At 39.3% G+C, this 144,179-nt stretch overlaps 2 protein-coding genes across 2 annotated transcripts; one reads left to right on the top strand and one right to left on the bottom strand.

Annotated features, from left to right (window-relative positions):
• The first annotated feature begins 305 nt into the window (after nucleotides 1-305).
• ERGIC2 (ERGIC and golgi 2) lies at nucleotides 306-32,681 on the top strand. The gene is made up of 14 exons (XM_016199097.2): nucleotides 306-394; nucleotides 9,263-9,402; nucleotides 10,787-10,895; nucleotides 12,784-12,830; nucleotides 14,286-14,356; nucleotides 15,626-15,666; nucleotides 19,617-19,715; nucleotides 21,584-21,679; nucleotides 24,195-24,250; nucleotides 25,070-25,168; nucleotides 28,367-28,464; nucleotides 30,030-30,192; nucleotides 31,246-31,328; nucleotides 31,492-32,681. The coding sequence occupies exons 2-14, from the start codon at nucleotides 9,297-9,299 to the stop codon at nucleotides 31,552-31,554; spliced, it is 1,131 nt and encodes a 376-aa protein (XP_016054583.1). The 5' UTR covers nucleotides 306-394; nucleotides 9,263-9,296; the 3' UTR covers nucleotides 31,555-32,681.
• A 5,726-nt stretch (nucleotides 32,682-38,407) lies between these two features.
• FAR2 (fatty acyl-CoA reductase 2) lies at nucleotides 38,408-74,911 on the bottom strand. The gene is made up of 11 exons (XM_016199098.2): nucleotides 74,723-74,911; nucleotides 62,094-62,269; nucleotides 59,946-60,125; nucleotides 50,331-50,508; nucleotides 48,995-49,039; nucleotides 46,806-46,924; nucleotides 45,822-45,889; nucleotides 44,964-45,135; nucleotides 42,453-42,582; nucleotides 41,479-41,606; nucleotides 38,408-40,608 (listed from the first exon to the last, which is right to left on the bottom strand). The coding sequence occupies exons 1-11, from the start codon at nucleotides 74,909-74,911 to the stop codon at nucleotides 40,446-40,448; spliced, it is 1,548 nt and encodes a 515-aa protein (XP_016054584.2). The 3' UTR covers nucleotides 38,408-40,445.
• Between the last annotated feature and the right edge of the window lie 69,268 nt (nucleotides 74,912-144,179).

The following is a 144,179-nucleotide window of genomic DNA, read 5'->3' on the forward strand; positions in this document are numbered from 1 at the left end:
ACGCATTAGGATTGCAAATTGTAAATCCTGCGCTCAAGTCTTTCATCACAAATGAAGTACGAGGAGTTGAGAGAAATTGGTTCTGCGATGTCTAAGTGTCCGTCAGAAGGTAAATCTATCTTCCTGGAGAAGCCGATTCCTTACTGGCCACGTGGTTACAACCGAAATAAGTTTCCACCGCTGTTCCGTGTGGCCACGCCCCTCTCTTGACCACGCCTCTTGGTTCACAGTACACTGCGTCAGCAAAGGGCGTATCGCGAGAACTCTACATTGCCTCCCTCTGCCTTTTTCCGCGGTAGTAGTCATTTTGTTCTCGCGATATTTCCTGGTAACCGGGAACCCGGGCGACCCGGGCTCTGTGAAACATGGCGGTCGGCTGGGTCCGAAACACAAGGTAAAACACTGAAACCCTGCCGGGTGCTGTTCTCTCGGTTGTTCCAGGGCTGTTCCGGGCGTGAGTGTAGTTAAGGGGGCTGAGAGCCTGTCGTGGAGCTGGCGCCCTGTCTTCATCGCTCTCCCGTGGGGAGCGAGCGGGACCCGGGAGCCGCTCCGCTTCCCCGGGGGCGTTACTGGCAGGACCCTGGGCAGCGCTAGCCTGGGAGCTCCCCTCTCCCCGGCGCGGCTTCTCTGAGCTATCCTGCAACTTGAAGGAGTTTAGGTGCTTCCCCGATAGCTGCTGACCCCGACCTCTTGTTTCTCACAGTTCCCGGTGCCCTGGGGGGCGCCTCCGGTCCGCAGGCGAGAGGGTCCCGCGTTGTGAAGACCATATGGGTCAGGTCCCGGCCCTCCCGGGTGTCGGGCTCCCCACCACCATTCAGACAAATACCAAATTCTTGGCAGCAAGTTGCTCCCTCTTTTTAAGAACTACTGAGGTCTTGGCCTCACCTGGAAGGAGAGTTTCGCACCTCGCTTGGATTAAAAAAAAAAAGGGGGGGGGCAGGGCTGGGCGAGATGTTATGAGGGAGGTCCGAGTGTCACGACTTTTCTTAACCTTCGAGGATTAAGAAACCCTTGGAAGGTGATTTGCCAATTCGTGGTAGAGAATAAACAGCCTGGGTAAAGGTAGTATCTAGAGTTGAAAGATCATCATTTGAGATCATATAGTTAGGATTTAGTGCCCTGGAGACAACGCAAAGTTACATCGTAATATCTGTTAAAATGTTGCAAGACTGGCTTTCAGAAGCAATTAAATAGTTAAAACAGGATTTAGTCCTATGTTGGAAGTTGTACTTTCAATATTTCAAGTAATTACTTAGCCTGATACTTGGAACTCTAGTATACAGCCATTATAAAGAAAGAAGTCAGGCTTGTTCACTGAAGAATTCAGGACGTAAACTGGCTTAATTCATTTGCTTATCCATATCTTTAAATTGGTGCCATTATTCCAGTTCTCTTAGAGGTAAAAACGAGAAAAATTCGATGGCTTGGGAGTTAGGCGGGGGAAGGGAAGGAGTTTCTTTCTTTTTGAAAATAAAGTTTACCACACAACTGAGTATTTGTAGAGTATTTATAGTGACTGGAGGGTACAAATCATAAAAATAAGTCAAGCTTGAAAGATCTCTCAAAGGAAATCAGGCCTATTCGGGTACAGCAACAAAAAAGAATTAGAAAAAAAAAAATTTATTTTCTTTGGGAGTTAGTCATTTAATTGAAGGGAATAGTGATTTTATTTTTAATAGAAGTTATTTTTATGCAAGTCTCTTCCTGCTACTAATCCTAGTTAACAGTTTTTCAGTATTCTTACTGTCTATTAAATGTCATAATGTGCAAATTAATCTCTTTGTGCCTTAGTTTCCTTATCTGCAATATGGGTGTAATAATAATGCCTAACTCATGTGGTGATTGATATGGATTAAATGAGTTAAAACATGCAAAGCATTTAGAACAATGCCTGGCATACAGTTAACATTCATTATGTGTTAGCCCTTGTTATTTAAAAAACTTTTTTCTAACTTCTGCGGTTTCTCACAAAATGTTGCTTTGGTACTTAGTCAAAATACAGACTGAAGAAGACTTTTTTTTTAAAAAAGTTTCTTTCTGACACCCAAATTATTGGAATACTCTCCATTTTATAAGGTTAATATGTCTTTCCACTCCATCTTCCATTTGCTTGCTTTCTTAAGCTGTTATCCTTTCTAAGCTAAAAATGCCTCCTTTCTACTACTCCCTATAGTCTTATTGCAGTCTGATCAGCACTATTGCTCTGTAAGTGCCTTGTTAACCCATTCTCCTTGCTTTGGGGACATTCATTCTATTGTAAATAATATTTCATGTTTCCCTGACCTTTTCCTTACTGTTCCTCATACTTCTTTACTGTAGTTTTATACACTTTTATTGAGTAGTTGCTATAGTCAAGCCATTCTTTGAGGTGGATATTTGTCCTTGGTTCACATTGTTACTGGGCACTTTTGCTACTTACTATGTTGTAATCATTCTGTAGTCTCTTCTCTTAACTTTTATTCTAGTAATTTGTATCATCCTCAGTCTATTGATGTTATTAACTAATCTCATATATTCTCCCACTTTCCTTAAAGGCGTTAACATAATTCTCAAATATCCTACAAATATTTGCATTTCTTTTGAGTATTAGAAAGAAGCATTTATTGAATGTCTCTCTTTTTTTAACATTTCTTTATCGATTTCAGGGAGAGGAAGGGGGAGAGAGAAACATCAGTGATGAGAGAGTCATTGGTAGGCTGCATCCTGCACACCCCCTACAGGGGATCAAGCCAGAAACCTGGGCATGTGCCCTGACTGGGAATCGAACCTTGATCTCCTGGATCCTAGGTCGATGCTCCACCACTGAGCCACGCCTGGCTGGGCGAATGTCTTATTTTTTTAATCTTGAGTAAAAACTGTGAGGTAACCACTATTTCCCTCTCCCTCCTTTTAAAATACAATGATAATAGAGGTTTCTGAGAAGTTGAGGATCTTCCCAAATTTGTCACACAACTAATAAGTGCCTAGGTAGTAACCCAAATGTTTCTGATCACAAAACTCATATTTATACTGTCTTACTTGGCTTCCAAGTAAACCTTTTTAATCACTTAGAAGGTTATTAGATTTATTTGAATTATATTATGGTGAATAATTTTAAAAACATAATATTTACCTAAGCCTGTAAGTTTTAAAGTAAAAGGAATAAGTACTTCTTTTGGATATTCCAGTGTTTGTAAACTGAAGCTAAGCTATCTTTCATAAAAACATTTTTATCATTGTGTATTTTAATGCAATTAAGTAATTTAAAATTACAGCTAAGTTGTAGTTTTGCTTTTCCTTTCTGAAGTTGAGTGTTAGTCTGGATAATACTTGTTCTGTTTCCTTTCTCATTCTTACTAAAGCCTTGTTTTAATTTTATAGGGCTACTGTAACAAATTACCATACACTGGGTGGCTTAAAAATATAGAAATTTATTCTCTTATAGTTCTGGAGGCTTTCAGACTGAAGTCAAGGTGTCAGCAGGGCCATGCTCCCTCTTACAGCTCTAGGAAAGAATTATTCTTTGCCTCCTCTAGCATTGGGCAATCTTTGGCACTCCTTGGCTTGTAGATGCTTCTAATCTCTGCCTCTGTTTTTACGTGGTATTCTCCCCCATGTGTCTGTGTGTCTTCACATGGCCTTTTTAATTTTAATTTTAATTTTTGCTTTTTTCTTTATTGGACACTTTGTAGATTCACCTCCCATGGTTTTCTTAATAATGACACTAGTCATTGGATTTTGGGCCACTCTAACCCAGTATGATCTCATCCTAGCTGATTACACCTTCAGAGACCCAAATATTTCCAAAGAAGGCCCATTCCCAGGTGCCGGGGTTAGGATTCCAATATATCTTTTTGAGGGACACAGTTGAACCTATAGCATGTCCATATGTATTAACCAATTAAATATTTCTCATATTGCCAAATACATTTTTAAAATAGAAGTTAGCTCCTAAAATGTCTGTAGCAGGAGATAAATTGTTTCTCCATTTTTGTTTGGAGAAGTAAGTAAACTTAATTGAGCAGACAGCCTAAAAAGTGTCATGAATTCTACACTTTAATTTTGGCAAAGCATCTGATAGTCTCATATTCAAATGGATGCAAGGATAAAATATGGGCTACAGAACATATATACTTAGACTGAGTGTTGATACTATGTGTCACTGTGTTCCAGCATGAAAAGTGGTTTCTTATTTCTTATGCAGCTTTTCAAACCATTGTCTTAGTCTCAACTGTTATCAGTGACGACCTGGAGTTTTTTCTTTTTTTCATACATGACAGTTTAGGAGAGAAATTGGAGAAAACAGAGATGGTACTACAGATTGTCAAAATATGAAGAGCAGCACCAACCAGTAGGCAAAGGAATCTAGTGCAATGGTACCTAAAATTTGGTACTGCTCCACAAAATCTAAAACTTTAGATTTTAAAACATATATAGAAACATATATAAAACATATATAGAAAAAAAGAAAAGGGGCTGTATTTGAGCATTGACATAGAATTGCAGTTTTTAATTTTACTAATGGATACATCTAAAAACAAAAGAAAAAAAACCCTGTCTACATCATTTCAAAAAGAAAAGACATTTTGATATGTAAAAGACATTCTGACTTCTGGAAACCACAAATCTAGGGTATTTCTAAGTCATTTTTAAAAATAGCTGACTGAACTGGATGGAGAACAAATAGAGTGTGAATGGGAGCAATCGAACTGGATTAACAGAGGAGCCCAAGAGATTGAGAACACAGGGAAAATGAAGAGCAAATTAATTCTCTCCTAGTCAGGCAGTTAAGGAGTTGGGAGGGTAATTGGTTCTGCTTAGAGAGGAAAATTAGTGTCTTGGATTTTAGAAGTGGAGCAGTTTTAAAAATTAAGAGAGCCAAAGCATGGCCTTGCTTGGTGAGGCCTTGGGTAGAATTAAGATGGAGGTCACTGGAGTAGATCTGTTCCATTTACATGGTGAAAGGGTTATAATTGTGAGTGACTGCCATAGGATGAGTGACATCAGGTCGTGAGATCCAAAGGATGGAGGAGAAGAGAAGCAGATTTAGTGATCCAGATGCTGAAGTCATTAGGGAAATTTTTTTTAATTTTACTTTTTTAATTGAATTTATCAGGGTGACATTGGTTAATAAAATTATACAGGTTTCAGGTGTACAATTCTATAAGACATAATTTTGTGTTGTGTGTTCACCACCCTAAGTCAAGTCTCCTTTCACCATTTATCCCCCCTGGAATTATAACTGTATCCAGATGGAGAAAATGGTAAGTACTGAAGTGAGAGTGTACACTGTGCTTTGGAGCGCGAACTCCGGAGCCAGGCTGCTTCTACCACCTGCTGAGTGGCCTTGTAAAAATTACTTGACTTTTCTGTGCCTCAGTATCCTTATATATAAATGAGATAAAAATAGTATGTACTTCATAGAGTCGTAGAGGATTAAATGAATTAATATATAAGGTGCTTCAAATAATATCTAGCACATAATATAGAAGTTAGGCTGTAATTCTATGTCGTATATGTGTTTATTATTGGAAAATAGATTTGAAAAAGGAAGAGGTGGTTGAGAAATAATGATAACACATGCTACATTTTTTTACCCTTTGAGTCTCAGAAATAAAGTAAGAACTTAAAGGGAATTACAACCAGTTGAACATCAGGTTTTCATATTGAGAGCAGGTAGAGTTTTTTAAGAAAAACTAGGAGTTATTGGATAACTTGTTCATATCAGAACAGTGGCTCTGTAGATGAAAGTGGCAAGTACTGGAGATACAATGAGTTTCTTGGATGTGGGTTGGTGCTGTAGGTTAGGAATGGGACAGGAGCAGCAGTAGAGTGACAAGGTACTCCATTCCAGAATAGTAATCATGGGAAATAGGAATGGAAGAAGCTAGAGATTGAGAAGCAGCCAAGTGGGATATGCTAGTTAGACTTAAGGGAGGAGTGCTGATAGGCTATATGAATTGTTAGAGGCTTTGTAAAACTAACTTTTACATATCTTTATACTTGCATACAGTTTAATGAAAGCATTTATAAAGCTTATAAAAATATAGAAAATTTAGGAAGTAACAATTTTATTCATTTGCCCAACAATGCTACCTACTATGTGCCAGCCACTGTTCTAGGTGCTTGGTACATACTGTGAACAAAACAAAACTCCTTCTCTTTGTGGATCTTATATTTTTATATATTTATTTATCTAAGAATGACAGTTCATTTTGATTGGAAAGCTGTGCAACCATGGATGTTTCTGGAGAAATTTCCTACCTTCATTTTTTCCTTCCGCAAATGTTTATTAAATACCTACTGTGCCAGGCACTAGACATACAAAGATCAAGTTCGACATGGTTCCTGCTATAACATTACAATGTAGAAAACAGGAAGTTAGGCAAGCAATTAGAAAGTGTTCTAGGAGCATATACTACAACTAGTATGTTTGAGGTCCTAGAAGGTTTTTTACTCCTTCAGAGAGATGTCTAGACTGAGACTTAAAGAGTAAGTAGGAGTTAGCTAAATGCAGAGGTCGAGGAGAGGGAGGGAGAAAGGGTATATTTGGCAGAGAACAACATGTTGAAGGACTAGAAAGTGATTTACATAGTTTGGCTAGAATTTAGACTTTGGTAGATTGGGTTAGAAGAAAGGTAAGCAGGACCTGGTTTTTGAGGGCTTTGTAAACTTTGTTAGGATAGAGTCCAAACTCTTCAAATGTAATGGGAATGAACCTAGGACAAAGATTTCAAAAGAAAATTTATATGATCACTTTTATATATTAAAAAAATTGTTGGCTGTAGTATGGGGAGTGAATTGAAAGATTGATAATTAAAGGTTGTTGAAGCAATGCAGTGATGGATTGTGGCAGTTGGGACCAGGGTCCTAGTAAGGAACTTCTGTGTGGCCAGGAAAAGAGAAGAACATAAGTTTAAGAATGTAATTCATGCCCTAGCCAGTTTGACTCAGTGGTTGAAGTGTTGGCCCGTGGACAGAAGGGTCCTGGGTTGGATTCCAACCAAGGGCGCATACCTCTGTTGCAGGCTTGATCTGAGGTCCTGGTCAGGGCTGATGCAGCAGGCAACCAATCAATGTGTCTCTTTGACATAGATATTTCTCTCTCTCTCTCCCCCATTGCACTCCCCCTGAAAAGCAATGGAAAAATATCCTCAGGTGAAAATTAAAAGGAAAAAAGGAATGTAATTGGTGTTTCTTGCTTGTGTTTTTGGCTTATGTTTTGGGGTACATGGTGTTGTCATTAACTACGATAGGAACACAGGAGAAACAGGTTGGGTAGGGTGAAGTACTCATTTTTGAACTTGTTGAGTCTGAATTGTCTTTGGAGTTCCCCCATGAAACTAATAGAGGCAAAAAGACAATACACGTCTGCAGAGAGCTTTGGACTAGGAATAAAGATTTGGGAGGAATCAACATGTAGATGGAAACTGAAAGAATAGGAAATCACTTGGGGAAACTAGAGGTTGGGAGGAAGGCTTACTGCAGAATTGGAGGAAGAAGAATCCTCAGAGTAAGCCAAAGAAGGTCTTAGAGATAGAATGAAAATCAGGAGTATACTGTCATGCCATGGTAAGAGTGTTTCAAGAAGAAAAACGAGTGATAGTGTGTTTTCTCATAGGCAAAATTAGGTCAAGACTGACCGCGTCCATTGGATTTAGTACCTAGGAAGTTGTTAGTGACCTCACTGCGAGGAATTTAGTTAAGAGGTGAGCCTGTGCTGAGGAAGCAGTCACGGGATGAATGGGGACAGCTTACTCTTTTGAGTTTACCTGTGGGTATGCAGACAGAGATCAGTAGTTGGAGTTGGGCTTGAGCTTTAGTGGAGAGTTTTAAAGATAAGAAGATTGAACTTATTTAATATTAACTCCAGTAGGAAAGGATGAATAGGAGTGGAACGATTGGAGGAGGATCAGTCTTGGTGCAGTTACCACTCAGCAGGTACAGAAAATAAATTCGATTATTCTCTCAGTTGAACAGTTTTAGGGAGCAGGAGCTTGGCTTATGCCTAACAAACACTCAAGCTTAATTTACAAATGAGAATGTGAGTTTTATAACTTCCCTAGGAATTAGAAAATATCCTTTTTTGTCTACATGCTCCTTTTTTCTTAGGAAAACCATATACACGAGAAGCAAAATGATAACCTAAAGGCCGCTTTGTAAGCATGAGATCAACGGGAGTTAGTTGGATGTTTTTATCGGCAGATGAAATCAACCTGTATGTGCCTCCAGCTTCACCTCAGGGCTGAGTAGTAGTGTCCCTGGTTAGGGCCTGCTCACCTTTGGACAATATTCATGGTTGCTGCCAGTTTTTACTTCTCTGCCTCTCCTTTTTCTCTGTGAATGCCCTTTCTGTGGCCTGTCCTTCTATATTAACCCTACCCACTAGATTTTAGACAAATCTTTCTGCTTTTTTTTCTAGAGACATTCTTTCCCTTTTAATGGCTTCTGCAACCATTCGATGTATTCTGCAGCTAGGTGTTGATTTTATTGATACAACTTTGATTTCTGGTAATGCTTTATAGTATCACCTATAGTATTTCTGTAAATCAGTCATAAAAATCATATAAATACTTGAAAATTCAGTTGTTTTTATGGCTATGTAATGTACCTTGGATGTAGTTGGCATGCTGACAAGAATAGCAGTCAACTTTTAAATATTTTTATACTAAAATTAGATAATTTGCTAAGTTGAGCATTTTGTAGAGAAGACAATTAAATCCGCCCATAATCTACTTTTAACATTTTTGTGTATATATTGGATACCATGAGTTTGTTTCTATCTTCAATAGTTACAAATAACAATATGAGAAATATCCCTATGATCCAGTTTTTTTGCACAACCCAGATTATTGCCTTAAGATACATTCCTAAAAAAGGAATTTAGTCAAAATAGGAATAGCGTATAGTTATATTCTCATTAGCAATGTATGAGCATGCCAGTTTACTTCATTGTCATTTCTTAGTGGGACTGTATTATTTTTATATATTTGTAAATTTAATAGGAGAAAAATTACTATGAATGTGATTGACTTGCTTTTCACTTTTTTTTTTTCTTTTTTTGCTACTTAATGTGTTTGTGTAAATCACCTTTCATTAGTACTTTTTGTCAGGGTAGGAGTGGAGAAAGGATAGGAAAAAGTGTTAAGCTTTTTTTTCAAGGAGGAATGAGAATATTAAGTTCTTCCAAGGACATTTATCTATATCTAAAAATATATATATGTAAATAAAAAATATTTTTTATCTTTTTATAGGATACATTTGTTCATTATTTCTTTCTTAGCATGACTATATGAAAGAAGAAGGTTTTCCTGAAGATGAGGCGACTGAATCGAAAAAAAACCTTAAGTTTGGTGAAAGAATTGGATGCCTTTCCAAAGGTTCCCGAGAGCTATGTAGAGACTTCAGCCAGTGGGGGTACAGGTGAGTATCAGTTCAAATTAGACTCTTTCACTAAATGCAGCTTTTGAGTGACCCAGTCTATATACAGAAATATAGCCATGAGAATGAACTCAATCAATCTGTAGGAACTTTGTAATTGGGCTGTTCTTACGTATGTGACGCTGTTTTGCTCTAATTTTATTATATATATTTTCTTTGGCATCTAATTCAGTGCAGTCTGTGCATTTAGCAGTGTTTATTAAAACACTACGTAAAAAATTTTACTGTTTTGGTGCTGGTGAGTTATGTATAATTATATTAATAAGATTATATATATAATTTAACTTGGAAGTTGTTTAATGATGTGAAATTCAGTGCTTTTACTTAAGAATAAATCAATTTAGACATTACAATAAAAATTCTTAAATTTTACATTACTGGAGAGAGGCAGCATGGGGTAATAGTTAAGAGCTTAGACTTTGGAATCGGACTGAATTTAAATCCCACTTCTTTCCTTTCCTAACTACTTGACCTTGAAGAAGTTAATCAGTCTATCTCTGCTTTAGTTTCCTCTTCCATGAATTGGGGATGATATCAGTATTTACATAGTAAGGTTGCTATAATGATTAAATAAGTTAATACTTATAAAATGCTTAGGACAGTGCTTGATACAGATAGAAGTATTTGTTAAATAAAATAAATAAATAATGGAATATATAAGAAAAATATGGAACTATAACAGTATTTACTATTATTTCTTTCCCTCTGAAGAGCTAATAAAATAATATGTTTCATATAAGATTGACATTTCATTTGGTAAATGTGTACTAAGTTGCTTACTATTTCTAATCTCTTGTGATTAACTTTTGTTAACAAAAATAGTGCAAGTTCTTGTTGCACAATAGATTTTAAGTGTGTTTTGTCATAGTGTATGATAGTTCTTTCCTTTTTCTCACCTTTGTGAGTTGCTTTTATAAATGAAATGGTATGTTTAGGAGATTCCAAAGTAGAGGAGAGTTTTATTAGAGATTTGAGATGTATGTTTTTTTTAAATTGGGCTGCAAGCATGGATGCATTTTTAGTTATGAGGGGACTGTTTTCAAATTTATATTGTAATATATATGCTTACTTTATTGTATCTGTGACACTGCTATGTATAAGAAAGTAAAAGTTTTGTGTTATTAAAGAAATAAAATGCTTTCTCAATAATATGTTTGTGTTCATTTTTGTGTTTATTAGATCTTTTTTGAGCTGTTTTAGAAAAAATGTCTATAATGGACATTTTGAGAAAACCTTTTTATAGTGTTAATTCATATGGCAAGCATTAAGGCATTTGATATATTTAATCTCACTTAAAATAATTTCCTAGTGTTTACTTTTAAAAAATTGTTTTAATTCTCTTATTCTTTTTTGTTTGATTTCTCAGTTTCTCTAATAGCATTTACCACTATGGCTTTATTAACTATAATGGAATTTTCAGTATATCAAGATACATGGATGAAATATGAATATGAAGTAGACAAGGATTTTTCTAGGTAACTTTTTTCTTCTTTAAATACCTTTAGATTTAAGTTGTTTTAAAGATAATACACCTTTTTAAAAAATGTCTAACCTTTCTATTTGGTTTATTTTAGTTCTGAAGAAATAGTTCTTATAAACTCTCATTAATTACGTGCATTAGGTGAAACATTTTAGAATAATTTGAATACTGGTTAAATTCTAAAAGGGAGGTTCTCTGATTTGATATGCACTGTATAAAAAGGTTAGGAAAACATATAATGTGTTATTTTTTTTAAGATGTTGAACTGGTGGAGATTGTTTAATATTTTAAAATTATTTACTCTTTAGATTTTGAAATAGCTTACTGATGTGTGTAATTTGGAAAATATATTGTTTAAGTATACATTACATATACTTATAACTTGATTTTTATAAATTACATTTAAACTAAATTTTAACGTAAATAACATCACTTAAAACTTTGAAAATATAGTACCATAATAAGGATACAGATATACCATTTTTTATTATTTGGATTTTTTAATTGATTGAAAATAACAGATTTATAATATTAAGATTGTACTAGATAGGGGAGACATTTGCTTCTGAATTCCCATCCTAGCTCTACCATTTACTAGCTATGGGAAGTTACTAAATCTATATCTGCATGTGCTTCAGTTTCTTTTCCTACTAAATGAGGATAATAATTATAGTACTTTCTTCGTGATGCTAGTGAGAAGTAAATCCACATTTGTAAATTGCTGTGTAACCTTGGGTAAGTCGCACAACTGACTTTTTTGGGGCCTCAGCTTCATCTGTAACATGAGTGTTATTCTTGAGAACATAGGTTTTCAAGGAATATGTTATTTTTCTTACTTTGTTTTTAGCACCAATGAAGCACTTTATTTTTTTCCAAATGGAGCCTTACATAGTTCACCACCTAAGCATAGTGAGGATGTCCAGAAGCCTGTCTACTTGGTCTTCTCCTCTGGTTCCTACAGCGTCTCCTGGGCTTAAACCCCAGGGTTATTTGGAGCACAGCTTGAACTCTAGACAATGTTAAGGCTCTGTGAAGCTCTCAAAATTTATTGAAAAATCTTTTGAAGCTCAAAAAATTCTTACTGAAACCATATGCAAATTATTCGAGTGAAAAAAGTTTTGATAGCATAGGACAAGTCTGATATTGATTGTACTCATTCTGTTATTCATGGTGCTTAATTAATTCTAATATTTGAAAATTAATTCAGTTTGAACTCATCATTTGAAAATAAAGCATTAGTTGAGCCTTTTAAAAAGACCATGCAAAACTTTAAGCATCGGAGGTTTTTTCCTGGTAATTGAGTTGCATTTATCAAGTCACACAGACCTAGTTTCCGATACGCCATTTCAGTGGTTACGTGATCTCATGCCAGGCATTTATACTACCCCGAACACTATTGTCTTACCTACAAAACTGTGAAGCTACACACTTCACAGGTCCATGGTAAAGAATAAAGAAGATAGTATTTGTAGGGAATCAGGCATAATCCTGATGTATATTGTATTTACTTGATAAACAGAGGAGAAAGACTTGCAATTCCTAACTCTTGATTTTGAAAGTTTTAAAGGAATATTCTACATAAGGTTCATATTCTACATAATCTTAACAAAGATTAAGACTTATTTTTCTGAGTTTCTTGGAGTTATTTAATTTAATAAAATTAAATTACAATATACTGTACTAAGAACCTATAAAATCATAAAGGCTTTTGGAATAATTGTAAAATAGAATTTTTACTTTTAAAGTGCCTTTGTTATGGCCATAAGAAATACATTTCAGTTCTAATAAGACATATTCTTGAAATCCACGTTTTTCATTGATTTCTATTTCTCATGTTTTATTGATTACTTGGTAGGTACTAAAGTTTCCTTTTTGTCTTTTAGCAAATTGAGAATCAATATAGATATTACTGTTGCCATGAAGTGTCAGTGTAAGTACACCTTGAACTTGGTGAATCCATATATAGTTATGGTTTAAACAATTGCTAGTAAAAGGCAAAACCCACTGAATTGTGTTTTATTTTTTCTTTACGATATCTTAAAGTGTATTGCAGTGCTATTTAATAATGCAAGTTGTTTTCTCCCCAACTTATATTCTTTAAATTTCTTCTCCAGAAAGAGAAGAGATTTAACTTTCACATTAGTATAATTCAAATAAAAGAAATTGGAGGAAATTTTTGTGAATGTGTTTTAGTTTAGGTGTATACTTTTTTTTTTTTTTTAATATATCTTTACTGATTTCAGAGAGAGGAAGGGAGAGGGAAAGAGATAGAAACATCAATGAGAGAACATTGATTGACTGCCTCCTAAACACCCCCTACTGGGGATCGAGCCTGAAACCCAGGCATGTGCCCTGACCGGGAATCGAACCTCTATCTCCTGGATCATAGGTCACTGCTCAACCACTGAGCCATGCTGGCAGGGCTAGGTATATCCTTTATTTATTTCTTGTTTGGACTATCAGTTTTTACACTCATGTTTCTCAAGAATATCCTGTTCCACTCTTTCAGTTTACCACCCTTTACTTTTACTCTTGCATATTAAAATACAGATCAAAGTATTTTAAGTTAATAGTGATCTCTTTTCTGTTTTCTTCACTGGCTTCACTTGATTATACTGGTAGTAGTGAAAAAGTGTTAATATATATTCCTGATAATGTTTGAATCAGTACAACTTTCAAAAAATGAGGATGCTTTTGCATGAAAGTTATCTTTTAAGTTACCACTTGAAAAGTGGAGACCAAGAATTTAGTAGTTCAGACGAAATTTTTTAAAGTGTGAAATAGTATTATCCCATTAAGGAAATTAATTTTGGGGACATTTTATCTCAGAAAAACCTTAAATTTCTTTTCCTTTTCCATTTATCTTTCCTTATGTTAGTGGTTTTAAGAGAAAGATACTTTGTATTCAAATTATGAGCTAGTATTAATACTACATATATTTTACCTTATTTTAGGTGTTTAAATACCATTAGAATTTTAGCTTTTTCAAAATAAACTTTTTCTATTGACTATTGATATTTAAAAAGCCATCAGTAGCTTTGCCGTATGATTTCTTTTAATCTCTAAAAATAATTCTTATAATTAACAATTTTTGTAGCAGCCATGTAGTACTTGTGTTTAGGTCCTTGCCAATTTTTGCAAAGCTCTTCAGTAAAGCTTATACATTTTACCATGAGATGCCGAATTATTTTTTTTACTGTGCAAGAAGTGGGAAAAGCATTATTTTTGGAATAATCGTGATCAAATCTCTGTAATGCTACTCTTTTAACTTTTAAATAAGCAGTGTAGGAAAGTGAGTTTTCTGTTAGTCATCTTAATATGTTAGTTATATCAGATATAGTTTGACTCAGCATAGAATGTAAAACGTCTAATTTTTTTAATGCAGATATTGGAGCAGATGTACTGGATTTAGCAGAAACAATGGTCGCATCAGCAGATGGTCTAGTTTATGAACCAGTAAGTTTGATTCCTGTGTTTTTAAAAGTAATATGCTTTAAGTAATTGTTCCCTTAAAAACAGTTTTGATATTTTCTTTTGGTTCGTCTTGTCTCAGCCATTTTTTAAAATATATTTCTTAATTCAAAAATAATCCATTTTTTTGGTAAAAATTTAGCAGGGGGGATGTTGTATCTAATACCAAAATCTTCAGATAACCATTGTTAGCATTTTGAATAAGCCTTTAATGTCTGTTTTATAATCTTATTCTTATTTTTTTCCCATTTTATTTTTATTTTAGTAGTATTAGTTTTTTAGTGTTCAAAATATTACAGATATCCCTATTTCCCCATTGACCCCTTCCAGTTGGCACCCACTCCCCTCCCCAGGCCTTCCCCACACTATTGCCTGTGCTCATGGATTACGCATATGTGCATATAGATTCTTTGGCTAATCTCTCCCCACCCACCCACCCCCACCTTCCCTCTGAGATATTTTTGTTAATGATTTCTAATAGTTTCCTTTTCTTTTTCTTAGAGGTGCTATAGTGATGAAATTTTCTTTTCCTGTAATGATTTGGAAATTCTGTCTTGCTTGTATTCTACTTTTACCAAATTTAAGTCTTTTCAATATGTGGAATCTAATGAACAAAATAAACTAACGAACAAATAGAGCCAGAGGCGTGGATACATGGAACAGACTGACAGCTGTCAGAGGTGAAGAGGTGGCGGGGACTGGATAACGGAAGGTGAAGGGATTAGCCAAAGAACATACATGCACAGCCCACGGACAGACAGTTGATGACGATAGTGCCCCAATAAAATCTCTTGAGTACTGCTTTATTGATTAATACGTTTAAGAATTACAGTGCTGTTGTTTAGCTCATTATCCCCGAGGATAGGGACTTTGGAAGCTTGAATATTATACTTAAGCGGTATGTCTTTTTCTTTTTAAATACTTAAGTTTCATGCTGGCATTATTTAAATGATTTTAAGTCCTAAGATACTGTTTTGTACATATGATAGATTACCAATTTGTATCCATTCTCATACATGTTGATAACTGTAATGGGAAAATATTTGTGATTAATAAAATTTCTTTATACTATTTTTGAATAAAAATATATTTCAATTTTTAGGTTGACTTATAGAAGATTAAATGTAAATCATGAAATCTTGCTTGTAACACCACTATAAATTTGTTTCTTTATCAAAGAAAATTTTAAAAATTATTATATAAAGGCCAAGAGAAAATTGACAGTGTTGGTGATTATGTTTTTCTTTATTTCAGGTAATGTTTGATCTTTCACCACAGCACAGAGAGTGGCTGAGGTAATAAGTAAACAAAGTATTGTGGTCCATGGAAACCTAAATCCCACTTTGTCCATCTTCTCTGTTGCGACTTAATCATAAATTGGCATATTTTTCTAGGGATTTCTCTGCATGAAATATTAGCAGAATATATATATTTAATACAATCTATATTCAAAAGTTTTACCAGATCTTAAGAAAGTTATGTTAATCCTTTGAATCATGAGTACACTTTAGTTTTCATTTGAAATTTTAAAAAGCAATGTATGATCATTGTTTAATACTCAGTTTGGACAGAAAGGATATAAATAAAAGTAAAAGCCTCCTCATTATTCCATAAACCTAGTAGTAATGACTAGCGGTAATAACCAGAGTTAAATTTCTTGAGCCTTCTAAAAATTTTCTGTTCATATAAAATTTTCTATATGTTTGCATATTTTGTTTGTTATTTTTTCCTAATACAAATGGGATCATTCCATATGTTGGTTCAATAACTTGCTTTTTGTCATCTAATGTGATATTTTGTACAACTTCCCATTTAAGTACCTATAGTAGTCCATTTTATAGATAAACTATAGTTTATCTAATTGGATCATTTTTGATGGGTAGATTGCTTGCAAGATTCTAATATTAAAAACAGTGCTCAGTGAAAATTCTTGAATCTAATTCCTTAAGTGCTGTGTGTGTGTGTGTATGTGTGTAGTTTCTAGAAATGGAATTTCTCTTTCAGAGGATATTTAACATTTTCATAAGTTCTTATCTCAAGGAAAAAAATTTTTAACTATGTGAGGTGATGGCTGTTAACTAAACTGATTGTTGTAATTATTTGCAATAGTTACATTATATCACATTATATGCCATACACCTTAAATTTATACAGTGTTGTTATGTCAATTATATATCAATAAAACTGGAAAAAATTTTGATAGGTAATGCCAAATATCTTGCCCAAATAGTTTGGCTTATACTGTACTCCAAAACTATATGAAAGTACTTGTTTCCGTACAAAACCACCAACAGTGGGTATAACAAGACTTTTATTTTTGGGTGAATTTCAGCAATTTGATGGGTGAAAAATGGTATGGCACTTGTTTTAATTAGTTATTTCTTTATGAATCAATTTAATATCTTTATGGTTTTTCCCTCCATTTGTACTTCTTTTTTGTGTGTGAAATTGCTTGTTCATGCCATGTACCCATTTTGTTTTTTTTTTAAAAAATAACTCTAAAGAATCTTATGTATATTAAAGAAATGAGTTCTTTGTTATAAGTGGTTCCTCTACACCTACCACCATAGATTGTGTGTTTTTTGTGTGTGTGTTTTGTTGTTTGTTTCCAGGCTATGTCTTGTGCTTAGAAAGGCTTTTTACCTAATTTAAGATTATTACAAAAACATATTTTTTACCCATCTTTTAAAAAATTTTCTTTCTCACCCCTAAGTATATTTCAAAGGCCTTTCTCTTTTAATTTCCAAGTTCACTATTTGGGGAGATTTCAAAATTAAAGTTGAAATCAAGTAGTTGAACAAAAGAACTGAGTATTAGGTGTTTCTGGGGTTCTAGTGATTTTAGTAGGGAGCTGCCTAGACATGAAATATGTTACTTAAATCTCGAAATATTAAAGTGAGATATTTCATCTGGAATTTCATTCATTGTTCAGGACTAGTAATTAGTGGAAGCAGAGACTAAGTTTTTACTAATAAAATGTTAGCCATTCTCCATCATAGTAGAGTTTTCTATGTGCCTTCACATATGGAATATAAACTTGGATATTTATTGGTATATTTGAGGTAGAATTACGTACACACACACACACTCATACACACACACCCCTAAATATAGTTTGGTGTCATCATTGTCTTTTTCCACTGCCCAGCACTAAAAATTTAACTCTGGAAATATAAGACACAAAAATATGAGGCTTTCAATTTCTGCTAGCATTATATCCAAAGATTTTAATCTCTGGATGTATAAATCTGAAGATGGGATCTGGCTTTTTGAAGATTTCTGCAAAATGGTGTGCTGCTTCTAAAGAAATACTCCTTTTTTTTTTTTTTTTTTTTTTTTAATAATGAAATGGTTTTAAAAGTAGTTTATTTTTTAATTTGTTTTTTTAAACAGTACATTAGTTTATTCAGTATTTTTCTTTTTCTTCTTATTGAATTTATTGGAGTGAGGTTGGTTAATAAAACTATATAGGTTTCAGGTGTGCAGTTCTCAAACAAATATTCTTGAACGGACTAGAGATATCCAGGACCTAGCATTCTGAATAATGTACTTACCAAAATTTTTTTACCTTTAGAATTTGCTCAAAGAGATTTAAGTTTTCTCTCAGTTGATGTTCTGCTTTCTTAAAATATTTAGCATTCTAATTACGTTCTCTCCTGTAGTACTAAATCTCTATCCCTGGACATAAATAACCTTTCCTATTTCTGCTTTTTATTTCTGTACTTAAGATTTATTCTTAACTAAATTTACAGTCTACAAATGACTGGTTATTTTAAAGAGTCCTGTTTTGCCAGTGTTTTTAGTTGAAGGGGCATAGTATTTTATATCTTGTTTTATGATGGGATGTGAAGTTTTTTCAGATTTACGTTTGCTTCCTTTTTTAAGTGCCTGCATTTGTTTATAATTTTCTCAAGTTTTATTTAAAATTTTATTTTTTAGAATTGTTTTTGGTTCACAGCAAAATTGAACAAAAAGTACAGAGTTCCCAAATACCTCTTGCTCACACATTGCCACACGTGTGCGCCATTATCACCATTGTTAACATCTGAGTGGTGCATTTCCATCATACCACTGGAGTGGTACATTTCATACAATCTTTGAATCTACATTGGCTTATCATTTTCACTCAAAGTCCATAGTTTACATTATTAGGATTCACTTTTGTTGTTACACATTCTGTGAGATTTCACAAATGTATAATGACATGTATCCACTATTACAGTATCTATAGGATAGTTTCACTGCCCTAAAATTCCTCTGTGTTTTGTCTGTTCATTCCTCCTTCCCTTCTTTTTAATTTTTATACTTGCTGAGTTTGAACTTTAATACAGATGACTTTGAGTGTTAGTTATTTAAAGATACAGAATTAAAGAAGATAACATAGGATTATAACTGAAAATACAAAGTTATTGCTGAAAATATATTGGAGGAGGCCCAAAGGTAGAAATGTTAGAGGAAAAGCTTTTAATTTTGGTTTTGTTGTTTGGAATAAACAATTTCATAAGTTATTGTGAACATAAGAATTTTGTTCAAAAAAATCTTCAAGCAACTAATTTATTGTTTGTGGCTTGTTATATTTAAAAAGAAAATCTGCTCATGAGTTTTCGAATGTATACTTTGTTTTTTATAATCCTCTGCCTTACATGCTGATATTCTTTTCAGAAATTATAGGTAGAGTATAATATTTTGTTTAGAATGGTCTTGTCATAGAATAAAAGTCAGGTTTCTTTGGAAAAGGCGATACCAGATGATCTTAAATGGCACTGTATCCTGGTCTGTAATGAAAATTTGATGCTTGTGCTGTGGCTCTATACCCCACTTATCTCCTACTCTAAGTCTATCAGATCTATTATGTGGCCCCTTATTTGTGTGGGATTTTTTTTTGGTATCTATAACACTTAATGCCTGACAAAAAGTAAGAATTTTGTATTTACTGTGTGCATGTATGAATTTAGATATTCAGATGAGCAAAAGCTCCTTATTGATGACGCAGACTACATGTCCATTATTGATGGAGTCAGACTGCGTTATGGAGCCCAGCTATTAGACCTGTAGCCATCCTACCTCACTCTTCCTGCTTTCAAGGAAAATGACCAAAGAAAACTTGGTACTTTATTTTAGAATAAAGTCCTGTAATAATAAATGTATGGCTTAGCTAAGTCATCTAATTGTTGTTTTTAAAAAAGGGTTGGCTTTCTTTGTGTACCTTACTGTATTTATAAACTATCATTTGTATTATATTTAGGATGCTGCAGCTGATTCAGAGTAGACTACAAGAAGAACATTCACTTCAAGATGTGCTATTTAAAAGTGCTTTTAAAACTTCAACAGGTCTTCCATCAAGGTGAGGTGTATACATTTTTTCGTTAGTTTATTTTGTTCATTAGGTTCCACGTATAAGTGAAATCATTGCTACTTGTCTTTCTCTGACTGGCTTATTTCACTTAGTATAATACTCTCCAGGTCCACCCATGATGTGACAAAAGGTAAGATTTCCATCTTTTTTATAGCGAATATTCCATTGTGTTGCTGTACCACAGCTTTTTTATCCGCTCATCTACTGATGGGCACTTGGGCTGCTTTCAAATCTTGGCTGTTGTAAATAATACTGCAGTCAACATAGGGGTACATATATTCTTTTGAATTAGTGTTTCAAGTTTCTTTGGCTATTTTCCCAGAAGTGGAATTGCTTGGTTAAGGCAGTTCCGTTTTTAAATTTTTAAGGTAACTCCATACTACTTTTCACAGTGCCTGCACCAGTCTGCATTCCCACCAACAATGCACAGGGGTTCCCCTTCTCCACACCCTCGCCAACACTTGTTTATTGATTTGTTGATGGAGCCATTCTGACAGGTGTGAGGTGATACCTCATTGTGGTTTTAATTTGCATCTCTCTGATGATTAGTGATGTGTTGAACATTTTTTCATATATCTCTTGGCCATTTGTATGTCCTTTTTGGAGAAGTGTCTATTCAGATCCTTTGCCCATGTGTCAGTTGGATTTTGTTGTTGAATTTTATAAGTTCCTTATAAATTTTGGCTATTAAACCCTTATCAGATGTATCAGTGAATATGTTATCCGATTGTCTTTTCATTTTGTTGGTGCTTTTAGAAGTTCAATAGCATTTCCACCAAGGTGAGAGGTATATATTTTAAAAATGCAACTATTTATTATGAATTTACTTTGACATAATTTTAGTATTGATTTGGTTCTCTGATTTCATATTTCTCAGAGAAAATGTAATCATTCTGTATGATGAAGATATCTTTTTACACTTAAATTTATAGCCTGTGATATTGATCAGGATTATCACAAATATGTTATAGTTAATCCTTGGAACAGCATGGTTTTGAACTGCTCAGGTTAATTTATATGCAGATTTATTTCAATAACTACAGAGGCCAACTGTCTGCATTAATCTATGCCATTTTATATGGGGGATTAGAGCATTCTCAAATTTTGATATCCTCAAGTCCTAGAACCAATCCCCTATAGATACCAAAGGACAACTGTGTAAACTTTTGATGGAGTCAAAAGTTATATGTGGATTTCAGTGCTCGCGTTGTTCAAGGGTTCACTGTATTTCATTTTCATTTAATTTTTCTCTTTTATGTGTATATGGTGTACTGCCATATAAAATTATGTTATGTTTTAAGAATAAATTAATTGCATTTTCCATTATGATGATGTATGACTTTTGATTAGGAATTTTGTGTTTTTATATTACTTATTTTTCTTTTATAGATTGGAATAGCTGGTATTTGGAAATCCTATAATCATGAAAATGATTATTTAAATTTAAAACTATGTAGAGGTTTTGCATTTGCTGAGGAAGAAAGCATCATTGTCCTTGAACTTAGATGGCATGCCTTCCCTTCCCTCATTCGTGTCCCCACCCTCCCCTTGCCCCTTAAAGGGCCAGAAACAGATGATGCAAGTATGTCTTTGTTGGATGAATTCTTTTAATTTTTCTCTCCTTTGGTTAGATTTGAAAAACCATGGAGTTTTAGATTTGTGTAAATGCAATATGTAAAAAAATAATTAAGTAATTTTTTCTACTTTATAGATAAATGCTTTTTAAAAAATGTATAGACTTAAAAAAAACTGCTTTTCAACTTTTGACATTTAGAAAACATTACCTGAAAACAGATCAGTATTGGTGACGATATTGAACGTGCTGTAAGTAATCCTAACATATCTTGTTGTAATAGGGAAGATGATTTATCACAGCCTCCAGATGCTTGCAGAATTCACGGTCATCTATATGTCAATAAAGTAGCGGGGAATTTTCACATAACTGTGGGCAAGTATGTTCTTTTCACCTACTGAAAATACTTCAGACAAGCTGTCAGCTCGTTAAAAGTCAATTCTTTGCTAAACTAATAATTTATGATTAACTACTAAAGGCCTGCTTAAAATGTTTTGTATCTGTATTTTTGATGTCTTGAGAGTAATGTTCTGGGCTTTAATCTCAAGATAGAGAAGACTGCTAACTTTAAATACTACTTCAAAATAAAGTTTAAACAGTTATGTCATATTTTATGTGTTAAAGTAAATAAGCTGTATGTAAATATGAAATAAAACCTACTTACCCAGTTTTAGTACCCTAAAAGCTCTTACCTAGACATTTTATTAATTTGCTCATTTTGTTGGATGGTGTTAGGTTTTTGTGTTTGGCGATTGTAACCAAAATATAAACCCTAACTAATTTGATGTAGTTAGAAATTAATACTTTCTGGGGAAAAGTTAAATTAGGTAAAAGTTAAGGAAAAAATATTAGATCTTCAACCTTCATAAGCAGCCCCCGCACAGAAACTGTTGTGCAATGAACACTTGGTATATTTCTGAGTGAATAAATAGATTCTCTGATCCCCCCTCCCTCTCTCCCTTCCTCTCTTCCATCTCGAGTTGCAGAACTGAACAATTTTTCATTGCAAAAGACATTTTTTGAGTACTCGCTATATGCAAAGTACCATGCTAGATGCTAAGAATGAAACAGTGGAAAAAAGAAAAAGGATTTTTGTCCTTATGGTACTGTGACAGTCTGAGAGAATCCAAATTTTAAACAGTGAGTTGCACTAATAACTATTGAATTATAGTTGTATTGAACCTATAAAGGAGAAGTATGGCTGATAAGAAACTATGTAACAAGGTTGCTGTCCTACTCTGCTTGTCAGCAGAGGCTTTATTGAGGAAAACCTTAATAGTGTTCAAACTGGTGGATGATTAGCAGTTTTATATATAAAGGAGAGAAGGGCATTCATGCTGAGAGAAAGGTCACAAGCAGGAAAGAGAGTGGCTGGAGATTGTATATATATTTAGAGAGAGAGCGAGAGCATGAGAGCTTTATGCAAAATTATTTCAGTGTTTACAGTGATCAGATGAAACATTTCTTTGTCTTTGTTGTCCCACTCTTTTTTAACATTAATTTTTTTTGTTTTGTTACTGTTGCCGGCACCCATTCTCTCCATTCCCAGCCTGTCGCTGGGAATCTTAGAATTTCTTGGTATCATCCAGGCAAATACTAGTTGGTTCAGAGAAATGTAGAAGATTGTATTATATCTTTGGATACAAACAGTATCCTACTCCAAACCTGACAAACAATATCCTACTCCAGTATCCTACTTTGGCAAGTATTGTATGAGCCTCCATAATTACGGCCTTTGTTTCCAGTTTCACTTCTCTCTTCATGTGATGATCACTCATTCCAACAATAATAGTAACAAAACAAAAAAAACGGAAAGGCATCTGGTCTGCATCTTATCATTTCTGAGGTATACTGTAAACCACTCCTAGTTTTATGATAGTAGGTTTGTCAAATTTAATATTGATTTTTTTCAAAGATCTCACATTACCTCTCAGGCACAGTATCATTCTGAACTGTATTATAAAGGAGAAATATTTATTTTAATATGCAAACCCTTGAGCATGACTACATTAGGTAAGGCAATGAAGTAGGTAGATGCGTGTCACTTATATTTGTCATTACAATAGCTGCAAATGCAGACTGAAACAGATGTGCTGGCCTCCCAAGTATCATGAGTGCTATTTCTGTTGGTGAGGTGATACTCTGAAATAGGGAACAACTCTGTGTAGCACTGTGAACAAAATATAACATTTCCTCTTGTTTCCTGGGAAATTTAGTGTATATTGAAACTACAGCAAAGTACTTTGTATAGATAAATGGAGTTAAGTTTTAGACTCAGGTCATTATACATAGGTTTTTCATGTACCTAAATGCCATTTAGAGTGTTTGGACTCATGCAAAGTGTAGGACATTTTTATTTTGTGTGAGACTGTCATTGCCTTGCAGGATGCTGGGCTTCCCTGGCTGCTAACCACTACATGCCAATAGAGCTCCTCCCAAATGATTGTGACAACCGAAAATGCCTGTCCCCAGTGGCCTCTGATTTTCAACAACCTTTCCTTCGCTGAAATTTACGTGCATAATATATCATAGCACATGAAAAATATGTGAAATTCAAATTTTAGTACCCAAAAATAAAGTTTTACTGGAACATAGTCATGCTCATTTGAATTTCATGAAAATTTATTTATGTATCTGACTACATAATATCTTCAGTTTTGCATCTTGGTCCACAAAACCTAAAATATTTACTGTCTGGCTCTCTATAGGAAAAGTGTGCCAACCCCCAGTTTATTAAATTGCTGAGATAAGTAGATTTACCTACTTAAATCATAGGCCAAGTATGTTCTTATTTTATATTAAGAAAAGTATATAACTTACAAAAGACCCCTTTTCAGGTTTTAATTAGTTATATATTTAAATGTTGTTACTTTAATCTTTTTTTCTCCTTTCAGGGCAATTCCACATCCCCGGGGTCATGCACATTTGGCAGCACTTGTCACCCATGACTGTAAGTAGTTTCTGGAATTTTTTTCCATGAAGATGTCCTGGAAAAAAAAGTGTTTTATTTGTTTGTTTATTTTAGTGCAGGTGCAAGGTAGGGCTTTAAAAGTGGACTGTTTTGAAAAGATGTCCATAAGAGAAAATAAATAATTAAATGTATTGGCTCTAATCCATTTTTTCCCATCCTTAAGCTACCTGTACTTCTATTGAGTCATGGTCAGAAGTCGCCAAGGTTAGGGAGGACCGCCTTGGTGTGCTTTATAGAGTTTATTTCAATATGCAATCTAAGTATGGACATATGCATATGTACATATACAGCATTCAAGTTAGTTTCTTATAATGATTGTCATAAAGTCTGCTTTAGAGAACAAAAACAAGTAATAAATTCCATAAGAAATCAGTTTGGTCCTAGGTAGCAAGCTATTACAAATATATCTGATCAGTGTTATTATTTGGATTCATGGACATCATCCCAGTTGTTTTAATGACACAGTCCTATCACTGTGTGATAATTTGGACCAGGAAAGACCTGTTTTTTTGGGTTGTCAGGCTTAGATGTAATATTTTTTCTCAAATGTTAATTTGTATGTAATCATGACATTTGAGATACAGCATTTTATCAGAATTTACTTACCCTTATGCATTTAATTCCCACGTACTTATATGCATTTTTCTCAAAATTAATGTGGTTTTAAATACTATATTATTATACCTGCAGATTTCAGGTATTTTCATCTGAAAGTAGATAAGAATGTGAACCCATCTATAGTATGTGTTTTGAGTAATACTAATTTCTCTACTTAATTGGTTTTATTTTTTGCCTCAGCATACAACTTTTCTCACAGAATAGATCATTTGTCTTTTGGAGAGCTTGTTCCAGGAATTATTAATCCTTTGGATGGAACTGAAAAAATTTCTGTAGATCGTAAGTACTTAATACTTACTGTTGGAATTTACATGTAGGTAGTTTTTCTTATAGCTTTAATATTAATACATTTTAAATAATCCTCTTTTTAACCCCCTCGTAGCAGATAAATAGATAAATCTTTAAGTAGTTTAAGTGGTTGATAACCTTTAAGTGGAGATGTGTGTGGAGAGACTTGTCTTAGTGGATAATGTTTAAATGTTAAAAAATGAGCCATAGAGCAGAGTAAGAAATTATAGTTAAATGTAGGCTGGAGAAGGAGAATTTAAAAACTTTTTAAATAAATGAAAGGTCAGTAGGGCATAGCTGCTTCCTGTGTTCACCAAAGAGTTAGAACAAAAGAAAGTTTCAACATTCTAAGAAGAATTTTCTTCTTTGTATATGTTCGAGGTTCTAAAATTCATATTTACCGTTTTAGAAACCTGTCCTGAGAATTTTGCAAACATCAGAAACCTAGAGTTATTCTAGAATGGTTTGGTTATTAACAGAGATAGAAGTTGTACATTATATTACAGATACCTTTTGTAACTGTTTGTTTTAACCTTCCATTCCACTTAATATTTCAGTTTATTTAAATATGGGTGGATTATTAATTTTTTTTTAACTTTTGTAGCAAATAATCTCTTGAGTTTCCTGATGGTTTTTGGTTGCTTTTCTCCTTCCTAAATAGTCATATTGTAGGACACGCCCTACTTATAGGACCTTTTAAGAACATCTAAAGCTTCCTGTGCAAAACTGAAATTAAAGATTTCATTTTTTATTAATTCAAATAGATTTATTGTATTTATTTCAGTATTTTAGTTTTAGAATAGTGTTATAATCAGATACATTAAAGATGTGTTACTTAAAATACTGACTTACATTCAGGAGTATTTTATGTTTGTATGGAAATGTTTTCACTTAAGAACACTTGAGTACTAAATTTGGAAGTATGTAAGTAGAAATTATAAACTGTATTCATTATAATTTCATTTTTAGTCTAAGTATATATTCATTCTACACCAAAACACATTAAATATTACTTAAGAGATGCTATTTGAAAACATGTTGCTTAATAATACTGTTTCATGATGCTAAATGAACTATAAATTTCTGTACAGAAGTGGTTCTAAATATAAACATTAATTTTTGAAAGTTTCTTTTTAAGTCTACTTTTTTTCTAAGTTCAAAAGACTAGTAGACATTTAGTTATGTTATAAAATGCCATCAGGTGAGTGTCAGTAAGTTATTCAAAGCTTTAAAGCAGGTAGAGTCTTCTCCTCCCTGACATATGTTCTGTTGGGCCTCTTTTCCCAAAAAGGAAAAACAGCAGTGTTACAAATCTGTTGTGTTCAGGTAGCCACCTCCTTTTGATATTCTCCAGAGGTTTTGTGGGGATTATTTAGCAGTTACATCTTTAAAACTAGCAGATTTGGACAGGCCTGAAACCTTTGGAACAATTTGTGACTTGCGGCAAAATTTCATTCAACTGTGCTCCCCCTGCCCTCATCCCACCAGACTGGCAATCAAGTTATTTAACAAATTTATAGCCCTTCCTTGAATTACTGTTAGACAGATAGGTCTCCAGTGGTTGTCTCGCCACAGGTGACAAGGTTCCCAGTTTTTCCTTCACGTTCCTTTGACCTTGCTTGGTGCTTGTTGCAGCGGCCCTCGCTCCCCTCTTGCGGAGAGATTCCTCTGTCGTTCATTTTTACTCCCAAGCCTAATTATCCCGCCATGTGCGCAGCATTGGCTGTTGCCTCACCGCTCTCAAGTTCACCTTTTTTCATAAACACTTCATACCTAAACACCCTTTCTCCCTAGCACTTTCCACGCGCGCTCTCTGACACGATAGAGTTTATTTGTACAACACCTGAAACTGAAGACCATCCACAGAGTTGACTCCCTTTCACCCTAATATTGCCTGTGATAATATTTACGTTGAAATTAATAATGGGAGAACTGGTTAAAAACTGTTTGCTTTTGAAAGTTACAGTGGTACAAGTAGTAAGAAATGAGTGGTGACACAAACAGGTTTTGGTTTATTATGTTGGAAGCTTGTTTAATGCTAGTGTGTGAAGAAACCCTTATGCGTACCTCTCTCCTGCTTATCTGCAGTTTTCTCCTTCCCACCCCTATTCAGAATTACACTGAGATAGGAGACAGAAATTGGATTATTAGAAATAAAAATTCACTCATGCTGAGCAAGAAAGTCCTAGACACACAAAAGTATATACTGTATGCTTCCACTTATATGAAATTCTAGAATAGGCAAAACTAATCCATGACAATAGAAGGTAGGTCAGTGGTTGCCCTAGGACCAGAGATAGAGTGGATTGAGGTAATGAAATGTTTTATGTTTTGATGGTGGAGGTGATCGTATGGGTGAGTACATTTGTTAAAATGTATCAAACCATACATTTAAAATGGATACATTTGATTCATGTACACATAGGCAGTTATTACCATGTGGTGTGAAGTACAACTGTTTTTAGGTCAGACATATTGAGGCATTATTACTTATCTAGTTGAAACTATACTAGATATATCTATTTCTAAATTTCTTAGAATATAGACCTAGAGAATTAATGTTTTGTACTACATGGACTATTATGTAATTGTTTAGAATTAATGATTGGTATTATACTGGTATTTATGACTTGTATTAAACCTAGAAATGCCTAATGACTATATAAATGTGACCCCTTTGATTACACAATAACCCCAGGCCATCATTGAATAGTTTATTTATCTTTCTGCTGTGGTATCAATTCCTTATATTTATCCAAAGGCTGGCTAATTCAATTTTGGTTTACTTACATATCTTAAGATATTAGTAGACACTGAAAATGTGTCTTGTTATGGTTATAGTATTGTAACTTTATTCTTACTAGTTTCTGTACTATAAAGGAATGCTGCTTTTATTTTCCATATTTGATATAAGAATCATGATTATAATGTATCTATCTGACTCGTTCATCTTTTTAAGTATCTTAAAAAAGATCTGTATGTGACTATTTTATGCTTACTGAGAACTTGTGTTTTCAAGTAATAGTGTATTGATTTCACTTATTCTTTCTAAGTTATTTTCTGCTAGACACTAAGTCATGAGTTGCATTAAATTTCAGGTTAAGTGTGTTTAATAGGAGGAGGGTATATTTGGCAGTAGTTTTGTTGATACTGGATTGATGGAAAGAACACATTTTGTTTTTATTCTAGACAACCAGATGTTCCAATATTTTATTACAGTTGTGCCAACAAAGCTACATACATATAAAATTTCAGCAGACACCCATCAGTTTTCTGTGACAGAGAGGGTAAGTTAAATCCAACTGATAAAATGATTTTATTTTATTTTTTTAGCATTTTATAGTCTTCCTGCTACAAAATAAGGTGGTAGTTTCAGTTGGTGCCCTCCCCCATTTCAAAATGCATTAACATTTTATTTTAAGACAATAAGATATCAGAAGTAGGTGTTAGTATATTCTAGAGCAAGAAAAGAAGTAGGTTTTTTAAATCTGGAAGGTTTTGTATTCAATTAAGTCAGAATTATTAAATTGTGATGGTATTATTCCATTCTTAATATCTTAATTTTGTATTGTTTTCTCTTATGTCAGTATAAGCAGTTTTCTTATTTGCCAGCAGATTCTCTGATTTCTGTGTTATTTATTTTTTAATTAATGTGTCTAACCTGGTCATGCATGGTTATTGTGACTCAGATGACAGATTTTAAGGGCTTTGCCTTCCTAACTTGTGCTTTGTATTTAATAAGAGGACAAATGTTCTGCAACCTCAGGGTGGAGTAGCCTTATAAAAAAATCTGATAGGATCAGAGTTTCAAAACTGGACAGTTTAACATTTCTCATCTATCCTGGGTTCATGTTTTCTCGTTGTGTTTAAGAATGGTGAATATTCAAATACTATTATTCAAAAGACTTCTAAGGCAAAATCTAAGTGCTTTAAAAACGTGCTTTTCTCAATATGGAGTTTTTAGTAGCCTTATAATTTGTGATGGCTGTGTCCTCAGTAATCGTAGAATTTTTCTTATTCTCAGGAGATTAAATACTGAAGATTTTAGGGGTGAAGTGTCATGTGTTCATAACTTTTCACATGATTCAGGGGGAAAATCAAGTGTATATAAGTGTGTGTGTTTACATACACACACATACAGAAAGAGACAGACTAGGTAAAATGTATACAAGTATATATTGTGCTTTTCTGCATTTCTGTAGGGGTGGGGAGATAACCGTTTCTCACTAAGTTTGATACCATCTGAACATCAGTCTACATAGTGGCAAGACTTTGTTGAAAACAGGCACACGTTGCTACGGGAAATGCAAAATGGCATAGTCTCTATGGAAGGGAGTTTGACAGTATTTGCAAAACGGCATATGCATTTACCCTTTGACTCAGCAATCCCAGTTCTAGGAGTTGAATCCAAAGGTTAAGTGGAACAAAATACAAAAATGATGTGTGTATGAGGCTCTGCATAACAGGAAATAAATATGACTATGTAAATTATTAGCAAAGAAATATTAAAAATATGTCAAAATATGAACTGTTTTAATTGATTTGGCCAATGAAGACTGGGCCATACAGGTATAAGCGCTTGAGTTCAATAGAAAACTTCTATGTAAAGTGATCTTTTAGAGAAAATAGGAAAGAATAATTCTGTTCTTTTGGTTGCTTTGAAAGCTTACCACTCAAAGAATCAGAATAATTTGATTGTCTCTTAATATCTTAAGTCTGGTAGGACAGTTCGTGAAGAGATCTGGATGTCCGTCTCAGGCATTGGGGGTGTGTGTGTAGGGCTTCATGTTGACTGCATGTAAGTAACCAGATGACATGACTCCTCTCTGTCCCTTCCTTTGCCTTCCTGTAGGAACGTGTCATTAACCATGCTGCAGGCAGCCATGGAGTCTCTGGGATATTTATGAAATATGATCTCAGTTCTCTTATGGTGACAGTTACTGAAGAGCATATGCCATTCTGGCAGTTTTTTGTAAGACTCTGTGGTATCGTTGGAGGAATCTTTTCAACAACAGGTTAAGAATTCATTCCTTTTTTGTCTAATTTCTAAAAGTGTTGCTGACACTGAGTTTAAGATGCTTTTACTTAAAATGGGCAAAAAATATACACACTTTCATATTTTGATATATATAAAGCACCTTTTCTTTAAGACTTCATTCCAGACCTCCAGAGTTAATTGATTAAGCATTAAGCATACCTACGTTCACTGCATTCAGTAATTTAAGGAAGATTACCTAGTGAGCTAGACAGATCCTAGAAGTGAGTCCAAGTTCTCCCATTTATATAGTGATAGCCTTATATAGATCACTTACCTTTTCCAAAACTGTTTTCTCTTCGTAAAAAAGGGCATAATGGTTCCTAACTTACAAGTATAAAGTAGAATTAGATTAGAAAATGCCTAAAAATAGTAGGCACTTGGATATAAATTGTCTTTTTGGTTTAAAATATTTTTAACTGTATGATATGTAAAATTATATCTTATGGTACTTTGAACTATGTGATAGTTTGTCAGTGTTTTATGACGTTGGCTTCTTTGTCCTGAGATTATGAGTTTCTCTCAAAAATAACTTGCGGAATTATAATCATGAAAATTTGAGAGCTAAGTACACTAGAGAAAGGAAATATAGTTCCTTCTTTAATCCCCAGCCCCTATTCAGTATCACACGGAGCTGGGTAGTTTATATACTTTGAGTTATATTTTTCAGATGAATTACTAGCTTTTCTTATAAAAGTCTTTGTTACTGCTTCACTTAAATCCATTTAAATTTGTGGTCCTGTTATTACTTATTTGCAAAATTATGTAGGTGGGAGATGTATTAAGCACCCTTGAAAAGATTGCTTTGTCAGGGTTATGAATTGTTTGACCTTGTGATCTTGATAAGAAATTCATTTGTTTTAAAATTTAGTGTCGTGTTATTTTTAACTGTGGGAATAAAGCAAACTGCTTTCTTTCCTTCATTAGTCTTTTCCATTATAATTAGTTTAGTTTTATATTCTTACATAGCAATTTAGGAAATAATTTCATTAAAAGCATAATTTAATTAAAAACTTTTTTTTTTTAATTATAGGCATGTTACATGGAATTGGAAAATTTATAGTTGAAATAATTTACTGTCGTTTCAGACTTGGATCCCACAAACCCGTCAATTCTGTAAGTAGTATAGTATAAATGGTACTGATCTCTAAGGCAGTACCATTGTTAAATCTGAACAGTATCTTTTGCTGCCCAGAAAACAATTGCCCCCCATAGAGCATTGTGTTTAGAGGAACTAGTGTACGGAGTGAAGCTGATGCTCTGGTCTTTTTCTCCCTAGGTCCCCTTTGAGGATGGCCACACGGACAACCACTTACCTCTTTTAGAAAATAATACACATTAGCACCTCCCAAGTGAAGGAGAAAAACTTTTGCCTGAGACATAAAACCTTTTTTAATAATAAAATATTGTGCAATATATTCAAAAGAAAAAAACATAAATGAGAAGCAGGAATCATACCTAGAAAAAAAAAGAAAAAATGCAACTGAAACCCTATATATGTTGTGTCTGTTACAAATGTCCTAGAAGAAATTATGCAGCTAATCAGTGAATACGCCCGACTGGAGTATGGCTGGGAAGATGCCCCTTCCGAGATTTTCACAGCCAATGGGCGCGTCCAAGGCAGACCTCGCAGGGCCCGAGGGAGAGAAGTCAGACCACATCTGAAGAAGCGGCATTAATACTGCTAATGTCTGCGTCCTTTTGTTTTTAAAATACGATGTTGGAATAAAATATGGAAAACATATGGAAAACTAGTCTAGACTTTAAAAAGTTGTGGTTAGGTCACATTGTTGATAAACAGATGGGTTCACGTGCTATAGCCATATTAGTGTTAAGCCATAACGACAGTAATTTGGTCTTTTGGAGGTAACTGATTTTCTTTAAACTCTGGCTATTGACTTTTAATTGCTCAAGGCAGGGCCATGGAGGACTGAGGTGAATTCTTACAGGGGCAGGTACATGGGTGCTATAACGTGTCACAGGGATTATTCACAAATTGTACAGTGGGCACTTACACAGGGAGAAGCAGCACATTTTTTAAAAAGATGCTAAATTTCCTAATCTGACCATTGTATTGATGGTTTACTTTGGGAGCAGGGGTGAGTAAAAAAGATCTGATGATGATGAAAACTGTCAGTTTGTAAAATATTAAAAAGTAGAATATTTTATACATGTTGTGGTGAGTAGGCAACAGGGTAACTTAAAATAGAAGTGTGAGGCAGCTATTTAAGTAAAACAAGAGAATGTCATCACGTCTGAGAGATGATCATGTTAAATGATGTCCGTTACACTGTAAACTGGATGAGGTATCTGCATTCACAGTGTCCTGAGTGTGCTTGATTCTGTACTAGATTGTGCTGTTGTGGCTTTCTTACTATTTAAGAGTTGATTTAAAATTTCCAGACTATAAAAGATTAAAAATAATGAAAGGAAGATATAACCCAGGTGCCATTAAAAACTTATTTGGAATATGTGTGCCAACATCAGTTTTCCTTTTGTAGTATTTAATGATAGAAGAATCATCAACCAGTCCCCGTGGTTTAAATCACTTAGGGAGATGGGGAAATAAAGATTCTGGTTAAGCAGTGAGGCTAGAGCTGGAAAACTAGATTTAAAATTGTAGTGTTTAGAGAATAGGCTGTCACAAGTTATAGGTTTTCAAATGGATTTTTTTTTGGAAAGTAAAAAAACACGTTTTCTTGAAAACAGTTGGGACAGTAGTGTAATGGAGAGGAGGAATACTGATAAAATTACAGTAAAGCTTGTGTTGAATGGTCTTTTGAGGAAAACAGCAAGTATCAATGTTTAAAATGCAGTTTATCGTTAAGAGCTATGACGTTAACTGGTTAATGCAGGTCACACAATGTGCTCTGAAAGAGATTTGAATCCAGAAAATTCCACGTAATGCACGTGTTTTTTATTTCTTCAGATAATTTCCAATGAAAGACTGGGAACTAACAAACACCTCTCAAAAGGAATTTTAACTGGAGAGAATTAGGATGTTAACTATTTTTAGACAATATTGGTTCTGTGAATCTACTTGTCACAAAATTCAATCAAATTTCAGGGTTTTTGTTTTTTTAATGGGAGGAAAGACAGTGATGATTTAGAATTATTTTCTTTCTGTTAGGAAAGTATCTTGAAAAGAATTTTAAAAAATTAGGTACTTATATGAGTTTTAACTGTTTTCATGTTTTCCAAATACCATATTGAAATTTTAATGGAATTAGTTTGTCCCATTGAGACTATGAAAGGAATTTCTTCAAAGCAAAATCTTGCTTTGCTATTGATTTTCATTTTAAAAGTGAAAGGTTAGCAACTGAAATTCCTTGAATAGCAAGGTCAGATTTTTAGCAATCAAAACATGAGATTCTGACCAGCCCTTTGGATGATGGATGATGGTGTAAACCTGCATAGTAAGGTTTGTTTGGGGCTCTGCTCTCACCAAGGGTTGCCTTTCACTTGCAGAGAACACTGTACTGACCTACCTATTGTGCATTTTGACATGTGCCCAGGGGTGCTTTCAGTGGGACACCTAACTTGATTAACTCCATCATTTTATTAGGCTATTCATAATATCTACATGTATATATTTCAGCCTAAATATTTTAAAAGTTCAGACCTCAAATTACATGAATTTTTTAAAAAAAACTAGTATACATTGACTTATAAGAAGAGATGAAATATTTAGGTGAATAATTCTTTGCTGCAGTATTTGTACACTTCAGACTACCTCTTGGAAAAGCATAACTCAGAATTACAAAATTCTGATTTTTAACTTAGATGATCAATATCACTTTCTCTCCCTGGCCAGTCTGGCTCACGGTTCGTGTTGGCCTGCGGAGTGAAGGGTCTTGGGTTGGACTGATCAGGGGCATGCGCCTCAGTGTCAGGTTTGATCCCAACCCTGTCCAGGCACGAGTGGGAGGCACACAATTGATGTGTAATGTCAACATCTCAAAAAAGTCAATGGAAAAAATACCAGGTGAGGGTTAAAACAGATACATAGATACATCACACTTTTCTCATACACATTTTATGATACAAAGCACTGAATTTGTATAATAAATTTATGAATGCAAACAAAATTTACAACCTTTAATACAAAATTCATACAAAGGACCAAGATCTCTTAATTTTTTAGTGGTGTAAGGGGCGTGCTATATTATATACATTCTGTTTTCATGCCTTAGGCTAGTAATTCAGTTACCCCACGACCGAGTGGGGTTTATTCCGGGGATGCAAGGCTGGTACAACATTCACAAATCAAACATCATATATCACAGAAACAAACTGAAAGATGAAAATCACATGATCGTAGCAATAGATGCAGAAAAAGCATTCGGCAAAATCCAGCACCCGTTTCTGATAAAAACACTCAGCAAAGTGGGAATAGAGGGCTCATACCTCAATATCATAAAGGCCATATACGACAGACCTACAGCCACCATCGTACTCAATGGGCAAAAACTAAAACCATTTCCCCTAAGAACAGGAACAAGACAGGGATGCCCACTGTCACCGCTCTTATTCAACATAGTACTGGAAGTCCTCGCCACAGCCATCAGACAGGAAGAAAAAAGGTATCCAAACTGGAAAGGAGGAAGTAAAACTGTCATTATTTGCAGATGACATGATATTATACGTAGAAAACCCTAAAGACTCCTCCAAAATACTACTGGATTTGATAAACGGATTCGGGAAGGTAGAAGGATACAAAATTATCCGAAAATAGATGGCATTTTTATACACCAACAATGAACTTTCAGAGAGAGAAACTAAAAAAACTCCCATTTACCATTGCAACTAAAAAAATCAGGTACCTAGGAATAAACTTAACCAAAGATGTAAAAGACCTATACTTGGAAAACTACAGGATGCTCAAAAAAGAAATAGAGGAAGATAGAAACAAGTGGAAGAATATACCATGCTCATGGAGTGGAAGAATTATTAAAATGTCCATACTACCCAAAGCAATTTATAAATTCAATGCAATTCCTATTAAAATAACAGCATATTTCACAGAACAAATATTCCTGAAATTTATATGGAACCAAAAAAGACCCCGAATAGCTGCAGCCATCTTGAGAAAAAAGAACAGAGTGGGAGGGATCACATTACCGGATTTCGAACTGTATTACAAAGCCACTGTAATCAAAATGTCCTGGTATTGGTACGACAACAGGCTTATAGATCAATGGAACAGAACAGAGTCCCCAGAAATAGACCCGCACCATATGGTCAGTTAATACTCGACAAAGGAGGCAAGAGCATCCAATGGAGTAAGGACAGTCTCTTCAGTAAGCGGTGCTGGGAAAATTGGACAGATACATGCAAAAGAATGAAACTAGACCAACTTTCACCATACACAAAAATAAACTCAAAATGGATAAAAGACTTAAGTGTAAGTCACGAAACCATAATCCTGGAAGAAAACAGGCAGTAAAGTCACAGACATCCCACGTAGTGGAATTTTCACCGATACATCTCCTAGGGCAAGAGAAACAAAGGAAAAAATAAACAAGTGAGACCACCAAAAAGTAAATTTACATGCAACTTCTCTGCTTCAGAATTTAACTTTGAATCTTGAACTTGACCTCAAAATTCACTTGACTTCAAATGCATTTTTAAAAAAAAATGCAGTTTTGATTGTTTAAAAATGACTTAAACCTGAGCCTGTCAATCTGACGATGGCCTTCCACCTGTACTTTCCTCCCCTTCTACTTAAAGCTCCAGCAAACCTTCAGTTCCCCAAAGGGAGTCTCCCTTTGTCAGCACCGTCTGGAGCAGGGGTGGGACATCTAGGCTGCAGCAGCGAAATCTTTTGGCCTGGCCCTGCCAAGGCAACCGCAGGCGGGACTCAAAACTCAATAATTCTAGAAGCTTTTTCCATAGTTAATTTTTAAGTTGATAGTTTTGTATGGCCCGCAAACGATATTATAAATATCTAGTTGCCCTTGGCAGAAAAAAGGTTCCCCACCCTGGTTGAGAGAGATCACCCTTTGTTCACTACCTTGGTATGATGCCTGGAATGCCATCCGACTATGTCCTTACTGTATTTTTCCCCCATTTTTAAATATTTCTTTAGTGATGAAATCACTGCATTATTTGAAGAGTAGGAAACAAACTGCCTTAGATGTTTTGTTTTGTTTTCAGAGAAAACAACACTCGTTTAGTGTCTCACTCTTGAACATACAGACTAAATAAAACAATTTCCTTGTTCTTTCACCATCATGTGCCCGCCCGTAAGCCTCAGTCCTCATGTTTAAGGTCTTTTCCTCGTAGAAAAACTAGCAATCTTTACATATCGCTCCACACTCCATCATGTTTGCTTTTGCTCCAGACGGAGCTAAATTACTCTATGAGATTGGATTTATTTTATATTTTCCATATAAAATGTGAATGAATGATTTAAATTGAGCAGTTTTGTAAACCTGTAGTGAAGAAAACTATAATCAGAAAAAAACTTAGTTTTTTTTAGCAACTCCAAATTGTGTTGAATGTCAACCCTTAGCAAATATACCCAGTGGTGACACAGGTTTTCCTCTAACAGCAGGAAGGAGACAAGTTTTATTCAGCTCAGCTTTGAAGTTCTAACCAGAGCAAGAAAAAAGGCATCCAAATCCGAAAGTAACAAGTAAAACTGTCACTATTTGCAGAGATGAATTTTTATCTAAAGGGATCAGTTTAACAGCTCCTCAAAATATAACTCACTTATGCTATATTGTGTAATTTAAGGTAAAACTTAGAATGAAAAGGTGTGGGGAAAAGTATCCATTAATGATAGCTACATACTAAAGCAGACCTGCAGCAACAACTCATGACCATATAACACATTTTATAAATTCTCGTTTCCAAGCAGTTACACTAATTGATTTGGTGATTTCTTGTACTTACCTTTAATTTCTTTAAGTTATTCTAGAATTGTTTGTTTCAAGTTTCCCACTTATTTACAGTCACAGGTAGGAATCAGTATTTCAGATAAAGTAGGCACATACCTAAAATGTTTGTGTATCAGAAGAGCTGTTTCTGGCTATTAAAACTCAGTTTCAGCCAAACATCCTTTATCATACTATCTACACTTCACAGGGCACTACCTTCTGTCAAGTAAATTATATCTTAAAACCAGCATCTACTAGTTTTATTTTGTTAATTTTTAAGAAAATATATATATAGTGTCCCCAAAAATGTATACACACTTTGAATGATTATAAAGTCAATGTTTATTAACATACAGTTCATTTTCAAAATTTAAGAGGATCTACAGAAATGAATAATATTTTTTTTGTCATTGCCTATTTTCAAACTGATGACCGTTCTGGTCCAGGCCCTGCTGATAAGTCGAAGCGATGAAATCGCAAACATGAAGAATCACTTTGTTCAGTGTTTGTGCGCCCGCAATTCGTCGACTGTTGCAGTTTTGTACCATAAACTTAACCTTTTATGCATCCCCATAAAAAAAGTCTAGTGGCACTTTAGGATAAATGGTCTTTGTTCAAAGCTTAGTCTGGCTTCACCCATTATTTCAAATCAGTTAAACCTGAAAAGGAGTGAAAATTAAGCAAGTTATCAGCTGTTAAAGCGCGTATACATTTTGGGGAAACATATGAAGGAGCCTACGCAGCGAGCATCGTGCCCTGCCTCTGTGTGGGCGTATGGAACCGCCATTACTTTTTAGCATAGGTAGCTGCTCATGTTCCCGGAACATTCGATTTGTATTTCTAGAAAATTAGCCACGTGGAAATCTGCATATGATGCCTGTGAACTTTGTAAATTATTGGTATTTTTGGAAAATTGAAGCTCACCTACATTAACTCTTAAGCTTATAGTGAGATCACACACTACTTGGGTGTTAGTCCCTCACATCAGGCTATTTAACTTGAGAGTCTAAATCAGTTATTTAACGTTAAGTTAGTGTAAAATTGTGAGAAATGTTTTTGTGAGTTGCGTGCCCATCTGCCTCAGCTTCGTCTAGTATTAATTGCCTCGGTGGTGACTCTTCACCGCAGTATTTATTACTGTATCAGGTACCTAGCGAGTGCAGAATATGGGGCTTACCAAAACCACGTTTTAAATGTAGATTCCCTCTCTTTGTACTTACCCTCCCTTCCCCCCGAAAGCAGGGGGTTCCTTCGCATTGCGCTGTATATATTAGGCACTCAAATAATTGCTGATTGGTCTTGATTTAAAATAATTTCTGTCATACACGTACCTATCTACTTTCACTGCTTAATCACAAGAGAACCATATCATTTTTCTTAACGCTACAGGTAGGACACACTTCAGTATGTAAACACAGTCCTATTAATGGTGTCAGGAAAAGTGAAGCATTGTGCACTTATATGTTAATTTATATTAGTGTGGTAGGTTCTTTGGAAGATTATATTCTTTTTTTCCTCAGGGAGGGAGATCTGCAGCAGTCAGAAGTTAAAGATACAACACTGGAAGAGAGAAAACATTTTTAATTCAAATTTTCATTTCATCAAAAGTCAAAATGAATACTTCATCAGTGCAATTTATTAGCGAAACACAATTAGAAGATAGTAAATTCTTAGAACTGTTATGCTTTATCCAGTCTCACTGAGTTATATATCTTGATTTCCTTTTTACCGTATCTGTAGTTTTGTATCTTTATCAGTGTTAAATCAGAAATATTGTACAGACATCATAAGCTAAAGATCACCAGGTGTTTTGTTTCAGAGCTGGGTTGTTTGCCCTGGAAGGTAATTCCCAGAACTTAGATGAGACTGGGAAAGACATTACCTGGAAGAGTTCCCCCAAAATGCCTTTTATGGGTCCAGAAAAATCTCGAATAATCTAGAAGCTGCCTCAAGGTTTGTACACTTCAATTACATGAATGTGCCACTTTAAGTAGTACCAATTATTCCAGAGAGGGAGCACAAACATAACTTATTAGCATTTTATGCTTGTGTGTCTAGTAGTTGTAATTATTTGTAATTGTGTAGGCCCCAGATATTATACTTGAATAATATCCCATGTTTTTAACATGAAGCACTGCAGTCCATCGTGTACTGATCTCTCAAATATGAGGAAAGTTGGGATAGTAGTTATATTAGTAATATAGACATTCGGGGGAAAATACGTTTTTGCTAATTCATTTACATTACACATAAAATATATTTTTAAACAAAACAACACCTGCTCTCTCACCTTAGAGTCACTTAAGGAAGTCGCTACCCTTTTCTGCTGTACACTCTACAGTGAACACTGTGCGGCTGGAATGATCAACATGCTAGCACATTCTGGGGGCCACAGAGAGTAATCTTCACTATACAGAAAAAGGCCAAAACCAGCACTTAAATCTTTATTTGAAATTTTGCTTTCCTCAATGGCAAAGATCTGGGGACTGGGTTTTTATGTGATTCCAGCCTAGGACCTTCCTCTCCATTTAGTCACTCTGAGGCCTAAGTAAAATAAGCTTAAATATAAGGGGTTTGGTGACTTTAATGAATGAGAAGGAAACTCCTAAGAGAAGGTTATCAGGAAAATTGGTGATTCAAAAGATTTAGAAATAATAGTTGTCAAATTCAAATGGCAAGAATTTCTGGCTAAAAGCATAAAGAACTGAGTCTTAATGCAAATAGGCTTGAGCCTCATTACCCATGCATAATTATTTAGACCTCAGTTCTTTTTAGGTTTCAGGAGTGGGAAAGTTGGGAAATGTTCAAGGTAAGCCCATTTTTCTAATTCCCCCAGGACTCCACGGCGTAGCACGGAAAGGAAGCGGCCTTTCCGTGGAGAATTATTTCCCTTACAGCATTTCGGAGAGTGCTGAGGCCACTCTTCCTCCACTTAGACTGACTTTAAACCTTTATACTGGGTACCCCAGAATGGTCCCAATGGTAGAACCGCCTTTCTTTGGCACATTTTAGCTTTTAAGGTATGTTCTTCCATGTTTATTGAGCTGAAATCAGTCCTCTTTAGAAGAGGGTTGTACTTGGTGTTTTATATTCAAGGACATGGAGTGTTAGGAAACAATCTGGAAATAATTTTTTCCTAAAACATGTAGCGTTACAGGCTGGGGTATGACTTTCCTTCTCTCGCTGTGATAAAAAGAATAGAGAGGGTAAGAAAGAGGGGTGATTGCATGACAGACATTTGGCAGGCAGTGTGGCTGGGCATCCTCTCTCTCACCCCCTCATCTTGAGAACCACAGTCTGCTGTTTGGAGGTGTCTCAGAGGTTCCAGGTAAATGACGACTGCCAAATGTCCTTAGACCTTGAGCATGCTGGATGCCCTGAAGTAGGAGAGGAACTTATGGCAGAAGCTCACGATGAGGAACCAGACGTTCCGAGCCGCCTGAGACCTGGCGAGGAGGAGGCGCCAGGTGAGGAGGAAGAGGGCGGTGTTGAAGAGGTAGTGAATGTTTCGGAGCCTGGGGACAGACATGCAACGCCGAAATTAAAACAGTGCCATACACCCAACTCTGTTATCTGAAGCATAAATGTGCTTCTTTCTGGCTGTGACAAGCAAATAGCTCATAATTAAATGCTCAAGGTATAAGCTGACAGCCTTTATATATTTTATATATTTTTTATTTCCACAACATCCTTTCTCAATAATCAGATTTCCATAACATTTCCCTGACTAGTTTCTCTCTCTCATACCTCTCTCTACTGTAACCTATCTTGCAAACATGAGTGACAATCTTTCTTACAGGTACCCTGGTCCTGTTACCATCTCACGAATCTTCACTGGCCCTTGCTCACTAGAGGGCAAGTCTACTATTCAAGCTTCCACTGTTTTCAATTTGCTTTTCCACCCGGACCCTCTCTGCATTAAAAACCCTTTGCTTCCACCAGAATTTTACCAGACTGCTATAATTCCTTGTCGTTTAAGGGGTTAATGACAAATTTCAGGCAGCTGAAAGACTGGGAGAGTAGTTATGTGATTTGCTGTGATAAATAGTACGGTCAGGTCTCCTGCCGGTAGGGTTTTCTTTCTCTAGACCACCTTGGGTTCCAATTTGGCTCTTATACTCCCAATGTTACCACAACAAGTTACTTATCTTCTCTGAGCCTAACTGACTCTGATAAAAATGGGATAACAGAATACCTGCCTCGCAGAGGCGTGGTGAAGTCTCAATGAAACAGTGTCTCACAGGGCGCAGTGTAGAGGGAAGGACCTGTTATTCAGTAAATGCTCGAAAAATGTTAATTGCTCCCCTCCCAGCTCAAACTTCACGTCTGTGTAAAATGTGATGTACGCAGTAGGTGCTCCGTTATCAGCGACGGAGCGTGCTCACCTTTTCAAGTGCTGCTTTGCTCCTGGGACCCCGGCCATATCCTCCTTCAGTAAGTACTTCTTCACTCCGAGAACGTAATTTTCAATGTATTCCAGCCAGTTCAACTGGCGCACATCAAAGTTGAACACCTGAGGGCAGAAAGATACAATGGATCGCCAGAACTGCACGGGCGGGACCATCACTTTGTTTACTTGATGAAGTTTCTTTTACATAAATGAGGGAGAGTGAATTCAGAAGACTTAGGTTGGACCCTGCAAAGGAGATTCTTTGAGCTGCTATATCAAAGGCACTGATAATAGAGGTTACCATGCGCCTAACAATATTTAAACATGGATCAAGCACAAATATTTGTCCTATGCTATGGCTGGTAGGGAGAGGTAGAGGTACAGAGGGTTTGTTGAGAAGATAACAGCTGTGAGAGTGAACAAAGGGTTTAAGCTAAGTGGGTGAGCCCTGGCCAGCCTGGCTCAGGGGTTAAGGCATTGGCCTGTGGACTGAGGGGTCCCAGGATCGATTCCAGCCAAGGGGGCACGTGCCTCAGTTGCAGGCTCAATCCAGGCCCCGGTCGGGGTGCGTGTGGGAGGCAACCAATCGATGTGTCTCTCACATTGATGTTTCTCTCTTCCCCTCTCTCTCTCTCTCTCTTTCTCTCTCTCTCCCTCCCTCCCTCCCTCTTTCTCTCTCTGAAAAGCAATGGAAAAAATATCCTCGGGAGAGGATTAAAAAGAAAAAAAAAAGCTAAGTATGTGCATCGTGACTGCAGGACGGCAGTGGGGATCTAACAGAAGTCCAAGACCCTCCTTCTTACATTACACTTGTTTCCTGCGGCTGTGTTGACAGCACTGACTGACTTTCCTAGCAAAAAACAATTCTGTGTCTGTAACTAAAACTTTGTTCATCAGTTTCCCAGGTCAAAGGCTTCCAAACTCCAAGTAAGTAAGATCTTCCCGTTGGTTAGTCAGTGCCGTACTTACTCTCTGGTCCTCGGGACTCAGCTTGGACATCAGCATTTCTGTGTTGCGCGTGCTCCACTCCCAGCTCCCGTTGATGAAGTACTCCAGCATGGAGATGGTTCTTAAAAGCCGGTTTATGAGCTTTGTCATCCTGGGGTAAGATCAGAGAGCAATGTCGGCGCAGCACCGACGGCTGCTCTGTTACTCGACAGGCGGGCGTGAGAAATGAACAGTGAGAAAAATATAAAAATTACCCCTCCCCTCTCTCCCACGACCCTCACTAAACTCTTACTCCGTTTTCCCTCTCACAGTGACTACTGAGTGAGGGCGGGGGCGGAGCTGAAGGAGCTTGTTCTGTCAGGCATTTAATACCACCCACCCCTCTCCCTCTTTTCTACCATCTCCTTCCCAAGACTATAAAATAGGCTGAAGTATAAATGCGTGTGTGCGTGTATATACATGTGTACACATATATATGTATATGTACATATATGTTAGGGGCGAGGAGGTTAGGCTGCAGGCAGGTTAAGTAATTTAGGGCTCATGTGGCTAAATTGGTGAAGTCAGAAATCTGACTCCAAACATCATGCTCTTAAGAACTACATTATATATAGCTTCGCTTGTATTATAAAAAATTTCATATTCAAAGCTATGATAAGAAACAGACTTAAAGAAAATACATCAAATATAGATTTACACACACACACACACACACACGAGTTTCTATAAATTCATAAGGTCAACCCAATAGAAAAATAGGTGAGAAATAGAAGCAGGCAACTCACAGAGAAGAAAACTTGAATGTCTCATAAATAAATGTCCTATGAACAGCAAACGAAGGAGAAAACCTGCATATCTAATGAACAAAACTTGAATGTCTAAGGAATATAAAGAAGGGCGAAGGAGTTGGGGCTCAAATCAAGGTAACAAAGGGATTCCATTTCTTGTCTGCAGTCTGACAGTTCACAAAGTGTTGATGAGAGTCGGAAAACAGATTTGTGCCCTCCCACGCCGACACAGTAGGACAAGTCGACAGAACCCTCATCGAGGGCAACCACATACACTCCCATCCAGCAATATCACCCCCCAGCATCTTCCCCAAACCCAGAGGCACACTCTATAAAAATGCATGTGCACTGGTATTTGTTTACCTCAGAGCAAAACTATACATATTTCCATATGTGGTCACAAATGCATAGATCACACACAAACACACCTGGTGAGCCAGAGTCTAGAAGGATCCTAGCATTTTCTGACATAAAGATTAATCTTAAAATTCCTATCACAAAACAAACCTACCTATTTCCCGCACATATTACAATTTAATTTCTTTCAAACAAAATTCATAAATATTTTTACTGGGTCCCTCACAGGATCCCATGTTTTTCTTTTCTGCTTGCTAAACTTTGCTTTTATACAGGTCTTCTTCCATCCTTGATGTATTTTAAAGTCTTTAGCATTTCTGCTTATAATGTTTGGTTTTCTTTTCCCATCTTTATGTAATAAACCCCATACAAATATTTCCCCCATCATCACAGGGTCCCCTTTTCACTTTGCTCAAGAAGAAACTGACAATTACTGAGTTATGAGCCCTTAATAAGGTCTCTGCAAAACTTAGATAAACTCTACATGGCCTAAGTTTCAGTCATGTGCTCCGCTAATAAGGATGGAAATTAAACATGCTGAGCAAGACTTCCTCCTTTATAAAGAAGCTAGCACAGGGCAAGTCTATTCATATTTCTGAATCTTGGTTGCAGAAACTGCCTTTGGTGATTATAATAATGATGGCTCCTCAGACACATCTAACATTCAAGTGAGACCGAAAGGAGCATTCTTGCGTCACAGCTACAGGGTGAGAGAGCTGCCTCAGCATCTGCACACGCTTCACTTTACCCTGTGCCCTCTAATTTCACTCGACCCTGTGCCCTCATCTCTAGGAGGCAGGAAATCTAGCTCAGGTTTTTACAAATCTTTCCTCTCTTATTTTCTTTGAGACTATCTGCAATTCTTCCTTAGCTTCTGCTTCCTCATTTGTAAAATTGGGAAGGTGAGAATATCCTCCGTGGATGGTTGTGAGAATGAAAATGAAACTGTCATGCGCCTTCCCACGTGTATGTAAGCGAGGCTGTTTCCCATGTGTGCAAGGGAAGCTGTTATCATTACTGTACATTTGAAGATTACCTAAGAATTTTTAGAAACCCAGACACAAGAGTCTCAGATGTATATCATTTTGGGCAGTGATTACTTGCGGAATTCATCAAGCAAGTTCCTTAACATGTAACTTTCTTTATTATGATGGAGGATTTTTAAGGTAGGGGGCTTCTCACTACTGTTGCTTCAGTTGTCCTAAAATGTGTGTGTGTGTGTGTGTGTGTGTGTGTGAGAGAGAGAGAGAGAGAGAGAGAGAGGGAGAGGGAGCGACGGAGGGAGGAAGGGGGGGGAGGGAGGGAGGGAGAGAAGGGAGGGCTAAGGACTTTGGGGGCCAGAATCTTCCATGCAGTGACACTCAAAGCTGCTGACCCAGCCTCTCACCTGGGCTTCCTTCCTGTGAGCCACAGGTAGAAGTCATAGATGATGGCAGGGGCCCAGTGGCTGACAGCGTTTCGGTACTGGGTTACGATGGTGTTGCCTGTGAAGTCAGTATGTGGCCTCCTAAAAGCTTTCTCAAATGGAACTTTTTCAAAGGTTGCCAAGATTTGGAATCCTGGGTGAAAATGGAAAAGTGGTAAGTCTAGAGCATATACGCCCATTGCAGTGGATGGCATCTGCAATGGGTCAAAACAATAAAGAACAAAGACTTGCTGTGGAGAGTCAAGAATCAATTTCTGAGAACAGTATTAAGGTTTTTATCCTGGCAAGTAGTCACCTGCAAAATTAAGCAATGTGAATAGGTTAAGAATTGGGTCCTTTTCTTGAAATCTTTAAAACGGCTCCTAGAGGAAGTTTTTAATCAGTACAGTGAAGTATTGTTCAGAAAAACTTAAGTCCATCATTCAATTCCAAGTTCATATTACTGGACTTTTCTAAACATACTTTGTCATTTCACATTTTAGAGATGCAGCAATGGTGCAGGTGGTGTGTGCATGGCAGCAAGTGACTGCAGCAGGGGCCGTGTTTGATCACGGACATTATCACGCTGACTTCTACTTGGTTTTATTTATTTTTTTACACCTGCATAGCCAACAGACCCCTTATTGCTTATAATCATGCAGATGTTCCCTTCTTTGGTAATTCTGTTTAACTCCTATACATCTGCAAGTTGCAACTGTTTTATCTCTTGACTTTTTGCGTGTTTCCCCCGTGAGACTCTAGACTCCACGGCACGCTCTGTGCATTTTCTCCCTGTGGCAGATGTAGCAGGCACGGAGTTACGTCGCTATAGGCACTTACCCATTTTGCCCCAGTAACAGGGGTTCAAGTTACCAGATGTACAGTGGTAGATTAACGTTGACTTAGGCCTGGAAAACAGAAGACAATTTAGATAAATATGACAAAATGGAGAACTAATCAAAGAGAGATAAGGGAAAGTAATATTTAAACAAGGCGGTTTCAGTAATCCCCACGGGTGAGGCCACCTGGGCGGCATTCCTTCTTCTGCTCCTTCTTTGGGTTCATAAGCAAAATGGAAGAAGTTGAGGAAAAGTGTGTGAGTGTGAGTGTATGTGTGTGTGTGTGTGTGTGTGTGTGTGTGTGTGTGAGTGAAAGTGATCTCAGAGAGGTTGACAGATTTGTGGAGCAAACGGAGGTGTCATGGCGATGAGAAAGCAGATCATATTTCTAACTGATCGACATGTTTATTGGGCAAAAATATAGGCTACATTTCCCCCCCTAAATCCAGCTAAGTCCTGCTGGTTTGGAAAGTATCTAAATGTCTAACTCAAATAAAAAAAATTTAATTCTGTTTATCATTTCCTAACAGAGCCAAATATGCAAACTACCTATTATTTTTCCTTTGTATTAGGAAACACCTCACACATGGCAATCTGTATTTTAGGGATTTATCAGGAGCTGAGCAGGTCAATGAGGTATAAAATTCACTCTCATTTCACCCATGTTTATCTCCTTGCCTTCAAAAAGGAAGCTGTATTTTAGATTTACTAAATAGAAAGAAAAGCTTTTTGGTTATCAGGAATTATATGGTTAAATAATTTAAAGTGTGTGTTACTTTATGATCAACAAAGTACTAAGCAGCACTTATAAAACAACTCAATGAATATATGATGGTGTATTTGGAGCTATGTAAAATATTGAAACAGGTACCCTCTCACATTTGGGGTTTCCTACAATACAATGCATATGTTTTGAAAATAGGCCTAATATATTCACCTTCCTCCTCATCAAACCTTTGAAAGAAAGCCAGCTGAGCATCCACACCTGTGAACTGCTGTGTACCATCCTACAGCCAAGGTGAGGTTGACGACTGTATCAACTGGAATCAAATCTACCACAGCCATTGGAGAAGCCCTCAGGGCCCAGAGAAACCCTTTCCCGGTCTGCACAGGAGGAAGGACATAAAATAGTGAACAGGTCTTGAGGAAAAGCTGAAGCTAATTCCGATGCTGTTAGTAATAACAGCTATCACTGAGTCACTGCTTACTTGGGTACTGTACTGAGGCTGACGTCTCTCAGCCTGTCCCACCTTCCAGTCAAGTTCATCTCAAATGCCAACACTGCTATGAACCACTAGTGAGTGGTCATCAGGTTCCTTTAGGGAGCGACAGTCCTCACATTTGTGAGAGGTAATATATTTAGTCAATTAGCACCAAGAATAGTTTTTCACATAGTAAAAATTAATTCATAAGACATTTTAAGAATTAAGTTTTCCCAAATTTCCCATTAATACTGTACTAGTCTATCATTTTTAAAATAATGTTTTCTGTTAGTGCTTACTAACTTACAAGCAACAGGTTTAAGAAATATTTAGTTTTAAAACTTAATAAAATTCTACCATTTAACAACTTTGTTATTACTTGGGAAAAGGCCACCATTATTTACTTTCCCTTTGGTATCTTAGCTAACCTCACAGATGACCAACATTATATAGATGCAAGAATTGGGAATTATTCGTGTTAATAAATAAGCCGTGCCAATAAATAAGTCAGTTAATAAATAAAAAGGTACATTTATTTTACACCCTGCATATTCCCAACACTGATATTCAGTAGTTGCTAGCATGTATGTTCCTAATTTCTGTTTTCTCATAACTGATTCCCCTTGCTTTGGACATAAGAAACCAATTTGGAAATTTTTAGATAACTGAGTAGCTGTGCAGCTTTGTAAACAATGTAGTAAAATGCACTCTGGGGTCGTGTGAAAATAATTATGTTCTAAGTTACCAAATGTTCACCCTAACTAAGCCTTAAAGAAGAAGGCAGGTAGAGAACAAATAGAAGCTGCTAATAAATAAATAAATAAATAAATAAATAAATAAATAAATAAATAAAGCAGAAAGTTCATTATCACCGTCTTTGACAAGTAGTCACAATTCATTGTCTTATATCTGAATTTCAGTTCATGTTGGACCTAGCTCTGAGAACAAATGCAGAGTCTGGAATCTGAGATCTGTAAGATTTTTTTTTAAAAAAAATATCTTTATTGATTTCAGAGAGAGGAAGGGAAGGGGAGAGAGAGAGAGAAAGAAACATCAATGATGAGAGAGTCATTGATTGACTGCCTCCTGCATGCCCCCTGCTGGGGATCGAGCTGGCAACCCGGGCATGTGCCCTGACCAGGAATCGAACTGTGATCTCCTGGATCCTAGGTCGATGCTCAACCTCTGAGCCATGCCCGGCCGGGCAAGGTCTATAAGATTTAAACTGAGTTAGAGAATTGGGTTGCTATTCATTGTCCTATAGAGTGGAGTTATGCTTCTGGTCCTAAAATGTTTCCACATGAACCATGAAGCCCCCAGCTCAGACCGGAGCCATCCTCACTGCAGGGAGACATGCACAAAGGGCGGCTGACTGAGAGGAACCACTGACGCTTCTCCTGGTCCGTGAGAGGATTGCTAAGTGTTTCCTGTATCAGCCAAGTTTTAGTTTGAAACCTTTGCTCCAGTTGGTAGTTCTCTTCCTTGTATTTACGAAGAACCGGTTATTGATGCATTTTACGCATTTATATAATTTATATACACACAGAAACTCTTGTATGTGTCTTATAACCCAGAATTTAATAATCTTTGTGTATATGATTTCTATTGCATCTCTAGTTCACTGCATTGATTCAAGCTACTAACAGTTAAAAGGAGGAAACACCCCCATCGTGTGGTAGCAACAGGGAACTACAGACATGGTCCTCAATGCGCAAAGGCTTTCCGAAAACTCCTAAACAGAAACTGATATCACAGTATGTCTGTTTTTCTAATAATAAAATCCACAAGTAAATGTAATTTTATCCTGCCTCTATTTTCCAATCACCATAACTGAGATAAGATACTTTAACTGCAGTTAGTAAAGTAACACTTATGGTTTTGGATCCATGAACTTAAACTAACACTAAGCATGTTGTTAGTGACTATCCCTCCACTACATTTCAAGGAGTTATTTCCACGTGATTATACTTACCGCAATAATGAGCCCATTAGGTCCATTGATGTTATCAACCCAACCCTAAAATAAAGAAGAAGACCTCTATTGATTACACATGTCAGAAAATTTTAATACTTTTGGAACGTTTGCAGTCTAATCTTGATACGTTTCATACAGGAGCACCGAGACCCCAGCCAACATAACTGTCTCATCCAGTATTTCTTACATCACAAACAAAGATCAATGGCAAAGCACTGCATATTCTCTGTACTTTATTGGTGCAAAAATTAAAATTCTGCCAGGAGGAGTCATGGATAGTTTCAAGTTGTTTTAATAATGACATCTTAGGGGCTAAACTGGACCTTGTATTAATACCAAGAGCTGCTAACCAATTCATCAACTACCATTTTCTTCCACCTGAAGCCCAATTTTATCTCCCTAGGGGAACATTTCCAACATTTGTAGGAATTATCCAGTTTTTGAGAATTTTAAGAGTCATACCATCCACATGATCTCTATGTATCTGTGTTAGCTTGCTCAGAGATGTTAGAGGAAAGACTGTTTCAGAGCAGCCAGAGGAAAATATCTTTTTGAGTTGTCTCCCCAGCCCTGATCAAGTCAGTTGACCTCATTATGTCTGTTTCTTTACCTTTAAAAGTTAAAATGCATGTGTAAAATGGGAGAGGAGAGAGAAGACCGGAGAAGATGAAGGGATTATTTGTTGAGCCCTTGATTCAGGACCAGGCACTGCTAAGTGCTCCCTGTACTTTCTCTCATTTCATCACCTCTGCAAAGTGGGTAGTAACAGCCCTGTTGTTTTACAAATGAGACAACTCACAAGTCTGCATTGTTAATAAGTAGTGGAGCTCAAATTTATCTGACCCTGAAACATTACAGAATCGCTTCAAAGAAGGTGGTATGATCCAAAGTGCTTTATGAAGGATAGAGCAGGATACAGAGGTTAAAAATATCCCTAAACTGAGACTCTTCTGTGAGGTTTGTGATTCCAATTTACCCTGGCAGATGTAATACCACCAATTTTGCCATCACAAACATTCTGGTATATTTATAGTGGGAAGGGCAAGATATGAAACTATCTCCATGGAAATTTTAAGGCTAGAGTTAATGAGAAACTAATTTAAGATCTCCACTCAATTCTAGAGCAGGCAGTGTAAGTCCAGAGGAGCCTCCTGCAGAATAATTCCTGAACCAAATATTGAATTTTGCACTAATAGGTTCCTGTTTGATTCCCTGCACTCAGCTATATATCTTGAGGAGAGAGGGAGGGAGAGGGCAAGAGACATGAGAAAGTAATTGGGCTAGAAGTATGCTAGCTGGGAAACAGAGTAAGGAATCATGTAAATGGACTTACTGGGAAAGGCTCCTGCCAGGTTGCTCCCACAATGGAGGGCCTCACGATGGCGATGTTTAGGTTCCCACACTCCTGCTGCACCACCATCTCTCCCAAGGCTTTGGTGTAGGTGTAAGTATTGGGCCGGTCCCCGATCAGCTTGGGTGTGATTTCATCAATAATAGTGTCGTCTAACCACCTGAAGGCAGTCGGAGTAAAAGAGAATTCTAGCAACGTATGTTGGACAATAGACAAGAAAACACTGTGAGCCACAGACAATCAAATAAAACTTCCACTTTCTAGCTTGAGTTCTGGAACTGAGAAGTCACTGGATGCCAAGGCTGTGTGCGCCCCGGTCCGAATCATGTATGGTGCTGAGCTCTTCGCTCCCCACTGCTAAGCCCAGTCTTACCAGGTGAACCCTGCCTCTGCCTGCCTAGATAGATAGGTTTAACAGCTTTGCAATCTACTGCTTTATTACATATGATCTCTATCTTCAATGACTTTCTCTCCAACAGGTTCGTAAGTACATGTTCATCGAACATGTTTGTGAGTGCCAGTCATGAGCCCAGGAACATGCTGGGTACGTTCATGGTGTTTAGAGGCTCCCTTGTCCAAGGTGCTTCTGTGGCAGCCCCACCCACTCAGTGCTGTCCAGTTAAAACCTAATGCACCAACCAATCTTGCAAACTTCAGCTTTTAATTTTTAAAATTCCATTCAATGCCTCAACAAATGAAAGCAACTATGTTTGGCAAACTTATAATCTGCTTTAGCAAATCTATGAAATGTACTTTGAAGATCTGTTTAAAGTCTATGATAATAACTCAGTAATTATTTCCAGAGATTTCCAATGAGTTCTGAAGTGCTCTAATCACTCGTAGCAGTCTGTCAGTGGAGTGGTTAGAGTATTCTGAAGCAGTTGTGATAGTGACTACTGAATACCTCTAATTACAAGAAGACATCTTAAACAACTGAGTCACCATGACATCAGCCTAATGTTTTCTTTAAACGTGTCAGAATAATTTTGATAATCTCAAAGTCTTCTGCAGTTCTTGGAGAGAGCAATAAAATCATTGTCAATTAGCCCTGGCTGGTGTGCTCAGTGGTTAGAGAATTGGCCCGTGCACTGAAGGGTTGCAGGTTCGATCCTGGGCCCCGACCGGCAACCAATCAATGTGTCTCTCTCACTTCAATGTTTCACTCCCTCTCTCCCTCCCTTTCCTCTCTTAGCCTTTAAAAGACAGCATTTAAAAGACAGCATCATACAAACTCCATATATTTTCCAGGATCAACTGTACAAATAACGGTTTCTTTCCTTTTGCCTGTAAAAAAGAACGTATATGCTTAGGTTTCTGAGTATTTAACCTTTAAAAGATGGCATTTAAATTCCGTCAGCATTTAAATTCGGCCAGCGGGACCCACTCCTTGCCGGGAACTAAACTTCCCTTTCATCGGATAAAGGTTAAATATTTCTCTTTGCTGGCAGATCTATTTGGTCAAACTTTTAAAAAATTTTTATTGTTGACGCTATTACCGATGTCCCCATTTTCCTCTCCTTTGCCCACCTCCAACCCCTCTTCCAACCCAGCCCTCAACCCCCCTTCCCTCTGGCCATCAACACATTGTTATAATATACTTTTAAAAAATTAGGCTACCTAACTATGTTAGTGTGATTTGATACATTTACTCCTATCTTGATCATAGAAAAGTCATAGTTGTTACCATTTGTTCCCACTGCACACTGTTGAGCAGTTAAGATGTGTTTGCACTAAGACTTGTTCAGAAACTCGACTCTCCAGTTAATAGGTCTCATTTGATGTTGGAGCTAAACTTGAGCATTGTCTGTTTGGTTTTTCTCTTCTCTGCTACTAGCGCTGAATGTCTTCTAGATACACAAATGCCTTTTGGTTTAAATTGAATAGGAAAAGTTTGAGAAGTTCCTAGAATTAAAAACAATTCCAAATACTTAGAAAAACAGATATTCCAATTATATGGCCACCTGAGTGTTGGGGAGAGAGTGGGATAATGCAGGCAGCTCTCCATCTTTGTAATAATGTTACCGTTACCTCATCTTGTTTGGGGGGACACAGTGGATTAACTAACCTAAGACCATTTCTCTCCCTGCAAAAACATACAGGTTACAAAAACGGGGTCAGAAGAAATAGTCTAATTTCTTTCATTTTTTTTACAGCTTTATTGTGATATAATTCACACAACATTACAATTCACCTATTTGATGGAAAGAGAGCCTAATTTCAATAAGGCTGTGTAGAAAAAAAGTCTAAGAAAACAGTGCACCCAGCAATGCACTAGGAGTGTGTCACATGGCTGGTACCAGCTGCTTTTCCGGTGCTGGTCTGCACCCAAAGGGTTACACTTAGAGGCTTTAACAAGTTGGGTGAGTTAGCTTCTTAGAAAACACTGATTTCACAGGTTTCTAAGAACACAAGTACAAGGGAAGTCTTGGGGTTCTGTAGATGGCCTGCCTCCACCCTTTGTAGCTCCACCTGCATTTTGCTGTACCCTCCTCGCATTTCCTCCACTTTTACTTGTGAAAATGGCAAAAATTACCCCTGTCCTAAATTTTTAGGTTATCATGAGGGCAAACAAATATTCACAACTGCAACAACTGCACTTAAAGCTTTTTGATAAAACAAAATGAGCCCATCAACCTAAGGCATTCTTATCTTTGGTAAAACAACCAAAGAGCATCTATCTACAGAGGCAGTAGTTGGTTTTAAAATAATCTTTTCTCATTCGGCCAAACAGACCATTGTCTCCTCCAGCCACTTCCTGAGTTCACAGAGACCAGAGTAACCCGTACGCACACCCCTGGGTTCTGCACTGCCTTTCTCAGGGTGTGCAATCAGTTCATACTCTTCTTTACCACAGTTTGATTTGCTGCTGTGGTTTGTTTTCCATCCGTTTTCAAAACGGCAAATAAGTTAGCATGGAAAAGAGGCACCACATGAAGCAAAGCACAATTCTGAAATTAACCAAATGCCCTTTGGTATACTTGAGAAGGTGTTTTGAATCCATCAGTCTCAAATTATAAACTACTTAAATTGATTTAAAAGAAGCAAAAAGTTATTAAAGATTTCAGAAAGCAGTGTGTGTGTGTGTGCACATGCCAATGATTTCCTCTAAATAGTACTATCTTTTTAGTTTGAAACTTATTGAATCAACCTCTTAATATCACTCATAACTTCATAATCTATGTATTTACTGAATGAGACAGCTAGAAGAATCTATGTTTTTCCTCCTAATTTTTTTGTTCAGTAAGCAGGGCAAGCCGACTGGTGTACACAGGCAAAGCTTTCAGAGTATGTAGTGGACACACTGCTTCACGGTGATGTCTGCTCTCTCCTCTCATCTGAATTAGCTCTTCCCTTGACTGCTGCAGGTATCATCCATACATACTTGCTCACAGGTCTGTTTCCCCACTTTTCAATGAGTCTAGGAGAGTGCAGGTATGTTTTTTATCTCTGTGTCTAAGCACCTTTCTGTCCCCAGGAACCAGCTATTTAATTCAGTAAGTGGGTGCTCCTCCCATAGGACCCTCTTAATTGACCAATTTATAGTCTGCATGAGGTTTTGGGAAGCTGAGCTGGCTAATGATAGGAGGGAGGGTGGACTCAGAAGGAGGTGAGGTTGTAGGGAGACTGTGGGAAAGGGAGGAAGGGCAAGTCTTTGTTGAGAATGCAGCAGTAGTGGTGGGGAAGTGTTGAGAAGCTAAAGGTCTATAATGTTGACCACCTTCAATGTGTCGGTGTTGGCTTCAGAGTGAATTTAAACTTTTTATTGGGGAGAAGGGTATGTATATCTGAGCCTAATGCTTGTGTTGAATGGGCCCTTTGTATTTTCCTCCAGACTTATTGAGCACTTATTCCGGTCTCCAATGGCCTGAAACATGAAATTATTCAGCCTGGTAATATTAAAAGCACACAGAATTTTCAATTTTGTGTCAGCTACTTAGATGCTATCTTGAGATAATACAATCTGGGAAATAAAAACACAAAGTGCTAAAATTAGCTCCCTCCCTCCCTGCCCCCAGCATAGGTAAACTTTCTTTGTGTCACTAATGTGATCTTCAGCACCAAAGCAAAAGTACTTCCCCACATTTGACTTCCTTGTAGCTCCTGAAGGGCCATCCTGGGGGCTGAGGCTGCTGGTGGGGGCTGCACGCAGCTTTCACCTCCCCTGCTTCTCACCCTCAGCTCACTCGCCAGAGCTGCCTACATGGTGTTTGATCAAGAGACCCCTTTCCTTTTTCACCTGACAAATTAGCTGTGCCTGGTGGTGGCCTGGTAACTTCAAAAGTGTGATTTTTAGTAGGTACAGATCTATCGGGAACTTTTTATTGAATTTTAAATCTACAAATTAAAAGACAACAGAAGGTGAGGAGAGGCTGCATTGATTACTGGAAGCCCAGTGAACCCCACTGCAAATGAAAACTGCTCAAGAAATCACTTTAATACACTGTTTCCCAAACTGGTCAGCTCATGAATCAGACTTACAGGAGGCCTCGGGTTAGCTTCTATATTCCCTGGGTGGTTCCGAGGTACCACTATAGAGCCACTATTTCAATTTTTAGGTCTGATGACCTAAATAATCCTAAATAATCTGGTGATTCTTATGGCAAGGCAAATCGGGGAATCACTAATTTGAAAGAATTCCACTTCACAAATATAAGCCATTAGGACTTGCATAAATTGGGATTAGCTCTCAAAAAGGCATTGCTTCCTTGAGGAAAAACTTCAATAGAATGAAGCTTTAAAAGAATTAAATTCTTGGTACTAGAAATGTAAGCTGTGACAATATACATATTCTAATCTGGTAGCTAATTAAATAAGTGTAAGGCCCATATGCAAAGCATTAGCCTTGTTTTATTGTGTTTCTTCTCCAAATTCACATAGGTATTTTATATCTGTTGCCACTCCCCATTCTAGTCCTCCCCACCACTGTGCCTCAGCCTCTAGTTATTCCCCAAGCCAATCTACATCTCTTCCGCACCATGATCCTATTACCTATAGCTCACTTTCATCCAAGTCTTTCCTTAATTAAAACAAAACAAATGAACACCCCCCCCACCCCCCTCCCCGCGTGCAGCCCTCCTTCAGTGGACCCCGCTGCCTACAGTTTAGTGCAGTGCCCTGCATGGTATTCAGTCTCCGCAGCATGGCCCAGACTATCTGCAGCTTGATCGCTAACGGCCCCCCTGCACAGACCATGTGTGCTACCAAAGTGGGCTGACATTTGTCTCCCAGGCATTCCCCAGGTTTGCCAGCTCCAGCTGCTCTGCCAGGCATGCACCCTGATCCCCTCTGTTCTTCCACGTCTATCTCCTATGCCTTTCTATTGTCTCCAATTCCATCAACTTAACATGTCCCATCTCCTCCACCGCACCCCCTCTATAATTCCACGCTGCTCTATTTGTGTTTGGTTGTGAGCTCCACAAGAGCACAGTCTGTATCTTATGAAAGTGAGGCAGGAACCGCGGCCATTTTAGGAAGATTCCCCACCTCAGGTATCAGCTTCCCTGCCTGAATGTACTTGTAACCTTATCTGACCTGTGTAACCCCGCCCACTATTTTCGAGCCACAAGCAGGCCGGACCCACGACCCTATAAAGCTGACCCAAGCACTTTGTTCGGGGCCCAGAATTTGGAGACTGCCTCCTCTGGGACCGCATGCGTTAATAAAGGTCTCCTTTCGCCTCCTCCGGTGTACGGCCTGAGTCTTTTCCGCTACAAAAGCACCTTTTAACCTCTGGCACTACCCAGTCTGTGGGTAAACTGGAAAGACTAAAGCCACGTGGCCAGAATCACGTGGCTGTGGAGGCAAATTCTCTGTGACTTACTGGATGAGAGCCTTCTGAAGGGTGAAGTCATCTCTCTAAGCACTTGTCCCTTTCTTAGTACAGCAGTGGTAATAGCATCAACCCTACAATACTATGTTAAGGAATTAAATGTCGGAAAGTGTCTTTGCTGACAGTGACTGCTCGACAGCAATTCACAGCCTCCTGCCCTTCTTAATGCAGATTCACTAGATGGACCTAAGTGTCAAACAAAGCAGTAAGTATGTACGGGTCCACTTCTCTAGTTCCCAACTGTTTCCCAGGTTTTTCTAAAGGTGCAAAAGTCTTTTTACCCTTCACCAGTTCCCTGAAGAGAAGTGATCTTGGCCTGAAAAATATGGAAAGCACCGGCTCTGAAGCCCTGTCTTTTCTGGTCAGTTGTGTGCATTTAAAATAAATAACCATACTGAAGCTGTTATTCTTAAAAATTGCAATTTCACTGGCAGTCCCTGATCCATTTATGCACATGAGTTCCTAAAGGTAAACATCACCATGTAAAGCTAGAAATATAAAGGCAGAGGTGAGTGAGTACAGTGACCGTCGCAGGATCAAATGTCTGCAACGGCAAGGACAAGGGGCGGAAGACAATGCAGGCATAAGAGCCAAGAAAATCAGTTGTTTAACAATGATTGATGGCCATGCTTACTATACCAATTAAAAGTATTAACTCTTAATTGAGGTTATTAAAATGCGTTTATGCTAAAGTTTTTATCTACTACAATGGAATTTTATCTTTTGGGGGTGGTTCAGGACCAATATAATTCTGGAAGTTTCAGATATGGGCTGCAAGAAGGGAGCAGAGGCCTGGCCCGGGCTGTGGGAAGCACAGAAAACGGGTTGGCTGGAGCTGGAAAGGGTGGGGCAGGGACAGGTATCAGGTTGAAGCCCACAGCCCCACTCCCTTTATTAACTACACGGAGCAGGATCACTTGGGCTTACGCAATTAGGAAAGTTCCTGGCAAAAATGTACAAATCCTCTTTTATTTCCCAGACTGGAATTCCCATTAAACTGGTTATCTGGAAAAAGAAAGGTTCATTTTAGCTTTTCATGGGTGATTTTCGGTTTTGTCTTTTTTTACGATTATGTTTTTCAGCTTTACTAAGATATAATTGACAAATACAGATAAGTAAGCAAATAGTTAGACTGAGCATGGGGCACTATGAGGCACCAAGCCTGAGGGATGCTAGGGGAGAGCTTTGATGTCTGAAGCAGAGGTGAAGTCGCCTTTAGGAACAGAACCAAAGGCAGGCAGCATGAGAGAGAGGGGTAAGTACTTCTGTGTGACTGTAGCACAAACGTAAGGAGAGGGCCAAGAGATGCAGTTGAACAGGTGTCCTGAACATAAAATTTTGAATTAATAAGTGGTGTTTACAACTTTTTCCCAGTTTTTTTTTTTTTAAATACCTAAGTTCCTAATTGCATTCAAAAATGTATTCCGCTGAGATAAAATATAATTTCATTCCTAGTTCTGTTTGGCTACATATTTGTTTAAATAATCACTCTCCTTGGAAAGCAGTAAATGACAGAAACATACACTTTGCAGAAGTGTCAATGACAGTCTGGTCATAAATCACGTAGCGATGTCCTGCCTTCGTCTAGTGGAAGAGTATGGGAAATGCTGACCACCTGAAGATAAATCAACCCCTCCTCTGGAAGGTGTTTATTCTTTTTTGAAATCTAGGGGTGTTGAGTGTCTGGACACAGTCTGCGAGGAAGGGAATTGTATGAAGAACCTGGAGAAACCTTTCGCTGTGGGTGAACTTACTTACTGCCTTGCCTCCCTCTCTTTTCTGGTGCACTCTCAGGGACTCCTGTGCTGCCTCGAACTGTGCGAGAACCTGTGAGTGTCAGAGGTCAGCGGTGGACTGAGTCTGTACAATCTCAGTGTCAGGCTCTGGAATCAGAGGAGGCCTGTCCCTTTCCTGGGAATATCAGTATGTAAGCACCATCTGTACCAAGAGACAGCACTTTAAGGAGGCAGCTCATGGACAAACAAATCAATTCCACCCTAAAAATGCCCCAAGGCTTTAGATGTGACTTTCCTGCACTGATTTTGGGCATCAGAGCTTCTTTTCTCTATCTATCCTGACAGACTCTCCACTCTGAGAGCTTTCTTTTCACCAATTAAGCGAAACATGATTTATTAGCAGCTTTAAGTAACCTCTAGGTCCTTTAAATGACTTTCATTCTTCTTTGTCCTGGATATTTTTTATGACAGGTAAAAATATCTATCCTCAGAGCTACATGAGATAAAAATGTTTGCCCTGAAGGGAACGAACTCTTGATTTAGCTAAAGCTTCATTTTAAAGAGTATATCTTAAATGAAAATACAGTAGAATATAAAATTTAAATCTGACAAATTCACTGTGAAATAGTCTATTTTCTCTGCTGTAATACTTTTTATGTGGAGTCAAAAAAACAACAAATGAACAAGGCAAACTTAGTAAATGGAGCAGAAGAACAAAGAAGCAGAAAACAGACACTGTTTTCTGACACTGGGGCCATGTCCTAAGAATAAAGTGGCTCCTGTTAGTTGGCAAGAAGAAAAAAATGCCAGACATTATTTCTCCTGCACAATAGGAAAGTAAGAAAAATGTATATTGGCCAAAGAGGTCAAGAGACTGACTCCTCCCAGATCTGGGAGGAATTCCTCTTCTCTATTTGTTTTTCTTTACTAACCTTTTGATTATTTGCTATTAAATACCCCCTAACACTCCAATAATTGCTTGTGTTTATCAACTTATCATCACAATTAATAGATGGGCACTATTATCAGCCTCATTTTACAAATGAAGGAACTGAAGCTCAGAGAGGCCAGGAAACTTGCTCAGTGTCACACAGCCAGTGTCACACAGCCAGTAAGTTTCAGAGCCTAAAGTTGAACCCTTGTTAGTCTGATTCCAAAACTTGTCTTCTAAACTTTCATACCATATACTATATTTTGACAATGCTGAACTGCCATTTGACCCAGTAATCCCACTTCTAGGAATATATCCTAAGGAACCCGAAACGCCAATCAGAAAGAAGTTATGCACCCCTATGTTCATTAGCAGCGCAATTTACAATAGCTAAGATCTGGAAACAGCCCAAGTGCCCATCAGTAGATGAGTGGATAAAAATACCATAGGACATTTATACCGTGGAATGCTACGCAGCTTAAAAAAGGATCTCTTACCCTCTGGGACAGCATGGATGGAACTGGAGAGTATTATACTGAGCAAAATAAGCCAGTCAAAGACAAGTATCACATAATCTCACTCATATGTGGAATATAATGAAAAAAATAAACTGATGAACAAAATAGATCCAGAGACACAGAAGCATGGAACAGACTGAGGAATCTCAGAGGGAAGGTGGGGAGGGGGAGTGGGTGGGGAGAGACTAATCAAAGAACTTATACGCATAAATGCATAATCCATGGGCACAGACAGTAGTATGGGGGAGGCCTGGGGGCGGGGCAGCCAAAGGGTGGAGGGGATCAATGAGGGGGGAAAAAGAGGACATCTGTAATACTTTCAACAATAAAGATACATTTTTTAAAAAAGTGAAAAACCAGTTCTATGTAAAGTATCCTCCAAGTACCTCATTCAAATCTAAACTATTTAACAAGACTTGGGGATGGAGGGAATAGCAAGGACAGGGTGGCGAAAGCTAGCACCATTACAAAGCACGTTGTTTCAAGGCTGTTCCACTTTGTTACCTCCTTAATGAATGACTAGAAGGAATCAAAGAGAACAAACATCTGCCCACCCTGTCCCCCTCATTTAGCCCAACTTACTCCATGGAATCGATGATTTTTTTTGGCTCCACAGGGCATGGATAGATGACTTCATCAATGTGCTTCAGGTTACAGTTTGAGAAGGCAGTAGAGATATGTATGAAGGCCTCGAGCTTTGGCATCTGACTGGCCATGTGCAGGAGCTTCTGGGTGGCAGCGACATTCAGTTGCATGGCATGTCTAGAGAGAATTAAGCAGAAGGAAATGGAGCAGCCTGTGTCATGCTTCACGGTGAAAAGTTACGAGCACGGCTTTTAAAGTCAGGGTCAAAGTACGCCTACGATCACTACTCTTACTAGCATTGCTCTGAAGTTCCAGACTTGTAATTAGGAAAATAAAATTAACAGATATAAAGGCAGTCACAAACCCAATGCCAGATTATATCATGGTATATCTAGAAAACAAACAGAAGCAGTTAAAACAATGTTGGCTGGACAATAAGATAATTCAGTAAAGTGTCCATTTATAAAAGTTACATAAAAGAAAATCACCAGCTTTCTCGTACAGAAACAACAATTAGAGAAAATAGTGGAAAAAAGGCACACATTCAAAATCAAACATTTAAAAACATTTCAAATTAATAATAAATGAATAGACTCTATATTAAAAAATGATAAAACTTCATTAAGGGTCACAACAAAAAAATTTGAATAAATAGAAAGACATATATTGTTCCTGCATAGGAAGAACTAATGTTTAAAATATGTTAAGTTATTCTAAATGAATCTACATATTCAAGGTAATGTCAATCAAATTTCCAACCCTTTTAAGAACCCGGCAAATTATTGTAAGTTTAATCAAGAAGTATAAGCAGGTGAGAATAGTCAAGAAAATCCTATTTAAAAAGAATGATGTGTGTATACTTGCCTAATAAAATAAAAATTACAGTAATTGAAATACTGTGATGCTGAAAGAGAAAGTCTAATTAATAAAATTAAATAAGGAGTTAAAAATAAGAATTTAATGTTTCCTTTCAAATAAAAAGTGAAAATAAATCATTTAGTAAATGTTTCAGAAGTAACCATCTGCTAGAAACAGTAAAAAAGTTTACTCTACATTCACATCTCCATCACTCTTCTTTTTATAGAACTTTCCTGACTGCTTATTCCTCTTTATAGCTAAATAAATTTTAAATGGATCAAAGACTGAAATGTGAAAATGAAACAATAAAACTACTAGAAGAAATTTCAAATAACTGCATATATAATAAAAACAAAGTTGAGGACAAATGATAAGCTGTTAAAATATTTGGAGCCTTATAAAAAGCAAAGAATTGCTAAATCTTTCAAGAAGTCTTAAAATTTATAAGAAAAAAATGCTTCAAATGAAAAATAGGCAAAAAGCCTGGGTAGGTATTTCACAGAAGAATAAAATGCCAATTAGCATTTAAACATCTTCAACCTGTCCAATGATCAAAGAAGTAAAAATCAAAACATGCAATGCCATTTCCACTGTCATATTGACAATGTTAAAAAGAATTAAATAATTATAATACAGTATTGGTGAGGGTGCCGAAGTGAGCATTCGTGTGCATAGGGATGGTGCAAATTGATGATACCACATTTTGGAGAGCAATTTAGTTTTATATGACAAAATATAAACTGTTCATAATCTGTGCACGTTTGATGCATATCTAACAATTTCACTTCTTGGAATTTGCCCAAAGGGAATTACCCAAAGTTGTTTAAAAAAACATGTATGCACAGAGGTGTTCACTGCAGAATTGCTTATAATAGTGAAAAATTGGAACAATCCAAAAGATGTCCACCAATATATATGTGTACAATGGAGCATGGTATAGTCATCACTAATTATAACAGAACATTCCTGGACAATGAAAGATAACAAAAATATAATTGAGCAGTTTGCAAAACATTCTCATAGGATGACTTTTTCATAAATTTGAACATAAATTTTATTATGGATGCATAAAGAAAAACTGGAATGAATGTTCTCCACAATATTAAATGGTTAGTTCTAGATTGTGAGATTTTGGAGAAGTTTTACTCCTTTGTATTTTTTTCATTGAGAATATCTTTTTTTTAAAAAAAGACAAAGAAACCATAAAGAAACTTACACACACATGTGCATACACATGTGCACACACACACATATCCATACAAGCTGTGAGTGGGAAACAGGAAGTACCTGAGAGGGTCATCGAAGCGCACCGTGGCTGCGCAGTGGAAGACAATGTTGGTGCAGGAGAGAAGCTCCTCCATGTCCTCCTTGCTGATGGCCAGGTCATTGTGGTTAAGGTCTGCGTAAATAGCCCTGATCTTCTCATGCACATTTGGACACACTTCTTTCACTTTTTCAAACAGCTAAAACATAGATATAAATCAATATACAAAGATCACTATCACATTGTTCTTGTTCTCATTGACTTGTTTCATTATAATTCCCCAAAACTGGTTTTAGTTGGATTGTCACTCAAAGAAGGTATCTCCTCAGGAGCCGTTTGCTTAATTTCATGCAATTCAAAGTCAGTTTGGTATAATTCCTGCTCCTCATAATTTCATAAACATTTGAAAAAGTCAGTTCCAATAACCAGTAAAAAGTGTATTTTGAACTTTTCTGCAGAGTGAAGGAGTGATAGCAAATTAAATATATCCTGCCCCACCCTCCTTCCCCCTATAAGGCATCCCTGTGTTTATGCATGGTGAGTGCTCCCATTGGAGCTGGAAAATACTATTTTCAGTGCAAAATTACCAGCCTTTATATTGCTTTTATAAATGATCAGCCTTTACAAAGCCTCATGAGCAGAAATTCAAAACAACTTGTTTAACTGGCCAGATTAACAAGATGTCCTAGCAGCACAAACATAATTAGAAACAAATTAAGCACATTTGTAATGGGTAAAACAAATACAAATCTCATATCATCTCTTTCTAATACAAATGGCAATTATTGCTTGGTAAAATAATTACATGAGCTCATGAACCTTTTATGGAATTGTAATCGATTTTTTAAAGCATTCTAATTTGTAAAGGGAAAAGGAAAGAGCACTGGTAGCTTTAGCTTTTATTACAATTATTCACTTGGATCGAGTCTCTACTTTTGCCTCCACACAGAAGTTCTTAGATTAAATTGGTATTTTCCATTTTGTCAGGAAATAAGATTTTAATAAAATGATCTTGGTTCCAACCTATTTTGGTAAAATGAAATTTTACTGTAATATTGGTATGATATATTAACAGAGAAGAAAAGTAAGGCTACATGTTTAGAAAGGTTAAGAGCAGAGAAAATTCTACTGTGGTTTTAATCATAATATAGTAGCAGAGACAGTCCTCTTCTACCCTATAACCCCAAAAGAACATTTTCATCTATTCCTTGGTCCTTAGCAGCAGGCTTCTTCTCTCCGTTAGAGATCTACCCCAGGCTTTTTTATTGGGTTATAAGTAGTTGATCGCAGGTAATCAGAGAAATCATGTCTCATTTGTATCAGGCAAGACCATACTCAGAGACCATCATGGGAATTCTATGAAAGTGATCAGGGAAGGGAATTAAATCCACATGTTGCCGGGCAAGTTAACATACTCAGTCTCTAAGCTACTATTTTTTCTGCAAGGTAGGGTCAGCCTTTTCCATGGGGTGTTACCACAATTCTAAAAATATTCGGAAGTTAGGTCAGTCCTCAGTGCTTTGTGGACATCTGGGATTGATAAGGTTGTTGAAGTGTCTGAGGGACATTCTCAACAATAGTCATTCTGGCTCTTCCAGAAAAATATTTAACAGCTCTTCTAATCTTGATGGATCTTGGCATGCTAAATATGTTTTTTCACAGTCAAATGTTTTCCTTCATGTAGTTTATTAGGTATTAATTAAAGGACTCAATTTGTACAATTTCCCCCTTTTAAATAACTAAATTTATAGAAGGCTTTTTTTTGTTTTTTTTTTTTTTGTTTTTGGATCTGCATAATAGATTTTATTCACAAAAAAATTTATTTAAGGTTCTGTGGAATCTTTGACTTTAACTTGTGATGACTTTTGGCTACTTGACAGCAAGAAGCAGAAGATGACTTCAGTGTTTACCCTTCTTGTAACAGGGTTCCTCACATGGGATGTAAGCTGCTATGCATAGATTTTCTTTTTCCTTTGGGTTTTGTAACTCTTTTAGGCAGAGGATACTTCATACCATTTGGAATTTCAGACAACCAGTGCAATGTTGAACAGCGCCTAGAATTTACAGCATTACTGTTATAGGAAATAATTACTATCCCAGGGCAGTTAAAAGATATCAGTGGTTTTCAAACTGTAGGCATAAGAATAATCTGGGGCCTTGACTTGGTAAATTTGGTATGTAACCCAGGAAGTTATATTAATTAACAGGCTCCAGTGATAGGTCTGACAGTCCAGATATCATACTTGGAGAAACAATAACTCTGAAATTCACGGCCATTTTAAAGCCAGGGCTTAAATTTCCCCCTCTGGTTTGTAAATTCCTGGATTCTTGCTCGTCTATGTTTGACAGCTCCCAGTTCATTGAAAGGACTCAAGTTTTATCAAATTAAAATTAATTACTGTAAGACTACTAACAGGATCATGAGTGGGAGCCTGATTCCTGAAACTGTTTGGTTACCAGCTCTTCTGTAGTGGTGAGATGAAAGATAGCAGATAACTAAAAGAAGACACCCTGGGGTCTGTGCCAATGGCCAATGGCAGCTGGAAAATCTCAGAGCAGAGCAGATCCTCTTCTTTTGTACTAATGACAAGACCCAAGGACAGGCGAACAGATGCACTCAGATCCTCGATAGAAATTGGCTCTTCTGAAAGTTTCTTTTGCTAATGCAAGGCATTAATTAAAGGTAAGAAAAAGTAAATGGGATAAAAACGAGTGAAGGGAAATATAATTTCAAGAACTTCACTGAAGGCCCACCATGAAGAGCTTAATATAATTACTTTACATTCTAAGTGTTCATCTTATTCCTTCTCATATATTCTGCATTTAATGTCATAAAACTGAGAAGGTAAAGAGTTGAATAACTACTTGCCCTTTAGAAAAACTCAAGCAGAGTTCTGTGCTCACTGGGAGATAACAGCTGGGGATGGGGGTGACCCAAACATTTCAAACTGACAACAAACTTGTACATTTTTCTTGTAAAGTTTAGTAGTATTCCCTTGACTTGACATTACACAGGCGAGTATTTCCCTCTCGTAATTAGTTTTTAAACGTGAGTGACTATCTTATTTATGGCAATTGTTGATTATAGCCCAGGGGCAAGAAACTTTGCAAATCCTATGTAAGAAAATTCAGTAGAATGAGAAAACCAGAAAGAGAAATTATTCTGGAACCAATAAACTCCTTGGGTACGAGTTCTCAAGTTCTGTAGCCAGACACGAAGTCTGCATTTTTATTAGAAGCAGGAATTGGGCAAGAGGTGGGGGCATGACATTTATACGTTGCTTCTGAAACAATGTAGAGGTCCCGAAAGTGTACTTCCACAGTCCACATGACCTCACATTGGAGGTATCCACAGAGGTCCCATCACTGTTTCCTGGGGACCATTGAAGGTAATCTTTTATAAGCATGAGGGTCTTTAATCTTTATTCAGTTTACTGAGTCCCTCTCTTCAAATATAACCATAATATTTAGTCCCAATAACCCACTAATATTTGCTTAATATTTTTAATTTGGTAAAAAAAGAAAAAGGTACGGTCCCTTAAACTAAAGGGCAATCTTTGCAAAGTATCTGGTGTCCTAAAGCAAAAGAAAACCTGTAACATTTATCAGAGAAATGTTAGAGTGCTGAGTAAAAGCAAAACAATGGATTGTGAAAGTCGGGTCTTAAACAAGAAAGACTTATTAAGAAAGGATATAATGTAAGTCAACAATTAAACACAAATAAGTGCATGTAAATTAAGGAAAAAACTATCATACCCAATGTAAAGATTTAAAAAATTTACAAAATGTTAGGATTTGGCTAGTTCATTTATAACTCCCATAAAATGTAAAAAATTAACCTGTAAGTTTTTACTGCTTAATGAAGACGATTTCTATAGGACCCTAAGGCAGTATGGTGTCATAGTGTGGTTATCAAACTTTGGCATATAGCAGGGCTGCCTGGGAAAAACAAAAAACAAGAACCCAGATGTCCCGACTGTGGAGATCCTGACTCCACAGCTCTGAGCTGAAGCTTGGGCTCCTGTGCTTTGTACAAGCTCTCTGGTGAATCTCATACACGCGGGAGGTGAGAATCACTGATGTACAGGAAACATCAGTCAGGCTCTTTGGAGTTAGGAATGCCAGGGTTTGAATCCTAGTTCTATCATTTATTAGCTGTGTGACTAGGGCACATTACTCAGTGCCTTCGGATACATATTTATCTGCAGTGCTAATCACTGGACTATCTTATCATATGATCTCAGAGAACTAATGATTCAGCAGATACTCTATAATTAAAAACAACTTTGCATTTAGCAAAGTTTTAGTTTACTTTGCATAAGTGCTAGAGGCAACACAGTGTTCAGTTCATCAGCTTATTAATGCTTTGTTCCCACACCAAAGGCCAGTTTCAGAGTTCTTTTGGCGAATCAAGTACTGCACTTGGTTAGAAGCAGCGGTATCCTAAGGGAGGCAATGCAATGCGGTGGGGAAAGCATGGGCATTTTAGAGAAGAACTGAATTGAAATTCTGCTTTGTCATTCCTTGGATAGGTGTCAACTTCTCTGGATTAACTTCTTAATTGTTGAGGTAGCAATAAGGCATACCACATTTTGTGAGGATTAAGTAGGGTAATGAAAGTCAGATGTCTAGGGTAGTGTCTGCCACTTAATAGGTTCCTAATAATAGATAAACTCCCTTTCTTCTTCCACAACAATATTCCATTTTCCAAAGCTGCTAATCTGACAGCTGAGTTTATGTGTGTGTGTCTGGTCACCTCGAGGTTTCTGGTTATACCATGTGATCCAGAGTTGTGTTGAATCTTGTGGCATGGTGACTTTTTGAATGAAATTAGTACAGGCAATTTGAAGCTTTAAAAAAAGGCTCCATGTGATTGGAAACAATTTAAAAAGAAGTTGGATATGTGAAATCACACCAGTGACTGAATTAACTTGTGAACAGTATTGTAAAAGAAAATAATTGAGAAAATAAATTGCTTCAGTTTTTGTGACCTTTAATATATCCCCAGGACTAAATTAATTTCTCTAATTTTTTCTTTTTTTCTGGAAAAAAAGGAAATGGCCCACAGGGGAGAGGCTTAACTTGCTTGAACTAATCTGAGCTGAGTAACTGTCAAATTGAAAACCAGTTCCACTCTTGTAAAAGTGTGTGTTTGTTAGTCATGGGAAATTTAAATTTCTGGCAAGATTATATTCCCTCTAGTTGCCCCAAGTTTATAGAAGCCTCTTGGTTTTGGGGGGATAATTAATTTCTTAGGGGGGGAAAAAAAAGTACTGGAACAAAATTGGCTTTGGGGATTTATAATATAAACTATGTTTCCAGTTGCCTTCACTTTATATAGAGATTTAACAGAATCATTAATGTCAATCAGAAATTCATTTTTGGAAGTAAGGATAAGCAGCTTTTACAAAACAGGGTAGGCCGGACTGAGCATGAAAATGTTTTTTATCACAGTCTTTACAAATCAACAAAGAACTTTACATAAAATGAAATGAACATTTCAGTTGGGTGTTTCTCAATACTGAACAAGGTCAGATTGCTAGCCTTTTCTTTGCAGATGTTTTTTGGTTCAGAGTTAATTATTTTAGTTCAAAGTTATTTTTTTTAGCTCAAAGATAACTTGTTAAAATGCATTATTTTTCCTCTTAAGGATTAACTTATCTAATGTCTCCTAGAAACTACCAAACAGTGATAGTTTTGCAAAAGGACTCAATTATTTCATTGCATTTTACCATCTTCTATTGTCTTAAACATTATCAGTCCTGTGAACTGAGGGCCTAGTGTGTGACCCTCCGTGATTCATGGAGGAAAGCTCCCCAGGGTATTTCAAAGTTGATTTATTTCAGGGCTAACTAAGGGCTTATTGAATAATTCACATTTTCCAGAGAAGTTGACTTGAATTATCCAGTGCAACCTGCCAAGCTCTGTCTTTGTTTATAAATCTACTTCTGGTTATATCATGCAGGATAGACCCTTCCTGGAAGCCTTGGATTGTTCCTGGTCTCAGAGGATGCATTCCACACCCAGCATCATCTCTCTGTGATTTTTCAGGTATGGCTTTTGTCTTCTTCATGTTTTCTTAAAGAGTAAATAGAGGCCAGTTTAAGATCCTAAATAGACACGCCTGGAACATGATTGTTGAGAAAAAAACAAACAAAAATCCACATCTTTAAGGCACTAACGAACTTGAAAATACTCTTGGTATTTGAATTTCACAACTGCAGGGTTTATTTGCAACTGCTTATCTGCTGTAGTGGGGAACGTCCATGTTTTGTTAAGCAAAGCCATATTCAAGAGAGCAAAATAGATAAAATATCAATTTCTCTATCTGAAACTGTTTGGTTAAGTTGGAAAGCTGGTTGGTTCATAATTAAATGAGCAAATTTTTCGTAAGTAAGAGACTAAGCAGCCAGCTTGGGAAACCTCAGCACCCACAAGTTGAAAAGCATGGGGTGTGGTGAGCACGTGCATTCATATTGCAACACATGGAACCTGACTTATTTTCTTAAATGCTTCTCCGATGTGAAAGAAACAAAATTTTTTTTTAAAGATAATGGTGAACACTTGGAATTAGAGGGGGTAGGGAGAGGTGGCAAAGGGTAAAGGGGGATAAATGGCGATGGAAGGAGACTTGACTTGGGGTGGTGAACACAATACAATATACAGATAATGCATTATAGAACTGTACACCTGAAACATAATTTTATTAACCAATGTCACCCCAATTAAAAGATTAAGTTAAATTTTAAAAAGCACATATTCCCTTAGAATCCCCTAAATCTTGTGACATGCATCTATGAGGCTGGACAATAACACGAAAGGCAACCAGTGGGCCCAACAATATCCCGCCAGGCAGCTACCTACCTGGACGAGTTAGAGTACACCAGGCAGCTACCGGGCAGGGCGACATCACAGCAGGCAGCTGCTACCACCAGAGTCAGCTTCCCGGCTGGGCACTATCTCGAGAGGCAGCTTCCTAGCCAGGTACTATCACAAGAAGTGGGTACTATCACCACAGGCAGCTGCCTGGCCAGGCATTGGTCACAAAAGGCAGTCACGAGCAAGAGAGGCACACAGTACGGGGAGAGGAACTCAGTATCGCGAGAGGCAGACTTTATCACTACGAGGAGAGGCTGACAGTATGGCGAGAGGAAGTCAGTGTGGCGAGAGGCAGGCAGTATCACTGCGGGGAGAGGCAGGCAGTACTGGGAGAGGAACTCAGTATCGCGAGAAGCAGACAGTATCACTATGAGGAGAGGCTGACAGTATCGCGAGAGGAGGTCAGTGTCGCGAGAGGCAGACAGTATCGCTACGGGGAGAGGCAGACAGTATCGCGAGAGGAGGTCAGTGTCGCGAGAGGCAGACAGTATCGCTACGGGGAGAGGCAGACAGTATCGCGAGAGGAGGTCAGTGTCGCGAGAGGCAGACAGTATCGCTACGGGGAGAGGCAGACAGTATCGCGAGAGGAGGTCAGTGTCGCGAGAGGCAGACAGTATCTTTACGGGGAGAGGCAGACAGTATCGCGAGAGGAGGTCAGTGTTGCGAGGCAGTACCGAGAGAGGCAGACACTATCTCCAGAGGAAGTCACTATGGCCAGAGGCAGATGGTATCTCAAGAGGCAGCTGCTTTCTTGAGAAGAAGTAGTTGGGGGAGGCCCAAAGGGAGAGGCTGTCACTATGGCAACAGGTGCACTAACCAGCGAGCACTAACGGGCACTGTGGCAAGAAGCATCCACTACAGCCAGAGACACTACCCGGGGGAACTATCCGGAGAGGCAGCTACAGGGGCCAGACTATGTTGCGACAGGCATCTACAGGGCCATTTCTGTGACAGGTTATATTAATATGGGGGAAAATGCAATACGGTCCTGAATGGACAAAAACAAACGAAGAAAACCCTTCCTTGGATTTTTGTTGTGAGGACAATAAAAGCATCTGTCCTTTAGTAGACAGTAAGTAGTTAACAAGTATCACCATTATTGATGCTAGTTTTGCAGGACTTGACTTTGGCGTGCTTTTTTTGAAAACTGGAGTATTGGGTGCTTATTAAATTTCTGGAACTGCCAGAGAGCTGCAGGCTATTTCTCGGAACCTGACCCTCCCGTGTCAGATTTCCTTTCCTTCCCACCAGCTCCTGAGGTCCTAACATGCCCACCTCAAACTGCGCCACGAGTCATCTAACCACTTAGAACTTGTGATCTGGGTACTTCCTCAAACAAAACCCCTCTGCATTGAGGAATTGTAAGCTTTGGCCCCTCTCTTATTTTCCTTGCTGTCCCCCCACGCATCCTAGATTTCTGAGGGATCCGTGAAATGTCAAAAGGAAGAATAAAAAGAAACCAGAGACAAGTGATGCGATTCTTCAACTTGTTATGCTAATAATCTTGGTCCTTACTCAACTTAATTTTCACAAATTAACAAACCTTTGTGCTTCCTCCAGACTGAAGACTGATTTCAGTTGTTTTTTTAAAATATATTTTTATTGATTTCAGAGAAAGAGGAAGGGAGAGGGAGAGGGAGAGAGAGAGAAACATCAATGATGAGAGTCATTGATCAGCTGCCTCCTGCACACTCCCTGCTGGGGATCAATGGAGCCTGCAACCTGGGCATGTGCCCTGATTGGGAATCGAACCTCAATCTCCTGGATCCTAGGTGGATGCTCAAGTGCTGAGCCACGCAGGTTGGGCTCAGTTTTGTTTTGTTTTGTTTTTGTTAACGTGATAAGAGTGTTCCAAAGTACAACTTCCCAAGGTCTTCCAGTCCAAGTACTGATCAAGGAGGGTATGCAAGATGTCCAACTTTTTTTCAAACTATTAGTTTAGAAAATATAAGTGACATAATAAAAATATCAACCCCAAACCAAAAATATAAGCACTACCCAACCGAGTCCCTTTTAAAATAAGATAGGATAGGTATTGAGGAGGCAATGATGCCCGATAGAAAGACTATTAACTTTTGTATCATAGATTGGAGTCTGAAACCCTGAATCACAACTAACTAGGTTGTTGTGACTCCTTTGCAAAATTGCCAAGTGTCTGAGCACCAATTATCTCATGATAAATAGGTAACAGCTACTTTGAAGAAGTTCTCTAATTATTAGAAATAAAACCTTTAAGTACCTGCACATGGCAAATATTCTACATGCTAGAGGACAAATCTCTTCAGCAATCCATGTCACTTTTTTTTTCTCCTTTTTTAAAAATATATCTTTATTGATTTCAGAGAGAGGGAGGGAGAGAGAGATAGAAACGTCATTGATGATGCCCGGTTGGGCACGGCTCAGTGGTTGAGCGTCAACCTATGATCCAGGAGATAGTGGTTCGATTCCCTGTCAGGGCACATGCCCAGGTTGTGGGCTCGATCCCTAGTGGGGGATGTGCACAGGAGGCAGTCGATCAATGACTCACTCATCATTGATGTTTCTATCTCCCACTCCCTTCATCTCTCTGAAATCAATAAAGATACATTAAAAAAAAAAAAAAAATCAAAAAACCAAAAAAATGATAAGAGAGTCACTGATTAGTTGCCTCCTGCATTCCCCCTACTGGGGATCGAGCCCACAACCCAGGCACCTGCCCTGACCGGGAATCAAACCACGATGCTCAACTGAGCCACACTGGCTAGGCTCTCCTGGTTCATATTAATCCTTTCCTCTGCGGTCAGAAGAGACAGTTCTCCCTTTACATTAACATATATTTCTCATTCATTCATTCATTCATTCATTCATTCATTCATTCATTCATCCTTCCTATAGTGTTTGTGAGAAACAAAGGTGACTCATCTTGAAGCTAATATAACATTTTGACTCCTGAGTGAACCCAGAGCCTTGACTCTCCCTGGGTTGTGGAATGTACATAAGAGCCCTGGGCTAATTACAAATCTCCATTAATTCTGCCTCCAGAGCAAGAGGCCCTCAATGTTACCCATGTTTTGACAGGCTCTGGAGCCAGAGCCTCGCAGCACCCTGTCCCTTTGCTCACACAAGCATTCCATTCCCAGCATGAATGCTCCCTGCTTAGGATATATAAGCACACAGTCGAGGGTGGAAGGCACTGAAATATCCAGGTCATCTTTTAACACACATAGGTATAATTGCTTATTTAATTACTCATCTACTGTGGAACACTCAGTTTGGTTCCAGTGTTTGCTACTGTAAATAATACTACAGTAAATATATGTATATAGTATTTGTGTGTATCTCTGGTTATTTTCTTAATTATCTTTGAGGGAAAGTTCTCAAGAATCTGCCATCAATCCAGAAACCTTTCCCTCCTTTGATATATACTTTTAAGTGCTCAGAAAATACTTAAGAAACTTAGTCATATGTGATGAAGTGGATCCTCTCTTTTGATTCTTGAGCCCCAGTTTTATGTGACCAATGGATTAAAAATATCCTTCTTTCCAAGGATTCCCCCTCTTAATTATCTCCCTCTGAAAGCATGGAAGCAGGTGGTGAGAGGTGGTAGCTATCTATACCATGAAAGGGAAGGAATGAAGCAGACGCATACATTTTGATAGAACAGATGTTCTCTTGACCATATTTCCTGAAGACATAGTGACATTTTTATTTATTACCTTTTGAAGAAAAATATCCGAGCTTCACATTCCCATTACCCTTAATCTACCTTTAAAAATACTGCATCATGTAAGGTGAGTTGAAAATCTACACACTGGCTTAAGACTAAAGAGCCATATCTTCTATGCTATGAAAGTCCATTAGGAGACTTTCTGAAGAGAGATCGGAGACTCTCTTCTAGATTTTGATTTTATACCACATCGGCCTTTGGTCTTACTCTTTTTTTTGTTTTGTTTTTTTGTTGCTCATACAACTCAACAAGAGGAAGACAATCCAATTAAAAAATAGGCAAAGGACCTGAAAAGACACTTCTCCAAAGAGGACATACAGATGGCCAAGAGACATAAAAAAATGCTGAAGGTCACTAATCATCAGAGAAATGCAAATTAAAACCACAATGAGGTATCACTTCATGCCTGTCAGAATGGCTCCATCAACAAATCAACAAATGACACCTGCTGGCGAGGGTGTGGAGAAAGGGGAACCTAGTGCAGCAGGGCAGCCACTATGGAAAACAGTGTGGAGGTTCCTCAAAAAATTAGAAATGGAGCTGCCTTTTGACCCAGTGATCCCACTTCTAGGAATGTATCCTAAGAATCCTGAAACATTAATCAGAAAGAATATATGCACCCCGATGTTCATAGCAGCACAGTTTACAATAGCTAAGACCTGGAAGCAGCCTGAGTGCCCATCAGTAGACGAGTGGGTCTTATTCTTAAGAACCGTTAGTTACGATGTGGCCAGTATTGGGGTAGGAATAAGCGTGTTGGCCCTGGAGTCAGACGGGGGGAAGGGGGGTCTGAAGTCTGACTCTCCCATTTACTAGCTGGGTGACCTGTGCTAAGATGACACTTCAGATCTCAGTTTTGCCATCTATAAAATGCTCTTACTTTACAGGGTTGTTGCAAAAGCCCTTTGAGTAGTGTCTGCTGTGTCCTAAGTACCCAGGAGCTGTCAGCGGTGCTTGTCCACTGCTGCGTCAGGCCACGAGACAGAGGGGAGGCTTTTCTGATGCTCTCATGGACATACCCACATCTCATCGCGGTGTCAGCAGGTACATGTGATCGTGAGGGTTACTGGGCATCTAGAATGTGTTGTGCTCCCAGATACACATTAGATGTTAGTGTTGCTCAACACTGGAAAGAAGACTTAATAAAAAAATACCTTATTTACGTTTTCCTTTTTGCCGACGCTAGGTGACCTTTTATATTACAGAGGGGACTATGAACCAGATATGTGCATATTTTTATGTAATTTTTGAGGCAGTCCTGGGAAGCAGTTGTCATTATTTCTAATTTAAATATTGCAAACCAGAGCTAAGAGGAAAAGTGATAATATTGGGAAGCCAGAATTTGTGCCAACATATGTTTGAGACCAAAGCCTATACACTGCCTTCAAATTTATCATTAAACCAGGAGAGAACGTGCATAATATTTTTGGAGGAATGCTCATTCACACATCTAATATTTCATTTTCACTGTTTTTCCCTTACAACTTATGGGATAGTAGAAATATCAAGTTACCACAGATAAAGAGTACAACTGATAAATATCAGGTATATAACCTTGTGGGTTTAAATAACCAAAAGTATTACTGCATGGCTACTTAGTAGTCATATTTGTTTCTAATATAATATGATTAATATAATAATATAATATAATATAATGTAATGTAATGTAATGTAATGTAATATAATATAATATAAATATAACATAGAGGAGACTATCCCAAATCTAGGGAAAGAATACCTTACATTTAGAAGACAATTAGGGAAGCGGTCAGGTGAACTTGTGATGGGTTCCAAGCCTGGAGAGTCCACTCTGGGAGTTCTAGCATTTTGATTCTTACTCTGTAATCTCCAGAACATAGGTTACCTGTGCACTTGCCTGGGACAGAACCCAAGTGCTCTTCTCTTTTATGGGAAAGCACTACAGATTCCCAGGAGCAGTAGGTTCCTATCTTGCTTTGTCCCCTCTTCTCCATCTGCCCGGATACCCTGGTCCTTCCCCCAGTGTGAGGCTACAAGGGCACACTGTAGTGAGTCACCTTGCCCCGAGTCTCTTCCCATGAGTCATACCTTACTGTTTAAGATCTGGACAACCCTCTGCTGCAATGTCTGGCCAGCCTTGGTCCTCACAAGGACATAAATGACTTTCAGGTTAGGGCTGGTGCGAAACAGCTTTTCCATCAAGACCTTGCCCAGGAAGCCTGTGGCCCCGGTGATGAGAATGGACTTGCCACCATAGAAAGGAGCAATCGAGGACATGGTTTTTCCCTCTGTCTCTTACAGCTCCAGAAAGAGGTTCCTGAAAAGGGAGAGAAACAACAGATGATTACATTATTGGAAATTCTAAGATGCACTCATTTAAAATGTTGTTGGTGCTTGCAGAATTTTGAACGTGGAAAGGGTTAGAGTGATAGCATCATGGTTTATTGGTGACATGATTCATTGCAATCAATATTTATTTACCTCACTGTACATGCCAGGCTTTATGCTGGGAACTGTGGGCAAGAAATGACTAAGACATGGTTCCTGCTCTCAAGGAATTGCTCATAGTCTAATGCAGGAGACACACGCTTAAAAGAGGTTCTTATAAATGGCATGGTAAGTGCTAAGACATAGGGGACACAGTGGAGGGGTGCACAGCAGGATCTGGGAATTTCAGGAAGGTGACACCTGAGGAGAAACTTGAAGACAGAGAAGGGTTGTGGTAAGGGTGTTCCAAGCCAAATAAAGAAAGAGAAAGAACAAAAGTCCAAGGTGTGGTGTAGCAAGCTGTATGGGGGAAATAAAAGGAATGCAGGGTTATAAGAATGTCAACGATAAGACTAGGAGTGGCTCTATAATCTGTTAAACCAAAACTTAGAACAGCTATAATTTTTTTTTAATTGTGTAATTAGCATTTCATTGCAGTATTTTTGTTTTTGGCTTTTTGGGTTTTTTTTTCTGTCCTTACCCGAGGATATGTTTTTTGTTGATTCTAGAGGGAGAAGAAGGGAGAGGGAGGGAGAGAGAAACATCAATCGGCTGCATAATGCACCCGCCCGCAGACTGACCCCGAAACCTGGGTATGCGCCCTGACTGGGAACTGAACCCGAAACACTTCGGTGCACGGGGTGATGCCCCAGCCACAGATCCACAGCAGCCTGGGCTCGGTGCAGTTTTAGAGACGTTACTGGAGCCAATGACTTTTGGTTTCACTTGAGCTGGCCCTGGCCTGCCCGGCAGTTTCTGAAGTGATATGACCTTCCCTTCCTTGAGCTGCAAGCGGGCCCAGCGCCAGCCTCTCCTTCACATGCTGCGTGTAGGGTCGGAACCTCGCAAACGCAAAAGGGCAGAGAAGGTGGACATCCGAGGCCTGTTTGGCTCTGAGAGGGCGCTGGTCAGCCAGCCCGTGGGCAGCGCACCAAAGGCCCTGCTTCCAGGGCCCAGGAGGCGGGGAGCAAGCTGCAGCGCTCGGGTGCTGTGGCTCCTGACAGTCACCCGCTCTGTGCAGATGCAACAGGGAGTGTTCTTTCTGGAAGCTAAACAGCAAGGCCCAGAGTCAACGCCCTGCCTGCAACTGCAGTCAAGGTCACTCTGCCAGGAACTCCTTAAGAACGACTTTTCCTAGTTATGATGTACGTATATGTTATACTTTATAGTCATAATTTATACTTGGAGGATCTTGAGGCTAGGTTCTTGGGCAGAACTCTGCCTTTAGAAAATTCATTTATTCATGAATTTATATGACAGATAGTTTTGGGTACCTGCCATGCTGTCTTCCTAGCAGAGGAAACCAGGGATACAAAGACAAATAAATAAAGCAAGTTAATACAGGCTTACAAATGTAAACAAAACAGGGATCAACAACAGAAATCACACCCAATCATCAACGCTATTCACTTTAGGAAATCTGGATTTCAGATTACATTGAGCTACTATTTAAACCCCCTTTATTGAGGGTTGATGTGAGAAATATTATTTTGAAGAACACATTTGGACCTTGCGCAAAACATCAATGAATGATAATTTTTGTCATGTTACATAATGTTACTCACATTACAAGCCACCCAACCGTTTCCTAAAGAATTTAGCACTTGGGAAAAATACAGAATATTCTTGCCTTGCCTGCCTTGAAGCTCAGAAAAGTGGTGTCACGAGTTTAGGTAACATCCTAGTTTGGAACACAGGTTCTAAGAGAGACTGCCTGAAATCAAATCCCAGCCTATCACTTATTAGCTGTGTGACCTCAGGGAGATTATTAATCTCTGTGCTGCAGTAAAATGGGGGTAACAAAAGTATCCACTTAACAGTGCTGTGGTAAGAATTATGTGAGTGAACACATTTAAACTCTTAAAAATGTAAGCTATGTGTAGTATACACGAAGTAAGTATGGGCTATTAATATAGTCACTAGTTCTACATTTTTCCTCTTAATGGTTCTGGCTTTTCCTTTTGACATTTTAAATGTTCTGTCTTACGCATTTTCTATACCCTCTTTTGGAAATAGGAAGAGACAATTTATAACTCAATCAATCATCAAGCCAAGTAAAGCGTTTTCACCAAATACAACTCCACTTGATGGTAAATCTTGCCAGTTCCCTTCTATATGAAAATGTTTAGGCACCATACTTCTCCACGAGGCATAAGTGAGCATGGTTTTGGGCAGAAAAATAAGAAAGGGACATGAGTTTGGAGAGGGTGACTTCCCGACCTCACTTCTGAAGACGCTTGTTTTGTAATATCATGCTTTAGTGGCGTCATATTTTCTAGAAATGTAAACATACTGTTAAGATGTTTTGGTTCCAGGCACAGTTTTGCAACATGAGATGAAGATTTTTAGAGAGCAGGAAACATCTCTAACGAGCTTATTTCTTGTGGGACAAAGGAAGGCTTGTTAAGTCCTCAGAGAATGGAATTTGCCTGCTCTGTGCACAGTCCAAATACTTCTCAAACACAACAAAAACCATAGCAGGGTACACAGAGTGCTCGGAGAGGAAAACAAAACATAAACCAGTGTCGCCTGGCACTCATCATCCAGTCGTCAAGGCCAGGTGGCCGTGACTCCAATCAAGGCAAGAGATTCTGAAAAATGTCAAAGAGAATTCCCATCCTCAGATCAAAGCTGCAGCAGAGACACGTCCTCTGTTTCTTGTTTCGACTCTCAAGTTATGCCTTGGTTGCTGGCTCCAGAAACTCCCATACAAAATTCGGTTCCCTGAAACCCATTCCATATGGTATATAGCTTTGCAAGGTCTAGGAATTGTTAACTGTTAATGTAATTCATTAAAATAATTATTTTAAAAATGAAAATAGTTTTAGAGTCATTCATGGAGGGTTTGCAACTCTAGGAGGAGGAATAGGTTTAGAACTGCTCGCCAGGTCAGGCCTTGCCTTTCATACCTTCTCAGATTACCAATGCAGAGAGCAGAGGACAGTGTCCTAGCCTTCAAGCCCATGATACAGTTTGTGAGAAGCCTAATCACTTTGCCAAACTCCAGACTCATCCTGTATAATACAGGATATCTGCTGCTTGAGTGGAAAAATAAGGAACCTATGAGAGTCATCCAGTGTGTTTCCTGAATGTCAGCTCTGTGCCAGGCACTGTCTAGACTTGGGAATGGTAGTAAACAGGCTGTATGCAGCTTAGATGCTTCCTTTCTATTCAGGAGCATTTTTTTTCCTTCAGATCACCCATGGTCATTATTGAAAATAAATAGGTTTTACTTCCTTTTGATAGTAAAATGAGGCTGTTCTCATTTCTAGAGAACAGATGTTAAAATACTGAATCATAATAGTTGCTCCAAGTTATACATTTTTTGCAGGTTACAGCACATGGGGGCTTTAATTATTCTTTGAGTAGTTCTTCTGGAAAATGAAAAATTAAGATTCAAACATTTAAGGTAGACAAGTTTATCCAAATTTTCTTGGTTGTCCTTTAGAGAGAAACATCTCTTAAAAAGATACAAGCTGCTGCCTGGCCGGTGTGGCTCAGTAGTTGAGTGTTGACCCATGAACCAAGAGGTTATTGGTTCGATTCCTGGTCAGGGCACATGCCCAGGTTGCCGGCTCGATCCCCAGTAAGAGGTGTGCAGGAGGCAGCTGATCAATGTTTCTTTCATATCGGTATTTCTCTCTCTCTCTACCCCTCTCTCTTCCTCTCTCTCTGACAATAAAAACATATTTAAAATAAAGGAAGCAAGGTGCTTTGCCTCTGAGAAATCTTACTCTTGATCGAGACTTCTTGGTCTTGGCTCTACTAATGTTTTGGGAGAGATACATTTTTGTCACAGGGCTGCTCAGTGCAATGTAGGGTGTTGAGCAGCGCCCCTGGCCTCTACTCACTGGATGGTAATAAGATCCCTCTTTTCTTCAGCCAGGTGTAACAACCCAAAATGTCCCTAGACTGTGTTAAAGGTGCTCTAGGGGAAAACTGACACACCTCCCTTCAGAGAACCATTGTTCTAGGACCTTCTTTAATTTCCATTTTATAATATTCAGCACATCTATTAAAAAGTCATGATTCAAGGGTGAAACTTCTGCTTGTAAAGCTACATATAAACAGGACCCATTGTCACATCCTGTTTTGACTATATTAAATCATTCATAACTAATTATAGTTACCCAAGTAACTTATATGTGTGGCAAACTTGATAGTATTCAAAGTGGAGATGAAGGAAGATTTCTCCAGAGAAAGAGTTCCCACTTTTTATTTAACCAAGTTTCTTTCTGTCTCATAGACTAAACTACTAACCTCACCTTTCATTTACATTGAGTGTCTCAGTTTTATGACTCTAAACCTATTATGGGGAAACCTAAGAAAGAATGGCAATTGGACCAGCATGAGATCAGCTGAGAATAAAACCATTTAGTATTGGTTGTTGTATATTAATAATTCTGTGGATAATCAAGTCAGTCTCACCTATAAGTAATTCTGTTGCCTTTTTTTTGAAGATAACAAGTACGCTGTGTGTTAAGAGATATCTCAAGTAGGCAATGCGCCCAGGAATATGGGTGGTCTATTAAAAAAAAATCAGTGCTGTTTTTAAAATTCAGTAAATGGAAGTTGTTTGTCTTCATCAAAATTAAATACTGTAACTCAGTAAGTATGTTGAATTAAGGAACTACACTTACAAAATAATATTCAATGAAAAAAAGGAGAACACAAACTTGGAAAACATCATCACGTCCATTACAAATCCCCGTGGAAAAGCCTGGAGGGGAATGAAATTGATGACGGCAGTTGTATAACAGTGTGATGGGATTAAAGGTGAAGAGTGTTGTTTCATGGCAACAATTTTCCATGATTTTAAAAGGTAATTTAATAAACACATACTTAAAAAAGTTCTTAGTAATAGCAACTAGTGCTGCGGGCACCAGAAACATAAAGAAATTTGCTCAGCTTCCTTAGTTTAAGATGTATTGAAATTGTTCAAAAAGTGTGGCTCAGCTGACATTACACACCGTTTTGGACTAAACTGTGTCCCTTTCAAATTCCTATGTTGAAGCCCTAACCCCTAATGTGAAGGTATTCGGGGATAAGGCCTTTGGGAAGTGATTCGGGTTAAACGAGGTCATAAGGGTGAGGCCCTAATCTGACAAAACTAGTGTCTAATAGGAAGAGGGAGAAACACCAGAGAACATCACAGTCTCTTCTAGCGAGCACCAAGGACAGGCCAAGTGAGGACGCAGTGGGAAGGCAGTTGTTTACAAGCCAAGAGAGCTCTCACCAGAAATGGAATCTTCTGGCACCTTGATTATGGACTTCTAGCCTTTAGAGCTGTGACATTAAATGTGTGATGCTTAAGCCGCCCACTCTGTGGTATTTTGTTATGACAACTCGGGCAGACTAATACTTGCACGAACACTAGAACAGAATCACGCACATTTTTGGATAAGTGAGTAAAATAACTCTTGGCAATAATTTATATCAACCTCTCCAATTCTGATGTAAACCTTTATAATAAAGCGAATGTATCTGTCTCATTTTCCTCTCTTTGTGGCACAGAGGTGTAACCCTGGTTCTTGGTTTTCACAGGTTTGTGAAAATACGGACAAGTCTTTATGGTAAACTACAGAAACCTCATTAATCTGAGCCTTAAAAACCTGTATACAGGGTGTCCCCCAAAAATGTATACACACTTTAACAGCTGATAGCTCAATTTTGAAAATGAAATGTATTTTAATAAACACTGCCTTTATAATTAAAGTGTGTGTATACTTTTTTTGGGACACGCTATATATGTCACATTTGTGTGTGAAGGACTTAGTAAAAAAAAAAAGTTTTCATCAGAGAGATCTTTCTTTTTATTGCTTTAGTTCCCTGCATATATCCCAAATTATACAATTCAGCAATGAACTTACCTCTCACTGTGGGCTTCTTATCTAAAGATTTTCTGAGAGGACTTTTAAGTTCTTGATGGAGGAATATTAACCCCCAGGGGTTCTGTGGGCAGCTGTTGGGCACAGGCCCCGCTAATTGGATTAGCAACGCTCCATAATCAAGAAAAACTAATTTGGAAACAGTCCCAGTTGGGGAGGGATAGTACAGGCTGGCTTTAAGCAATCACCTCAACACGTTCTCTTAAGTTTGCTTCTGCTTAGCTTATTATTAAGTCTTAAAAGGTCTCAATTTAACAGAGGTGTGAATAATTAATATGTAAACATTCCTGCTAAGTGGTGAAGCATTTAAAAATGCATGGTGTTATTGTTTGTAGGTAAGTCAAACATCAGGCAGCGTGGGAAGAATCTAAAATATCAAGAAAGTCACAATCAGATCCAAATCAGGATGCTCCCTATTTCCTCTTGGTGAGTTATAAATTGGTTGTTATAAATAGAAGAATGTTTGGTCAACACAATGACCAAAGGAACCCTACTGAATGAATGGTGAGCCAATATTCTCATGCTCTGCTTAGAATTAAACAGTTTTTACTTTGAAGATGACATGACATAGCTCTCTCTTTCTGGAGAGATAGAGAAAGGAAGAGTTTTAAGGAACTGGCTCAGGGGTTGTGAAGGCTTGGTAAATCCAGAACCTCCAGAACACGTGTCTATTCCAGTAGGAACAAAACAATGACCTTTCCCTGGTGGAAGTGGTCCCGTGTAATCGGTTTGCCAGTGGGTAGCTGGTCGGTGACCCTGAGGCATGGTGCCGTGTCAGGGACGCCGTGCTGGTCTCTGCTGCTGGCAGACTGGATGCTCGTCAGGGGCCGCAGCCGAGTTGGCCGTGGTGAGCAGAAGTCCACGTTCCTGAGCCTGTGCATACCCCCATCAGGCCACTATGGCCACTCTGTTCATGATCCCATTGGGTGGTGACTGAGCGGCTGGGGAAAGAGGCTCACTGGTATTTACAGAATAGGTCACCCTATCTACTTGATTATTAAGATCTTCCTTTGTTGAGGTCACTCTTTGGTGAGCACTTATATAAGACACAAGGATCTTCATGTTTTTGCTCATTTTAGACACATCTTCCCCAGACTTCCTTGTCATCAATTTTCCAATAATGTTCCTTCCAAGTCCCTCCCGGACCACCTAGGCCACAGGCCACAAGTCAGTATACAACCCACACCTGACCAGGGGCACTGCTCGAAGTTCTGCTCACTGGGATGATTTCCCTTCACCACTGTCCTTCAGGAACGTTCCAGAAAATGGCTGTAGCGCTGCAGATGTCCACTTTGTGTGGTGCCTACATATCATGCAAAGCCATCTGTAAGGCAGGCCTGAGAATTCTCTTCTTCTGTCAAGTGATTGGTGGGAACTCCCCACGAGGTCATAGGTGCAGCCGGGGAGAGAGAAGGTAGTGTAGCAAAAGTGGGGACCGTGGGCATTTGGGTCACTTCTTCATGTAACTTACTTGTGTTCAGGGCATGCTCGGGCCTGATCAGATATATACAACTTCCGTCTGATGGAGTGCTGCTCAGCAAGCACAACTTTATGGCTTGGTGTGACAGACAACAGCTACTTCATGTGGGCAGCTCAGGTTTCATGGTAACCTGGTGGCCCATGGTTAAGTGTTCAGTCTCTGCTAAGGCCCAGCAGCTGGCCCAAAGCTGTTTCTAAAAAGGAGACTACTTGTCTATCGAGAATTTGCTTTAAAATTCTAAGAGCCTGCGCTATGATTCACCAACAGAGGCGTGCTGAAGGCCCCAAACAGCACCCCTATCTGCCCCTGCCCCTGCCACTGCAAGTACTAGTAGGTCTGCTGGATCAGAAGGCCCAAGAGGCAGAGTAGCTTGCACAGCATCTTGGACCTGTTGCAGAGTCTTCTGTTCTGGGCCCTGTTCAAAACTAGTTGCTGTTTGGGTTACTCACTAAGTAGGCCAGAGTAACACATCCAAATGAGGAATATATTGCCTCCAAAATCCAGAGAGGCTCAGTAGGCATGGTGCCCCTTTTTTTTTTTTTCGTTGTGGGAAAGGCCAGATGCAATGGCTTAGCTCTTACTTTAGAGGGGATATCTCGATACACCCCACACCACTGGACCCCTAAAACTTCACTGAGACTAAAGGCCTCTGAATATTTTTTTTGGATTTATTTACCACTCTCTGCTAAACAAATGTCTTACCAATAAGTCTAGAGTGGTTGCTACTCTTGATCACTAGATCCAATCATCAATGTAATGTGCCAATATGATATCCTGTGGAAAAGACAGGTGATTAAGATTCCTGCAAACCAAATTATGATATAGGACTAGAGAGTCAGTTTAACCGAAGGTAGGACATGAAGGTATACTGTTGGCCTTGCTGAAAGCAAACTGTTTATGGTATTTCTTTTCTTCATTTCTCTCTCTTCCTCTCTCTACAATAAGATTGCCAATATTTTATATGTTATTTTTTCCAGTTTATTGAGATATTATTGACATACATACATCACTGCATGAGTTTCAGATGTATAGCATAAAGGTTTGACTTACATATATTATGAAATGATTACTATAATAAGTTAACATCTATCATCTCATATAAATACAATGAAAGGAAATAAAAAAATAATTCTCCTTGTAATTAAAACTCTTAGGACTTGCTCTCTCAACACATTTCTACAGCAGTGGTAACTATAGTCATTATATGTACATTTCATCCCTAGTACTTATTTTTCTTATAACTGGAAGTTTGTACCTTTTGACCACCTTTCTCCAATTCCCCCTCCCCACATCCTCTACCTCTGATGACCACAGATCTGATCTCTTTTTCTATGAGCTTCTGTTGTTGTTTTAGATTCCACATGAGATCATACAGTATTTGTCTCTCTGTGTGTGACTTGTTTCACTTAGCATAAAGCCTTCAAAGTCCATCATGTTTCTGCAAATGGCAGGATTTCCTCTTTTTTTATGGCTGAATAATATTCCGTTGTGTATATATATATATATATATATATATATATATATATATATATATATACACCACAATTCTTTATCCATTCACCTTTCAGTGGACACTTAGGTTGTTTCCATGTCTTGGCTACTGTAAATGATGCTGCTATGGACACGGGGGTGTAAATATTTTTTGAGTTAGTGTTTTTGTTTCCTTTAGATATATTCCCAGAAGTAGAATTTGTTGGATCATATGGAATTCTGTTATTAATTTGTTGAGACTCCTCCATGCTTTTTTCCATAATGGCTGTACTAATTTATGATCTTTGGGGGGGGGGAGGTATGTGTGTTTAACAGAGATTGAGAAAAAAGCATTTGCCAGATCAATAGCCACATATCAGGAAGGATGGGATGTGTTAATTTCTCAGGCAGTAAAACCACATCCTGTACAGTTTCCATAACTGAAGTCACAACAGGGTTAATGTTTATATCTAAAAGCACATAGTTCTTTGGCAGATATGTGGGTTACCAGAATTTGTTACTGTCAGTAACTAGACACAATATTTATAAACTATATCCATCCAGGGGAAAAAGCACAGGGTTAGTCACTTCATGTAGTGAGATTCCAGCAGCTTAGTCATGGCCACGTACCAAGTAATTATTCTTGAACCACGTAGGAAATTATATGTTTTCAAAGGTTAATAGAAAGGTTAATTATACCTAAATCCATATAATACGGTAAATTGGAAATCCTTATTTCCTAATGGAAGTTACTGATCATAACTTGTGTTAATAAATTGACAGTTTTTCAAGAAACATCTGACTAAATGTAAATACAGTTGACCCTTGAAAAACACAGGCTGGAACTACGCAGGCCCCACCTAAATAAGGCAGGCGTTGTTTTGAATTTTAGCTCTGCTATTTACTAGCTAAGACCTTAGGCAAGGGACCTCGCCTTCACCAGATGGTTTCCTCATTTGTAAAATGGGAACAATATTATTGGCAGGATTTAATAAAAAAAAAAAAAAAAAAAAAGACTGGACAGAACCTGACACATTTTATAGTTGGGTCAACGAGGCTGGAAGGGAAGAGATGGGCAGTAGAGGCAGTGGAAGGACATTTTGTTTTTCTCACACCATGTTCTATCTTATATGTTTGTGTACAGGAGTTTTCCGCTGTACAAAAGTTGAAGTTCTTCAAGGGCAGAGACCGTAGTCATCGTTATGTGCTCCAGATATTATAACTGAATGAAGAAATTCTGTCCAATCCTGTCTCTAGCTGCATTTGTGGTCAGCATTGATTTTAAACCATACCCTTGAGCTCTTAGAGAGCAGGGACAGCAGGTTCACGTTCAATACCTAGCGCTTGGTAAATTCTAGGTGCTCAATCAGTGTTACTTAAGTGAATGAACAAATGAACAGACAAATGGATAAATGGATGTGTGGAGCATAAAGTGCATGCTAGTACTGGCTGGATGCTAAGCCCAGTCTCTTGTCTTTGAAACCCTGGTCTCCCGCAAGAGGCTCCGCCTGTCACGTGGAGATGTACGGCCTCCGGCAGGCTGTGTGAACCAACTGGCTTGGGACATGTTTCTGTGAAGTCATTTGACCGTTTAGCATTTAAGGGTTAGATCCTGCACCACTTCGCAGGGGTGCCAATAAGATAAGCTACTTCAAGTCATCTTTCTTTTCTGTTCATTGAACAGGCCTTTAAAATTCCATTTTACGTGTGCATTGATACTTTTCAGAATTTAGCATTTTGGGGTGAAGTAAGTCACCAAGATAGTCACTCTTGATTTTGTAAATCATTATAACTTCTGTGTTCAATCATTTGATTACTTATTTAGCTCAATCAGACTTTAGGAGCTCTGCTGAAGGAAAAAACATCTAGGAATATCTAATTACAGGGCAAATAGTAGGCAAGGTGACTCCTACTTTCTTCATAATAGCTACTTGATCTAAGTTGGAAAACTCACTCATTCATTCATTCATTCATTCATTTTCATTCATTCATCTGCTGATTAGGTGTATACTATGTTTCAGGCATTGTGCTAGATGCTGGGAATACAGTAATAAACAAGATGCCTGCCTTTTCAGGGTAAGGCGCTTTGTCTCTCATCATGTGAGTTCTTACTACCTAACTTTTAATAATTGTAAGTGGCTTGAAGTCCACAGGTATCCCCAGAATTCATTATAAACTCAGGATGAACTTGGAGACCTATTAGGGCCCTGTAGTTTCTTTTGGGCTTGGATGGTTCCTAGAAGTGAAATTAATGGGCTCGGCAATTTCAGACTCTCCTGAGGAATTTGCAGGGGTTTTGCTTACAACCAATACACCATTCCAACTCTGACATCGTTCCACAGAAGGGACCTAGTTATACCAACATTATCTGGCTTTCCCACATCCACCCAGCTCTGAAACAAACTCCAGCACTGACGTCAAGAAAAATGTGCCAGAGAGTGGTGGTTTCAAACACTTGCAGAAACTGTACTTTATTTATTGAGCACCTGCTACAGGATGGCATTGTGATGAACGCGCTTTCCATGGGTGCAGCTGAGAGACGGAATACACACATGGACAATGGCCCGACCCACAACCTGCAGCAACCCAACCTCTTATCTAGCAACCCAGGAAGCCAGCCAGCTATACATCCGATTGCCTGGAAATCAAATTGCCACTTCTAGTGGAAATCCAGGAAACTAAGCCATAGCTGCTGTTAACAGTTGGCCCCAAACAGCGAGGACTTGATTAACAGCTTCCCCAATTTTTGTCCCTGTTTTCAATTTAGCACCAAGCAGAGAAAGCCACATAAGCACCACTAACCAGTCACACAGGATGCGCCACTTGTGGCTGGCCTGCCTCCAGCTTCCCCACGCCAAAAGTGCCCGGAGGTGCAGGCCTCCCTCCCCAGGAAGCCTTCCAGCTCCTCTGCCTGCCTCCCCTGCTCTAGCCAGCTCAGAATGAAGAGCCTTCCTTGGCTCTCACTGGGCAGGTCTTCATTTATTGCCACACAGCTCTTAAATTCATTTTACAGGTAAGGGGATTTATAGAGAGTAAGTTTGAATGGGGCCACACCAGCGGCAGAGCAAGGTTTCCAACTTGATCTCAGGAGTTCCAGAGTTATTCCAGGAACCGTTATCCACGTAGAGAAAGATAAAAGGCGTTTCCTTCCTGTCCTCCGCTAGACCCAATTTTCACTGTTGGAGTACTTTTACCCTTCCTCAAAAGGCAGTGAGTCCCAGGATAATGCTATTAATCTGCATGCCTAGCGGATTAGTGCAGCAGGAAAGTTCATTTCAGAGGCACTATTGAGAGTTTAAGGAGATTCCCAGGGTTATAATGGTAACCCTAGTTCTATATTTCTTTCCTGTGGATAGAATGTATGAGCAGGCCCAGAGCCCATAGGAGGTGAGACTTCAGTTGCTCATGGGGGGGGAAGTTCCCTGGCTGTGTGTCACTGAGTCAGGGACCACAGTGCTGCCCGTTCTGCTGCATCCAGTGACTGAATTAGGGCACTTGGCGCACTGAATGTGGGCCTCTCTGTAACTCAAGGGATTTAAAAATAACCTGCTCACTCCAGGATGAAGGATTTCAGCATGTGTAGGGTCACTAATTTAGGGAAGCGGAAAAATCACCAGTAAAATGATTCTTCAGAGGTGGCGAAGCAGAGTTGATTTAAAGAAAGGAAGCTTTTTGTTTTAGTTACTACATTTTATTTGTCCTTCTGGGTTACCCAGTTCTAAACGGAATGAAGCTGCCAAGAGAAAGACCTCAAACTCACATACACGTTCCTCTCCAGGCCACAGAAACCCTGAAGTTCTTGTGTCAAAACTTTTTTGAATCACTTTTTGCAACATGAAATACTGTGCGTTGAAATGGATGTACAAAAATGTCCTGAGGCAAGGTCCACGCTCAGCATTCAGACTCAGTTCTCCCAAAACCTCACATGTGACATCTGTCACTGAGTGACTTCTCCACAGAGACTCTAGAGAAGTGGGGAGTGTTCCTCGTCACTCAGACACACGCCCTAGGGTCCTGGGCCACATCCAGCAGCTATTGTCCCGGGAATCAACCACTCCCTGGAGGCTCCACAATGAAAGGCCAGAAAGACAGCAGCACAAGTCCCCCCACTGGAAGATACGAGAAAAACGAGACTGTTTGCTTTTCATTTCAAATGCTGACACAGGAAGGATTTTCCATTTCATACACATTTTTTGAAAAGTGGCCCAAAATACAACATCAAAGGAAACACTGGGAACACTGTCAGGTCGCAATGAAGTCTGCAAAAACACCGCATTCTGTGAAATTAAAAAAAGGAAATAAAGAAATTGACCTAAAGAGACAAGAGGGGGGAGGGAGAGAACAATTTTCCCCCCAATGAGAAGGAAAGGAAACTGCGTAGCATAGAGGCGCAAAACAGAAACCACAACTTGCAGAATACAGGGGCTAAATCTAAAATTTACAGAAATTCCTCCATCTTTTTCTTGAGAAGGGGTTTTTAGATTTCTTTCTAATGTAAAATCACAGAAATACTAGAGGAAGGTAAAAGAAGGCCAAGTGCGCTTTAGCTCATGATTAAATCCACACATAAACATCCATACATCATATCAGTGTCCACATATATCATGCACTTCATCTATGTAACATGTACGTAGCTTAATTTTTCTTTAATACAAATTCAGAAGTGCATTTTCAAAACTGTCCTTTAAATAGAGAATGAAATTCCTAGCACTTTACCAAAAGTGTACCTTTTTAACTGTGAATAATTACATAGCTCAGTTACCCTTTTCAATTGTATCATTCCACCCCCTGCAATCAAAAAATTGTATTTGGAACTGGTGTTGGCCTAGATGTTCTTGGAAACATTTTAAACAGATACAGTCCTTTCTCAATAAAGGCTTATAAAGAGAAGAAGATAATGCTAATAAAATGTCACCTTACTTTATTTGTTCTAAATCAGTTTTACTCTGGTGCTAAGCCCCTCACTAATCAGCACTGATAAGCTGAATCTCAGACATTCATTCTGGAATGGAATTACTAGCCAAACTCTTGTAAAAGCCTGAAAATCAAGAGTCACCTTTTTCATTCCCTCTCACCTTCATTGTGTACCCATTACCAAGTACTGACAGTTGCCTCCTGAATTTGTCTAATCACCTGACTTTCCATGTCCACCACCACCACATGCCCTAAGCTACCACAATACCTTGTCTAGGTTGTTGAGTTTACTAATAAGTTTTTCCTGCATCCACTCTTACCCACATCAGTCCCCAACTCCAATCTCTGCCACACGGCAGCCAGTTCCACTTTGGAGATGAAAATCTGACACCCTTTAATATCCCTAAACACCTCATGTCTTCCCATTGCTTTTAGGACAAAGGCTGAGATCTCCAGGGTGACCTCGAAGGTGTGACGTGGTGTGGCCTCAGCCTGCCTCTCCAGCACACTGGGCAGCATGGTCTCCTGTGCTTGCTTTGCTCAGATGCCCTTTCAGCTAATCAAACATGTCAAGGTCCACCCACTACGGGACTTGGCACATGTCTAAGAGCCATCCCTACCTTAGCATACCTCAAAACAAGCTCCTGAACCACCTCTCCCAACCTGCTCCTCTTATAACCTTCCCCATCTCAGTAAATACAAATTCTATTCATTGTGTTGATCAGTTCAAAGACAATGAGGCCACCCTGACTCTCTTTCCCTCACACTATCCAATCTTCAGCAAATCCCATCAACTCTGCAAAGTGTACTCAGGATCTGACCGTTTATCTCCACCTTTGCCGGTACCAAACTGATCCAAACCATTCCCCGAATAGCCTCCAAGTGGTCCTTGCTGCCCTCACCCTGGTCCCACTACCAGTCCATTCTCTGTATATTAGCTCCAGTGATCCTTCTCGAAGGCAAGTCAGGTCAATCACTTCACTGCCTAAACTCTCCAATGGTTCCTTTCCCATTCACATAAAGGGCACTGAATGGCCCGGCCGGGCGTGGCTCAGCGGTTGAGCGTTGACCTAGGATCCAGGCGATCGGGGTTCGATTCCTGGTCAGGACACATGCCCTGGTTGCGGGCTCGATCAATGACTCTCTCATCATTGATGTTTCTGTCTCTCTCTCCCTCTCCTTTCCTTCCTCTGAAATCAATAAAGATACATTTAAAAAAAAAAAAAAAAAGGCACTGAATGCTCTGGCCCCGTTACCTCTCTGATGGCATCTACTACCACGGAGGCCCTGCCCTGCCCCCCACCCCCCACCCCTCCACACATTCAGACCCAGTCCCTTCTGTTCAAGGGAAGCTCTACTCCAGGCTCAGTTCTCACTCTTTCCCCTGCCCAGAGAGCCTTCCCCCACCCGCAGCCACATGACCTGCTGCTTCCCCCCGGTCCCAGCTCAAAGGTAGCTTGTTAGGGAGGCCTTCCCCTAGCTGTCTCCCATCACGCACCCACCTCACCTCCACACCCTGTGCGCCCTGTTCAGTTAGTATCTTTTTCCTGCACAGCGCTTATAGCCGCCTGACCTCTTTTACATTTATTTGGTCACTCATGTCTAGTCTGTTTCCTCCCCCAACTAAAACATGAGCCCCACATGCGCAGGGAGTTTGTTTTGCTCACTGCTGCCTGCTCAGCACCGGCCTGACGCACTGACTGCACGATGCTCCCTTTATTGAAATGTTCTCAAGTCCGTCTTTGCCTTATCATCGCCCAGTCATCCTTCTGAGATCAGTTTAATTGTCACTTCCCCTGAGAAGCCTTCCCTGATCTTTCATATTCAGTCTAATCTGTACGTTAAATTCTTTCCGTGCACCTTTCTCTGTTAGCATCTATCACAATTGTTACTTGACATTTATCTGTATGATGTACTGATTAAAACTGCTCCCAGCTAGATTTTAAACTCCATGAGGGCAGGAACTCTATCTGCTTTTGCTCAACACTGTATCCTCTGGGCTTAGCACAGGGCCCAGCAGTTGGCAAGCACTTGATAATGATTTTTTGAACAACTGGATGAATAAATCATCCAGGGAACAAGTGGCTAAGATCTTTTTTAAAAGTTTCTGACATTTTTACTACATCAACCAATTTCTTTTTGTTGTTCAGGTCTACTTTGTTTTTTGCTGTATTTTCTTTAAATTGAGAGATGAGACTTTCAGCAGGTACATCATGAATTTCAAGTGGTATTGCTTTAAGTAGTTTGTGACTGTTACTCTGTCGAAGTAGTAATACCACTTTACTGTGACTATTACTCTGTTGAAGTAGTAATACCACTTTACTGTGACTATTACTCTGTCGAAGTAGTAATACCACTTTACTGTGACTATTACTCTGTCCAAGTAGTAATACCACTTTACTGTGACTATTACTCTGTCGAAGTAGTAATACCACTTTACTGTGACTATTACTCTGTCCAAGTAGTAATACCACTTTACTGTGACTATTACTCTGTCCAAGTAGTAATACCACTTTACTGTGACTATTACTCTGTCCAAGTAGTAATACCACTTTACTGTGACTATTACTCTGTCCAAGTAGTAATACTACTTTACTGTGACTATTACTCCGTCCAAGTAGTGATACCACTTTACTGTGACTATTACTCTGTCCAAGTAGTAATACCACTTTACTGTGACTATTACTCTGTCGAAGTAGTAATACCACTTTACTGTGACTATTACTCTGTCCAAGTAGTAATACCACTTTACTGTGACTATTACTCTGTCCAAGTAGTAATACCACTTTACTGTGACTATTACTCTGTCCAAGTAGTAATACCACTTTACTGTGACTATTACTCTGTCCAAGTAGTAATACTACTTTACTGTGACTATTACTCCGTCCAAGTAGTGATACCACTTTACTGTGACTATTACTCCGTCCAAGTAGTAATGACACTGTACTGTGACTATTACTCTGTCCAAGGGACGACCTGTGGAGCTTGTTTAGACATCAGATTTCCAAGCCTCACACCTGAGTTTTTCATATGAATCTATTAAAAGATATCAGGCACGTTTTAGGAATGTCACACCTTATCTTACTTTGTTTCTTCATCATTAGAAGAATTAAAACCAGAAAATAACCTCAAAATATGTCAATTCTGACCCAACAGGTAAAGAGCAACCGGAAGCTCAACAAGCCGTGCTCAGTGGGGAATGTGGGCTTTAGAAGGTCCTCTGTCATGGGTGGAAATGCTTTTACAAACAACTGTTGTTGACCTAACTGCAAAGAACGTCCAAACTGAGTAACTACAGCAAGAACTTTGCTGAGTTTCTGCAAATGAAGAAGAAAAAACAAAACAACACAAACCCTTAATAGTCTGTGTTTTCCTTCTGGCCCAGATCAGGACATCCTTGGATGAGTTTCTCCCTAAGATGCTGTAGGTGCCAGGCAGGGGGTCTACACTTCACAGAGTTCACACCTGAACTTCAGGAAGTTTAAGATTTCCTGCCGGAATATGATGGGGAAAATGAAATGAGTCACTACAAAAATAACTTTATAGCGAGTTTCTCAACTGAAATTTTCTATAGTACAATAAAATAATAGCTCGCTTAAAATTTAAACCTTCAAAGTAAATGTAATCTTAAGAAAGGAGGTGTCATTTTTTTTCAGAAGAAAGCACAGAGACATCATCCCAATGTTTTTAAATAAAAAACCCTGACTGTATTTTTGTTTCATTTGGAAACAAAACAACCAATATGCAAGGTTGAAATGTAGGACAATTAGGATATTTTCCTGAGGAGAATGCAAATTAGGTTAGTCACTGTAATGAGGTTTGAAAAACATACTCTTTATGAAAAACAAAAAAACAAAATTAAAGCCAATTTTATTGACCTTAGCAAAGTGTGGACAAAAAGGAGCCACATGCTAACCTGACAAGCTCAGGGGAGGCCTGCGTGGCAGCCTTGCAAACTCAGGGACATAAAGTGACCACGAAGGATGGTCTGAAATGAAAACCTTTTAACTAAAAAGCAGTTTATGGTGGGTAGTCATGTCCTAGGCAGGCATCTTCTCTGACTATGGTCAGTCTTTACCTTAACTGAGCCTGTCTATTGTTTTTTGCATCTACAATAATGTATCTTCAGAATGTCAAAGTAATTTTCCTTTATCTGGACCCCTCAAAGCACAGGCACTGAAAATCCCCTCATTGTTATTGAGTTAACTGTTGACTGTTAAGTATCCTATACCCACCTATGTAAAAGAAATATGTGTCTATCATTTTACTTTTTATCCAATTGCAGAGGTTTTCCGCTTTGCTTTTTCCCGCCTCCCTAACACCAATGGATTTCAGGTAACCCATATATATCTCCTCTTTTGATTGTAATGTATAAAATCAAGTGCAAAACTCCAATTCTCCGGAGCATTATTACAATCTGTTGAGATTTTTCTTCCCAGCAATTGTTGACAGTTAGGCTCAAATAAACTCACAAAAATTATTCACAGGTTTGAATGTTTCTTATGTTGACAAAAGTATGCCAGTGAAATATACATAGTTTGTGGCTATTACTCTGTCCAAGTAGTAAATCTAGAACAGGGCAGATGTTCATTGCCCTGGAAAATTAAGTGCAATATAAAAATTCTTCAAATTTTTCCCCCCCTACAGTCAAGAGAATGCTTTTTCAATGTTTCTTTGTTGACACTAAAATTTCTTATTTTATAGTGTTCCTGAAGAATTGATTGCTTAATAAAGCAATCTGCCTGGATAAAACTTCCTGGAAACCATCAGTTGGGATATCCTTGTGTAAAAGGCAAAATGACTACATAATTATGCTGAAAGTCTTGGGGCAAATGCTATAAATACATAGAGTATCTGCTCAATAGAGAAGGGACCTACTTCTTACCCATAACTTAACATTACCCACTCATTGTTCATTAACCCTAAGAAAAATGGAGGGAGAATGCATGTTAATTGTCAGAAATTACATAGATAGTAAGAAACCCATGGTGTGGGATCAGGGTTCGATTCCCGGTCAGGGCACATACAGGGTTGCGGGCCGGATCCCCAGTCGGGGGCGTGCAGGAGGCAGCCCATCAATGACTCTCATCACTGATGTTTCTCTCTCTCTCTCCCTCTCCCTTCCTCTCTCTGAAATCAATAATGATATATTTAAAATAAAAAAATTAAAATAAAAAAGAAACCCCTGGTGTGAGGGATAGTGGGTTAAGCATTTATACATTACCCATATACATTGACAGTATTTTGTTTCAGAGAGCTTCATTATAATCTTTCTATTTTCTTTCATTTAAATTCTGTTCTCAAAAATTTTAAGTAAATTCTTTAATATTGCCAATCAAGTGCCTTAAACAAAATGTTTTCCTAGCTCTTGGGAATTCAGGAGCCAAATCTATTGAAAAACGTCAGAAATCAGAAATATAACAGAACACCTAGGGTGCCCTGCAGAAACTGGGGCAGCTCCACATCCTACCAGATCCCTCAATCCTCACCAGGACAGAAAAGATAATCTTCTTATAAAGAGGGAAAGTGACATTGACTTTAAATTTTATTTTCTATTTTCCTTTTAAAACTCCAAGTAAAATATATTTTAAAAATATTAAGTATGTTCTACATTCTTTCAAATATACCATCTCATTATACTTTTGTAGGGAGCTCCACCAGCTTGTCTCTACCATCTTCCCAAATGACACCATTTGGCTCAAAGAGAAATTAGTATTGTTCTATATCATTGTTCAGAATATCTGTTTAGAGGAATTTAGAGGCTTCACACACTGGTTCCAAACCAGGATGGGACTAGGACTAAAATGATTTCAAAGTGGAGTGAAAGAAGAGTGAAAATTAGACATAAATCCAAACTTTCTGGCAAGAGGGACAGAAAAGATATGTCCACTCTACAATACTAAATCAAAATGACTTTGGGTGGATTAGAATTTCATTCTGGAAGAAACCCACCATCATAAATAGGTTTGTGTTTCCAAAATAATTCAGAAAGGAAAATGACTTACAGTTGAAACCTTTCTCCAGAGCAAAATTTGCACAGGCACCTTGGCTAATTAACTCCTTATAGCCACTTTAGTAACAAAGACGTTGGCCCCAGTACTTTGTGAACCTCCACTATTAGAAGTGAAAAGAGCAGCCGTTTAAGTCTGAAGACAATTCTCAGATTCTATGCTGCTAAGTGAATGAATGAAGCAGACAGAGGTTTGACAATGGATCTGGGGGACGATGCTTCTAATTTCCCTTTCCCCTGATTCCTTTACTCCGAGTCAATTTAACTCATGGAGGAAACTATATAATAAAACCAGAATGATACCCAACTTCTGTTAAAATAATTAAACAAGGAGGCCATTAGACTGAGGTGGCTTTCAGGCCCTAGTAACCTACATAAGCAAAACAAAATGAAACCCAAGGACAGCTAATTGTGACCAACCCAAACAATGGCTCCACAAGCAATGCAATTACTTAAGCTATAGCCCATCAGATAATCTCCTGGCTTTGCCTCCGACTCCTCTCTATCAAAGTTTCCCCTTAGCTCCTGTCTGTGAAGGGCTTCCAACCACTCCTGGGTTGGCACTGCCCGATTCTAACAGATTTTTGCTCTTAAACATTTTAAATATGCATCAGTTTATCTTTTTACACATGTCAGTTCAAATATCCAAAAGAAGAAAAGGAAACGGATTGCTAACATTTATCCAGCATTTACTATGTTACAGAAAAGTGCCCCATGCACCATGTAATTATTTTCTCATATAATTCTCACAATAGTTTCATGAGGCAACTAATGAGGACTCTGAACCCAGGGAGCTTAAGTACTTGTGCAAGTCTAATAATAGAAGAAGAGCAGGGATTTGAACCCAGGAGCTCTGTCTCCAGAGGCTCTTTTCTTCTCTATGAAACTAGTAAGATGCCTTTGCCTAAGAGTTCTCTGGGGTAAAGAATATGCGCCTTCATCTCCACATGTAACTCAGTTTGGAAATAACTAGAGGGAGCTGCAATCCTCTTAAAACCTAAAATAGGTGAGGCTTTATGGTGTCAGAAGGTGCACTAACCTACAACTGTTGAGCAAAACTCTGGCAACTCCACTCTAGGGAGACTATAATTGCCTTCATTAATGTTTGCTGTTTATCTTACACTTTCCACATCAGCATCTGTCCTATGGTCTTGTTGGCTAGCTATCTTGTAACTGTAAACTTGGACAAGAGCTTAGACTTTCTGCCTGGGGCCTTCTGCTAAGCCGCACATATGTTAATCCATTTAATCCTTATAGCAATCCAGTGAAGCTGGCATGATTATGATGGATGAGAGAAGGGAGGAGTTAAAGAGGGTAAGCAACTTGCCCGAAAATGTTTTGGGGGGGAGGCGGGGGGAAGGGGGGTGAAGAAGGAAACTTTATTCAGTACAAAACAGCTCAATTGTGATACAGCACAGCTGTGAAGCCCGAAAGTTTTTCCTTACAAAGTTACCTAATAACTTGTTAATTAATGTTATTTTCATACCCCTTAACTCCAGCAAAGGACATGAGGCAATGAAGCACTCACTGGGTGGCCAATCAGGAAGTCCACACGATCGTACATCTTTCATATCATGGCACTAATGCTACTTTGCAATTTAAATAGACTATCCACATCTTTTAAAAACGCTGCTTAAGTCTAAAAAAATCACGACTTTGGTATATATAGGGTTTGAACTGTCCCATGGAAAAGCCAGCTGAGGAGGAAAGAGGTGGGACATCTATGGAATGAAGGCCCATTCCAATACCCCCATACCCAACAGGATAGAACAACAGGCCTTCTGAGCACTTTGGAGTTGATTATTTAATGAACACACACACACACACACACACAAATTTATTATCAGACATGAGCAGGAATGAATAACCTATAATTTGAGTATGAAAATTAAATTCTCTTTTTAAATTGATTTTTCCAGGCAAATTCAATAAAATCATCAAATGCAACTGAAATATCATATTCTGTCCCGGAGCTCTCAAGTTCCCTTCTATTGTAATCTGTGCTTGAATCCCATATGAAAACCCTTGGACTATAAATCTGTACCATATGTGCCAAAATGGCACTTGGGAATGCACATACTCCAGGCAAAACTGAATTTCAGAGACTGGCAACAACTATCTCACCCCACCCCCCCCAAAACCCCACCACCACAAAAAGTTCAGCATTTTCATATAATGCAGTTATAGTGAAAAGCAATTTTTCTGCATTCAAACATTTAAATAAATTGCAACAATTATTAGACTTGTACTTCACAGCACAAGGTGAACCAAGCACTCATTTTTAACCAATGTAAAAACATTGCAGATTTATTGGTTTTACTTCATAGGAAATTAGTCATTGATTTCTTAGGATAAATGAGTTCTGATGAGCTATGGTGAAGACCAAGGAAAAGTGAAAATGAGTTAGAAAGACCAGTCTCTCACCCTAGGCCTCATCTAGCTTGTCACTCCTAATAGTTTTACCAACACCTGGGACTTCACTGACTGCTTGTTTTTCTCTTACCTTTTTGTCTTATGTCTCTGGCTTTAGGTTTCTCTAGGACCACAGAGTATAAATAAGAAGAGTTGAGCAGGAAATGTGGCAGAAGCATCTAACCCAGGTCTAAAGAGCTGTAGGGGGAGCTGGCACAAGCAGCCTTTCATTGGGAAAGCTTTTTCACCTGAGAAGAAAGGGTTGCCTCACTATTCTATCAATGTGTCTGAGGTCCAGCTCACCTCAATCTGACATTGTAAGGCTCTGTAGGTTGGGATCCCATGGACAACTGCCATCACCTATGTATTGTGAAATGCAGACAATGACTTCTGGTTCTAAAATGTTGCCATTGAAGCCTCTGGCACACACAGAGTTTGAAAAACATAATTTGATTATCTTGTTGGTGATTGGGAACTGAATATTGCCTTGTAGTTCATACAATGATTCATTTATCCAAGAACAAAAATTACTGATGACCTAAATTATGTATTAAGCACTGTGCTAGGTAGTAATGATAAAGAGTTCTGAAGGTAAAAAATGCACCAAAATAATTGGACTTCCACAGATATCTTTCCACTTTGGCTTTACCCAGTTCCATGTGTTTGCTTGGGGAAAGAGAAGAAAAGAGATTTCACAGATACAGAAATTCTCAGTGATTAGGAGCACCAGCTCAAATATCATGTTGGTTAGGTTCCAATCATAACCCTGATATATTCTAAGTAAGTAACTTTGGATAAATTTGTAACTGCTATGTGCTTCATTTCTCTGTCTATAATCCTGGGATGAGGGTAATAAGAGAACTTCCTTCACAAGATTGTAGTGAAGATTAAAGCGGTGAGTATACAGAAATCAGGACAATGCTGACAAGTATTCAGCACGTTATAAATATTACAAATATTTTCATCACCCTCTGATGCTGATCAGATTTCCTAGATTTCATTTGTAACAATGTGTGGGGGCAGTTCTGCTAAAGGATTTTGTTCTGATAAGATAGTTGGCGTTACTCATTCATGGATGAGCCTTATGAATAATGATAGAGCTTACTGTCCAGAGCTATAAAACAACTAGTACAGTACCACTAGCATTCTAAATTGGGCCTAAAATCCCAATTTAGAAAGGTTATGGTGACAAAACTTATTAACTAACAAAGTTCCTCTCCCCATCCTATTTGCTGTAGGTATTTTTTTTTTCCTAAGAGAGATTGTAGCAATTTATAATCCCAACTGCCATGTAGTTTTTATTTTATGTAACACATACTTCTTTAGAATTATGGACCAGCTACTGTACTGTTCTATGGACCAGATTTTTAATAATAACCTATTTAATTCTCACATAAGCCATAAGAGGTAGGTAATAGCAGTACATATCTTGGATATAGAATTCTAACAGGGCAGGTTTTTATTGTCAGCATTTTAAAGATATCATTCCATTATCTCCTGATTTTCATTGTTTCGGAGAAGAAGTCAGTCATCCTTCTTACTGTGATTTTCCTGAATGTAACCTTTACTCACTTCCAGTTGCTTTTAAGATTTTTCTCTTTATATTTACTTTACAGCAATATTCTAGGTGTCATTTTCTTTATGCTCATCCTTCTTGGGGATCTGGAAACAAGTCAGGGCTGGACACAAATTTGTGGGTTATCTGTATATGGAATAGAATATAAATGAATAAATTTGCCAAGTGATGGTGAAAGGAGACTTAAGAGCAGGGGGTTAAAGATAATCTCCTGAGTAACCTTACTTATAAACAAATGAAAAATGGTCAGAGAAAGAAAGAGCAGCTAGAGAAGTGAAATCGAATCCAAGGGTGGGGGTCACAATCATGCAGTGGAACTGCCAAGGATAGTAGTGACCAGTGGAAAGTGGACTAGGTAGATCAGCAAGAATTAAGACCGGAAATGGGTTACTAGACTTAGCAACACTTTTTTTCCCCTCAAGAGAACACATTTGTTTTGTTTTTAGGGCAGAGATAGAAGTCGAATCCAGGCTTTTAAGGATTTGCCTTATATTGTTTCAGGTTCAGATTTATATACTTTTATTGGTTATATCTCAACGAGCATGTATTTATTCTCAATAAATAGAATAAAATATTTCTAAACATACTTTGGGAATTTCTAACTACTACATTTTTTAAAAGTGGTTAACCAAAATATCACTAACAGAAACAGAAAATATGTCAACCGCAGATTTGTAGTTAAAATATATTTTCTACCCTGATCAAACAAAGTCCTATTGATAGATCCTCCTGATTTCTGTTGGGCACCTTCCCAACAAACAGAAGGATGGTTCTGGGAAAAACTGCAGATAAATATGCCTTTGACAGTCTCCTTCCCTTCCTGGGTATTGTTATACTGTTAAGGCTTCCCCTAATATCATTCAGGATTTTTACTTTTTTCTTCATTTCTCAGGTATATGAAAAATGTCAATATATTAAGTGAAAAAATATGTTTGACCTATATTATGGCTTAGAGAATAAGAATATTCTTAAAAAAATCGTAGAATATTTGGAATTGGATTTGTCTGAAAATAACATATGGCCACAAGCACCATGTTATATAGTTTGGGACAAGGAGTCCCATAGTATGCCAAAATATACAACCATTTAAGCATATGCTGTAGTTATGGGCTACCATATGGCTATCTATGAGTCACTTTTCATTTCTGTGTCCTTTGAGTGATTTACAGAGAATGTCATATCTCAACATAGAGTTTGGATTTTTCATTAGAAGATTAGAAAACTCATTCTGACTTCTTTCTTTCATCAGTAGAGTTTAGTTGCTCTTCTAACAAAGACAGAATGGAAACCCATGAAACAGTGTTCATCATCATTACATGAGCTGTATTCTTAGTTGATTAATGTGGTTTCATGATATGCCACTAAATAAAACCTTCTGGACCATCTGTTTCTATATTTGGTTTTAGAATTTTCAATTGGCATTTAAACAGAAAACCGATGATTTATTCATGTTTCATTTAAAAAGAGAAAACTAACACAAAACATTTCTTCATTAAAATGACTATTATTAAATTAACTTGACAATAAGGCAACTAAGAGAGCCAAAGCATGTCAAATAGAGAATCTAAGCTATTCAAAATATTTCTTGTGGGAAACTTATTTAAAAAAGAATCTGAAACACTGATTTTTCTTGGTATACTGAATATTTGTGTCTCCATCAAGATGCTGTCGAAGTGAGTTTTCCTCTAATTCATATAGTGTTTTATAAATATATTCTATCAATTCTTTAATATCCCTGTGAGTCAAGGAGAAAATTTTTCTTCATTTGATATATAGAATATCTAGCACAAGAGATCAACTCAATTATTTTAGGAGATTGAATAATTCATTGGAAATATGAAAATAGATTGCAGCTCACACTCTTTTCTTTAATAAAGTAATAGTTTTGGGTTGTTATATACATACAGGCACAAAACTGATCTCATAAATCATTAAATTATAACTAAGTACTAACAAAGGACTAAATGTTACCTTTCATTGATATCTAAATCCTGATGATATGGTCATCTATAAATATGCATAGATACATACTTAATCTACTAAATTCACACACACTACATATTATATTAGCCCCATCTTACTGATGGAGAAAGCAGAGGGTTTAAGTACTTGTCTGGAATTTAGAACAAGTCTTAGTTGAAGAAAAGATATAAACCAAGTCTAAAAATTGCTATGTTTATCAATGTTGCTGGAGTGTGAGGAAGAAATAATTTGTAAGCATAAGGAAGATTTTTTTTGCTGTCTGGAAAATATGTGATAAATGGTAGGATACTTGACTGCTAGAAGGTGTTTATTCTCTGGCTGAATTTAATAAAGTGAAGTAAAATAAGTAATGTTTTCTCCTTGGAATTTAAAAAAACCCTGCAAGTTCAGGGGAGATAGATGGTTTACTATTAGTATATTCATTCATTCATTCATTCATTCATTCATTCATTCATTCATGACTTGTCAGCTCCTATTATGTGCCAGGCTACTTATGGTACTTGATGATCAAGCCAGAGCTTATCATGCAGCTCTTCTAGTGGAAAAATGAAGGAATTAGTTCATTTTAGTGCAATATTATAGATCACTTTGTGGCCTCCCCCCCCCAAAGCTAATGTAATCTTAGGATGCATTTACTAAAGGACAGTATCTAGGACACTAGTATATTAAATTCTATTTGAATCTACACTATTGTGAGCATAACCACTCTAAAACAGATACAATAAACAGATTTCTATGTTCCACTCTAAAACAGATACAATAAACTGAAGCACATATAATGGAGCTGATCATGGAGGTTAAAAAACTAAAAATTATGTCATATGAGTAATAGTTGAAAGAACTCAAGGGCTAGTTTAGAGAACAAATGACTTAGGAAGGTCATGATAGCTCTCAAACATTGAAAGGACAAGCATGTTAAAAAGGAATTAAATTTGTTCTAACTTTAAGAAACTGAACTGTAATAAATGGGTGAAAGATATACATAGATATAGCTGAGTTTAATACAAGAAATCATATTTTGATCCTCAGAGCTCATAGAGTGCATTGCCTGAGGAGTTAGCACATGTATCCAAACAGGCTGAAAAACCACTTTGCTGGTACATTGCTGAAGATACTCAAATATCCAATGGATGGCTGAGCAAGACGATCTTTTTATTCCTTCCAAATGTGGAAGTCAATTAATCTATGATGTAAGTTAGAGACATACAGGACAACACTGAATTTCTTTATCTTTTCAAAGAGTTTGAATCTATCAAAATATTTACTTTCTGGATGATTATAATCAACACTGATGTTCAGAGCTAGACCTTGAGTTTACTTTGCGTTATAATGTTACAATGTAGTTTATGTTATCTTGTTGCACCATTGCTCTAGTGCTCACTGTTTCCGTTTTCTGGGCTGCTGGAACAAAGAATTACAAACTTCGGACAGTGGAAATTGATCATCTCACAGTTCTGCAGCTCAGAAGTCCAAAATTAAGCTGTTGGCAAAGCCATACTCCCCCTTAAGATGCCAGGGAAGGTTCTGTTCCAGGCCTTTCTCCCAGCTTCTGGTAGTTCCTTGACTTGTGACAGTATAGCCCCAATCTTCACATGGCTTTCTCCCTGTGTGTGTGTCTCTGTGTTCAAATTTCTCCTTTTTATAGGGACAGCAATTATATTGGATCAGGGGTCTGCCTACTTCAGTATGACTTCATCTCAACAATGACCCAATTTCCAAATACAGTCACATTCTAGGGTATTGGGGTTAGGATTTCAACATACGAATTTGGGAGAAACAGAAAGTAGCGGCAGGGGTACAGGCCTACACAATTCATTTCCACCCAGCCTGCCCAGCGACACTAGGTTCCAGTTTCCTACCACTAGGACGGGAAGTTCAGCAGCAGTAACGACTTCTTCCCAGAGTCAGAGGGAGTAAAATCACTACTTCCACCGCTGATTCAACATGGCCTTTGTAAACTATTAAAAGGTATCTGCCTGACCTGTGTGGCTCAGCGGTTGAGCATCAACCTAGGATCCAGGAAATCGCAGTTCATTTCCCGGTCAGGGCTCACACCCGGGGTTGCAGGCTCGATACCCAGTCGGGGACATGCAGGAGGCAGCCCATCAATGACTCTCTCATCATTGATGTTTCACTCTGTCCCTCTCCCTTCCTCTCTCTGAAATCAATAAAAACATATATATATGTATACATATATGTGCATATATATAAAAATAATTTTTTTTAAAAAAGGCATCTATCCTAAAGGAATATATCACCTTCTGCAGTGTGCAAATTCTAGATGATCGGGAGCCCAAGCTAGTCCAATCTCAAAATAAATACATTGATGACTGACCTGATCCACTTCATCTACCAGAAAAAAGTATAGTGAGAGGCGGCTTTATGGGATTCTACTTGTAAAGCCAAAAAAGCATTTCTAAAGACAAAGATCACACCAGAGGGAAAATGATGGTTATTCATCAAACTATGTGATATCTAATGTTTTTTTAAAATTAGAAACACTATATGATCTTTGGGCTCTTGCATTAAAATTCCTCTTGGATGTTCTTTTGCGTGTAGCGCCAGGCCCTCAGGTCAGGCCCGCGTGACCTGCCCATTTGTGCGGCAGCCTCCTGGCCACGTCCGCTGAGCCTTCCTGGGTGTCTAATCTTCAGTGAAGTAATCTCCCTAAAGTAGGTTGCTTCCCCCATATTAGTTTCTATTTTGTCACACTAAGGTTGCATTTTGCATTGGAACATTCTCCCGTAATTTGCTCACTGGAAGGTTTTCCCAAGACTGTGTCCATTCCTCCCCGCCCCCCCCACACACTCCTTGGGGACTGAATGCCACTCATTCGTGCAGCCCCATGTTTCAGGTAAACACTCCAGTGCACACGATCATCTCATCTTCAGCACGTGCACTGCAGCTGCTGTATCTCCCACTCTAGCATTTATTTATTCTCCAAGTGGCGCATATTTTATCATCTGCCTCCAGGCTTAAACCGGCCAAGACAGGCCCCTTCTCTTCTCTCCAGCACCTAGATTGAGACCTGAGCTCTGAGTTCTCAGTAAATACTTCCAATGCCTGAATAAAGGGCATGCCTTTCCTCTTAGGAAACGGACCGTAGGAAACCTTCTAGTCAAATCTGATAGCAGAAATGTGATTGAAGAGTAAACAAGATAAGGGTGATACCGGAAAAGCTACAAGCCAAGACAGGCTACTAACAAAATTGTCGGAGGAGACAGTCTTGGATGCCTGGCTTCTGCTATGCCTGTTTCTCCTGTGTCAAGGGACTGAGGAGCAGGGCTCAGGTTCCCTCATCACCAAAGTTTGGGCAACACTGGCCAGTTTGCAGCTGTTCAGGGATGAGTAGGTGAGAGACTCGATGGCAGAAACTGAAGCATGCCCTGGGGGGAGGGGGGGTGTCCCAGAAGTTCCCACAGTCTTTAAATCTCAATTCAGAGGAACAAGCATAGGAAGAGAATTTCAGTTGCTTTCAGAATGTGGGTCCCCCCCCCCTTTTTTTCACCTAGGGGTTGTGATTCTGCTCAAAGCTCCTGCCCGGGCAGGAAATGCTAAGTAAGCTTCTAGTCAGTTGTACATTGAATGACAATGCACAAACTTCCCTGAAAGAGTCTTTTAAGTGATTATATGAATAAGCAGAGACTTACAGTTGATGTGCTGTGTCCAAGTTCCTGAATTCGTGCAGTGCTGTGAAATTTATCTCCTTTCAAGACCTAACAGAATGTTACCTGCTAAGAATCTTATGAAAAGCCAGCTGTAAACTGAACCATTTCCATCTAGTCATGTGACCCTCTTCAGTAAATATCCATCCATCCATCCATCCATCCATCCATCCATCCATCCATCCATCCATCCATCCAAGCTGTGCCAGTCCAATAGTAGCTATCATATGACTGAAACGTCACCCAAGCCTACCCTTCAAACAAAGACTATGGGAAAGAAGCAGAGGCACCCAAACAAACCAACATACAAGTGCATCAAAGTCCTATCACAGCATCTGTGTAATTCAGGAGATGCCAAGTGCAGGGTCCCCTCATCACAGGCAACAGTGATGAGAGCCCAGTGGGGCCTGGGGACTGTTGGGGACACTAGCTTTGCTGCCTCCGGGCTGCCCCCTTTTGGCGGTTCCTCAGGGGGACTCTGTACAGTGACTGCCTCTGTATGAATCGCCACATCCACACCGGGACAGCCCGGATGCTGTGTCGGAGAGAATGAGGGGTAGTGAGGGATTAGCCTGTGTCTACGCTTAATTTCTGTCTAACGTAAGCTTCCGGGCAGGGGGTGGGAATGGGGAGCGAGGAGTTGGGTGATCCAGAGGAATTCGAATATCTTTCTCCAGCTGTAAAAGTCATATGTTGTAGCTAAATATACCCCACTATCCAGAGCCAAATGTCTCCAAAATGCCTGGGCCTGGCCCACACGGCCGTCTGCAGACCAGCTGCAACCTGACTTTTCCGCCTTCCCCTTTTGCTCTTCCCACACTGACGTTCTCTCTGACCAAACAAGCTTACTTTCTTTAACCTTATTTTCCTTCTTGTGGAACCCCAACTTTTCTTTTATGCCTGTGTAGGATATCTGAGTTGAATTCTTTGAAACCTCCCAAGATGGGGAAGGCTGAGAGCCCCTGGCCTATCCAAGGCCCAGATCAAATCCTATGTCACCCATGACACCTGCCTGGGCTGCTCTGAGCCTCAGGCCTGTCCCCTCTCCACCAGTCCCATGCAGTTCCCGCGATGTGAGGCCTATGTCACGCACCACAGATTGCCCTATGTCATTTCATGTTATGATCTTCTTTTATTCTTATTTAGCATGTTTACTGTTCTTTTCCTTCCTTAAATGCCTTTATGTCTTAATCCCTCAATTAGAGGTGGAAACAACGAGAGTCTACTCCCACTGTGCCCTCCACTTAGTTAGGGTCAATAAATACTTTTGATTGCCCGAAAGGGGCCAATGGCACCAAACTGTTATTTTATCCACGGTAGCCAAACACGAGCTTTGTGGGAAAGCTGTGTGTTCCAGAGTACGGGGGGTGTAACTCTCAGAGTCCGAGTCCTGGTGCCAGGTTGACTATAAGCCACAGTTTAGGAAACTCAACACAGTTTCTCAATCAATCTTAGTCTGAATGAGACAAGAATCTGTGTGAGGTAAACCTGGGTGTTTCTTCTGGAACACAGTGTCTTAATTGCAGAGTATCCAACCTTTTAGGAACTTTGCAACAGTCTAAAAAGCTTGAGCAAGCTATAGGTGTTGTTGTGACTGATGCACAAAACATGATGAGAAATAGGCTCTTGGTCCAATTATGCACAAGGGTGAGGCTTGCTGGATCCTTTGGTGATTCTTCCGTAGTTTTTGGGGAAAAAGTCAGGTAAACAGGTGGTGCAGGGCTGTTCTCATTGGGCAAGGATGCGCTCTCATGGAGTATGTTTCTCAGTGATGGCAAATATTAGAGAGTAAATTTAAGGAAAGCACTGTTTAAGAAACTGCATCTTTTCTTGTCTTTTTAAAAATGTTTTTATTGATTTTAGAGAGAGAGGAAGACATAGAAACATTGACCGGTTGCCTCCTGCATGCCCCCGACTGGGGATGGAGCCTGCGACCTGGGCATGTGCCCTGACCAGGAATCGAACTGGTGAACTTTTGGTGCACAGGATGATGGGCTGGGCAAGAAACTGCATCTTTACTATGCTTCTGCTTCCAGGAGATACTATCATTAAGACACAGTCCCTAGGCTCTAATCAAAGTAAAGAAAATTGATATTAATTTTTTTTTTTTTTTAAAAAGAACTTCATAATGAGCATCTGGTAGCCAGAAGTTAGAAAAATAAAATAAAGTTTTTTAAAAGACAAGTGAAGCCCAGCCGGGCATGGCTCAGGGGTTGAGCGTCGACCTGGGATCCAGGGGATCAGGGTTCGATTCCCGGTCAGGGCACATGCCCAGGTCATGGGCTCGATCAATGACTCTCTCATCATTGATGTTTCTATCTCTCTATCTCCCTCTCCTTTCCTCTCTCTGAAATCAATAAAATATATTTTTTTAAAAAAAATTAAAATAAAAGACAAGTGAAAATAAGAATGAGTAAGCCCTGGGCCCCTGCTGACAGCCTCCTTTACCATCCAGCCAGGTGAGGCGGCTGCTCTTTCCCAGAGACCGAGCCTCCTGAGAATCCCCTGGGGCTCTGAGGCCCCTTCAGGTTCCGAGGAGGCCGTGTGCTCTCTCTCTCCGAGGCCCTTTGAGGTGGGCGAGCACCGTTATTTCATTGAGATTTCAAGGATCATTCGGGGATCCTTCTTCATTTTGCTGGCCCCCTTATCTTCAGAGCCTGGCTTGTAGCTTTTGGTGCCACTTGGCAGTTTTTTCACTACATACCTACTAAAACAGCAAGTCCTTAAAACACAGCATAGCTTTCAGTATCCACAATTTATTTACCTATTTTCTCATGTAGTCACTCAACAAACACTGTGAAGTGGAAATGCTGTGCCTTCAGGTCCGCAGAACAGGTCAGGTAAGAGAGTAAAGGCTTGCATAGCATACACTGAAAACTACCGGGCCTGCTCTTTGCTGAGACCAGAGAAAAAGAGTATTTTGTTTCTGTTTGACAGCTCTCTCTCCACAACCCCTGAAAATCTCTGTAATAATTCAGGTCTGGCAGGGGGCCAACAAGCAACATTTCCTGAACATAGTAAAATACATAAACTTTTACTGCTGTACCTAATGACAGGTACACAGGCGATTTTCAAGGAATGAAAGGAATGAATACTTCCAAGTGGTAGTTTTCACTGCCCAACAATAATGTGACGGAGAGATTCCCATTTCTCCACGGAAGCAACAATATAACAAATATTTGTAATTAGTATAATATTCGAAAGGAATCATCAGTATGATTCTGTCAAGAAGAAAGGACCTTGTAAAAGCCTGTGGCCGCTGTGTAGGTACACAATCTCATGCCTGGGACTTTGTACAGGTTGCTACCTCTGTGGAGAACTCATTTACTCCACAGAGCTCATTTGTTGCTATGCCCAAGAAACAAGTTTTTATGAGTTGACTGCTGTTTGTCAAGTTTTTGATTACAACATCATGCTAGGCTTTACCACTTGGATCTAACTGAAAGATGATATCTTACCTCTGAGATATTGTCTGTCTAACTCAAAGTATTCTGCAATTTGTAAGGCCCTGGTGGTGATGGATGCCCCACCCAGTTACAACCTTTATTCCTGCCCTGACAGATGCAGGTTTCATGCAGGTCAAACAATATTGTGGGAAATGAACTGGCTTTAGTAACCTCACAAGTAGACGGTCATACAACTGCCATGACGTAGAGATTTTCTTGGGGTCCAAGTATAAGTATGTTGACCCTTCCCACTAAGATTGACACTAGGAGCCTCACTCGTGGGTGGTTCTCCCATGGGACCCTAAGATCCAAGGAAACCTCTCACCTAGGTAGTAATTCTTGGCAGAAAAAGATAGATATGAGTTGCATGAGTTGTTTTCCTGCAAAAACAATAAAGGCAAAACAATTACACTGTGGTGGGAGAGCTATTCTATTTTCATTTACTTTTCTATGGTTTAAGGAGGAGATTTCTGGCTTATTTAAATGTCACATAAACCAAAGACCACAGTTTTGGAGACAAAACTTTAGCAAAATCAAATTTGTAAAGTGCTTCCCTTTTTTGGTAGTATGGTAAGTGTCAAGTATCAGTTCTCATCTTTAAATGAATTACAAAATTATTTGTACTACCTTGTCTCCATAAATTCTTAAGGTCTAATATATAATCTAATCAAAATGGCATCCATCTTCTGGAAAAATATTACCAAGATTTATTTTTTTCTTCAATTCTCAGATTTTCCATGAAAATATCCTTAGAACAGATTTGGGATCATTGTTGCACTAGAATGTTACTGATTGCTCCTGTCAGAACTTATTTTTTGATGGTAAGAAAATAAAGGAATCTTTCAGTAAGTTCTTAAAATAGTGAGTACACGACTACCAACACGTTCACCAATCAAAGCAAACACTGATCATCTGAAAATACAAATGGTTCCTCAAAGGGTCAGGAGGTTCTGCCATTATCTCTGTGTACACCCCAGTGTCCATCCTCATTTTACTCAGAAAAAAGAAAATGTAACCACGTGGTGATTTTTATGAGGCATTGAATAGTAGACTTGGGACCAGATAGACATGATTTGGATTTTGGTCCTGCCACTTGCCTTCTCTTAACCTTATTTCCCTCATTTGTCAAATGACGACAATAACACAGAATTAGTGGTGATTACTTTAGACAAAGAGTATAAAATACTTGGAACACTACAGATGCTGATTGGAAGTAAGTTTTCCTTTTTCTTAAATTATTACTGCTGGCCACTAGACATGATTGGGGGAGTGTGCCCTGCTCAGCCCCAGGGACGCCATTTACACTGCAGATTTCATCAATTTGTAAATTCATTATGACCACTTTCTGGCTGATGGCAGTCCAGGTGTTCTCTGATTCACACAAAGGTACCATATGGCCTAGAAGTCCCCCAGTTTGGCCCCGAGGAAGGTAATACTTCCCTTGGTGGCCACCCTGGGCCCTTCGTTGTTCTCATTTTTAATGTAGCTACTGATGACCTCTTAGCTACTTATGGATTTAAACTCCACCTATATGGCTCTTTTGTTATATTTTCCACAGCCCAGATTTTTCTCCTGCGTTCTAGACTCATAGCTAAGTGGGTCCTACACAGTTGTATTCAGAGGTCTTTTTGGCATCACAAACACAACATGTTAAAAGAGTGAATCGATCCTCAATGCTGATGAACACCGCGACCCACCTGGTAACTCAAGCGGGGCGTGAGAATCACTTCCATCTCGCCCAGTCTCCACACGAGATCGATGGATGCATCCTGGAGACTCTGCCTCAGCTACCCTCTTCCATGTGTGCCCCTGGCACCTGCTCAGGACCTCTCAGTGCCCCCAGCAGCCTGCCATCCTCTCTGTCAACCTGGTCCACGCTGCCTCCGCTCGGCCTCCACTGGCATCTTTCTAAAATACATATATTATCACGCCACTCTCCTGCTGAAGCTCCTTCAAATCTTATCCTTGTGAGTGTGATTTAGGATAAAACCTAAATGCCCAGTGTGGCCTACAAGGGAACAGGTGAGCTGGACTCCGCAGGCTTCTCCATTTTCAATGCTACCGCCTCCAGCACAGGCCTGTTCCCTGCCTGGAGCTCGGGCGGTATCTCCCAGGGGCCACTGCAGTTCTTCCCAAATCTATCTTCCCCTTTAGACTTTAAGTACCTGGAGGAGAGGAACATGATTTTATCTTTGTATCTCTAGCCCCTCCCCAGAGCCTGCTACTCAATAAATGTTTGTCCAATAGACAGGCAAATGCAAAGGTCAAAGAGAAAAGAAAGGGGGGAAACGAATGAGCTTTAGATGCTTCTGGAAGATGAGAGAGGTGGGGAGGGTGAGGAGACGAAGGCGGACAAGAATTAGTGGCTGCAGTGCAGAAAGTTCCTTCAGATTTAAAAATCACTCTGCTTTTCCTACCCTCGCGGGTGGAAGCGTAGAGCTGATGACACCATTGTTGCACAGAGGCCTCATACTTTTATGCTTCGGGGTTTTTATTTTAATCTACAAAAGGGGAAATGCTACTTCAAAGCATTAATACTCCAAAGCCTTTGTCTTCTAGGACAAAGTGAAGGATATAAATTACCATTGAACAAAGCTGTTTTAAAATATTAAGCATAAAAAGAAACTCTCCAAGCATATTTTCTATTCTTTCCCCCACCTCTTCCATGTCACAGCTGTTTGAAGTACACTTAATGTCACCATTAAACTGTATCAAACATTTCATATATGTACAAACAAGGGAAGTGGTTTTTTGGTTCATAAAAACTGTCTTGCACTCAGTCTGAGGTGTGGTTTTTTTTTTGGTCTTGAGTTCAAACACCTTGGGGTTTATCTGTTTGTTTAATTACCATCATCAACAGAGCCTGTGATGGGATACATCTTTTTTTTAAATGAACACTCATACAGTTTTAGAAGTCAACTCTCCATATCATCAGTTTGGGATACAGTTAAACCATAAGGCTAGAAACTGCATTTCATAATTTCAAACATATAGTTTTTAGTTTTAAAAGTTTCCTGAGCCAATAAACGTTTGTTTCATGTGTGTCTTTCTTTATAGTACCAGACACTGGGAGGTGCTCAGTAAGCACATAGACAAATTATTTAACTTTCTAAGCCTCAGTGCACTCATAAATGAAATGGGATTAATGCCATAAAATAAAGCTGCTGAAGAATTAAACAAGGTGGTGCTTTGTGCTGGGTCTGACACACAATAACCATTCGATCCAAGGTTGCTATTCTTCGCTATCTGATCCTGGGGAGCCTGGCTGGGGGACTTTTTCATGGTCGACATACTCATAAAAACGTAAGACTGTGCATCTTGTATTTCAGTTTGAAGTGTGGGGTGGCGGTTAAGTAATAGCACACAAAGTGCAGTTCAGAGAGAAACTGGAGACTGTAACTGAACACACTAATGAGAAACTGCTCTCGTGAGAACGAAGGAGCTTATGAAACAAATTATTTTGCTTTGGAATGACTGTCATCTGCCACGCAACATTAGGTTAGCGTTGAATTAACATAACATACATTGCAGGTCAAACGCAAACGTTGCTTCATGTGACTTTTCTCTCCACCAGGGATTTTCATCAATTCTCTTGTCTCCAAATAGATCAGGAACCACCCACGTAGATTGTTACATCACAAATCCTACTTTTTTCTTCTTATAAACAGATTTTAAAGTAAAGTTTTAAAAAGGCCCCAGAGAAGAGGGTTTTTGCCCCCAAATGTTTCTTGTCTTTGCAGATGTTTTTCAGCGTATTCTGAATCTTTTCTATTTCTCTTGGAGCATATTCTTTTGTTTTCTCCTCAACAAAGATGGGGACGAGTTAGTCACGGGCGTTCTGAATGGACCTTAACTCTGCTACTTTACCTCTCAGGCATCAAATAGTTGTTTATAGGAATGTCTCTGCTGCTACCAATATTTCACAATCCACATATTCTTTTACTTTTAAGTGACGATCTGGGAGCATAGGGCCAGAGTTCTGGACAAGCATGCAAGATGAGAATTCATAAGTAATAGAAGAGAGAGTCACTATCACCCAGTTTAGAAAAAGAATTTAAAAGTGATTGTAGATGGTGAAAAATAAAATTTTCTTAAAGCACTATGAGTTTAAATAGTTTAATTATATCCACAATAGACAGGGTTTGCTAATCTGAAGAAATCACCGGCAAAGATAGCATGATTCCCAGGCTATAAATTAAGGAAGACTGGGTGAAAAACGCAGATTGAATTCTCTAATATCAAAGAATGTTTTGCATAGCCCAGCCGGGCGTAGCTCAGCGGTTGAGCATCGACCTAGGATCCAGGAGATCGGGGTTCGATTCCCGGTCAGGGCACATGCCCGGGTTGTGGGCTCGATCCCCAGTCGGGGGCGTGCAGGAGGCAGCCGATCAATGACTCTCTCATCATTGATGTTTCTATCTCTCTCCCTCTCCCTTTCTCTCTCTGAAATCAATAAAGATATATTAAAAAAAAAAAAAAGAAAACGAAAAAGAAAAAAAAAGAATGTTTTGCATAAAAATCCCATGAGCAGAAAAACCAGATTCTCTGGAAGCCACAAGGGCTTGTACTGTTTCGGGACAGGGATTCCACTTGGTCTTCTCCATACATTGTATGAACCATTTCAAGAGTGCTCACTACATTTTGTTTTAATTCCATGTTAACAAAATAATTTTTTTTTCTTACAAATATGAAGAAAGACCCAGTACAATAAAGAGCCTGACTCCACTTCCGAGGCCTATAGGCATCCTTTAGGCCTTCCCCCTCCCTGCCCTCGGCCCCCTCCGGGCAAGCTGATAAGAAGGCCCAGGTGCTGTGTCACCCCCGGTGAGGTCGCACCGAGGGCTGCAGCCCTCACCCAGCCCTGCCCCCAACCACTGCGAAAGCTCGAGCCCAGCCTCCAGTCCCCTTTCCAGCTCGTTCCAGCCGTTCTTAGTTCGGTTTGTTCTTCTCTCCCCAGGAAGCTTCATTACGGGTACAAAAACTGTGTGTGAGTGTGTGGGGGTGTGTGTGTGTGTGTGTGAGTGTGTGTATGAGTGTGTGTGAGTGTGTGTGTGCATGGCATCATCAGTTTGGAAGGCCCAACCAAATTTTGGGTGGGGGGGAATCTGCCCAAATTCCCTGGTAAATGCCCAGTCACCGTGGTACTGGCAGGAGGGCCCCTTGCAATAAAGGTACAATAATTTTAGCACCCGGCCGGGAATATGCATCCAATAGAAACGTAATAAGCCGGGATTCTACTTTTATATATCAATTTCTGGTGCGTTCACACACCGGCAATCCATCCTATTGAACCCAATCTATGCAAAAATGATGCCAAGTCTGAATTTCAGAACCTGAGAAGTTGAAGACTAGTCTTTGGAAACTGGTAACTCCACCAAGAGACGACTGCCATAGCCTTTCTGCTTCCTTTTCTCCGCTTTCCATGCGGACACACAGCTCCATTCCTCTAAGAATAACCCCCCCTGTGGTTGCAGGAACAGTTCTACTTCGAGGGAGGCAAACTCAGATGCCCGCAGGGAGGGGCAGTTATCTAAATGGAGCAAGCGAGAGAAACCAGAAGTGCTAAACTTTTTTATTACAACCCAGAGTAACCTGGCTCTGCTCCACTGTCTATTAAAACACTTTACTGTTCAAAAGGCATGTGCTTTCCCTGGCCAGCATGGCTCAGTTGGTTGAGCATGGTCCCATGCACCAAAAGATCATTGGTTCGATTCCAGGTCAGGGCACATGTTGGGGTCTGGGCTTAATCCCCAGTAGGGAGCATGCAGGAGGCAGCTTATCCATGTATCGCTCTCACATTGATGTTTCTCTCTCCTCCTCTCCCTTCCTCTCTCTCTAAAAGCAATAAAAACATATTTTAAAAATAAAATAAATAAATAAAAGCCATGTGCTTTAAACGGCCAGTTTTGGACCCCTGCTGTAAATGCTAAGGTTGAAAGTTATATAGATAGAAATATCAGTCTTTTAACCCTTCTGTTACCAAGTTTTAAAGAAAAATCCCTTGTTACTTGCAATGTAGACACTAATGTAAAGGTATATATATAAATGGGACAAGAGTGCTACTGAAGGAACCAACGTCTTTATTCCGACTTGCTCTGTACCTCCACTTTCACTAATATTTCCTGTGGACCAGATCCTTATGCTTTATTAATTGTTATAAAAGCTGAGGCTCATTCATTGGACCTCCCCCCTCACGTAAATCTAGATGTATTACTTGACTTTGGTATTCCATGCACAAATGCAATATTTTATGGAACCTTTGAGCAATTTGATAAGCATACAGCAAATACGACTTGCTTAACTAGGAATCTGCAAATACATAGATGGTTTTTAAAGAACTCTGGGGTTTTGGAGTTTTCCAGAACTAGGTTCAAATGCTGGCTCCAGCAGTTACTAACTGTGGGGAAAGCTGGTTAATGATTAACCTTATCCGATCCACGGAGGGTCTGGTGATGACTAAATGAGATTGCATACATACAGCATCCATCACCGTGCTCTGCACGCAGGAAGTGCTTAATAAATGTTAGCCTCTTTCCTTTCGAAGTTAGTCTCTTAGGGTCCTTTGGGCTTCGGTACTCTAAAGACTTGTAGGTGTTTTGTGAACTTGATAGTTCATGTTCACTCAGAATATTTAAATCGGCATAATCATAAAGGATAGTTTAATTGATTAAATTTGTGGAGGTGCAATGATAAAACAACGGCAGGAGTTGCTGTGATGTGTTGATTCAGCCATTCTTGAATTTGATGCAGTGGAGATAGTGAAGGATTTGATGAAGATTATTTTCACACATGGCTACTCACTGGGCCATGGCTATTCTCTTGCTTTTTGACAAGCCAAGGAAATCCACCTGCTTGGAAACCATAGCCAAAGTCCTAATCAACCAACACAAGCAGCCAGGCAACTGACCTTCTGACAAACAGGACACCACTGTTTACTTTAAAGGAGTAGTCTCTATATGGGAATTCATTAGCCAGTCTCAAAAAGCATTGCCACAAACTGATTCTGCAGAGGTGAGCCCTCATGCTAGGAGTGGGTAAGATTCTGAAAGGAATCAAGCTTCCTGCTTTATCCCTCCTCGACAATCTTTTCAAGCTACTCTCCTTGCAAGCCTAAAACAAAGCCACTTACCAACACCCAGAACATGCAAAAGCCTATTAATACAATGTTAGAGCGTTGGATATGTAACTCTATCAAAGGCCGAGTTTCAGTTACAGTTCCCATAGCAATTGTAACGTGGCCAGTTTATCCTTCCACAGGAACAACCCAGGGTAGCCACAACCGGAGAGGCACTTCTGTAGCAGCTCTAGGCCCTTCTGTCTTTGAAGAGTTTTAGCTGTTCTGTTGCATTTGTTCTGCTGTGTTTACTCACATCAGTATTTCCAAAGCATCTCATTTAGGTTTTACTACTGAAAGCTCTTCAAATTGGCCTTACTGTTCCAGTGGTGAGGGCTGTAGCCATGTGTATCTTGCGATTGTCTGTTTTAGTCAATAGCATTATAAAGGGATGCTCACACTTTTATAGAAAAACATTTATGAGAAATCCTCCTTGGCGAACTGGAAGGCTGTTTTTACACCACGGTGCAAATCAGAAAATTTAGAAGTATTCACCACTCAGCAATGAACTCAAAGTGGGAAATATATAAAAACCAAGGATCAAAAACCAAAGCTGAGGGTAAGGGTTCACGGAAGCTACTAAAATAAAAAAACAACAATGTGATTTTTATAATACACATAGCAGGAAAACTGAAGCAACACTATAGTTTCATAGTCAGATAAGACTTAGTGATCTCTGAACCTGCCTTCTTTGTATTCAAAGCTCAGTGTAACAATTCAACATTATGCCAGAATCACAGTGGGAGGCCAAATGGCAAATCTACATAGTCAAAGCTAACAGAGTGATTCCTGCAACATCTAGAACAAGGGACAACAAACTACAGCCCATGGACCAAATATAGCCTGAGGTCTGTTTTTGTAAATAAAGTTTTGTTGCAACACAGCCAGGCTGTTCCCTTTACATACTGCCTCTAGCTGCTTTCATGATACAGTGGCAGGCCGATGGAGCAGTTGCGACAGATACTATTGGGCTGGCAAAGCACATAATATTTACAATCTGGACCTTAACAGAAAAGTCAGCCAAAAAGCTTAAGTAAAAGCTGACATATCGATCCATTGCCTGCAATGCTCCACTCCCCATTTTGGCCAAGGAAGAGTAAACAATCAGCACACAAACCCCACATGGACTAGAAATGATCAGTTATTTTATTCTGTTTTCAGGCCATAAAGCTGCCAAATCCCAACTAAAATGTGGATAAGTCATTCCCTTTAAAATATTCAGAAAAGTTTTTATGATTGCCTCTTTTTCATAGTCCAAGCCACTAAATATGGGCTTGATACATTTTAAAACCGGTCTTGCTGGAATTTAAAGATTTAAAATTCAGCCCAGCCAGGCGTGGCTCAATGGTTGAGCATCGACCTAGGATCCAAGAGATCACGGTTTGATTCCCAGTCAGGGCACAGGCCCGGGTTGCGGGCTCGATCCCCAGCAGGGGGCCTACAGGAGGCAGCCAAGCAATGACTTTCATCATTGATGTTTCTCTCTCTCTCTTTCCCTCTCCCTTCCTCTCTCTGAAGTCAATAAAGATATATATATTTTTAAAAATTTAAAATTCAAATGTCCTAACTTGCCATCCAGATATTAAAAAGTATATTTGTGTTGTGTGTTTTTTTAAATTCAGGAATATTTTGATTGAAAGTCAAGTGGAAATAAAATATTTATGAAGAATAATTAAACAATACCCTAGGCAAAGTGTTCATCATTTAACAACCAAGCTCCAGAGAAACGAAGGAGAATGGACTAGCTGGCTGTGCTCGGTGCAGCATGAACGAATGCCAGAAGGAACTCGGGAGCATGTAACACTGAGCTTGTAAAACAATGAGTCAGGAATAAAGAAATGGTTTTACTAGCTGGAGGAATTGTGGAAATATTTATGGAAGTTTCAGCAAGGGAAACTTAGGCAAACTATTATATATTTAAAAAAAGAGCCATAAGAAGAACTAAGTTGTATAAAATTCTGACAAGAAGGCTAGGAATTTGTGTTCAGGCAATAGTCTGAATAATGAAAGTGCTTATGGCAAATTAAAAAAAACACCAAAACACATATTTTTCAGAAAAGAAGTCAAGCCTGGAATTATAAAATGGTTAATTTCACTTCACACCTAATCATCATCATCATCATCATCACCACCATCATCATCATCATGTCTCTGGCTTTCTGAAAAACACATAGGCAGACCAATCTCACTTCTTTCTATGATTCGGTGACAGGAATAGGAGTTGAAGTCAACCGGGGTCTGTCATGCAGTTGCTATGACATGCATCTTGTAAGAAAGACAAAGACGATTTAGAAAACACACAGAATCTCCTAGACTTGCACTATAGGAGCCACTAGCTACAGGGGACTACCAAGCACTCGAAACGTGGCTAGTCTGAACTGAGATCTGCTGTTAAGTGTAAATTAGTAACAGATTTTGAAGACTTAGTACAAAAAAAAAAAAGAAAAAGACCACAGAATATGTTATTAATAATTGTATATTGATTACATATTGAAATAATATTTTATATATACTAGGTTAAATAAAATATATTAATTTTTCCGGTTTTAAAATATTTTAATGTGTCTGTTAAATTTAAAATTACAAGGTAGCTTGCATCTGTGGCTCACATACTATTTCTATTGGATAGCACTGTCTATGATATAGACTGATGTTACATGCAGTAGATTATGGGACAATCTCTTATCCCTTAAGAGATATCTCTTTCCTGAACATCAGTTTTTCCTATGTTGTGGGAAGGTTGGGAGGTTGGGGGGTGGGATGGACACAGGATAGCTCTTTGTTGGGCTGTTTGGAGGGTGTGTTCCCTGCACTGCAGTGTGTTTAGCATTTCTAGGTCCCACCCCCTTAATGTTCACCCATCTCTACTCACGTCAGCCAAAAATCATTCTTCTCATATTTCCAACGCCCCTAGGGTGAGTTGGGGGGATAGACATCCTCTCATTTCGAAAACCAATGGCTTAGAAAATGCTCATAAGGCCCTTTTCAGTGCTGAATTTTTATAATTCCACAGTGCGATTTTATAAAACTTTTTTTTAGCCTTGGCTTTGTGAAAATTACTTCTTGTTAAGTTCAGCCTACTTGAGGGCTGAACTATGAACTGCTCTTAGTGTTTACCCTGCATAACGTTCTGAGGTTATATGAAGTTTATTTATCTAGCTTTCTAGTGCTTTGTAACTGCTGCTTTTTATTTCATTCCTTTGCATACAATTCTTGTGCTCCAAGCAGGATCATAAGCTGAGGGCAGGAACAGTTTCTTATATAAACTTTCTCTCCCATAACAAATGAATAATAGACACCAGTGAAGTAAAGGGATCCAGTTCTCAAGATAGCTTTCTGGATCGAGTTAGAACCTGGTGTTATTTAATATTTTCAACAGTGACTACGGTGGTGGAATATATCATTCATTTGAAACTTAATCATATGCTGTATTATGTATTATAAACATTTCATAGATTTAAATTTGATTGTACAAATTAAAGCCTTTGAGGGCAGGGAATTATGTATTTCTGTGGTAACAATAATATTTAAAAATAACTTTAGGATATCACACACAGTTTCTAATTTAGGAATTGAAGGAACCCTACAAAGCAGACATTATTATCATCTTCAGGAAATGGAGGCTTCAGGAGGTTGACAAGCTGACAACATTAGTGCAGAATTTGAACCTAGAATTTGAAGTTCAGTCATTTGATGCCAGGTTGATGGTCTTTGTGTCGCTCTACAGCATTGTAATGTCTCTTCCTTTGTATGTGTCCTAGTTTGCATTCCCACAAATGTTGACCCTTAGAAAAGGGTTTGAATGGAAGTTTGGGGAGGTGCAAGAAACACCTAACGAGGAGCCAGATTGTGACACAGGGAGAGGAAAGCACCCAGTAAGGAGTGATATTAAGCCAGCTACCACTCTATGCAAATGGGCCCAAATATCTCAGGGAAACAATTAAATGATGTAAAACCCATATGTTGTGGGCTAATCATATGTTCAAGTCCTAACCCCCAGCGCCACAGCATTGAGTGCACTTGAACATAGGGCCTTTAAAGAGGTGACTATGTTAAAATGAGGGTATTAAGTTGGGTCCTCAACCAATCTTACTCATGTCCAAATAAGAAGAAATTTGGACACACGAAGAGACCAGGGATGTGCACACACAGAGGAAAGGCCATGTGAGGACACAAAAGAAGGCGGCCACTTTCAAGACAAGAAGAAAAACCTCAAAGAAATGATACCTGCCAACACCTTGATCTTGGACTCTAGCCTCCAGAACAGTGAAAAAGAGAAATGTCTGTTGTTCGCAGCTACCCAGTCTGGGGTAACTGGATATGGCAGCTCTAGCAAATGAAGAATTTTCTCTCCCAGCGAGGGAGGGAGTTTGAGCAGTTGTATTTGCGTTTCACCTCCGTGCTTGTGGCTCTCAGATGCTCTCCTTGTCAGGCCTGCCAGGCCTCGGACTGCAGAACCCCTGGAGCGCCCCCCCCCCCCCCCCCCCCGGTTTTGCCTCCTGAACCTCGCTCTGCTGCGTTCCAGTATTGCCTACAGGGAGCAACACGTCCATTTCCTCTTGAATAAGACCTTAGGGGACAGTCCTTCCCAGCCAGGACTCAGGAAGCTGAATGTTATGAAAACAGCATCAGAGCTGAGAGTTGGAAAAGCTGGAATGAAGTATCCAGAATGGATTCTAACAGCCAACACAGAATTAAAAACACTTCAGAGAGACAAGAGCCACCAGTTATTGCCAAAGTCATAGAATTCAAACTGAATCCTCCTACAGAGTTTAACACAATAACACAATATTAGTGTCCCTGCAAGTAAAGGGCACAGGACTGACCTAGAAATATGAAGTATGGTGTGAGCGAGCATTTTAATTCATTGCACCAGGAGCGCTTGATGGCATCACTTTGTGTCTAAAGAAAGGACTGGATGCTGGAAGCAGAATTAATGTTTTCGTTAGACACCTGGGTAACAATCATATCTAGTTTGGAACCCTATGAAATAACATATGAAATGGAAATATTGAAAAGAGTCAAAAAATAATAAAGATGGTTTAAAATTTGTTAAAAAAAAAAAAAAACTTTGAGGAAAAGCTTATAAAATTTGGACAATAAAGACCAGTAGCAACACTAAAGTTTTTGAGGTAGTATTGCTGGATTTGGACCATCTGTTATCTGCTACTACTGAGAATTTAAAAGAGAAGTAGATTTTAAAAGCCAAAGGAGAGATTTAACTGGGCATACAAACTTTGAGGGTCAGAGTGAAAATATTAGAAAATGCCACCAAAGATTAAAATAACTTCCTCGCTAGGGATGTTTAAGAGCAAAGATGATGTATTGACCTTTACAGCGGGTCTTGGGAGCAGGCCATATACTTTATCACAGTGAGAACAAGTAATTCAGAAGTATAGCTCTTGGGCTCTGGGTGGTATTTAAGAATTCAGTGACAATTTAACTTGCCTACAACTTCTTTATTTAAAGCCTGATCTAATCTCTCCCAGAACTGCAAATTCAAATTGATTCATGGGGTCTGGGTAGATAATTATCCCCGCGGAGTTATGTGAGGTTATGTGAGGAGGGAGATGAGCTTCTGAGCTTTTCTGTGTACTGATTCTTTTTTATTGTGTTGAAACTCACCTAACATAAACCATGTTAACATGTACAATTCAGTGACATTTGATACGTTCATAATGATACACAAACAGCACCTTTATCAAGTTCCAAATTTGTGTTGATATTTGCAGTTAAGACCGTTTTTAGTATGTTTCTTTCTGAGGTTTCCTAAAAAAATAAATAAATAACAATGTGGTATTGACTCTGGAAATCCGAAGGGTTCCAGTAAACTTTCGTTTGGAATTAAGACAGCTCCTTACTATAGGAATGATACATGTTTGTGCTTGATAAGTGAATGACAATAAAATAAGTTAAGAGTGCTACTGACCACCAAAATAAAATGTTAACTGGAAAACGACTTGGGAAAAATCCTACTTCTTCATTTTGGCTTTTAAAGAAGCATGAAAATGCATAACACTCCAAATGTACATTTCAAATAAAATCTGATTGCTGTGAACTGTAAAAAAAAAAGAAAAAAAAAAAGTCTTCAGTGGGTAATTTTGTGCATAAACTTCAGGGAAAAAAATATAAAAGTCTATTCCTCTATGTCCGTCAATTGTTACACGACATAGTTGAAAAAGGGTAACATAATGAAAAGATAAAAAATGATCATTGAGTCAAGTAAAAACATGCAAAAATATATCCCATAGATAAGTGCATGGGATTAATAAGCAAGTGAGGGTAATAAAATTAGGTACAATAAGCTTCAATTATGCAAAAATACATATGCTTTGGAAAGATAGTAACATGAGTTGTTTTCCCACTTCCACACCAAAATGGTAGGGAGGAGATACATCCACCAGCTGATGCTCTTTCCAACCACAGAAGGATTAATAAATGAGAGAACCAAATGCTCTCTCAGGAAATCCAGAAATTTCCAGCCCTTTGTATTTTGTGAGTGGTTTTTACAGTGAGATGATAGATGATGATAGATGATGACAGATGATAGGTGATAGATAGATAGATGATGATGGTAGATAGATAGATAGATAGATAGATAGATAGATAGATAGATAGATAGATAGATAACTAGATAGATAGATAGAACTCATTGAAAAATACAAGTGATCTTACCAAAACACATGTCATTTGAAGAGACAAGAGTCCCCAAACCCAGTATCTCTCCCCGAGAAGTCTTCCTTGGGGCCTGGAGACATTATCAGAAGACAATGAAGTCTCTGATTAAACTGTATATATGTGCTCTGGAAGGAGTCACATGTCAGGTGGTTACAACATCTCAGCAATTAGTTTGACATTAATTTAGTAGATTTGGGAGGAAATGAATACATTTAGATGGAGGAATTCCCTCAAGGTCAAGAATATTGGATAAAGGGCTTCACAGGGAGAAGGCAGTTTGGGGGGCCTGACCCTGAGCAGCATGAGGGCATTGGAAACCCACGTTGAAAGAAGGAAATGAGAATTCAGAGGCATTGTAATTGGCTTGAATATCTTTAAGTTGTAGTCTACAGTTGGTGGACTAGGTTCTCACAGAGAAGCCTTCTTAATATAATCATTAGTCATTATTGCTCTGCAAAGCATTTAGGGTGTAATGAGAAAAATTTCCTGTATGGGGAACTGATGCAATATCTCTTTTTAAAAAATCAAGAAAAGCAACGCATTGCATTCTCTTACTATCGCACCTGCAGTGAATTTGCCTTTAGGTTAGCTACCTACCGCCTTCTGCTGATATTACTGAGCCTTTGAAGGAAGATTTTGTAGTGTGGTTCCTCTAAAACTGGCTGATTTCAGCTTTTCTTGACTTCAAGTAAACTACTTAACTGTCCCAACATCCCTCCTAAAGAGAATTTTCCATTTCAAATAGGAGATAAACACAAACATCTTTAACATTAACACTTCGAAAAGCATGATTTTTTTCCCATTGGCCACTTTTCTCTTCTTGGCAGTAGTTACAGTGGGAGTTTAAAATTTTATATGGAAAATGGCCTGCTTCATCCGCATCACCAGTGCTCCGTGCTGCAAACCTCCATATCTGACCGATGCAGCTAAGTTCACAACAGATTGGTTGATTCGGATGACAGGTCACTGGAGCAGAGGAGACAGATGGGGCCAGGCTGGGCTTGGTTCTCTCTGGGTCTCAGCTTTCCCATTCAAAACAAGAAAATGTTCCTGAAATTAGATCGTACACATTTGAATGGCACGGATTGCCTATCAAGGATCTGAGTAGACAGGTGTCATTCTGGTGTCATGAAGAGTGAGCTGGGATTCTTAGTCTGTGAGGTCTGTGTGTGCATCCTGGCTCTGAAAAGCACTTATCACTTCAAGTCTGTCTTGTGTTAAGTGGGAGTCACGTCTGGCTTGAAGCTTTGTTTCGAGGATTGATGAGAATGATACATAGGCCCTGGCCCAGGATAAGTAGGGCAGGCGGTTATGAGTGCACATAAAGTCTCTGAGCTCCCCAGCCTAGTGCTCCTCACAGGAGAAGCATAAGAAATGCTGCCTTGCGTGCTCTTTGCTTTTCTCATATGTCTCAGCAACTTTCTGAATTTGGCATCAAGATTCAGATGCAATGTGGTTACGATACTGCCATGGGTTGAATTGTGTTCCTCCCTTCCCAAATGCATATGTTGCAACTCTAGCCCCCAGTGCCTCAGAATGTAAATGTATTTGGAGATAAATCTTTAAAGAGGTGATCAAATTAAAATGAGGTCTTTAGGGCGGGTTCTAATCCAATCTGACTGGTGTCCTTATAAGAAAAGGAAATTTACACACCGGGGACATGTGTGTGCACAGGGAAAAGGCCATGTGTGGACACATTGGGAAGTTGGCCACTAGCAAGCCAAGGAGAGAGGCCTCAGAAAAGACCAAACCTGCTGACCCCTTGGTCATGAACTTCTACCCTCCAGAACTATGAGAGAACACATTTCTGTTGTTTAAGCCACCGATTCTGTGGTACCTGGTTATGACGGCGCTAGCACATTCATCCAGTGAAATAATGTCTGTAAATCCAATTAGCATGTAAATCAAGCCATATGTTATCAGCAAAGAAAGATAACTTCAGTAAGGTGTCTAGCATAGGGTTTATCTAGTTTTTGTATCTTACATTCCAAGAAGCAGTATCAAAGGACTCACGCCTCACATGCTAGGGAAAAAAGGTATCTTCTCTTTCTATTCTAAGAAAGACATTTATTTTTCAAACATACTTAAAAATAAAAAAAGATCCCTTAATGTAAGTTTTAAGACCATAAACGAGTGGCAGTATAGCAATTCAACTTTATTGAGAATTCTTTTTTACAGTTATTTTTATCATTGTAATTGTTATAACAGACCTGCATCCATTTAGACCACTGTTTCTGGGGGCCATGAATTTTAGACCGACCACCAGATGAGAATTATTAGGTTAGCCTCCATGTAGCAGACCACAAGCAATGTGTCTCACAGAAGACACCCCTGATGGCACTTGACATTTTGCAGGCAAGGAGTAGTTTACCCACTGTTTTTGTATTGCTAACTAGCTCTTTCACATCAGCAGCAGAGATCACTTCAATTTTCCTTACTTCCTTTCGAATGGTTCTTACTCATAAAGGCAATTTGTCTTCTGGACAGAAATACAGTTGCTGAATTTTTTAAGCTTGTGTCACAATTGCTATTTAATTGTAAAGTTGATGATTATATGCAATCTTAGGGAAATCTTGGGACATATCTATAAAATGAGCATAGTAATACCTTCTAGATCCCAGAGCAAATGCTCACTTGAAATTTGTCCAGATCTGAGATCTTTGTGTGAACTGACTGCAGTTCAGCTAAATACCTTGTTATTTATCCAACTGTAGGAGGAAAACCTAGGATATCCCTTATATCAGCCATAGAAAAATTGGTTACATTCCTTTTTTTTTTTTTTTCTGGAGAAATGATACCAGGATGATGAACAGATTCACTGCCATGGTTTTCAGTGGCATCATTCTTCTATCCATATTTTTCCACAGAAGCATTTCAATACTGTGTTAGTGAACGCTCAATAGAAGCAGAGCTTCTCTTAAAAATCTCTCATCAAGACCCCAGCCACAGCCAGCTTTCTGTTATTTGCTCTGTAGATTATTTGGAATTTATGTGGCAGAGCTTCACCTGCATTGCTAGTCTAGATCCAGTTCAGACAGAGAAGGTGGGGGTGAGACTGATGTGGTCTGTGTCAAGCGCCTGAATGTCTGGATGTCCCCTGAGAGTATTCAATCATCTCTAAATGACTGGGCTCCACGCATTGCTGCATCACTCACAAACTTCCCCAGGCTCTTCCTGGGGTTGCTTTAAATTCACTGCGCTTCAGAAAGCTCTTTGCCTCTAGATAAGGTTGGCCATTGCTTCTGTGCGGGGAGTGCTGGCTCTGTCTTGCTTAACCAAGTTGATGAAGGACTGAAGGTCAGTGCAGCTGAATGAAACTCACTGGAAGTTTGTTAAAGAAGACTGATTTAACCTATAGTTTCTGGTTTCTCCACAGCCGAATGTATAATTTTTCTCTGAAAATTCAGCGGATTTATGTAAAATTTCCTGTTTGCCATTTTCTATGACATTGCTGTGGGCAAAGGCCCAAGTGAAAGGAGTGGCTTTGGCGGGGTCAAAACAGCCTGAAGGATGCCACACTGGGGCAAGGATTAAAGATCGGGGCAAAGATATATTTTAGGTTTTTTGCTCAAATATCACAACAATCGTTAATATAAGGGGTGCAGTTTTCACTACAGTTTTTATTTTCCTCCAGATGGTCTTTCAACGGCTTCATCTAAACTTTATTTTCTTTAAATAAAAATGAGGTTGCTTTTTTTTCTGAAAGGGCTTTTTCTTTTTTAAAAAAATATATATCTTTATTGATTTCAGAGAGAGGAAAGGAGAGGGAGAGAGAGAGATAGGAACATCAATGATGAGAGAGTCATTGATCGAGCCTGCAACTGGGCATGTGCCCTGACTGGGAATCGAACCCCGATCGCCTGGATCCTAGGTCGACGCTCAACCGCTGAGCCACGCCCGGCAGGGCTGAAAGAGCTTTTCTTTGCTAGGCTGAAGCAAATAATGCAAACTAAATAAGAATGTTCAAAATATTGTCTCTTCACTGGCAAATTACCGGCCTGCTTTGGCTGTTCTTAATCCAAACTCAGCTGGAAATCCAGTCATGGGTGTATCGCAGAGCCTAGCGGCAGGCCAGTGGCCCTGGCAACATGATGCAGACCCCGGCCCATAAACTGACCAAAGAAAAACAAATGTGCACTGTGCTTTAAAAGCAAGGATTACATTTCACAGTCATTGAAAAAAATAGCTTTTACCTATCAGGAATTAAATTTTCTCCACAAATTTGCTAAGCATTTTCCCAAAATATTCATACGAGGCAAGAGCAATTTTAAAAATAAAATTTGATAATACAGATCATAAAAAATGATCTCTTATGTTTAACGCTTTTGAAAACTTAAGCAACAGGTGCACAGTTTCATAAAAATAAAGGAGTTCACTATTTAAATTACTCATCCTTTAAAATTTCATCAGCGGAGGTCACCTAGTTTTTGACCCTTGATATTAAATTTTGGTATTTTGTTTTATTTTTTAACTTTTGCCCTAGCATTTTATAAGAGGAATACTAAATGATTATTACTTATAATTTGATTTTCTATTCATTTCTCTCTGATCTGGGGTTTTTCCCAGAGATGAGCTTCTGCAGCACCCAGAGGTGCACTGTCAGTATGTCTCGGGGCCTGAACCCATCAGCAGACATGCCACACTCGCCCCCCTCCCAGTGATGAGCTGACATCCGCTAACAGAAAAAGGTTCCCCGGGTCACTTCATAGTATCATCAGTTTCATTTACTTCTGTCAACAGAGGTGAGGGTCCATCAGTGCCCTCTCCCCTTGGATGGACAAGAACCAGAGTTGAGCAGGGCCTACCTGGACTCTGGATAAACTGCAAGGCAAAGGCTTCCCCTGGTGACATCACTGAATCGGCGGCTGCTGTAAGCCACCTTGGGAGAAGTGCAGCCACAGAGGGAGAAGTGATGGAGCCCCACGCTCTGGAGCAAGACAATAGAAGGAAATACAACTGAGGGTGTGGGGGGCCCACTTGCTGGTGAAATGGGGTGTCTGTGCACAGGCAGAGTCAGAGCGGAATTAGGCAGAAAGGGAGGCAGTGAAAGTGGAGCTAGGCTCTGAAGCAGCTCAGAGGGAATAAATGAGCAGGAAAGATGGGGTGGCCAACCCTGACCCAGGAAGGCCACTGCACCCGCTAAAGGGGAAGCGGTCAGGCTGGGCGGGAGGGCGGCAGCGGGGTCCGCGGGCTGGAGCAGGCCTGCAGGGACCCTCGGCTCCTTCTCTCGGGGGAGCGGGAGGCAACCCGCGCTGTGGGCGGGAGGGCTGCGAGCGAAGACGGGTGCGCGGGACAGGCGCGCACGCGGTGGCCGCTGCTCCCCACGGAGGAGCCGCGTGGGAGACCAGCGGAGCCGCTGCGCGCAGGGCGCCCTGCGGAGGGGAGAGGGGCCGAGCGGGGCCTGTTCCCCGCGGCCCGCCGCTGCTCCCCTGCGACAGCGACCGCCGCCGGGGCAGGGCACGCGGGCTGCGGGCAAGGCAGGGCTCGGGGAGAGCAGGCGGGAGCCAGAGCAAAGGGCGGGGGGAGCTGACGGAGGCGGGAGCACGGGCCCAGGCCGCAAGGGGGAGGCGACCCAGCAACCTCAGGGGCTATGAGAAAGCGTGTGTGAGTAAGAGTAAGTGTAAGTATGTGTGTGTTTGTGTGAGTGTGTGTATATGAGTGTATGTGTCTGTGTGTGTGCGAGTGTCTGTGTGTGTGTGTGCATGTGTGTGTGAGTGGTGAGTGTATGAGTATGCGAGTGTGTGTGTTGAGAGTGTGTGTGTTTCAGTGTTGAGCGTGTGTGTTAGTGTGTGTGTGTGAGTGTGTGTAAGTGTGTGAGGGTGGGGGGTGAGGCAGCGAGGACGGACTGAAGCTTTTTGTTTAAAAAGCAGAGGTCTGTGTTAGCGACATGGAAAGGCAGGGCAGCGCCTCGCTCACCCCGCCGGCTGTTCTGAGCCTTGTATGAAATAACGGATATAAAAGGGTGTAAATTATAACAAATTTAAATTATTTTGTTTGTGTACAAAATTATATCTAGGCATAGATATTAGAGCCTACATACACACGAAATTATCAGTCTTATATGTTATTATACTATGAAAATTAGCAACTCAGTCCAGCCCGCCGGGCTCAGCGGTTGAGCGTTGACCTAGGATCCAGGAGATCACGGTTCGATTCCCGGTCAGGGCACATGCCCGGGCTGCGGGCTCCATCCCCAGTAGGGGGCGTGCAGGAAGCAGCCGATCAATGACTGTCATCATTGATGTTTCCCTCTCTTTCTCCCTCTCTTCCTCTCTCTGAAATCAAAATCATATTTTAAAAAAAGATTAGGAACTCATAATGTCTTATACTTTATCTTAACAGTTCATAAAGCATTTCATGTGCACATTTCTGTGTTTTCTCATAACAGTCCTGGGAGGTAAATAGAATAGATACCATTATACACAGATGTAGGAACAGGGACAGGGACACCAAGTGATTTGGCTAAGGCCCATACCAGTGACACAACCAGGACTTAAATTTTGATAATAGAAATTGAAGCCTTCTAACTCCTATAGGTAATAAAGAAAAAACAGCTTTTCTCCAGGTGTTCATTTGCTTCCTACTTTTCCTATATAACTACACCTGGCACACCCGTACTGTACACCTGATAACTCTCTGCTCTGCATTTTTTTCTTAACCACAGCATATTAGAATATTAGAACTCTAGGAACTCAAAGGCACTGAATTTGCAAGAAGACTCCATCCTCAACAGCCTCAAATATTTACCTACTGGTACAATGATTTTTCATGTTGTCTCTTGGTAACAAAGACAATCCCATGAGTATGTTCCCATTGAAAATGAATATCTAATCATTTTTTTGTTTATTTTCAGGAAAATATGATGCTACTCTTAATATAAACATGTCTAGTCTATCCAAACAATGGGAGTGTTTCAATATCAAAGACATGCTCAAAATAAATTTTTTAGTTGGAAGTCTCTCTCTTCACTGAAATTATGCTTTAGTAACAACTAGATTTTTATGTTGATGCTTGCCTAATGACTATATTTAAAATTTTTTGAGCCTTGGTTTTCTTATCTGTAAAATGTATAATCCCCAGGATTGATGTGACATACTTGTTTATTAAAAAAATATGTTTTTATTGATTTCAGAAAGAGGAAGGAAGAGGGAGAGAGGGATAGAAACATCGATGATGAGTCATTGATCGGCTGCCTTCCGCACGCCCCCTACTGGGGATTGACCCTGAGACCCGGGCATGTGCCCTGACTGGGAATCGAATGGTGACCTCCTGGTTCATGCATTGACGCTCAACCACCTAGGGACACAGGCCAGGCTGTGACATAGTTTTCTAAAGTGCCTGCATGGCACCTTGCACCTGTGAAACATTCAGTAAGTAAGTAGTAGGGGTGATTTTAATCAGCCATGACTTAGTATCCATCGTTAGCGTACTTCCTTCCTTTGTGTGAACTGTGTCACCGCATTGGCACCAACAAGGGGAAATCAACCCCTGCAAACTTCAGTCTGAAACCACAGTCTAACTGAAGAGATATTCACAAACTAATTGCTTAAAAAGTGGCATAAACAGGGAAGGCTCTCTTTAAACAAGACACAAAAATTTCAATACAAAGAGAAAACGTTTGGCAAATTCACCAACATTAATAGTAAGAACCTCTGTTCTTCAAGACATACCAAAAAGAAAGTAAAAAGACCAGTCACAAAACGAGGCCCTATATCATATCAACCCAACCATGTGCATCATGGTTAGTATATGGGACACTGAGCAAAGGCCAGTAAACGGTTTTACAAAAAACGGCAGCTGGTCGTGCTTTGACTCAGGAGAGGCAGGTTTTCCGTTTTCTCTTCTTTTTGCTGCCTCTCTACCGTCTTTCTGCATCTTGGTTCATGCACAATTGGCTCCTCATCATTCAAGCACCCTAACGCTTGTCCAAAGTCACGCAGTCAGAGCACAGCTCTTTTGTAGCCTCTGCCCACGTCCCACCCCCTAAGGCATGGCTTAGGGCCGTCTGGGGCTCCTTTCACCCTCCTCTCAGTTCCTCCCTCTGCTGGGCCTCCACCCAGGGCCACTCTGAGACAACCCCTTCCCTCCTCCCCCTGCAGGGCCAGCCTGGTGTCTAATGTCCAGGGGTCTCGGGTGGTGGATGGTGAGCACCAACATTACACTCGGAGGGAGATGAAATGAGACCCCCTGATGCCAAGGGCTGGGCTGAGGAGGGAGGGTGCTGGGAGAGAAAGGCAGTTCCCGTTCAGGAACTTTGATGTTAAGTTTCCCTTTGGAGCAAAACCCCATGCCTGTCTAGATGAAAGCACTGGAAATAAGCAAAATGGCAGTGGGAGCCAGCGCTGAAAACACAACTGCACCCTTACAGGCTGATCACCTATTCAGGTCTCCATGCCTGCTACACCCTAAACGTCAGGATAAGAAAGGGGCCTACGTGAACGTACTATGCGATGCCTAATTGCTCTTGCCTAATTAAACTGGGTGTAATGGATTTTGAACAATCTAAATAGCCTTAATAATAAGGGAAAAACTTCTAGGACATCTTATTATGTGTCAAGCACTGTCCTTTGCATGTGACATATATGAACTCACTCATTTCTCAGTATAACCCCTTAGAAAGTATCAGACAATAGTGTGGAGAAGGTGGGGTTGGGGGGAATGCGGGGTGGAGGGGATCAATGGGGAGGAAATAGGGGAGACATCTGTAATACTTTCAACAGTAAAGATAATTCTGTTTTTTAAAAAAACAAAGTATCTATTGCTAGGTTAAAACATGTAAGATTGCCAATATCCAACCATTTTGACCTGCAAATGGCAACTGTGCATGGTTCAGCCTGCATTTTGTCTTCATTTTACAAAAGAAAACTAGCTAGGCCCAGAGCACTTCAGTAACTTGCTTCCGTTTCTATGGTTGTTATTAACTTCTGAAATCTATCACCTCTTGACCACACTGAATTAAAAGGACAGAAATGGTTTCTTCCAATTTAAAAATTCTGTCCACGAATCTGTGCCCTTCCCAGGCTCCACACACACCACTCTCTTCTTGACTTGCCTGTTTCTTTTGAAATGATACCACTGCTCACCCAGTCACTCAGCTGGAAATCTCAGAAACAAATCTGATTTCTCTTATTATTTCTCTATGACCAGAATCCAGGTGCTATTTATTAAGTCCATCTCAGCAGGAGCTGCAGAATCATAAGGCGTGAGAGCTGAAAGGGGTTTGAGAGAGAACTGGTCATTTTTCTAATGCAGATCATCACTGAGCGAGCCGGTAGCAGAGTCAGGGCAAGAGCCTGTACTCCTGGGCTCTGGTCTGCTCTTCCCTCCCTGCCTCTGCTTCTCTGGAGCTTCGGGACCAAACCCTTCCATGTGACAATAGCTCAAACTCTATGATATTTACTATTCTAGGCTCCATTTTACAAATAGGAACCTGAAGCACAGAGAATTTAAAGACATTCGCCTAGGGTCAGACAGCTTGTAGGCTGGTTCCCAAAACCATGCTCTAGACCCCAGCCATATACCCTTTGTTTCAATGGGCAAAGCTCAGACTTGATGCCTTTCCAGTTCCCAGTTCTCCCCCAACCCTGGGAGGAGTTGAAACTCTGACCCAACAGACTCTCAGAGCCCCAGTTGAATATCACATTGTGTGTAAATGACTATTTATTTGTCTGCTCTCTCCACTGCAATGCGAACACCTTAAGGGAAGTGACTGTTGTACCATTCTTAATAGTCACAGGATTTGACATAGTGCCTGACAGTAATCACTGAATAAATATTTGTTGGGTGACTATCTAACCAACCCTCCTGCCTTCTATTTCTCTTTATTCCAGCCATCTTCCATCTTGAAGTGAGTTGGGGAAACTAGGGAGACATTTAGTTGCAAGTGCAATGGAGAAAGGTAAGCCCTTCATTTATCTTCCTTATCTACCTTGCTGATCGGTCACAAGTCAACTCGTGACTGCACTTACATTAATTTAAGTCATTTAAACACTTTGTTGACCAAAGGAGCTGACCGCACGGGCGAGTTCTGGATTGAAATGGCCGTTCAGCCAGGTGTTTAATAACCAAAGATGGGCCTTTACATCGCTGTTCCCTAAATGGTTGGTCATGAACTTACCCCACTATCGACACAGTAATGTTTTTCATCCACAGTCACTATCTCTCAAATTGTTTTAAATTTTATACTTGGGCTTTTGAGTGTAAAATAAACTAATTTATTTTATTTTATTTAACCCATTAGACCAGAAATGAGATCCCTACAAGCAGGTCAAATAAGAACTTTGATCTTAACCCTGAGGGTCCTAGAGTACTCATAGTCACAGTGGGCTTGAGATGTCATTACAGTGAGAGAGATTTTAAGATGACTCTTAAATTCGTTAGTCCTGAGGTAAGTGTTCAGACTGCTACTGTGTTCCATGGTTTGAAATCACAGGCAGTATTATAATAAGTAGTGCTGAGTCTATTAAATTTCCAAATGGAAAGATGCATTTTTATTTCTCACATCATCTAAAAAAGTTGGTTCCAGATGGATAGATCTTAGTATGAAAGGCAAAACAATTAACTTTTTAGAAGAGAACATCTTTCTGATCTAAGAGTAGGCAAAAAAAGCACTAACTACAGAAGAATCATAGTAACAAATTGGACTCTATTAAAATTAAGAGCTTGTGTTCATTAAAAGAAAAACTTAAGGGACTGAAAAGGACAGGCACACTTGGGAGAAGACATCCAAAATACATACATCCAACAAAGGAACTGTATCTAGAATATATAACGCACACACACACATCATTATGAAAAAGACAACAAACATAAATAGTTGGGCACTGCTCAAGAGAAGACATCCAAATGGCCAAAGAAAGAAAAGGTGCTCAATCTTGTCAATCATCAAAGAAATATAAACAAGACCACGATGCCATACAAAATGACTAAAATAGGAAAGAAAACAAGAAGTGCTGGTAAGGATCTGAAACCGGGGATCTCTTAACTACTGTTTCTGGGAGTATAAATTGTACAACCACTTTGGAAAACTGCAGATTTCATTAAAGCTCTCTATAGAAAGCAATTCCGCCCTGGCTGGTGTGGCTCAGTGGTAAAGCTTTGGCCTGCGCCTGAAGGGGGTCATGGGTTCGATTCCTGGTCAAGGGCATGTACCTGGGTTGCAGGTTCGGTCCCCAGCCCTGGGCCCCGGGGTCGGTGTGCATGCAGGAGGCAGCCATTGATGTGTCTCTCTCACATTGATGTTCTCTCTCTCTCTCCCTCCCCCAGCCCCTCCCTTATTCTCTCTAAATATCAATGGAAAAACTATCCTCAGGTGAGGGTTAACAACAACAAAAAAGCAATTCCATGCCTAGGTACACCCCATAAAATGTATACATATGTTTAACAAAAGACATGCATAAGAATGTTCCCAGCAGCGCTTGTTCCTAAGAATCCCATAGTGGAAACTACACAGTTGTTTATCAACAAGAGAACAGAGGGAGTAAATGTGGCATATTCACAGTATGGATACTGTACAGCAGTAAGAATGAGTCATCTACAAATTTACAAAGTTTGGGTGAATCTCACCAACATAATGTTGAGCAAAGAAGCTAGACAGCAAAGAAAGCATACTATATGATTTCCCTTCAATAAACTCTAAAAACTGGCAAAGCTAATCTGTGTTTGAATCAAGCTAGTTTATATGACTTAGAAGTCAGAATAGTGGTTACTTTGGAGGGGAGGATAGGCAGTAACTGAATAAGAGCATGATGGAGGCTTATGGAATAGCCAAAATGTTTTTTGTTTTTAAATCTGGAACCTGGAATCTGAGCAATGCTTGAACGTGTTCAACGTACGGCATTTACAATCTACTCATTTCCTACATATAAGTCATACCTCATAAAAATAATAAAAGTCACATGGAGAAAAACTCTTGATGAAGGCAACAGTCATTACTTAGGTATGAATTCATACCTACAATGCATATAAGCTTGTTTTTTGTTTTTCAGGTTTTGTGCGGGTTTTTTGTTATTGTTTTTTTAACATAAAAATACTTAATAGATATAGTTTCATCGCCATATTCCACTGTGGTAAGGAGGAAGTATTAGGTCAGGTATTACTTTCCTGGGTGTTAGGGGTTAAATTGTGCCCCCGCCCCAAACTCATATATTGAAGGCCTAAGCCACAGTATCTTGGAATGTGACATTATTTGGAAATAAGTTGTTGTAGATGTAACTAGTTAAGATGAGGTCATACTAGATTAGGGTGGGCCCCTAAGCTAAAATGACCAGTGTCCTTATCAAAGAGGAAATTTGGACACAGACATAGACATGTGTAGAGGGAAGATGTTGTAAAGACACAGGTGAAGATGGCCATCTACAAGGCAAGAGAATAGGCCTGGAACAGGTCCTTCCCTCAAAACCCTCAGGAAGAACCAACCCTGCTGATGCAACGATTTTGAACTTCAAGTCTCCAGGTTTGAGAGACAATAGACTTTTGTTATTTAAACCACTCAGTTTGAAGTACTTTGTTACAGCAGCCCCAGCAAACTAATACATTGGGAAACCCAAAAGGTTAATTAAGTATCTTGCCTATGGACACCCAACCAGGCAGCAGGAAGGGAAGGTGATATTAAAGGCTCCTGTGCACTAGGGACCTAGCACACGCACACACCTCGGCTAGCATCTCACACGCTTGGCAAGGCTGCTCTAAGGAATGCGAGCAATGGAAGGTGTTATGCAGGGGAACGGCACGATTCTTTTCCTGTTTTGGAGCAATGTTGTGCTCTGAATCATGTGACACACTGAAGATGGAACACGAAAACCTAAGCCTCCCAAAGAGTTCTCTGTGAAGAATCTTTAGAAGGGACCACTCCTGACCTGGCAGTGGCCAACTTCTGGAGCATTTCAAAGAGAAACAATGAATAACTTGACTGTTCCCAAAGGTTCCCATCTTGCTTCCATCATGACCTCTTTGAGAATCTGCTGAAAGCTATAAATCATCTCATCAGACAAATGTCATCCTGATGTAAGAGTCTAGGTAAGGATTTTTAAGGCAGAGGATTGGTTTTTTTGCTGTCTCTTCCAGAAATAAAGATGAATGGCTAAAGAAAACAGGGTTTCCACGCGTCATCTCAGAGGAAGACAACTAACTACTGGCTCTATGTCAAGACTCAAAAGTATTCTGGAAACTTTGTAACTTTCCCACATCAGTTGATTTTGCTCTTCCCCTGTATCTTTTCCCCACCATAATTAGTTAAAACAAAAGGAGATTGTGGGTGTACCTTTAGGGGCAGAAAGAAAAGGGGAAGCCCGAGGATGGGACCCACCCACTCCATGGCCAGGTCTGGGGAGAGAGTGAGAAACGAAGAGGAGAGGAGCACAGGCTAACGAATCCTGAGGACTTGTGAACAAAGAAGGACATTGTCTCCTTGGGGAGAATTTTCATTCTCTTCCTTGTGGACTTTTAATATTTTACTTGAACTCCATTTCCCATCATATCCTTATTGCTCAGAGCCAGGGAAGGCTAAACCATTGACTGGAGCTAGTTAGGAGGGAGAAGGAAGGGACATAAAAACATCTGGGTATTTTATATTTTTACACTGAGGATGTTTAAAATATGTCACAAACTTCCAAGTTGTAACTGGTAAACATTGCTCAAACTGTAGGCGGCAATAAAGCTTAGGGGGAGGTACTTGAACTCGTTCACCATTATATTTGCAGCGCTAAACACTCTGTCTGGCGCATGGTAGACACTCAGTGAATGAATGAATGAGTGAATGAAGAATGAATGAATCAAATGGTCATAGGATTTGCAGTAATAAGACTTGGATATTAGTCTACTCATCCATTAAGAATATGTGTGTGTGACAAGTTACTTTATGTCTGCGTGACTGGCTTTTCCTTTTTTATAAAATGAGGGAACTGGACCCAATATAAATAAGGTATTACATATACTCATATTCTCAGTGTAGAATATGAGTATATGATATGTAGTTAAGGCAAAGCTATTTGTAGTCACCACTATGTACAGTAGATGAGATGGTGTGATATGTGCCAACATACAGTTGGCCTGGAGTTCAGGAAAGTCTAACTCAGGCAAGCGGCACTGTTCTAAAAGAAACTGAACCCTAATTTACCTACAGTGCAATCCTGTGATCAGCGTGCACCCCGCGGCAATCTGCATAACCATTGCTTCCGGCAGGGCTAGATCGAAATAACTGGAAGAAAGGAAGAGGCGATGTCTCAGTTCTACAAAAGTGAAAGTTTTGACAAGTACAAGATACTGAGAAAGAAGGAAACTGCTCTTTTGGATGAGAGAAATGAACTCTCTCAAACCATCAAGGATTCCTGCAGCTTTGACAGTAGTTTTGTGAGTGGCTTTTAATATTCTTAAAGCCTTTTGGCAAGAGAACAGGTGTCCAGCTCTTAGATTATACTCTTATCTTGAGGGCAGTTCTGTCCGGAAGGTTTTGTATAAACAATACACAATAGGGATGAGATTCAGTTCACAATGAGATAACACAGCGTAATAGGAACCAAAACCAAAGCAAACACACACAAATGCAGACTGACATAAAGTTGATTTCATTAATATTTATCAGGGTATCCTATTTACATTTATGTTTCAAGTGGAATTAAGGGGGCAGTTTCTCTTAAGTTTTAGCTAAGTGGCTCTATTTTTAGTAAACGAATACTGTCCATCTTTAAGATGCTTTTATAACTAGATAAAACTATGCTGCTACTACCCACACATTTTACGGTATTAAATGTCCTTTCTTCAAAGTAATAAGGGAAAGCCTTCAATAAATGCACTCACTGAATTGTTACCCACAGCTGGGCAGATTCCTCCACTTTCCTGACAACATTGGGCACTGGTAGGTCTGACGCTGCTTGGAGTACTTGGGTGGTTTCAAATATGTCAGGACCAGACACATACTTGAATGGCCTTCCTAATCTCCACCTATCCTGTCCTCAAGACTACCTGGGGTTTGTGCTGGGTTTTTGTGGAATGCGTCCTCTCACTGACCTGTGATAAATAAAGCACTATTCTTCTAAAATGTGGAGCATTTTCACAATGACTTTTTCTCACTTCGTGACTGAGGAAATATTATTCTTGCCCCCCGCGGCCATCCTATTATTCACCAGCGGATGTGACTGACCCAAGGGCTCCTCAGCTGCGGTGGAAGAATGGAAAACTGTGTAGGACAGGCCGCGCTTCTGCCTTTTCTACACAGATTCACAGGCAAGAGCCTTTGCTTCCCTTCCGTCCCCTCTAATCTGTGTCTCATGCTGTGGGGCCGTCTCTGGAAGAGCCTGGGGGCGTTAAAATGCCTTAGACACAAGATAACAGTGTGTCCAAAAGCCTTAGGGGACGCACACTGTCAACTGCAGCTTGCCAATACTTTTGCTGGACTGCAAGGGTCAAGGACAAGATTATCTAAGACTTTTCAAATAAAGCTTGACTAAAACAATAAATAAATGCTATTCTTAGTGTTTGGTAACGATACCATTGTAATTTAACCCAGCTATTAATTAACAGGAAAGGAGCAAAGGGAAGCCCAAGTATTGCAGGCATTCATTCGTGCAGCTTTGCCACGAAGCTGCAGTTTAGACACTTGTCCAGTGAAGTCCGGGTGAGACAGGGAAGACACTTGCCTGCCAGTCAACCTGGGAACAGGTCACTGGCCAGAGTAGGCTTGTCTGCTGCAAGAAGAGGGGCCGGGAAGATTTGAGATACCTAATCTCCTGAACAAAGGAGTTAGCTACCTTGCTCGCTGGTGCTCGTGGGACCCTCGTGGCAGGGGGTGCGCTCTCTTGGCTCCCCTGCATTCGCCCACATGGCTCACTGCCACATGGACCCCACCCAATGCACTGAGGGACTGTGGCTAGCCTGATGCTATGCGGGACGCAGCTCCACCATGGAACGGAAACTTTGGACACTGGCATTGCTTCTGGCCCTGCGGAATCCCCAGCTGCACCTCTTCTAGGACTGCTTTAAGGGAAATGGGACTTTGCAAACCCAGGATGTAACTCCACACAAATAAAGCTTTCTACCACATCTCATCCTCCCGAGGGGGCCTCCAGGAATGCTTATTCCAGTGGTGCCCCAAGCACCCCACTCCCACTAGCAACAGAGAAAGACCATCCAAGCATTTCTCTGACAACAGTAACTATAGTAATTTTTTCATTGTCTACTTAATCACATTGTTGACTACACAATATTCTTTGCTTTGATACAGGTGTTGAATTAAAAAAAAAAACAAAAAAAAAAACCCCTATTGAGTGATCTCACCTGAAACCCATTCTTTTTTTAAAGATATGTCTCTCAGTTAGTCATGGAAAATTCCAAAGATGAATGTGGCTGGCGAGGAGCCTCGTATTTCATACTGTTTGGTTCCCACAAATACCCTGATCTGGAAAGATTTCGTGATAGCAGTGACAGAGCTAAGCACCAAGCCTCAAGTATGCTATCTTCTGGCTCCAAGGCCCATGGGAGTACCTGGACCAGTTGTTCCCACAGTTTGTACCTGAGCTATGCTGGTTGTTTCTGAAGCATCTGGAGATTTTCATGCCAAAAATCCTGATTCAATAGGTGTGGGGTGGGGACAATAAAATGTGCATTTCTGTCACGCCAACATTAAGACTGTCACTCTTAAACCATCACTTTTCATAAAAGGGTGCATTAATAAAAAGTAGGTTAGCCTCATTATTGAAATAAGAATTGAAGGTGACTATGCACAAGATCTCAGAGGTAGCAGATCTCAGCAACTAAGCAATATTAGGGTTAATTACCCCATATACATTTTGGGGCTCTGATTTTGTTTATCTGAGTGCCTATCCTTTACATATAAGGTCAAATATTTTAATAACTCTCAAAAGTTATTTACTTCAAGGCTATCTTTTGCTCCTCACAACAGCATGTAACATTAGCTACACTAGTTATCAGCAATAGCACTTTTGCGACTCCAATGCCAATAGCGTTTGAGGTTCTTCTAGGAAGTCAATTTACCTATTTGTATGTCCACACCTGCTATAGACTGAATGTTTGAGTCCCCTAGAATTCACATGTTGATATCTAGTCCTTAGTGTAACGGTGTTTGGGGGTGCAGCCTCCGGGAGGTGATTGAGCATGAGGTTATTTAATCCACAATGGGATTAAGTAACCTTTCAAAGGAGACTCCAGAGAACTCCCTTGCCCCTTCCAACATGTAAGCTTACAATGAAAAGTCATCTATGAATCTAGAAGTGGGCTCTCCCAGCCTTTAAAACCGTTAGAAATAAATTTCTGTTGTTTATAAGCCATCCAGGCTATGTATTTTGTTATAACGGCATAAGCTAATTAAGGCTACCCCCTAATATGTTAAACAAACACAAAACAAATCTATTAAAATTATCTATGGCTTGTGAGTTTAACAGCCCAGAGCAGGGGTCGACAAAACATTTTCTATAAAAGGCCAGATGGTGCATATATGAGTGTTTGCAGGTCACAATTCGCTGAGTGGGGCACTGAAGCAGCCATAGACGATATGATGAATGGATGCATGATACAGGCTTCTTTCCAATTCAACTTTATTTGTGGGCACTGAAATTTGCATTTCACATATCATGTGCCACAGACATATTCTACTTCTTCGTTTATTTTTTGGAACCATTTAAAAAAAATACAAAAACCATTCTTAGTTCAAGTGTTAATACAAAAACAGGATGGAGCCAAATTTGGCCTTCAGGCCATAGTTTGCTTATCCCTGGGCTAGAGCACCAAGCGGGTGAAGCCAGGGGCAAGTTCACAGCAAGGTGAACCTGTTTCTTCTCTCCCACCCTGCTGCATTGTTCTTTGGTCACAGATCACATTCTTGCCTCCACCCCACCACCGTGCAAATGCACTGGTGACCAGGAAAGAATAGACCTACGGGATTCATTGCAAAATCACACGCCCTATGTATTCACACTGTGTGGCTCTGCAAGAGATATATTGCAAACACCAAATAGGCCCCATGAAGACTCCCACTGTTTATGCTTCAGGTTCCTCACATGTAAATCTAGGCTTGACAGAATGTACCTCAGAGAGGTCCTGTATAGCCCTGCCGGGAAGTAGAAATAAAAAAAACCAAAATGTTTTTAATCAAACTGCAGATCTTGCTTGTGAATATCTCTCTATCGCTTACTCCTATGGCAGAATTGTTTTCATCATCAACTTAAAGTTTATTATCAGAGTCAATTCCAGTCTCCTGCTTTCTTCCAACTAAGTAGCATGAAAGACACGAGAGAAGCTGATGGTTAATAGAGAGCTATGGATGTTAAAAGGTTTAATCTATTCATACAAGGGCAGCATTTCCCAAAGCTTGTTATGCTGAATGCTGACTCTGTTAGATGTTCTGCCAAAAAAGCATTTCAAGGTCAAATAAGTTTAGGAAATGTGGCATAAAACACCTCTTTTGCAATGATTCTTAGTGTGCATGAGTATATTAAAGGCTCTGAAGACTAATGCAATAAAACTGCTTAACTGGGTTAAATCAAGTGTTTCTCAAGCTTATATGATCAGGAAAGCTTTTTTTCCTTTTCACGTAACTGTTATTAATATTCCAAGAATGATCCACAGACTATATTTTGGGAAACACTGATATAAACAAGAGGGGTAGAATTCAAAGGCTTATGCAGGGGAGTGTGTTATGCTTTGGAACAACCACTTTGCTGAGGATCAGGCCTTTCCCTCCTAGTTAATGCCATTTTAGGAAATTACCCTGTATTCTATCCATGTGCTCAAGCCAGAGAAACAGGAGCCATATTTGTTGTGTGGTAACCTTTAAACGATTATAAAATGCATGCGTGGTTTAAAAATAATCCCCAAAGTACAAGTGATAGTATGAAAGGCAGAAGCCTCCCCCCTCCCCTCTCTGTCACCTCTACCCAACAACCTGGCCTACTTTCTAGAGGTACTAAGTAGGGTTAGCGGTTTTCATTTCATTTTTCAGTTCTTCGTATGCAACTCTAAATCATATGCACTTGAGCCTGTTATTTTCGATTATAAACATTCAGCAGTGTCTATTGAAGGAATTCATCCTCACACTTCTTTCTGCCTCGCTCACTTCTCACATTCTCTCCATCACCAAGTTCTATCAATTTTACTTTCCAGATGCATCTCTTCTGCACTCTTCTCTCGGTCTGCCCCAGCACTACTGTCACAGGCGCTCTGTCCTAACTGGCTTCCTACTTCTGATCCTTTGCCACCCTAGTCCATTCTTAGTCATAAAGCTCTTAAAATACAAATTAGACAGTCTCTGGCTTCAAAGTCTTCAAAGGCTCCCCACTAAAATAAAATTCAAAGCCTTCATCAAGCTCTGTGGAGTTTTGCGTGACCAGGCTCCTACCTACCTCCCCATCCTCATATCCAGACTCTCAGTAAAACCTTCACCAAACTCCAACCGCATGTGCCTTCTGTCTCTTGAATACTTTCAGCCTTTTTGTCACTTTAAAGCCATCTCATTCACTATTTCCTTTGCCCAGATTGATCCTCTCCACATTTTTTGCAAAGTTAACCCATATGCTTCTTTCAAATTTCAACAATTTGTTATTATATGTTTATTTTTTAAATGTCTCTAAGTTCCAAAAGAATGGGGAGCGTATCTACTTTTTTTTTTTTTTAACATTAAATGCTGTAACATTGGCACTGCGTCCGGTCACAGAATGGGCTTCATGATTATTTATTATATGAATGAATTTAGCCAGTGGAAAGTCCTCTAACGGTTTTATTTCCTGCCTTGTCTTAAGATGCAATTTATTCCCAGCCAGATTTTCGTTTTCTGCACACTTATCACCCAGAAGACACAGTCTTTCATCTCTATGAGGATCAGAACCTGAAGGGACAGCTCACATGTAAGTCTCCCTTTACGCTTCACTAACCATCTCTGTTTATAGTATTCTCTTTTGGGGAATGCTTTGCACTTATTTTCTGTACCATTCGTTTCATGCCAAATCTTCTAACGCCTTGTAACAACTTATCTGCTATTATTAATTAACACCTTATACTGACATATTTTGTCTTGCCAATGATGCCATAAGTCTCTCAAGGACAGGGCTTGGTACTTCATACCCTGACGTACGCAGCATGGCCCTGAACAGGGCAGTGGCATGAAAGAAGGCGTTTCCATCCGCTCTCCCCCCGTTAGGGACCCCATTAGAAGACTTTGTTGTGGGAGTTTAACCTATTTCCTTTCACTTTCTTTTCTTCCTCAGCCCTTCTGAGTACGTTGCTATTATGCTGGTATAAAGATAAGTTCTGAGGTCAGAGAGAGTAAGAGAGGAGTGTGCAGACAGAGGACTTGCCCAGTTTCTCAGTTCCTTCCCTGGTGTTACAGGAGGTAAAGAAAACTTGATAAGGGAATGGGTGTGTTTTACACTCCTAGGCGCCTCCTAGGATGTATAAAAGAGTGACTTGTTTGAGATTTTGAAAATACGGATTTTTAAAACTTAAATGGAACTAAGAGGATTACATCCTCAGAAAAAATCCAACCAGTGCCTCAGTTTCTCTTTGTTCAATATTTGGATGAATCAGACCCAAGTGTCAACTTAATTCAGAAAGCGTCTTTGGGACCCAAGAAGTTATTCTGTTCTTCACATTTCCACTTCTAACCCTGTCTAACCACATCTTAAATAGTGATATTTAAGGAATATTTTAAAAAACTGAACACCTTAGCTACTTTTCTCCCCACCAAAATATAAGGGCTATAAAGGACCTACAATCCTCTTATTGTACTAAGCCAGCCTTCCTCTACATACTTCTGAAAAGTGGAGCAGAAAAGGAAAGCCGGTAACAATACTATCTTTGTCAGCCTAGAACTGTTCAAGGTAAGTGGCATTTTCACAATTACTTCCTTGTCTTACCTCATGTGTCTTCACAACAACCTTTAGAGATAAACAGAGTGGGAGATATTGTCTGTTGCCTTTATTTTGTCAATGAGGAAACTGGGCACAGAGGGCTTATTGACATACGTTTGCAGCAGCTAACCCGTCTTCAGCTAACCCCTGAAACCTAGACTTGCTAGGAGACAATGCTGTTCAGAATAGGGTTGTTAACCTGGGGTCAGGGCTGGCTCCAGAATTTTCTGGGTCTAGTGTACAAGGAACATTTGGAGCTCCTTGTTTGAGAGTTACTAAGACAGCTGAAGGTGACAGCAGGACATCAAGCTAAGCATGGGGGTCCTTCCAAGCACAGGGCTGGTGGTCTCTGGATGGCTCACATCTGCGTGGTTGGGTATCGAGGAGAGTGTGATCTCCTGAAACTGTAGGCAGGATTTTGTGTTAATGTGCCTATGATTGTTTCTTATATTCCATAGCTTTTGTCAGATTTCTAAAGTGGTCTGTTAACACAATAAAGTGTTAAGAAGGCATCTTCGAGAGTAGTCAATGCTCTCGTGGAGCCCGGGATGTCATAATACAAGGGCAGGGACCAGCATGCTGGTGGGCACTGTGCATGGTCCTGCAGGGGGCTGTTTGTGAGTGAGTTTTCATGAACTCATGAACACAAAAACAAAAAGTCGTTAGGGCTGCCCAGCTGTTTCCAGAAAGACACGCGCTCAAGAATGCATCTTCGAAAGACAGGAAAGCAAATGGGGAGCTAGCTATTCAAGAGGACCACATTCCTTACAAACCCGGAGGCAAGACCTAAAAATGAGCTATTTTATTTATTTTTCACCCCTTTAAAGGAAGGTTCTCCCTCTTCTTCTGTAATTAGATGTCACATTCCCTCCTTCAAATAAAGGAGAAAAGCATCACTGGAGGTTTTGCCAACTCATGGTAATTTATATCAGAGTTACAGATAATTGCAACCCGATGTTAGGAACTGGAGTAAGGCAGGATTTTGTTAATAGAGCAGGTGCAGAAGATGCTCTCAGAAAAAGGAAAAGAGTTCTCAGGAGACCCCCCTGCCGGCGGCGATCATCTCTTCGGAGTGTGACATACAAATTCCCTAAACCTGGATTCTGCTGAACAGCCCGCTCCTGCAGTCTGAGTGGCTGCCTTAAAACTGGATTCAGTTCCTTTGCACCTTTAGAGTAAACACTGTCTTCGTCCAGATCTCCAGCTCACAGAAAGGGGGATACGGAGAGATGGGTGACTGAACCCAAGGAGTCACCCTCAAATTTCCCTTTGCGCAGTGTCACACCTCTCTAGGCGCAGCCTCCCACCAGCAGAAAGGCACGGCTCACCCGTGTCCCGGCCACTCCGCTGTGCCCACTCCCTGTTCTTGCCGGTGGCACAGCGGGCACTCTGTGGGGCACAGCGAGCCTACCCGCCGCCCAAGCTCTGGGGTGCCGCTCACACCAGGTAACTCATCCATCGGGATGAGTTTCACGATTCTGCACATCCCGCAAGCCGGAGGCGCGGGAGGCTGCAGTGGGCGCCTTCCTGTGGCCATTCCGGCTCTTACCTCCGCGGACCTGCCCGA

This window comes from Miniopterus natalensis, chromosome 2, assembly GCF_054644295.1.
Source record: "Miniopterus natalensis isolate mMinNat1 chromosome 2, mMinNat1.hap1, whole genome shotgun sequence".
Lineage (NCBI taxonomy): Eukaryota > Metazoa > Chordata > Mammalia > Chiroptera > Miniopteridae > Miniopterus > Miniopterus natalensis.

Excerpts from the sequence above, each read along its gene's own strand:
- ERGIC2 (XM_016199097.2), top strand. The coding sequence starts at position 9,297 with ATGAGGCGACTGAATCGAAAAAAAACCTTAAGTTTGGTGAAAGAATTG. Across the intron at positions 12,831-14,285 it reads TGTTGCCATGAAGTGTCAGT|ATATTGGAGCAGATGTACTG; the intron begins GTAAGTACACCT and ends TTTTTAATGCAG. Across the intron at positions 19,716-21,583 it reads TCAACAGGTCTTCCATCAAG|GGAAGATGATTTATCACAGC; the intron begins GTGAGGTGTATA and ends TTGTTGTAATAG.
- FAR2 (XM_016199098.2), bottom strand. The coding sequence starts at position 74,911 with ATGTCCTCGATTGCTCCTTTCTATGGTGGCAAGTCCATTCTCATCACC. Across the intron at positions 46,925-48,994 it reads CTAATGGGCTCATTATTGCG|ACCGGGAAAGGGTTTCTCTG; the intron begins GTAAGTATAATC and ends CCTCCTGTGCAG. Across the intron at positions 45,890-46,805 it reads TGGTACACAGCAGTTCACAG|GCCTAAGTCAACGTTAATCT; the intron begins GTGTGGATGCTC and ends TCTGTTTTCCAG.